The sequence below is a fragment of the Cavia porcellus genome, unplaced genomic scaffold, assembly GCF_034190915.1.
Source record: "Cavia porcellus strain 051 isolate PalLab524CR breed Dunkin Hartley unplaced genomic scaffold, mCavPor4.1 scaffold_1, whole genome shotgun sequence".
NCBI classification, from domain to species: Eukaryota; Metazoa; Chordata; class Mammalia; order Rodentia; family Caviidae; genus Cavia; species Cavia porcellus.
In genome coordinates this window covers 190,818,227-190,962,405 of record NW_026947484.1, presented here as the reverse complement: position 1 = coordinate 190,962,405, position 144,179 = coordinate 190,818,227, and the positions used below count along the sequence as shown (strand labels likewise).

The 144,179-nt window shown below is 42.1% G+C and overlaps 3 protein-coding genes across 10 annotated transcripts; 2 read left to right on the top strand and 1 right to left on the bottom strand.

Annotated features, from left to right (window-relative positions):
• The first annotated feature begins 38,794 nt into the window (after nt 1-38,794).
• On the top strand, nt 38,795-47,682 carry Grhpr (glyoxylate and hydroxypyruvate reductase). 2 transcript variants are annotated; one of them, XM_005004105.4, is made up of 9 exons: nt 38,796-38,987; nt 39,995-40,125; nt 41,010-41,082; nt 41,854-41,970; nt 43,024-43,112; nt 43,945-44,049; nt 44,349-44,484; nt 45,677-45,807; nt 47,365-47,682. In XM_005004105.4, exons 1-9 carry the CDS (start codon nt 38,905-38,907, stop codon nt 47,484-47,486), a joined length of 987 nt encoding a protein of 328 aa, XP_005004162.2. In that variant the 5' UTR covers nt 38,796-38,904; the 3' UTR covers nt 47,487-47,682. The 2 variants fall into 2 exon arrangements, with proteins under 2 accessions (XP_003470926.3, XP_005004162.2); XM_003470878.5 differs by lacking the exon at nt 45,677-45,807 and having other exon boundaries at nt 38,795-38,987.
• Nucleotides 47,683-48,576: 894 nt separating this feature from the next.
• Nucleotides 48,577-96,171, bottom strand: Zbtb5 (zinc finger and BTB domain containing 5). Of its 6 annotated transcripts, none has more exons than XM_063225274.1 (2): nt 95,987-96,171; nt 48,577-52,990 (listed from the first exon to the last, which is right to left on the bottom strand). In XM_063225274.1, exon 2 carries the CDS (start codon nt 52,984-52,986, stop codon nt 50,956-50,958), a length of 2,031 nt encoding a protein of 676 aa, XP_063081344.1. In that variant the 5' UTR covers nt 52,987-52,990; nt 95,987-96,171; the 3' UTR covers nt 48,577-50,955. The 6 variants fall into 6 exon arrangements, with proteins under 6 accessions (XP_063081344.1, XP_063081360.1, XP_005008718.2 ...); XM_063225290.1 differs by lacking the exon at nt 95,987-96,171 and adding an exon at nt 95,673-95,802; XM_005008661.4 differs by lacking the exon at nt 95,987-96,171 and adding an exon at nt 94,716-95,758.
• A 51-nt stretch (nt 96,172-96,222) lies between these two features.
• On the top strand, nt 96,223-125,084 carry Polr1e (RNA polymerase I subunit E). Of its 2 annotated transcripts, XM_063225319.1 has the most exons (13): nt 96,223-97,277; nt 107,224-107,313; nt 107,544-107,647; nt 109,066-109,142; nt 109,870-109,955; nt 112,062-112,120; nt 112,911-113,055; nt 115,203-115,310; nt 115,858-115,954; nt 116,695-116,828; nt 117,741-117,822; nt 118,573-118,704; nt 119,898-125,084. In XM_063225319.1, exons 2-13 carry the CDS (start codon nt 107,238-107,240, stop codon nt 120,052-120,054), a joined length of 1,257 nt encoding a protein of 418 aa, XP_063081389.1. In that variant the 5' UTR covers nt 96,223-97,277; nt 107,224-107,237; the 3' UTR covers nt 120,055-125,084. The 2 variants fall into 2 exon arrangements, with proteins under 2 accessions (XP_063081389.1, XP_003470927.2); XM_003470879.5 differs by lacking the exon at nt 96,223-97,277 and having other exon boundaries at nt 107,141-107,313.
• Nucleotides 125,085-144,179: the final 19,095 nt, after the last annotated feature.

Below are 144,179 nucleotides of genomic sequence, written 5' to 3'. Positions count from 1 at the left end.
GCTACAGAGGCTCCCTGAGATAATCAACTTAGATTCCAAAATAATACAGCATGGGGAGTCCTGAACAGAGGGAGATGAATATTCTTGATCCAGAAAACACTAAGATGAGAGGAACCAATCAAACATACAGTCCGGTGCTACTATTAGGAACAGCTAAAGCCTCATTGCCCCCGCTGCAGCACCCATACTCGCAAGGCTGTGACCTACAGAGCTGACTGAAATCCTGCTGCTTTGGCATACTGGGAATGCAGTCACACTGAGGTTGGGAGTCAGCAAGCCAAACAAAGAGCTGAGCTGGTGGGGAGCCTGCATTGACCTGCAGTGAGTGCTGGGAATAATACCAATCCACAGAAAAAGGGGCTCCAACAGATGACATTCTGGAACCAGGCAGGACTGGCAAGACCAAGGAGCAGCAGTGACTTTGGTCAGTTGCTCCCTTCCCAAATGGGATTGGTGGGGTGTGCTTGGCCTGTTAGCCCAAACCAATTCCTTATGCCCAGCAGTGCACACTAATACAGTGAAGGCCTCAGCAGGTTGACTGACCTGGAGGGGAGGGGCCAGTATTTGCACCTCAGTAGCACCCTGCAGTGGGCAGGAGCACCTAGTCAGAGCACTTCAGAAGAATTACAACTAACAAAGAAAGAAACTGGGGCCTTTTATGTACACTTGTATGGAAGAAACAAAAAATATGAGAAGAGGAAGAACAAGAAAAAGTCCCCAGCCCCCACCCTGAGAACATTGATCCAGCAAAGGTGAATACAAAGGATATTGAAGACAGCAAACATACAATATCAGGCACGCCACTAGTGGACATAAAGAGATATCTTCAGGACCTCATAGATGAGTTCAAAAGTTAAATTTGTCCAGCAAGATATGAATAGATTAATAAAAGAAATGCTAAGCACCTCTCAAGAAGACACAGATAGAAGAATGGAGAAACACTAAAAAAGGGGAGAAACATTCGATGAAGAATATAAAGAAAACAGAATACATGAAGCAGGTTCAAAGAGATTACCAAGAAATTAAAAACTCCATTGAAAGCTGGCAAAGCTACTTGAAAGAAACTAAGGAGGACAGGTTTGCAAACTGGAGGACAGGTTTGCAATGTGGGATCATGAAAGGAAAAGTTTCTTAAAAATAACAAGGAAACAAGCAGTAACAATACAAAGGCTAGAAGACAACAAGAGGATCTATAACTTAAGAATAAAGAATGTGAATGAAGAAGCAGGGGTACAAACAAAGGAACGACAAGGAAAACTTCCCAAACATAGGAAAAGGAAATGATATTCTGATGTATGAGGTATACAGAACTCCAGCCACCTACAACCAAAACAGAGCTATACCCAGGCATATAATAATCAAGATCCCATAAATTCAATATAAGAACAGAATATTAAAAGCTGTTAGAGACAAGAAACAGATAACCTATAAAGGAAGGCCCATCAGAATTATGGCAGACTTCTCAACACAAACCATCAAGTCAAGAAGAGCCTGGAGCAAAATATTCCAAGCCCTGAAAGAAAATAACCTCCAGCCCAGATTGATGTACCTGTAAAACTATCTCTAGAAATTAATGGAGAAACTAGATGCTTCCAAAACAAAGAGGAACTCGGGAAATTTGCGACCACCAATCCAACTCTATGAAGAATACTGCACGACATTCTAGAAGAAAAGTACCAAGATGCCAGGAACAGTGACAGAGAGGCCTCAATGAATGGAGCAGAAAGTGAAATGAAGACAAACAGACAACTAATGACAGAAAAAAGACCACAACAGAAATGAGGCAGAGAAGGTTGTCTATAATCTCTAATATAGATGGTTTTGATACACTAAATTTAAAAAAAAGAGAGAATCACAGGCAGCATAGATCAGGAGGTAGGGTCCACCAAGATGCTTTTTATAGGAAATATAATTAACCTGAAAAAAGCTATATGGACCGAAAATCAAATATGAGAAAACAGTGCTCTATGTGACAGGGAACCTGAGAATAAATAATAGGGGCAACTAGACCAGTATTTGAGGATAGGTGGGAAAGACAGGCTTGCTTTTTTTTTTTAATTTTATTTAAGTAGAAAAAAGAAAGAAAACAGAAAAAGGGTACAAGTTATACGGACTTTCAGTAGGAAATCACTAGTTAATTACATATTGTCATCTTAGAAATAGTTGTTGAAGTTACAAAATTAAAGCATATAGAGGGGACTTTCAAACTGAGACTACAAACAGTTTTGTTCAATGATCCAACAAAACTCAGTAATATGGTTATCTATCTTATACACTTAAATATATATGCAGTTATATCTTTTAGAGAACTTTCTTTTCCTTTCTTTAGTACAATGACACTTACACATTTTGGGTTTTATTACTCCCACAATTCTTATTACTTTTTTTTTTTTGAAGAAAGTAAAACCAAATGTGACATACCAGGACAGAGTCAGTCAAATCAAAAGGATGGACATAATACATAATGTAAAAACAAAATACAAGGTGATCAACAATGGTTACCATACTGCCTCTTGCTATCTTAAGAAGAATTGCCTATATCATCAGTTATAATAAAATTGAACAAAACAGTAAAGAATAAGACCAATAAACCAAAACATTGGAGACATTAGAGGACTTCAAAAGAAGATAATAGTCAACCAGAATGGGCATCACAATGAATCTTATTGTCTTCATAGTTGTTGCCTATATTTTCAAACTTGGTATTACCAAGCATAACAGAATAGAGGAAAATCAGTCAAAACAAGATGGTGAGAGCAATACAGAGTTTCAAATCAAGTTAATGGAAATCAAAGTGGGTTACTAAAATATATCCTGCTATTTTTTATTTATTTTTCCCTTAATTAAAAGGATAAAAATGAAAAAGTAGATAATAAAAAATTGAGATAAAAAAGAGAGCATAACAACAAAACAGCGCAGGTCAAAACATAGCCATTTATGCAAAATAGTGTTTCATCACAAGATAATCTCAACATAATAGTAGTTACCATAGTGTCTCTTCCCTTAAAATCTTTGGGTATAACTTCATATACTGTAGCATCAAACATATCAAGACAATGTAAAACCATTCAAGAGAATGACAGTATTACAGGGTATTTAGAATCAACTAACAGAAAATGAACAATGGTTTCTGTATAATCTCCTTGTCTATAAAAGTTTTTATTATCACAGTTTATAAAAGTTAATATTATCACATATAATAAAATCCAATAAGATACAACACGTTAAAACCAATGAAGACAGAAGAACAAAAACTTGATGGAACTTCAAAACAAGAGAATATTAAATCAACACTATCTATTATGATGTCTTGTTTTCTCCAAAATGGCTGTTCCTACCATCCAACCTTCTCTGCCTCATTTCTGTTGAGCTCTTTTTGTGTCTTTAGTTGTCAGTTTTTCCTCTTCATTTTGCTTTTTGCTCCATTCATTGTGGCCGCTCTGCCACTGTTTCTGGAATCTTAGTATTTTTCATTTTTAGAATATGCTGCAGTAATCTCTGTAGAGTTGAATTGGTGGTTGCAAATTCCCCTAGTTCCTCTTTATCCTGGAAGCACCTTGTTTTTTCATCAATTTCTAGGGACAGTTGTTCAGTATATATCAATCTTGGCTGGAGGTTATCATCTTTCAAAGCTTGAATTATTTCCCCCCACACTCTTTGTGATTTGATGGTTTGTGCCAAGAAGTCTGTGGTAATTCTGATGGATGTTCCCTTGTAAGTGATCTGTTTCTTGTCTTTGATGGCTTTTAATATTCTGTTCTTATATTGGATTTCTGGAATTTTGATTATTATATGCCTGGGTGTAGCTCTGTTTGGGTTGTAGGTGGCTGGGGTCCTGTATGCCTCATACATCTGAGTATCTTTACATTTTGATAAATTAGGGAAATTCTCCTGGATTATTTCTGTGAATAGCTTTTGTAGTTCATTTGTTTGAGTTCTTAATTCTTAAGTTATAGATCCTCTTATCATCTTCTAGTCTTTGTATTATTGCTGTTTGTTTCCTTGTTATTTTTAAGAAGTTTTTCATTTCATGCTCCCACCTTACAAATCTGTCCTCCAGTTCTGATAATCTATCGTTAGTTTCTTTCAAGCTGTTATGCCAGCTTTCAATAGAGTTTTTAGTTTCCTGATAATCTCTTTGAACCTGCTTCACGTATTCTATGTTTTCTCTATTTTCTCCATCAAACAATTCTCCCCTTTTTTTCTGTTCTTCCATTCCACCATCTGTTTTTTCTTGGGCAGTGCTTAGCATTTCTCTATCTATTCTACTTATTTCTTTCTTTATTTCATTAAATACTTCATTTTTGAACTCATCTATGAGGCTCCGGAGATACCGCTTTATGTCTATAGGTGCCATGTTTGATACTGCATGTTTTCTGTCTTCATTCTCTTTTGCATTTACCTTTCCTGCATCAGTGTTCTCAGGATTGGGGCCTGAGGACCCTTTCTTGTTGCTCCCTTTTCCCATACTTTTTGTTCCTTCCATACAAGCATATGTAGGAGGCCATTTTTTTTTCTCTTTTTGTCTGTTACAGTTTGTTTGAATCTGCCGGCTAGGTGTTCCCACCCACTGCAGTGTTTTAGGGAGACACAGACCTGGGCAGCCTCTGCTGGGCCTGCCCCTCCAGGTCAACCTACTGAATGTTTCACAGCTAGGGTGCACTGCCAGGCACAGGGACCTGATTTGGGCTAGCCTACTGGATCTTAGTCCACGGCATCACCAGGCCAAGCACTCCCCACCACTCCCTCTTGAGAGGGGAATATGTGACTAAAGTCACTGCAGGGCCCTGTTCTGGCTAGTCTGCTCATTCCTAGAATGTCCTCTGTTGGAGCCTCCTAGTCTATGAAAGGGTCCCCATTTCTCTCACTCACCGCAGGTTGATGCAGGGCTCCCTGCTAGTCCCGCTCTCTACCCTGTTTGGTTTGCCGATTCCAGCTCTCAGAGCTTTCGCGCATCTCTCTCCCTGCCGTGTATCCACACGCAGGGACGCAGTATCGGTTGCAGGAAATTCAAATTGTGGCTTCCATTGGTGCCTGGATCCAGCTTCCACACTGAAATTTTATCTGTTCCTGTTATAGCATGAAGATTGCATTTCCAGTTGGTTTCTCTCAGCTTAGTTCGTTCCTGGGTCGGCAGGGTACATCTCCCCTCATGTAGGACTCCTCACACGGCACTGCTCCTGGATTCTAAACTGGTAATCTCAGAGAGCCTCCGTGGCTGCTGTTATTTGTCTGCCATGTTCTCCCGAAAGACAGGCTTTAATAGATAAAGGAATACAATTAGAAATCAAATCCAAGAGGGAGAAGGTTTAGAATCACTTAGGTAAATAGCAGGTTGTCCTCCAATTTAAAACTGAGGGTGTGGGTGAGACCCAAAAATGCATAGTGTACCCTGGGGAATGAAAGAGGAGGAATAGTCTTAAAAATGACAGCAGAAGATATTGTTAATAGTGTATCAGGAATTAAAACCCATATTACTCACATCACGCTGCTTAGATAGAACTTATTCTGTCCTAATTTGTCTACAAGCACTAGATTTGAGGGCACAGACAGTTATCCCAAAAACATCAGGATATATAGCACAGTAAACATCTTTAATTTCCTATTAACATAATCTGAAGCCTGTATAACTTATATTGTTTTATCATGACTGATTTTAGTTAAATCTGATTTGTTTGATTGCTGTTTGTTATCAACAGATTTTATTGAAAACTGTTATAATTGATAGTATCAAGTCTGAGAGTATAGACAACTATACTGAAAATGACAAGATTCACTACGATACCCATTCTGGTTTGATTACTACCTGTTTTTGTAGTTTTATACTATCTACAAAGTTCTGTTTCTAACAATACTGTTATGTACTGATATATTCAATTATACTATATTTGATGATATAGCCAATTCTATTGAAGATAACAAGAGACAACACAGTAACCATGGTAGAACTCCTTGTACAGTGGTTTTATATGCCTTTTTCATTTTATGTATATTCTATAGGAATATGTTTTGTTCTGTCCTACTTTGTTTTGTTTCCCCCTCTAATATACAAAGGATAGAACACATGTTAAGACTCATGCATGCGTAGAACCTATAAACAGTTTACGAGAACTGATCTTATGACATATGATGAAATGAACAAATACTTTGAAGGATAAAAGACACTACAGTACCCAGTGCTCTGGAGTGTCATGATGTGAAATCCAGCAATACTATTATTCTTTGTCCAGAGTGATTTTAATCTGCTTTGTTTAATCTCAACATAAATGAAGATATGGATAACTGCATGTATGTTTAAGTGTATAGGATTGATAACCATATTACTAAGTTTTTGTTGGATAGTTGAACAGAACTATTTGCAACCTCGCTTTGGAATTCCCACTTATGTGTTCCCCTTTTGTATCTTGAACAATTATTTGTAAGAGGACAATATGTAAACATCAACTAGTGATTTATTACTGTTTATTTTTTCTTTGAAAGCATGTATTATATCTACCCATTTACTGTTTTGTTTAGTCTTTCTTTAAATAAAAAATAAACATTAAAATAGAAACACTTTTATTTGCTGGAAGATAAAGTAGGTTAAACTCTTGAAGATGTAAGTATAGACAAGGACTTTCTGAACAGAACTTCAATTGCATACAAAAAACCATCAAGAATCAACAGATGGGATTATGTTAAATTAAAAACGCATCTGCACAGCAAAGGAAACAACCTACAGTTCAAGAGACAACCTCAAGAATAGTAAAGAATTTTTGCCAGCAACTCCTTGGACACAGAACTAATATCTAGATAATATTACACACTCAGAAAAATCAGAGCTCCCCCCAAATAAAAGACCCAAACAAAACACAGGCAATAAAATGAATAGATACTTCTCAGATGAGCTACCAATGTCCAATAAATACATGAAAAAAATGTTCAACATCACAGGTGTTGCAGAAATCCAAGTCAAAACAACGCTGAGATTCTATCCTACTCCAGGAAGAATGGCTATCATCAAGAATTCAAATAGTAACAAATGTTTGCAAGCCTTCAGGTGAAAAGACACACTTCTACATTGTTGGTGAGAATGTAAACTAATACAACCATTACAGAAATCAGTATGAAAACTAACAAAAGAAATTCCATTTGACCCACTTATTCCCTTTCTAGGTATCTTCCCAAAAGAGTTAAAGATCTCATATTACAGTGACACATGTGCACCCATATTTATAGCAGCATAACTCACAATAGCCGAATCTTGGAAATGATGGAAGACTATATGTCCATCAGCAGATACATGGATAAAGTACATATGGTATTTATACACAATGGAATACCATTCTGCAATAAAGGATACATAGTTATTTGTAGAAAAATAGATGCAAACTATAGACCACAATGTTAAGTCAAATAAATCAGAAAAGGAAGCTTAAACATCAAATGGTTTTTTCTTACATGAGAAATCCAAAGTATAAAATAAAGAGCAAAATAAAAGACAGGTAACAGGAAATAGGGTGCTACATCTTTTGCAAATGGGAAGAGGACCAAGAGACGTAGGGAGGAGGGAGAGGAGGGAAAGAGGATGTAAAAGAGTTAAAATGTGTTATGTACCTATACTAATGCCCCATATGAATATAATCATTATGTACTACAAACAGGTGCTAATAAAAGTATAAAGTTTTTAAAGGCCACGGGGAGGTCATTAGGAAACAGACTTTAGCTTTAACTAGCTGCCTGGTAAAAAGGACTCTTGCCAGGCCTGGAGCTGGTGCCTGTAACCCAGCCCTGGGAGGCGGATCTCTGAGTTTCAGAGGCTACAGAGTGAGTACAAGGCCCGTATGAAATACACGGCAAGGAACTTCTGGGAAAACGGCAGAGAGGTGAGCAGAGAAAGAACCTCTCCCAGTTGTAGTGTGTAGACCCTGGAATACAGCGACGTGAGGAACAGCAGGCGGAGAGAAGTGGGTCCCATGGACACAGGAAGGATCTGAGCTGAGACTTGAAGCCCTGGAGAGAGATAAATCGGGAATTCAGCAAAACTAAAAACGCCAGGGGCAGCGGAACTGCAGTCCAGAGAGAACTGGTAAGGAAGCAGTGCTGCCCCACCCCACCGCGCACTGGCAGCCGGGAGCAGCGGTGAGGAAGCCATGCGGCCTCCCTGTGTGCGGGTGTGGGCCCTGCTGGCTGGGGGGAGCAGCGAGGAGGCCAGACAGCCTCCCTGCATCCTGGGAAAAGTCCTGGACACCGGGGAGAAACAGCAAGAAAGCTGCCTCCGCCTCCTGCCCCGCTCCCCCAAAGCAACTGGACGTGACACAGGCTAAAATGGTAATAACTGAAGTAGAGAATAACCTGACATTTATGTTGTTTGATTGACTTTGCAGGCCTGGGTAACTATTTAGAGTATAACAATATGTAATACAGTAATGATTGTGGATTTACCACTGTCCTGTTATTATTTTGTTTTGTTTCATTTTACTGTTCTGTTTTACTCCCTTTAAAAATTTAAAAAAAAAAAAACTTTAAAAAAAAAGTGCATAGTGAGATGCTGTGTCAAAGAAGCAAAAAAAAAAAAAAAAAAGGAAAAGAAAGAAAGAAAGACAAAAGAAAAGAAAAAAGGAACTCTTGAACTCAGCAAAGATATATAAAACTTAAAGCCTCCCCGCTTTTGTTCCAGTACCAGGGATAAAATTCAAGGCCTTCACATTGAGTTACATCCCCAGTCTTTTTGTTTGTCTGTTTGATTTTTAAGTTTTAAGTTTTGAGACAAAGTCTTGCTAAGTTGTCCATTATGGAATCAAACTTTTGATCCTCCTGCCTCAGCCTCCCAGGGTGCTGAGACTACATGTAGGCATGCGCTTAGCTAACAGCTTCTTGAATGTTTCAACTCCAGCTGCTACCCAAAGGTAGCCTAACGACCCATCACATGCAGCCTACTTAGGATCATTTCCCTGCACCTAGCACCCTCCTTTCTTGTGATGTGTGGAATTTCCTTGGTCCTCAGCTGCTTCTTCCTCTCAAATCCCTGAATTGAGAGATTCTTTGGGAGGCTCATTCAGAGCTGTCTGAATTGATATTTTCTGAACTACAGTTCCTATTTCCCAAATAAAGTTCTTTTGCTTTTATAGTTCCTAAGTTTGACATTGATCAACACTGCAAATGTCTTGTGAAATGACTATACGGGATATTATCATTTTTCTTCTCTGCATAACATTTTCTTTTCCTTGGACTTACTGAGTCGTTTTTAGTTTAGTTTCATGATTTTTATCACTAGTTCAACAACAACCTTTTTCTTTATAGAGTCTTAAACATTTTATCCCACTATCCTGACATCTACTCACTGGCACTGTTAAAAAAAACCCAGTGCCATAATCCCTTGTATGAAATCTATTCTCCGCAAACTTGTAGGGGCTTTTCTTCACCCCCAGGTTGGGAAATCTCGTGATGATGTATATTTGTGTGAGCCTGTTTACAGTCTTTGTGCTGGGTGCCCTTGTTCTTCAGTTCAAGGAACTGTGAAAAAAACGACTTTCTTCCATTTTTTTTATTTCTCTGGAATCCCTGTTACTCAGAATTCAGAACTCCTGGGCTGGTCCACTGATCTTACGTTTTGTTTCCTCTTTTTTGTTTGATTGCTGTATCTTTTCTGTTGTTGCTCTGTGCCCTGAGTATCCTCCTCCCTCTTCGAGCCCATGGGTAAGCGTACTTCTTAGGCAGGTCACATTCTCCTTAGTCCTCCAGGAAATCTCTTGCCTGGTAGAAGTTTCCAGGAGCAGTGGGCGGAAGGAGAGGGCTTGCATCTTTGTCACATTCAGTACACACGTGGCCACATGGTGCCGTCTCTCTCCTCCTGTCCTCAGCCTGGTTCTCACCTCTGCCTGCATCCTCCAGATTTCACCAGAGATCCAGGAGGTGCAAGGAATCCACAGTTCTGATTTCCTCCCAAATGACTTCAGTCTGGTCCTTTTCATTTCCTCTACATGCCACCCACCCCGATGAACTCCAGTTTCCAGTTTTGATGCTTGGCCCGCTTGGTTTCTAGGCCTCTTTCTCACTCTGCAGTATCAATCAGGCTGTTTTCCAACTCTGGGACTTAGCTCTCTTCGGACTGCTAATCCGTCTCTCTAACTTCCAAAATGCTGTTGCTGTTTACTCCTCTATTAATCTCCTCCTCCTTAGAGGTCTTTTTCTTTAAAATCCATGTGCTAAAGTTTGGAGAGACAGAAAATTTGCTCCCAGATTAGACCTTTGTGGTCTCAACTTCGCGTGGAGGGTCTCCAACAGGGTTCCCCACCACTGTGGGTCCTGGGCCTCCACGTCCTTTCTCCTCAGCCCATTCTTCACCCAAAACACAGCTACACTGTGCTCAGCTTAATACAAAGACAGTTCAAGGGAAATGAACTACTGAAGTTGTAAGGAGTTAACATGATAGACCCCAAAATCAACGTAAGGGGAGAAGAAAATCAGTGAAGAGCAACCAAACCAAGGCTTGACTCTGAAAATACAGAAAAAACAAACCTCTGGGGAATTGATTAGGCGGGAAGGAAGGTGATGAACAAAGGGGGAATGTTTACAACAGGTTTAAAAGTCAGTGAGGTAGAGTAGGCCAAATAGCTGGAGGTTTCATCTTTTTCATGTGGTTATATTTGTAAATAAAGCATTAGTTATTTAATGACAGTAAGAGAAAGCTATCAAAGCTTTATACCAAAACATCTGAAGATTTAGTAGAAATAGATGGATTTAGTAGAAATAGATTTAGTAGAAATAGATGCCAAACTGAAAAAAAAAAAAAAAAAAAAAAGGAAATTCTTAATGGCCCTAAAACTATTAAAGAAATTGAAGCAATCGTTGACAATCTTTCCATAGAGAAGACTCAAAGCCCACATGGTTTTACAGGTGAATTCCACCAACGTTCTAGGAGTAAGTTCATCCTAATCTTACATGTATTCTTCCAGAGAAGACAAAAATAGAAAGCTAGAATTCATTCTTTTAAGCCTGTGTAGTCATAATGCCAAAATTAAGTGAGTCTGAGTAAGAAAGACTACATGTCTGTTTGTTTTGTTTTGTTTTGAGACAGTATCTTGCTATTAAGGCCAGGTTGACTTTGAACTCACTTTGTAGCCCAGACTGGCCTCAAACTCACAATTCCCATGCCTCAGCCTCCCAAGTGCTGCAATTACAGATATGCACCACTACACATGGCTACAGGTCCATTTTATACAGGACTATAAATGTAATAATCCTAAATAATATATTATTAATCTAATTCATATAAAAGATATATATAAAAAAGATAATGAATCATAATCAAACCAAGTGTGTTCCCAGAATATAAAGATGGTTTACTGTTAGAAAATCTATAAAGACAATTCACCAAAATAGTTAAAAAGAGAAAAATGTATGATTGCTTCATTAGATACAAGAAAGGTAATTGGTAAAAGCATAAACCTCAAGCATAGTAGCAGTGAATTTCCTTAACCTGGATATTTATTCAAAGCTTTAAAGAAAACATTATTTCATATGTAACATTATGAATATTTCCTTTGTAATCAGAAAATGATAAAGACACCCACTATTACCCAATACTGTAATTTTGAATTTAGTTTTCTTTATTTTATTTTAAAAAGAAAAAACAGAAAAATCAAGAAGCAAGCAAACAATCAAAAAACAACAACAGGGCTGGAGATTTAGCTCAGCCACATAAGTACTTGCCTGGCAAATGCTACGTTGTGAGTTTGATCCCCAGTACCAAAAAAAAAAACCCAAAATAACAACAAAAAAAACATTAGCGACATAGGATTTCAAAACAGGTTGATGGGAATTTAACAATGGTTTTTATATTGCATATTGTTATCTTCAAAATAGTTGCTCAGGGGATTTAGCTCAGCGGCATAAGTACCTGCCTTGCAAGCAGGTGGTCGTGAGTTCGATCCCTGGTACCGATAAAAAAACAAACAAAATAGTTGCTCAGGCTACCAGATACATGCACGCAAGACTGATCAAACAATAGAATTCCTCTTTGAGCAATTTCTTCCCTTTTACTATATCTGTTGTGTATTTTGGATCTTATTTACTCTTTCAGTTTCTTACACTAGCAAGGCAATATGGTATTTGTACATGCAAGTCTGATTTATATCACTTTTGAGTATATTTCTAGTTGCATCCATTTACCTATAAAAGTCTTGAATTTATTGTTCTTTATGGCTGAGTAGTATCCCATTGTATAAAAATAGCACATCTTTTTTTATTTATTCATCAGTTGATGGGTGTTTGGGTTGTTTCCAAAATCTAACTATTACAAATTATGCAGCTGTAAATATGGATACATGTATATCACCATCGTATGATGTTTTCAATTCTTCTGGGAAAATACCCAGAAGGGGAATAGCTGGGTAGAATGGAAACTCTAATCCTAGTCTTCTGAGGAGTCTCCATGCTGATTTCCACAGTGGTTGTACCAGTCTATATGCCCACCAACAATGGAGAAGTGTTTGTTTTTCTCTGCCAGCGTTTGTTATTGGTTAATATCTTGAGGCTAGCCATTATTTTTGGAGTGAGATGGAATCTCACTGTTGTTTTAATTTGTATTTCTCCAATGAACAATGATATTGAATATTTTTCATATATTTATTTGTCATTTGTATTTCTTCATCTGAGAATTGTATATTCATCTCAAATGCTCATTTTAGAATTGGGTCTTTAAATTTGGAGGGCCTGATTTTTTTCAATCTTTATACGATCTAGATAAAAATCCTATGTCTGAAGGACAGTTAGCAAAAAACCTTTTCCCACTTTGTGGGTTTTCTTTTCAATCTGTTGCTGATGATTTCTTTCAAAATGCAAAAAAAAAATTTTTTTTTTTATGGGTACCGGGGATCAAACTCACAACCGCGCGCTTGCAAGGCAGGTGCTTATGCTGCTGTGCTAAATCCCCAGCCCCGAATGCAAAAACTTTTTAATAAGTTTACTGATTCTTTGAAGTACTTTCAGTGCAGTTTGGTTTTTATGAACTCTTTGCCTATCTCTATGTCTTCAGGATTTCTACCTACTTTGTCTTGCAGTAGGTTTAGTATTTCTGCAGTAGGTTTAATATTTAGATCTTTGGTCCATTTTAGTGCATGGTGACAGGCATGGGTCTAGTTTAAGTCTCTGGCATGTAGAAAGCCAGTTTCTTCAACACCGCTTATTTAACAGGCTGTCTTCCTTCCAGTGAACATGTTTGGCCCTTTGTCAAAGATTAGGTGGCTGAGTGTGTTTGTAGTTGTGCCTGTGTCTTCTGTTCTGTTTCACTGATCCTCAGGTTTGCTTTTTTGCCAGTACCATGGTGATTTTATCATAGGAGCTTTGTAGAATAATTTCAAGTTAGGGATTATGGTGCCTTTTGATTTGTCTTGGTTGCTAGAATTGCCTTTGCTATTCTGGGTCTCTTATGATTCCAAATGAATTTTAGGAATGTTTTCTCTAGATCTGTGAGGTATGTTAATGGTATTTTCATTGGGATTGCATTAAATCTATATAACAATTTTGAGAATATGGCCATTTTCACAATGTTAGTTTTTCATATTCATGAGATATCTGTTTTCTGAATTTCTCTTCAATTTCTTTTGTCAAAGTACTATAATTTTCACTGAATAAATCTTTTATTCCTTTGTTAGACTGATCCCTAAGTATTTCAGTTTTTAATGTTATTATGAAGGTTGTGGGTTTCCTAATTTCTCTCTCAATTTGTTGTTTTTGTTCAGGAAAGCTACTGATTTTTGAGTATTGACTTTGTACCCAGCTATGCCACTGAATTTGCTTATTAGGTCTAGAAGTTGGTGGAGTTTCTGGAGTCTTCCATCTAGAGTATCACGTTATCTGTGAATAATGATAATTTAACTTCTTCCCTTCCTATGTTTATTCCTTTCATTTCTTTCTCTTGTCTGATTGCTCTGGCTAATGTTTCCAGAACTATATAGAATAAGAGTGGTGATAGTGGACAACCTTGTCTTGTTCCTGACTGTAGAGTGAAAGTTTTCAGTTTTTGATCATTTAGTATGATGTTGGGTTTTGGGTTGTCATAGATGGCTATGACAGATTGAGATAAAGATTATTCCAATTTTCTGTAGGGTTAAATGGAAAAATTTCAATTCTGTAGGTTTTTTTTTATCATGAATGGACTTTGTCAAAAGCTTTTTCTGCATCTATTGAGATGATCAAATGATTTTTATCCTTGGCTCTGTTAATATGGTGTATCACTGAATTCCTAGGATGAATCTCACTTAGTCATGGTGTATAATCTTCTTGATGATTTGCTGCATTCTGTTTGCTAGTATTTTACTGAGGATTTTTGAATTTATGTTCATTTGAAAGATTGGCCTGCAGTTCTCTTTTTTGTTTGGGTCTTTCTTTAGTTGTGGTATCAGGGTGATATTTGCCTCCCAGAATAAATTAGGGAAAATTGCTTCCCTTTCAATTTCATTAAAGAGTTGGGTATTAAATTTATCTCTGAATTTATTGTAGAATTCAGCTGTGAATCCTTCAGGACCTGGGCTTTTTTTGGGGTGGGGGTGGATTGGTATGTTTTTAATTTCATTAACTGATATTGGGCTACTCAGTACTCCCACAAGACCTATACTGATTTTACCCTTTTCATTCTTTATTGTATGAATTTGAGCTTCTTAATGCAGCTTTGGTAATTCATATGTTTCTAAGACTCTGTCCATTTTTTCTGTGTCTTTCATCCTATGAAAGTAAAGGTTTCCAGAGTAGGTATTGATGATTGTTGTAGTAGGGGTTGCAAGGAGAACAATTACACATAGGACACATAATTTATAGTTATTATTTATAATGGTCACCCAAGGAGTCAAATACAGAGAAAGTGCAGGAAATCTGTCCACACACTGAAGACCTAGAGAATCCACCAACGGCCTGGATCCCATAATAATCTTCATGAGTTCAGATGAAAACCAAAGCCCATAACAATGACTCATGCAAATCTGTTTCACGATCTGTGCTTGGGAAGGCCCACAGGTCAGCAGTGAAAGCTAGAAAGTCTGTGCCAATAGGATGAAGGATCTGTGCCAGCAGGCTGAGGGTTCTATACTGGAGCCAAGAAGCAACACTCAAAATAAGGATGAGGGATCCCCCTCAAAATACCACAGCCATCCTCAGCGACAATGAAGTCCCAAGCTCTTCCAACAATAACAGCTGAGTGCATATCAGTATGCCAGCTTCTCCTGGAAAGTAAACAGCATGCATCTTCCCCTCCAGAGCCAGGAAGCGGTGCTCAAAGTAAGGACCAAAGCTCCCCCACAGTGAACCACAGCCATTCTCAGCAGCAAGGTCCTGAGCTCCTCCAATGATAATAACTGAGTTGATATCAGGGAGGCCAGCAGGACAAGCTCCTCCAGGAGAACCAATGGCTCCAAACAACAACATTTGGGAAAACCTACAATTCTACTCTTTCTCTCTAGGTCTCCTTTTTCTGCTGGCAACAGTCCTCAGGTCAGCCATTCGTGCTCAGCCCCACGCTGACTCAGTTCACTGAGTGTTTAAGTTGACCACCAGTCACCGACCCACTAACATGATCTTCTGTATTCCCACAGGATCTATGCTGATTTCACCCTTTTCATTCCTTATTGCATGAATTTGAGCCTTTACTTTCCTATATTGATAAGGTTGGCCAGAGTTTTATCAATCTTATTTATTCTTCCAAAGAACCAACTTTTTGATTTATTAACTCTTTGTATTATTTTCTTAGTCTCGATTGCATTAATTCCTGCCATGATCTTTGTAATTTCTTCTTTCCTTGGGCTTTGGGCTTGACTTGCTCTTTTTCTACAAATTTGAGGTGCAGTGTTAGGTTATTTATTTATGAGAATTCACCACTGTAAATTTTCCTCTCAGTACTGCTTTTGTTGCCTCTCATAGGAGGCAACAAGTTGTATTTGCGTTTTTATTTGATTGTATACATTGTTTAATTTCTTCTTTATCTGTGACCCATTGGTTGTTCAGTATGATGCTATTTAATTTCCATGTGTTTATGGAGATTTTGCAGTTTCTTTGTCATTAATTTCCAATTTCATTGCACTCTGGTCAGATATACATGGGATAATTTCAATTCCTTTGCATTTACTTAAGCATGTTCTGCGGGCTACTATACATGTTCTATGGGTTTATTTTAGCCCACATACAGCTGAGAAGAAAGTGTATTCTGATGTTGCTGGGTGGAACACTCTGTACACTTCTACTAAGTCCATTTGTTCACAAGTTTGATTCAGTTTTGTTCTTTTTCTTTGCTGATTTTTTTTGCTTATTTTATTTTTCTTGTCTGTTAATATCTGTCTTACATAGTTGGGTGCTCCCATACTTGGTGCATATATATTTATGATTGTAATCTCTTTCTTTTGAAGTTTTCCCCTAACAAGTATAGTGACCTTCTTTATCTCTTTTGATCATTTTTGGTTTGAATTTCTCATTGTCTACAAGCAGAATAGCTACCCCTGTTTTTTGTTTGTTTTTTTTTTCTGGTTTCCTGTCACATGGAGTATTATTTTCTATCCTTTGACTTTCAGTTTATAAATTTTCTTTAGAGTTAAATATGTTTCTTGTATATAGCATATTGTTGGACTTGTTTCTTGATCCACTATACCAGTCTGTCTCTTTTGATTGGTGAATTGAGGCCATTTACATTAACGATTATAACTGATAAGTATTGGCTTATCTTTGTCATGTTATTTTCCTGCTGTCGGTTCCCTACTTCCTTGTTGATTTCTTTCTGTTGTTCTTGGAATTGTGGTTATTTTTATCTCTTTCTAGAACACCTTTCAGTACTCTTTGTAGAATAGGTTTGGTGATCATGTTCTTCAGTTGTTCTTTGTCATGGAAGTGTCTTATTTTTCCACTGATTTTGAAAGATGCAGGGTACATTAATGTGGGTTAGAAGCTTTTTTTTCAGTACTAAAGATACTTCACTCTGTGCTCTTCTTGACTTGATGGTTTGTGTTGAGAAGTCTGCTGTGGTTCTGACAGGCTTTCTTTTATAGGTAATCTGTTTCTTTTCTCTAGTGGCTTTTAATATTCTCTTCTTATGCTGAATTTCTGGGATCTTATTATACTGCAAGATGTAGATTTATTTTGGTTATGGCTAATTGGAATCCTACATACCTCACTTATCTGTATGTCAGGTTCTTTTTCCATGTTTGTGAAATTTCCTGCTATGACTTCTGCAAATGGTCTTTTTATGTCATTTGTGTTGTCTCCTTTTTCATTGACACCTAACAATCTTATATTGTTTCTCTTTGCAACATCTTACAGCTGCTGAATTGTTATTTCCTAATTCCTTGTTATTTTTAACATTTGGCATTTCCCTGTGTTCCCTCAAATCTATTGATATCAAGTCCTAGTTGCTTCCTGCACTGGCAGTCTGTCCAGCAGTGGACCCCACTGAGTGTTGCTGATGGCTGTGAGTCTTTGGCTGCAGACTCCTTGTCTCTGTGGGCCTCAGAGATGGTTCCTGGGTATGGGTGGTTACTGGGAGTGGACTCCTAGTCCCTCCAGGCCTCAGTGAGCCTTCTCAGATGACTGCAGGTTGCTGGATAAAGCTTCCAAGTCTCCGCAGTCTTCACTGGGAGTTCACAGATCAAATTAATTTTTCATAAATAGGTTAGTAACTCTAGTGGCAAGCTTTTAAAATAAATTAATACATTTGGAAAAAGTGTTATTATTTGCAGTTGACATTATTGTACATTTAGAAAATTCAAAGAAATCTACAGACCAATTATTAGTTTAAGAGATTACTGGATATAGGATCAATAAGCACAATTTAATGAAAGTCCTAAATGATACAGAAAAACACCAGTGGTAAATAAACTTATGAAAATGTGCTTGACCTCTGTATTTTCCTGGAAAGTTCAGATCTAAATGCAGATATAACATTTTATGGCTATCTAACTAGAAAATTTTTAAAAATTCAACACCACCATGTTTTGGAGACAAGATAGAGTAACCAAAAGCCTCAGACACTGCTGATGGGGTGTCCCTGTCACAATTCCTTTCTAGAGAGCCTTCCTGTTTTTACATTTCTTATTTAATTTTTTTAAAAAGTACTTCATGAGGATAAATTCCAGAGAAAAGAACTGGTCAGAATATAGAAATGGTTTCTATATAACTCTTGACTCAAGTTGCTGTTTCTTAAAGAGTTAGTGCTGGGATCTATAATTATAAAAAACCTTATCGTCTTATGTAAGAGAGCTCACTTGCTAAGTGCAAGACTAATCCTGCCAAAAGATAGGAGACATTAATATTTATTCACCGGTTTTTTAAAAAGTGCTTTTCTTGGTAATGTTATAAATCTAGTCTCAGCTCACCTGACAGAACATCTTTGAAATTTTTTATTTTTGGACATACATTTTAAAAGTTGGGAGAAGTGAACAAAATGCAACTTTCTTCATATTAACATTAGATAAAATATTTACCTTAACTATTTAAAGTGGTCTCAATACACTACCACTCTGCGCTACTGCCCCATCATCTCCACCATTGGGGCATGATTATTTTATTTTTTGGAAACAAATAAGTTAGTTTCATCTAACTACCAAGTTGTAAATCCTGGCCTTAACAGGGCAGGGAAGATGGAGGGATTGTAACTTATATGCCTCCCTTGGAAACAGCTAACAAGCATATACTCCTAAGGATTTGTGTTCTAATCCAGAATGTGGTGGTGCACATCTATCCTTGAACTCTGAGAACCTGAGGCAAGAGGATCCCAAATTTGAGCTCTGGGACAACCTGGCAAGTTAGTGAACTCCTATCTCAAAAATAGCTGGCTATAGATATAGCTCACAGAAAGTCCCTGGGCAACAGCAGCAACAGAATCTGCTTTCTGCCAGGAACGATGCCAAGCACTTTTCTTGTGTTATTTCATCTAATCTTTGGCCCTTTCAGAGAGGTATAGTTACCCCACATTACAGACAGGGAACTGAAGCGTAAGTCCTAGGGAAAGAGCCACTAAGGCAGGGAAGATCAAGAAGACAAAGATGAGACTGAGTGTCAGGAAGCAGGAGTGGGACTGGCTCTGTCCTCAGCTTCCAGCTCGGAGCTCACCCTGTCTGCAGTGTTTGCCAGCAGAAGAGGCTGAGGAGCCGGCAATGAGCACGGCCAGGAGCAGGAAGGCCTGGGCCTCACTGTCCAGCAGGGGAAGGGAGAGGTCACCACCTTCGCCCACTCTGCACAGCGCACGGTGGGTGAGGGCTGCAAAGCTGTACCTGCTGTGGTCATATTGCGTGCTCGCTTGGGACCTGAGAGCTCAGGCCTGGCCTTTCACTCATCCCTGAGCACGGAATGTGAAAGTGGCAGCTGCAGGTGGCTGGCTTGGGGCTGAGGAGCTGGGCTCCGCTCCTCTCACGATGCCAACTGTGCAGATTGTCCATGCTTTGCAGCTCTGACCGCAGTTTCCTCATCTGTGAAATGGGGGCAGCCATGACTACCTCAGAGGGCTGTGGGAAGCTTAGCAAAAAAAGTGTGATTGAGGCTGGTCCCAGCGGCCCTGTAAAGCACATGCTGCCTGGGGCCCCAGGTATTCTCTGAGTTTGACTCATGAGCTGCTAACGCTGGCCGCTGGCCAGATGCTCACGAGTGCAGAGAAAAGTTCTCAGGATAGCAGAGACAGAGGCACTTTCATGGGGCCTGGAAGAGCTTTGCAAGGGATCCAAAGAGGAGGTGGTGTTTATGTTGAATGAAAATCAGTCCTGTCCTGTGATCCACTGCTCCTGGTAGCCGAAACTTCCATTTAAAATCTGCACAGAAGACTTCCTGAAGGACACAACCTCAGGTGACTCAGAGCTCCCAGGGGGAAGTCCATTGAGCATCTTGGGGAGCCTTGCCCACCCCCTTGGTCAAACAACAGACACCAGACATTCTCTGTTCTTCTGATAAAGATTTGTTTTTCTTTATTAGCACATGCTCTTAGTACATCCTGTGTTCATTGTGGGGACTTGGTGCATCTTAATCCTTTTTACTTCCCCTCCCCCCCCCTCCATCCAAGAGCCCCTTACCTTCTCCAAAAGGTCTGCCACATTTACCGACCTCTTGCGGTGAGGTGCCAGGGATGGAGCTCGGTAGGTTCTGGAGATGTGGTAGAAAACAAAGTGAAGTCCTCACCCTCTGAGCCTACATTCTGGTGGGAAGCAGAGGGAACCAGACAACAGATAGAGAAACAGCACACTCAGGTTGGGGGTACTGGGAGGGGAGACTGCATGGGGGAGGGGGAGGGCAATAAGAGAAGTGTGCCAAGGGCCAACTTTCCAGAAAGAGCTGCAGGATGCGAGGGTACGACCTTGTCGGCATATTGGTGGGTGCTCCGGACAGGTGCAGGAGATCTGAGATCTGGGTACCGTGAGCAGCAGGGAAGCTGGACAAGAGAGAAGGAATTTTTAGGAGACTGACTGAGTCCCTGTCCTTGCCCTGAAGGAGCCAGGAACCCTTGGGTGCTTCCTCAGAGGAGCAGAGACGGGGCACTGGCTGTGGTGAGGGAGACCGGAGTGGAGCTATGGCACAAACAGGCAGCACAGGTGATGGTGGCTTGGACAGGTGCAGGCAGTGGAGCCAGAGCTGAGCTGGGCTTCCGGTGACTTCAAGGCAGAGTCAAGAGATTTTATTTGATGAGCAGGAACCTTCCCCGCTCCATGCCCCCCTCAGAGAACAGGACTGCAAGGGTGTCTATGATCTCCCCAAGTACTACCTGGGAGCTCCTTGTTCCAGAGTGACTGTGGAAACAGGACCTTACATGTTTCATCTTGGGTTTTTTGTCCTTAGACATAAAGCCAAAGGTAATCACTATAAGAAAAGTTCTAGGTCCTGGGCACTGCTCCCTCCAGTGGAGGCAGGGATTAGATAGGATTTGCAGGGTTGTGCTGACTCCCAATTTATATGCTTTCCATAAATTAATTACAGAGACACTGCGGAAGACAGAAAGCTCAAAGGAAGGTCCCAGGGCAGCCGGAAGGCCTGGAGGACAGACAGCAGGGCTCCTGGTATCTGCCTGGAGTGTGCTGTCCTCAGTGCCTGGGGCTTAAGCCTCTCTGTCATCAGGAGAAGCCTTGGAAGTAGGGTGGGGCTCTGCTCTTTGTCCCTTGAAAAATCAGAAGAACCCTCAGACAGGTGAGAGGGCCAGATCTGCTTTCTAGAGGAGGTGCTTTGACAACCCCAGCATGGACCCAACGAGGTGAGATGGGAGGCCAGGAGGTGTGCAGTAGTGCTAAGGGAGGAGAGGAAAGGGCAGAGAGTGGCCATTATTACAGACCACCACGTTGGGCAGTGCAGCTCTGCCCTTAGAGGCTCCTTTGGGCTCTGGCTCCTGTTGAGCCCCTTCCTGGGGCCCCTGCCAGGCCAGGGGCTCATTTTTGTTCTGGCAGAGTGAAACGGCCGACTTTTCACCCTAACTTTTTAGGAAGCTTCCTGAGGCTGCGCTGCGGTTTGAGGTGGCCTCAGTTGCCTCTGCCACAGTATTAGGAGCTGAGGTCTTTAAGCGGCACTTTGGCCTTGAGGGCAGAGCCCTGGGATGAGTTAACACCGTTGTTATGGAGTCAGTAGCTGGGTTCCAGCAAAAGGTCCAAGCTGGCCTCATGTCCTCTTTGTGTTGCACACGTGCCTTTCCACCAAGGTTAGGATGCAGCATGAGACATCCAGAACCCCGCTTTGGACTCCACAGTCCCCCGGAACCATGAGCCAGCCCAGCGTCTCCAGTCTGTAACTCACCTGGCTGCAGGGCCCTGCTGCAGCAGTGGAACGCTGACTGGCAGAGGTGGCTGAGGAGGATTTTTGCCAAACCCTGAGCGAACTTCACCTGAGGTCTGCAAGGCGTACCTCATCCCTGCGTGCCTTCTCGGGAAGGAGCTTCTGTCCCTACCCAGGCAGGAAATGGCAACCCCGTCCTCCCGTCTTCAGGGCCAAGCCTTGTTCCTCAGAAGAATCCGCACGTGCTGCTCTGTCAAGACTCTCTCCAGAAGCTGAATTCTGCCCGCAGCTCCTGGTGCAGTGCCCACTTGGGGTGCTCACCTGGGCTCATGACCCTGAGATATAACTTCACTCCAGAGCATGGGAGCAGGTGACGCCACCACAAATGGGCTCTTTTTCTTCTCCCCCCCCCCCTGCTTCCACTCCTTTCCTGATTCATCCCAGGAGCACCCTGAAAATAAATCCCTTGCTCCCGAGTCCTCCCCCAAGAGCCGTCTCTGGAGAGCCCACCCCAAGACACAGCTTCCGCTTTTCTCAGGCTTCTGTGCTTTGAGCAGCCTCCTCCATGTGCCCTGTCTATCAAGGGGCCTCCTGCAGGACCCTCACGTGGGCAAGCTCTGCCCTGCAGTCCCAGGATGGCTGATGGTGCCCAGCCTGGCTCTGGGGGGCAGCCTTTCCCCTTGGACTTGCCCCCTCCCTTGGCCTTCGCCCCTCTGGCTCCTCACTTTGCTCTTACTCCATGGCCACTCTGGGCTCCATGGCTGTCCTCCTGGCGGGGATGCTGGGTCCTGACCCCGTGTGGGCAATGGAGCTTCTGTGCTTCTGATCCCAACTCCCACCCCAACCCTGAGATGGGCGAGCTGGGTCATGGAGAACAGAGGAGCCTACCTTGTTTCAAAATGCACAATTGGGCCTCAGCTCAAAGAAACAAATATTCTGGCTGGTACAGCTCATTACTAAATCCCAGGGTACTCTGAGAAGGATTAAGAAAGCTACTGGGGTAACCACCCCCAGCAGAGGCAATGCGCTCACCCCCGGAAGCCCTAGGAATCTTCTGGCCATAATCTCCTGTTAGCGTTCTCCCGAAAGCACATTCCAGGTGTCTGCACACCAGCAGGGCTGGCCAGGCAGCTGGGCACTCAGCCTCTGCCTGTTAGGAGCAGGGCCCAAAGTGCCAGCTGCCTGTTTTAGGAGTAGGACTGTGGACAGCTGTGGGAGGAGCTGGTGGGGTGGCCTGGCCCCACAGTGGGAAGCTGAGGTTGGATGGCAAAAGCCTGGACTGGTCAGTACTTTGCCTGGAAACTGCTGGGGACTCAGCAGATCACTGAGTCCTACTGACCCTCAGATTTCCCTTTATGAAACTCACTCCTGCAAGATTCACTCACTCACGGGGAACCTGCTTTGTAGCGTCCACACTGTGGGCACTGGGGCCCTAGGAAGTGTGCAGCCCCACTGTGTCATGCCCTGTGTGGTTCCCAGGCTCAGTCATTAATGAGTGAAGAGAGCAGTGGCCCTCAGGAGCAGGTGTACATGGTGCAGACAGAAATGGCTTGAGGAACAACTGGCAGCTTGGGACAGGTGATCCTAGGGTTGTGATCAAATGCCCTGAGACTCCTTGACCAGATTTAAGGTCTAGTTCAAACTCAGGGACCTTGGGCAAGTCCTTCAGGCACAGGACCTGAGACTTTCAATTTCCCGCCTCAAAAGTGGGAATTCTAGCAAGGCCAACTCACAGCCTTGCTGTGTGGTAAATGTCACGTTGTCTGGAACCCAGCACTGTCTGAGACAAGGCAGCTGCCACATCTCTCTGACTCCTCTGGCTGGGGCCTTTGCTCCCTGGAAGAGCAGACTGAGATATCAAGAAAGGGCAGGTGGCTTCTGCGTGGGCTACAACAGGTCTGGAAGTCTGGGGGCTACCTAGCCTCCTCCTGTCCTGGTGAGGGTAGCCTTGCATGGCCAAGGACAGGTCCTGCTGCCCTCCCTTCCTTCCTTTGGGAGTCTCCTCACCCCACAGCTTGCACACGCATGTCCCCGACCCCAGAAATAAGCTTCACTAGGAACTGGAATCCAAGCAGGGTTTACAGGGGCCTGGGCGGCCCAAGGGCTCCAACTTGGCTCTCCGCTACCCTCTGTGGCCAGGACACAGCCCTTCTGCATGGGAAGCATTCGCTTCAGAGGCCGGGCTGGAAGCCACTGTTGGTCTTGCTTGACGCAAGACCTGGTGCCTCACCAGGGACATTCTCCCCACCCCTGGTTTCAGTGTCTGTATCTGTACCATGGGCTTCCCACATGAGCTCTGTCCCTGCCAACAGGGCCCTGGTTCCAGGCACAAACCCTGCATCAGAGCAGACAATCTAGATTCAAAGCCAGTTCCACCTCTACCCAGCTGTGTGACCTTGGGCAAGACGTGTCATCACTCATCTTTGCTTTGGTTTCCTGGTCCATAAAATACGGGTCCTGTGGTCTCCTTCACTGGCCTTTGCGGAGTTATATGAGTCTGGCATGAGCTACTCAGTAGGCAAAAGTTTCCTTTCCTGAGGGCCTCTTGTCCTCGTCCTCCTTGCTGAGCCTCACCCCACACCCTACCTCAGCAGCCTCCACTCCTCTTCCCTTTCAGCACCTGCCCGGGCTTTCTGCCCTCCGAGCCTTCGTGTATGTTGTTCATCCTAGCAGAAATGTCTTCTCTCTCTCATCCCCGCCACCCTAACTCTTAGTACCGTCATTGCTCAGCTCGAACACCACCTCCTCTAGAAAGGCTCTCCTCCAAGGAGCATCGCGGCAGCAAACAAAATCACAGACGGGCAGGGCACCGGCAGGGACAGCTCTACCCACAACAGCTGCCTCCACCTGTGCCGGCCCCCACCCTGCAGTACATAAAAATCCCCACTAGGTGGTGATAGAATGACAAAGTCTCCACTGGGGAGGCGCAGTCCTGGAGGCCACCCAGACACCACCTGCATCTTTTATTTGTTTAGTCAACGAATATTTGCTGAGCAACTGCATGGTGGAAGACTATAGGACAACAGCAGTGCACAAAGCAACGAGGTTCCTCCTCTCCAAGAGCTTGTGCTCTGATTGACGGAGGCTACCTGGGGTAGATACAAAAATAAGAAAATAAAACCAGAAAATGAAAAGGAGGTGAAGACCACACAGAAAAAAATGTGGAGGCGCGAGTGTGTCCAGGCTCCTGAATGAACATTTTGTGAGTGCAGAACAAAACCAGTCACCAAAGCAGCGCGTTGACTGTAGAGACCGACTGAGCTGGGTGATTATCTGGCCTCTTGTTACTCAAGGTGTGGTCCGTGCACCATCAGCAACAGCAGCGGCCCTGGGAGCTTACAGGGAACTCAGACTGCAAAACACTCTCAGATCTACATTTTAGCAAGATTCCCAGGAATTTATGGGCACATCGAAGAGGAAAGTTCCACTTGAATCCAAAGGTCTAAGGACAAATGGCACCTATGGAACAAATCTGGACCATGTATGTTTATATGATTCCCATGTTACTAATGGATTATGCTTAGGGAAAAAAATCTAAAGAATAATATATTGTAGTGTGGTGGGTGTCTGTAATCCCAACTGTTTGAGAAGCTGAGGCAGGAAGATCACAAGTTTCCAGCCTGACAACTTGGTGATTTACTGAGACTGTGTCTCAAATGAAAATAAAAATAAAGCTGGGCATGGTGGCACACGCCTGTAATCCCAGCACTTGGGAGGCTGAGGCAGGAGGATTGTTGCAAGTTTGAGACCAACACAAATGTGATCTTAAGACCAGTCTAAACTGCACAGGCAGTCTGCACAGGCACACCCTGTCTCAAAGGACAAAAATAAATACATACATAAATAAATAAAGGAATGGGGAGTAACTCAGTGTGAAAACCCTGGGTTCAATTTCCAGTACCACAAAAAGAATATTTTATGATGAATATATGAAATTCAAATTTCAACAGCTAGAGATAAAAGTATATTGGGGCATGACCACACTCATGTTGGTGTTTTGTCTTATGTTGCTTTTGTGCTACACAATAGCAGCCTTGAAGAGTAGCAGGAGAGACTGAGTGACCTAAAAAATCACAGACATTCCCTGTCGGGGTCTTGAAGCAAAGGTTTGCTGCTCTCTGCCTCGAATCCCGGGTGGTGCCTGGACAGAGGCCTGACCGGAACCCCTGTTCCTAGACAGTACTGGGGGTCCTGTTTCCAAAGCCTCTGTTTGGGTCGCTCACTTGCCCTCACTTTTTCTGTATTTGGAGTGATGTCCCTGTTGAAAAAGCTTCCTATCTTTAAGACCTGAAGTGTGATCAAAGCTGTAAGTCTTGGGGCTGGGGATTTAGCTCAGTGGCATAAGTGCCCGCCTTGCAAGCAGGCAGTCGTGAGTTCGATCCCTGGTACCGATAAAAACAAAAAGACAAAAAAAAAAAAAAAAAAAAAAGCTGTAAGTCTCATTTCAGATGCAGCACTTTGGAAGCTATAATGACATGCAGGCACCTGGGAAAACTGGGTTCTTTTTACTATCATGTGTATGACTGCTAGGAGGCTTTTTCCTGAGAGCAGAGGGACCCTGAGCTCCTGAAGGGAGGAGTCACAGAGGCATCCTTGCGGGGAGTGAGGAGCAGCCTTTCCTGTCCTGCCTCCCCACAGGCTCTTAGGCAGCAAGCCTCCTCTGAGGTGCTCTGAGGCTGGGACTTGGCAGGCAGTGGACAGTCTCAAGTGACCCAGTATTGCCTTCTGTGTCTCCATCACGAGCTGGAAGCTCTTGGTGCTGACAGAGATGCAAGCAGAAGAGAGGACTGTGTGGAAAATGGTGGCCAAGGCCTGCAACGGGCCTGGGAGGCAGCTCAGGAGTGCTCCCCCATCTTGGCCCATTTGTGGCTCCACTGTCCTCACACTGACAGAAACTCCTCAGCCTGCCTCGGAGCGGCACTGACCTCCCACCCCAGCCCCGCACCCAGCGTGCCCACTCCTGGGCCCAACGGTACCTGCGCTTAGGCTTCTCACCTCGGGGCTGTTGCTGCTGCCACTGCCTCTGCTTGCAGGGTCCTCCCTCTGCCTCCTGATTCCCTCTCAGAGTTCTCGCTGGGTAGCCAGGCATGGTGTGCACACCTATAATTCCCGAACTCTGGCAGGCTGAGGCAGGGGAATGGCAAGTTTGAGCCCAGCCTGGGGAATTTAGAAGCATAGTGATACCGTCTCAAAAAACAAAAATCTGCATGCTTCAGGTCTGCTCCTACTCGAAACATCTCTGGGCTCTCCCAGATTGTTGCTCTGCCTCTTCCCACAGCCTCACTTTTCTCAAAGTCACGAACACTATGTCTTTGCTTTGTCTCCCACTAGGGCGGGAACAGAGAAGCTAAAAGACACAGTGCTTAGTTGTTCGTAGTTGAATTTAAGTATTAGCTTGGCCACTTACATGCTGTGTGCAGAGGGCTGCTGAGAAGACCCATGTAAAGGGCATCTCGGGCACCTGGTCAGCAGTGCAAAGGGTGCATTGGGATACCCGCATGTTGAATCAAGAGCTGGGCAGCACAGAGTTCTGATCGAAGATGCAACCGACACTTATAGGAACCTGTATGTGCCTTGGTCTGGCGGACGCTCTTCCATGCATTGCTTTCTGAAGGAACTCACCTGATCAGGGAGGCGGCCTGTACTCCTCCTGGCTCCCCTACATCTGCCACCCAGCAGCTGGATCTTCTGGGGTGGCTGGGCCACAGGCCCAAGATGAGGTGCTCCATGCCTGAATGGGGGCTGTGACAGCCCAGGGCTGGATTCTTGCCAGAGCTGAAGGGGAGCAGTGGGAAGACAGGGAAACAGGAGCTCAGGACAGCTGGTCAGCGCCACAGGGCCACCAGACTGGTGGAAGTCCCTGAAGATCAGTGTTCAGGTCAGGAGTGAGGGTTGGATCAAGTCTCAGGAGCCTGGCAGCAGCTGGATGACCAAAAGCTGAGCCGTCCTGCCAGCTAGGCTGATCAGATCAAAGTCCCAGAGCACTCAGCACTCCCATCCAGGACAGAAGGGGTCCAGGGCCTGCAGCAGAGAAGGGGCTGCAGAGGCAGGAGACACAGCTGTGGGCAGCAAAGCCAGGGGAGAGAGGTGGGCAGTGCCCATTGTGTGCGCTGTGGGCCTGTGTCCTCCCTGGCCTGAGAGGTGGGGTGAAAGGCAGTTCCAGTTCATCACTGTTTCCTGAGCACCCTGAGAACTGGCCCAGGCCCCAGTACCCACCAACCACCATGAGAGCGGAGTGACCATCTGCATTCTGTGGCGCGGACACCAAAGATCAGAAGGGTTTTGCCTGATGCCACCGGGCAATTGTTTGGGACAGGGCCTCTGAATAGTCTTGTCCTTCCCAAGCCTCAGAAGCCACAGGAGCATCGCAGGAGTCATGTGACGCTTCTAAAGGGGACAGCACCTACTTTAGCAAAGCGTTGCTGCGTAACAGGTGACCACGATTTTAGTGGCTTCCAGCAAGCCCGCTACTGCCTCCCAGCTCTGGTCAGAAGCCTGGGGCCTGCTCAGGCGCTCACTGCTGAGCCCAGGTTCTGGCCAGGCTCCATTCTCTAGGGCCTCGGAGTCCCCTTCAGGCTCACTGGTGGGCACAATTCATTTCTGTGGTTGAAAGACTGAGGCTTTTGGCTCTTAGAGCGCGCCCAGCATCCCCTGCCCTGGGCCCTCTCTACAGCAGAGTTTGTCCAAAAGGGAGCTTCTTTCTGATGCTGCATCCTTTAAAGGTTCAAGAGACAAGGTCAGGGTCACCCAAATAACCTCCCTTCACACGATGCAGGTCAGCTGACTGGTCACCTGATCACCAGTGTGACATCCCACTTTAGACACCAGGGAGAGGGTTAGGCAGGGGACTCTACCTGGGGACAGGAGGAAATTTTAGAATTCCACTCCCCAGCCCTGTCAGTTTAACTCACGGCCATTCTTGAAAGGACCACAAAACGGCCCTTGAGCTGGACCCTGCCTCAAGCTTCTGTCGCCGGTCCATTCCAAGTGCTGTGTGGATCCTCCTACAGTCACAGGAAGCCTGCCTCCCCTGTGTACAGCTAAGAGATGCCTCCTGGCTGCCTCGGGATAAAGTGAACCCCCAAAGGAGCCACGCCTAGCCCTGGGAGTCTGTTCAAAATTTCTGCTTTGGCTGCTTCTCGTGCCTGCCACTCCCACTCTGCTGCCCCAGCCCCGATGCTGGCCAGTGCGTGGACGCTCCAAGTCTCCGAGCATTGCCCTTTCAGCACCTGTCCTTTATCTTTGGGGGACAAAGTCTTGCTGCAGAGCCTAGGCTGGCTTCAACTCGTAGGCTCAAGTGATTCATCTGCCTCCCAAGTAGCTGGAGCCTTGACACCTACGCCTTCATCTTTGTTTCTTGGACAAACACTCACGGGATCCTCACTATAAGCCTGGTACCGTGTTGCATGCTGGGGTTGACAAAGCCACGATCTCTGCCTTCAGGAACTAACGTCTCTGGTAGGAGACGGCGCATGCAAGGCACAAACCCCAAGCTCCCAGAGATTGGCGAGCCCAGAGCAGGAGTACTTAATCCACCAGGGGCAGGTATGTCAGGGAAGCCTGGAAGGCCGAGATAGGGCTGTATCCTGATGGCAGATGGTTTGCTGGGGAGGAGAGTGAGAAGGTATTCACATCTCTCAATGCTTTCCCTTAGGGAATTGTTCTACTTTATACTGAAATGTATTTTAGGCTACAATAATTTAGAATTGTATTACTGGCAATGTAAGGAGCAGGCAGACTAATAGTTAAGTCCAGAGACAAAAGCAGACACAGGAATTTAGTATATGATAAGGTTGACCATAGGGGAGGAATAGATCACCTGATAAATAATTTTGAAGATAAATATAATAGAAAGGCATAATTGAGCCAGCCTGGTATTAACACATGATAGCTAGCTAGCTTAACACAGCAGAATGTAAAATTTAGAAATAGATCCTAATAGACCCAAATTTAGCATATTGTAGTGGTACAATTTCAGGTGGTGGAGGATGGGTTATTTTATAAAAGGGTGTCACACAAATTACTAGCTACCTAAAAAAAAAGAGAACACAGCTTCAAAATTAAACCATAAAAATACCCAGGTTGAGGAAACATGAAATATGTTTTTTCTTAAAACTAAATTTAATGAGAAAAAGACCTTTTATGTATGGTAATTTTCTGTTTAAAAATATAAGCCCAATACTCTTCCTATCAAGAAATGGAGTCTCGGCCTGGACTATGGCTCAGTGGTAGGAAAGGAAAGGAAAGGAGAAGAGGAAATGAGGGAGGGGAAGGGAAGGAAGGGAAAGGCAGGACGGGGAAATGCCAGAAATGGTGTCATTTAGTCTCCCAAGCTCAGGCCTTAGGGGACTCACAGTTCCACGCCCCCTGCCTTGAGATGGTCCAAACTTGGAACTCAGGCTCCAGGCTTTGAGGGTGTCCACACACCCAGAGAGGTCACCTTTAGATGTTTAGGCCATTAGTACAACCAAGGCCACTGCTGCTTGTCAGAATCAATGATGAGACTTAAAAAGCGAAGAAACTTCCGGTGATTCAGGACCAGCTGCCACCCAAGTGCTGCTGCACGGCAGGCCCAGAGGAAGAACCACTGACTGAGCCAACGAGAACCAGAGGAGATAATGGCAAAATGACTGCTCTTGCTGAAGGCACGGCGATTGGGATAATTCATTATGCAGCAACAGGCAACTAATAGACACTGTGTGACAAAACCTAGAAGTGGTGTGGAGTTAAACATTTTAGCATTAAAAAATTAATAACTCAGGTATGAGGGAACATGTCTGCAATCCCAGCAGGAGGCTGAGGCAGGAGAACTGCAAGTGGGAGCCCAGCCTGAGCAACTTGGCAATTTAGCAAGACTTTGTCTCAAAATAAAAATTCAGAGAAGGGTTAGGGAGGCAAGGAAACTTGGTTCAATACTCCCTTCTTCAGTACTACAAAAAGAAGAAAGAAAAAATTAACAAAACAATACAACAACAAGCTGGGGAAAAATCATATATTTGCAACTCCTGTTATAAATAAATTGTGAATTTCCTTTCTGTACTAATATTTCTTAGGACATATATGCTCAGCTCATATAAATAAGCAAAAGATATCAAAGAGTAGTTTATAGAAAAGGAAATGGCACTTAAATGCATGAAAATTGCTTATCTTGGCTCAAAAGAACTGCAAATTAAGATTAAAATAAAATATTTTTAAAAACAATTACACTGGGAAAATAGCTGCTTTTATACATTGCCGGTGAGAGTATAAACTGAACAAGTTCTATGAAAAACCTTTTGACAGCATCTATCAAAGTTTATAGCACATACATTTTTTGAGCCCGCAATTCTAGGAATTTATCTTATAGATGCATCTGTACAGGTTCAAAATGCCATGTGCCAAAGGCTCTTTATTGTTGCATTGTGGAAATAGTAAACTATGGGGAGGGTAAGTGTCCACTCACAGGGGATTGCTGCTTATCTATGGACCATTCCCACACTGAAGGACTCTGCCTGAATTAGAAAAAAAATAAGGCTGTTCCAGGTATGCTGACAAGGGATAACCTCCAGGTCTTCTGTTCAGTGAGAAAACAGCGAGATGCACAGGTGGGGTGCTACCACTTCTGAACATAAGTATATGCAAACTTAACATCTCTTAAAAGATGTGCATGAAACTGGGGATGATGCCTCTAGGGGAGAGTACACTGTGGGAAGGACAGAATGGAGAGACAGTTTTCACCACTGGGAACACGTGTCTTGTACATTTATTATATGTTTCTACAATAAAGAAAGCATTCATATAAACACAGTATTTGAATAACTGGTTAACCATTTAAAAAAACATAAAAAGCCCCACCCAGCTCTAGCTGGCTGCATTGTACACTCCATAATAATCCCAGCTACTCGGAGGCGGGAGGATCACAGCCTTGGAGCCAGCCTGAGCTAATAAGTTTAAAACCCTGTCTCAAAACCGAGATAAGAAGGGCTGGGGATGTAGCTCAATGGTAGAGCACCCCTAGGTTCACTCCAAATATGAGGAGCATCTCAAATCATGTATATATGCAAACTGCTCCCAGTGGAGAGACAGGCTGTAGCTTGGTAGGAGAGCCTGTGGCTAGCATGTGTGCCGACTTGGGTTCCATTCCCAGGACTGACACCCAAAAAGAGTTCCTACTAGAGCCAAGATTTAATCACATACCCTTTATTTTTTACCACCATTTCAAATGTTTGCATACTAAACTTCAGTCCCCTGTTGTAGTGGCTCAGGCGTCAACCAGGACCGTTTACTCTGCCTTCTTAACTCCTGAATGAGCATTTCCAACCCCCACAAACCCGCCCCTACCAGCCACCACTGAGCCTTCCCCAGGCATCTGGCACACACCCACCTTCTCCCCTGCACCTCCTCCCGGATATCCGTCATAATTACAGCTCCTCCAAGCATCCCCCAGGCATCCTAGAAATTGCTCCTCACTCACCTCCTGCATCCTTCCCACCTCCACCCAGCCTTGATAGCAAAGAGCTGGGGTCTGAAGAATTCCACAGGATAAGGGCTTAGATCCAGTCTCCGCCTCTAAGTGACTGTTCAACTTTAAGCAAATAATTTCACTGATGTGGCCCTGAATTGCTTGTTTGAAGACTGGGGAGAGTGATCATGTGCACCTTATAGGTGTGGAAAGGTGTACATTAGGGTATTATCACAGAAAGGGCTTGGGAATTTAAAAGAAGTGGTCAAGATACATGGTGAACGTTTAAATTTTTAAAAATTTATGATAGTAAAAGACACACCACTGTTAATTTCCCTCAGAACACACCCCCCTCACTTTGAACACACTTGTCATTATTACCACTTTGTGAAACAGTTCTAAAAGGTTTCCTTCCTATCTTTGTGAGGTGTCATAAAAACTATGGTGAATATTGTTGTGCCATGCCATTCAACATAAAGGCAAGTTTGTGAAAACATTATGATGTTCAAGCCCTAAAACAAAACAAATTCCAGCCTAGATTGATGTATCCCACAAAATTATCTTTCAAAATTGATGGAGAAATAAGATGTTTTTATGATAAAGAACACCTCTTTGGAAGAACATTCTAGAAAAAGACAGTAAAGATGACAATTCCAAGACTCCCAGTACAATGAACCCAGGGGGAAGGCAAGCAATTAAATAGAAAGGGAATCAACAAGAAAATAATATGTTGACAAGAACAAGTCAATGCCTATTAGTTATAACCATCAATGTGAATGGTCTCAGTTGACCAATCAAAAATACAGATTGACAGAATGGATCAAGAAACAAGATCTACAGGCTAGGAAGATGGTGGATTGATAAGTAGCAAGGTAGAGAGCCTCTCTGGGAGAAACAGCTCAGATGCTAGAATTTAATACCATGGAGAAGACCAGATGAAAGGAGAGGGAGTCTCATGATCCAGAAAGAAACTGAGGAAAAAGAAAAAGCAAAAAAAGAAAAGAAAAATGTGTATGGAAGGCTGGAGACATACACACTCTCACTGGAGCTGGAGTCGGACACTTACAGTCATGCTGAAGTTGGGGGGTGGTGAATCTGAGGTCCTTGGTGGAAGGATGCATCACAATGGAGAACAGAGCCAGCCTGGAGATCTGCACTGGCCCGTGGTGAGTGCTCAGAATGTGGTCCTCTTGCAGGAGGGGTGACTGGCTGTGTGACATATTGGAATCAGGCAGCACAGGCCTGAACCCAGAACCATAGTGGTTTCAGTTAGCCACTTCTGGTGTAGAGCAGATTGGTGGGAACTGCCTGGACTGGGTCATGCCCCTGGGCAGGACCCAATAGCCAGGGACAAAGTTGCCCCTGAAACTGTCCCAAACCAGTTCCATTCACGCAGTACACACTAATGTGGTGAAGACCCCAGTGGTTGATTGGCTTGGTGGGGGGGGCAGCTTCTATCACCCGTGCTTATATCTCAGTGATCAGCAGCAAGCTGGAGAGGGCAGCAATCCCTAGTCAGCACATTTCAGAGTAATTGTAACCAATACACAAAGGGCCTGGGACCTCCACTGTACACTTGTCTGGAAGAAACCAGAAACATGACAAGAGAAAGAAACAAGTCTCCAGCCGCCAACTCAAACAATATGGGTCCAGGAGAGGTAAACACAGAAGGGATCAAGGGCAGCAAACATGCAATATCGGAAACAGCATCAGCTGACATAAAGAAATATCTTCGTAACATTATAGAAGAACTCAAAACAGAGAGACTAATACAAGTAAAGCAAGATATAAGAAGAATAACAAAATAAATGCTAAGCATCTCTTAAGAAGACACAGATGGAAGAATGGAGGAACCCCAAAAAGGAGGGAAACTTTTGATGAAGAATATAAAAAAAGTCTAGAATACATGAAACAAATTCAAAGAGATTACCAGGAAATTAAAAACTCCATTGAAAGCTGTGAAAGAAACTAAAGACAGATTTATCAAAACTTGAAGACAGATTTACAATATATGATCATGAAAAGAAAGATCTCTTAAAAATAACAAGGAACCAGGAAGTAATAATACAAAGGCTAGAAGATAACAAGAAGAACTATAACTTAAGAATAAAAAATGTGAGTGAAGAAGCAGGGGTAAACAAAAATGAAATGCAAAGGCTATTCACAGAAATAATTAAGGAAAACTTCCCAAGCACAGGAAAAGGAAATGATATCCAGATAAATGAGGCATACAGAACTCCAGCCAGTTATAACCAAAACAGATCTATACCCAGATATATAATAATCAAGATCTCAGAAATTCAACACAAGAACAGAATATTAAAAGCTGTCAGAGCAAAGAAACAGATCCCTTACAAAGGAAAATCCATCAGAATTGTGACAGACTTCTCAACACAAGCCATCAAATCAAAAAGCTTGGAGCAAAGTAGTCCAAACCCTGAAAGAAAATAACCTCCAACCCAGGTTGATATATCCTGAAAACCTGTCTCTCAAAATTAATGGAGAAACAAGATGCTTCCATGACAAAGAGGAATGGGGGAGTTCGTGACCACCAATCCAATCCTACAAGAAATACTGAAGGACATTCTAGAGAGAGAGAGAAAAAAATGCCAGGGTTTCAGGAACAGTGGCAGAGAGGCCTCAATGAATGGGGCAGACAGTGGAATAAAGGGGAAAAATAGACAATCAACAGCAGCAAAACAACATAGCAGAGATGAGGCACACAAGGTTGGCTATAATCGCTAACATAGCCTTGATACACTAACAAAAAGAAACACAGGCAGAGTAGATCAGGAGTTACAGTCCATAGAGATGCTCTGTATAGGAAATATAATTAACCTAAAAGAGAGTTAATGGACTGAAAATCAAAGATGAGAAAATAATGCTCTATGTGACAGGGAGCCAGAGAGAAATGAGGACAGCTCGTCCAGCAGCTGCAAGTAGATTGAAAAGAAGTGACACCTTTGTGCATTGGAGAACTACTCAGCTAGAAGGAAGGAAAACCTGGAGGATTTAGTAGGTAAAGGAATATAGCTTAAGATCAAGCTCAGGGGTAAAAAGGTTCAGAATCACTTAGGTAAACAGTGGGTTGCCCCCCTAACCTAAAAACTAAAGGTGTTAGTGGGACCCAAAGTGTACAATGCACCCTATAAAAGTGAAAGGGGAGGAATTGTCTAAAACAGGCAGGCAGAGGACATTGTTAATAGTGTATCAGGATTTAAAATCCACATTATTCTCACCGCTCTTTTTAGTTTGATTATATTCTATTCTAGTCTGTCTACTTGTACTACATTTGAGGGCACAGACAGCTTTTTCAAAAATGGCAGGATACACTACGGTAACTATCCTTAATTTTCTATTAACTTAATCTGAAGCCCTGTATTACTTACACTGTCTTATTATGACTGATCTTATTTGAATCTGGTCTGTTAGATCACTATTTTCTCTTGACTGATTTTATTTGAATCTGTTATGTTTGATAGTATCAAGTCTGAGAGTATAAGCAACTACTCTGAAGATGACAAGATTCACCAGGATACCCATTCTGGTTTGATTATTACCTGCTTTTGAAGTCCTATAATGTCTCCAATGTTTTGCTTTTATTGATATTGTTATGTACTGCTATGTTCAATTTTACTATGCCTGATGATATAGACAGTTCTATTAAAGATAACAAGAGACATCATAGTAACCATTGTAGATCACCTTGTATTGTATCAACACTCAAAAACTTAACAGCATTCCTGTACGTGAATAACAAACTCATTGAGAAAGAAATGTGAAGAATAATATCTTTCATGATAGTGTCAAGTAAAATAAAATAGTTAGGAATCAATCTAATGAAGGAAGTGAAAGTCTATACTACTCTGAAAAAGGAGATTGAAGAGGATATCAGAAAATGGAAAGATACACCCTGTTCTTGGGTAGGCAGAACCAATATAGTCAAAATGGCCATAACTTCCAAAACTGATATGCAGATTTAATGCAATCTCAATCAAAATACCAACAGTATACTCATGGAACTGGAGAAAACACTTCTAAAATTCATATGGAACTAGAAGCGACCTAGAATAGCAAAAACAATTCCGAGCAACACGGACAAAGCAGGGAGCATTACAATCCCCAATTTGAAGTTATATTACAAAACTACCCTTATAAAAACAGTACAGTGCTGGCAAAACAATAAAAGAAACAAAAGCAAAAACCAACAGAGACCTGAAGATCAATGGAATAGACGATACAGAAACAACTCTAGCGCATTCCACTACCTAATTTGACAAAGGGGCCAAACACCTTCACTGAAAGAAAGACAGCCTTTTTAATAAATGGTGCTGTGGAAACCACTTTCCATAAGGTGAAGACTGAACCTAAACCTGTATTTCTCACCATGCAGCACTTAACAAAAATCAAAATGAGTCAAATATTTAAGTATAAAAATAGAAATAATCTGCTCAAAGACAAAATAGGTAAAACTCTTGAAGACATTAGGTGTAGGCAAAACTTTATGACCAAAACTCTGATAGCACAGGGAATAATACAAAGATTCAACAACTGGAAGCACATAAAATTAAAAAACTTTTACACCATAAAAGAAATCATTAGAGAGAAGAGACAATCTAACAGTGGGAAATTTTTTAGCCAATTGTTCCTCAAAGGACTAATGTATAGAATATATAACAAAGTTGAAAAAATCAGATCCCTCAAATTTAAAGGTCCAGGCCAAAAATGGGTATCTCTGAGGATGGGCATAGTGGTATATACCTGTAATCCCAGCACTCAAGAGGCGGAGGCAGGAGGATCTCCACAAGTCGGAGGCCAGTCTGGGCTACATAGTGAGTTCAAGCCCAGTTGGAAGTACATAGTGAGACTTTGTCTCCAAAAAAACAAAACACATACTAGTTAAAAAAAAAAATTACGGTGTATCCTCTTCCTTTTTCACTGGATCTGCCACTACAACTTCTGTTTCTTCCTCAAAGTCAAAATGACCATGAAAGTAAATATTTTCAATCATCTCGGAACATCAAGACAGCCACAACCACCCAGCTAAAGACACAAAATAAGACCTCCAGGACTGCTTGAGAAGGAGGCAAGAATGATGGAATCAGCCCTCAGCTGGGTCCACATCTGGCCACATGGCTGTCCCTGAGCAGGCTTACTGAGCATCAGCTGTGTGCTTTGTCTTGTGGGAAGAGACCCATTAACTGTTGTGCTCCCTCCTACCCTTAGTGAACAGGCCTGTCCAGTGCCCAGTGCCCTTGGCTGTCCTTAATAAAGTGAGGAAGGAGCTGAGCTCCAGAGGTTAGCAGAGTAGAGCTACAGGTCATGCTGTTCCCCAGAGGGCCTGGCCTGGGAACAGAAAAACACTTTTTTGTGTCAATGTTTGATATATTTCAAAAATTTCTCCCTCAGAGGCCTAGCAACACAGATAAAGATTAGTGGGTAAGATATTTATTCAAGTGTTACCTGAGACAGGGAGGAGACAGACAGAAGCTCTGGCAGGGATGCAGAAGGCCCAGGGACTTGCTGCGGGATCCTCACCTGGTAAGGTCACTTTCCTGTGCATCTTTCAATTCTCTCATCGGGAGTCTCATGGGGCACTGTGGATTCTTATAAAATCGAAGGAGACCATTCTGCTGCCCACTGTATGTGTTGTGCTGTAAGAAACACTGATTATAGTTCGTCTCTCCACCAGCCTGGAGGCTTGTTGCAATGGTTTCACTGTCATCCTACAGATAAAGAAGCTGATGTGCGTAATACAGTAATTTTTCATTGGTCACAGCGCTGTGATTTCGATATAGGCAGCCAGGCTCCAAATCCTGAGCTCCTCACCCCTCTTTCACAGTCTCAGTGCTTAAGCAGCACCTGCCACTGCCTGAAGCCCATGCAAACGCTGTCTGCTTTAACACCAACCCTCAATTGTGTTCTCTCCATTTTGTGACTGAAGAACTAAGGGCTAGGGAGATGAAGGCCTCCCCAAGGTCAAACAGCTTAGAAAACAGAGCCGGCTTTAGACCGCAGCCCACCCCACTGCGAGCCCGGGCCTGCCCACCACCACCCCACATGCATGGCCCTGGTGCTATGCGTGAACTGCCTCCAGCAGGTGTAGTGGTCCTCCAGCGAGCTGGGTGACCTGGCCAGTTAGACTCCCCTTCACAGCTGTCGGTTTTATATAGGGAAGTGTCCCAAATATTAAAGGGTCATTGCTGGATGCCGACTCCTCTGCAGTCTCCCCTGAGGGAGGGCTGTGTCTACATCCCGAGGGGCTCAGAACTCAGTATGAATGACCAGGATGGACCCCACCTTAGCGTCGGGGGGGGCATCTTCACTCCCCCTCGCGTTCTGACAGACTTCACAGGGACAAGGACAACCATAGACACACAGGTCGCCTGTCTGGGTGCTTCCCACCACTTCAAACCTAAGACAGCCTGTAGCCTTGGAACCTCGGGACAGCAGGTGTCCACATGCAGCCCTGTCCCTCCCTAATCAGTCTGTGCTATTAGGGCCGCAAGGCACGCACAGATGCATAATGAGCCTCACACTCACATCCAGCGAAAACACACAGCCACCCTAACTCGCGGGACACAGACCGCCCGCCCACAGCCTAGGGGTAGGGACCACGCCCCGCGCAGAGCCCGCCCCGCGCAGCCCCGCCCCATCACGCGCACGCCTTCGCCCCGCCCCTCGCACGCCCCGCCTCCGAGGCCTGGCAGATTCCTGCTTTGCCCTTCTGGCCGGCTCGGTCAGACTCCAGAGGCTGCAGGTTGATGAGACTAGCTCGACTCATGAAGGTGTTCGTCACCGGCAGGATCCCCCCCGAAGGCAGGGCCGAGCTCGCCCAGGCTGCAGAGTAAGAGCCGCGCGCCGCCGCCACTCCGCGCACCGAGTCCCAGCCCACTCCGCGACGGGCACACATGGTGTCTCTGAGCCGGCGCGGAGCCCTCAGCACCCTTCCCCGGGCCACCCTGACGGGTGCCCGCCACAAAACCTCACTTTGCGCAGGGTGACTCAGCGATCTCCAGGCGGGCTTTGGGGGCGTCCGGAGCTGCGCGGCGGGTGGGGGTTACCAGAGGTCAGAGAGACAGCCTGGAACTAGGGCAGCTGTGTCCAGTGGCATCTGGCTTGGAGTCTGAGGAGGCATGAACAAAGTAGTGTAGGATCCAGGTCCCATCAGGCTCCTGGCCATAACTCCAGGTCCTGGCCCTCGGCCTGTAGGAGGGAACCTGGTTGTTGCCACTGCCTTCAGAGAGGAGAGATTAACCATGAAGCAAAGTCCAGGCTGTTATTCTTTACCTTGGATGTTGGCTGACAGGGCAGATGAGGTCAGTGTCTACATGTCACTAGCCTGGTCCCCTCAGTGGTTGGCCAGGGCCTCTGATGACTCACAAAGTGGAAGCCTTTTGCACCAACCTTGTCAGGTACATCACATGCATAAACTTAATCCTTGCAGCCCTGGGAAGTCAGTGTTATAATTCTCTTTTCACTGACCCAAATCAGGCTGGAGGGAATAAGTATCTCCTCCACCCAGTGTTGCACAACTCCAGGTGGCAGAGCTGAGGTTTGCTGCTCAGCAGGTACTAGTTGCAGTGGGAACAATGCATTTTATCAGGTTTGCTCATCTGGCATGGAGAAGGTGGGATCCAGCCTCAGCAGCCAGTCCCAACAAAGTGGGATTTGATAGGCCATCATACCCCTCCCTGCCCCTCTCTCTGAACCCTACTGAGGCCACCCATGTCAGATGCTGACTGGCCCCAGTCAGCTGCAGGCCAGGGAGTAAAAGTAGTGCTTGCCAGCTCTCAGAGGACTCAGGCATCCGTAGGGCTCCCCTTCATTTCCTCGGTGACCTTCGTTTTTCAGCTGTGAAGTGGAGCTGTGGGATTCCGATGAGCCCATCTCCAGAAAGGAGCTGGAGCACCGTGTGGCAGGAGCCCATGGTCTGCTCTGCTTCCTCTCTGACCGTGTGGATAAGAAGGTCCTGGATGCTGCAGGTGTGTGTGTGGTGGGTCAGCCTGGGGAAGAATCTCAGGGTCTCAGCCTTGAGCACATCAGCCTGTGACAGCTGCCCCATAGTCAGGGTGCAGTCCTTTCTCTGCGTTCTGAGGGTGTCTCCTGCAGGGGTGGGAGGTTGCCTGCATCTTTATGTGGCTTGTAGGTTGCCCTCCACCTCTTTCCACTGAGTTCCTGAGAGAAGCCTCAGGAGGGCAAAGACCCTGTGTGGACTCAGTGGAAAGGGTGTAGGGGAGGGCAGCCAAGACCCTGGAGCCACAATTTTGCTTTGTGACCTAGATCAAAACTTGTCTTTTCTGGGCCCCTGCGTAGCAGGAGGGAGGCCTCAACTCAGTGCCCCGTACCAGCTGGCACCAAGTATAGCCCAAGCCCAGGCTCTCAGCCTGGCACAGGGCAAACATCACCCCATGATGTTGTAACCTGATGGTTTGGAGTAAAGGTTTAGATTCAGGGGCTGCTGATTGTGGAGAGAAGCCTTGAGTCAGAGTTAAGGCACCCCTGGATCTTTCTAGTGAAGGAGAGGGTATGAGAGGGTCATGCCCTGCCACCATCTCAGTCTCAGTGCTCTCTGAGGCGTCCACGGGAGACCTCAGGTGTGGCTGAAGGAGACCCAGGCCTCACCAGTGAGCAGGCCAGTGCCTAAGTCCAGTGCCAAACAAGGGGACCTGACTGTGCTTTGGACTGTGCCAGGACACCTAATATTGCTGAGACGCTGTCTGTGGATGGCAAAAGAGGGTTGTCTGGAGTTTTACCTGCAGAAGGGAAATTCTAAGAAAATAATAACAGGCGGGTTAGGATAGTCCCCAGTGTCGTGGGTTTGAATTACAAGAGAAGAGACACAAACAATGTGTTTTCTGTACCACAGGACCTAATCTCAGAGTTATCAGCACGATGTCCGTGGGAGTTGACCACTTAGCTTTGGATGAAATCAAGAAGCGGTAAATGGAACTGAGCTCTGGGCTGGCCTAGCGTGAGGGGCAGTGCCCAGATGGCGCAGAGGAGAGCTGCTTGTTTTCACTCTGTCTCCCTCAGTAAGGATGTGAAGTGGCTGATGGAAGTCCATCCACATGTACACAAAGCAGCTCAAACAAACCTGGGCTGGATGTGGTGCATGCCTGAGGTACAATCCCAGCCATTCAGGAGGCTGAGGCAGGGAGATTGAAGGTTAAGGTTAGTCTGGGCAACTGACCTGTCTCAGAATAAAAATTAGAAGGGTATGGGTCCACATGCCTGTAATCCCAGCGCACTGGGAAGCCACACAGGAAAACTGCAACTTTAGGCCCATTACATATATAATAATAATAATATTTAATATCATATATTACATGGTATCACCACAAACCTACAAAGCTGGAAACTGTAACCTCTTATCTAGTATCATCCTTTCACATTCATTATCTTTTTTGATCCCTAAAATAACTTTGGAAAAAGATACACGTATTGTTTCCTTTTCTGATGAGAAAATTCAGAGTGATTTAAATAGTACTTGCCCCAGACCTTGAACTCTAATCTTGAATTCCATAGCCTTCCCAGAGTGAGACATAATCAAAATGTGAACAAGGACTAAGCACTCCTCAGTACTCCTTTAAAGCTTTGAGCTTCCTGGCAGGCAAAGAAACTAAGGAGCAAAGTCACATCATGGAACAGACACCTGTAAACACTGGTGAAGGTGCATGAGGCCACGTTACCACCAGCTGTTTGATTTCTAGTGGGATCCGTGTGGGCTACACCCCAGATGTCCTGACAGATGCCACCGCGGAGCTGGCTGTCTCCTTGCTTCTTACCACCTGCCGCAGGTTGCCAGAGGCCATAGAGGAAGTGAAGAAGTGAGTGTTCCCTGGTGGGACCTGAGCAGAGGGGTCAGCCTGACCCAGCTAAAATAATTAAAGCCCTGCGCTGAACTTCAGCAAACAGAACGGGATGGGAAGTCATGAGAGATAATTATAAGAATGGAACAAATAAAGTCTACTAACTGGGGTGGGGGGAGGAAGGCAGATTGGGGACTGCTTCTTGGAAGGAGGAAGGACATCCCCTTGGGTACTGAGGACGATTCTGAGACCAGTGGTGCCAAAATCGGAAATCACTGAGGGCTGGCCGTCATTTCCTAGTCCTTTTGAGAGCTAAGTCTCTAGGTGCCAACCTCAGTAAGGCCATCATGGCTCCTCAGTGGCAGGAGCAGGGTGCCACCCAGACAGTACCAGGGTGCTGCCTTCCTCAGGACCAGAGCCGAGCAGCCTGGCCTGAGGGCTCTAGCGCTGGGTTTCAGGGTGCATATGTAGTTGGCAGGCCATGTGGGAGCAGGGAGCAGGGACAGTGACATTTTCGGGGTGAGCAGAGGCGGCCTCAGAAAGCAGGCCGGGAGTCTGGCTGGGTGTGGGGCCCAGTGCTGGTGCTCTGCTCATGGTCCTGTCTGCGACCTCTACACCTTCACTGCTAGTGGCTCAGGATCGGCTCCATCCCTTGACCACTGAAAGCAGTGAGGTTTACTTTTGTTGCTGCTGAGGAGTTCTGAGAACGTTTTCTAGAATCCCAGGCCCTGAGTTTGCAACCTGCTGCCCTGAACACCGTGGCCGGGTCATCTCGGGCAGGTTACTCTTTGTGGTCTCAGTTGCTTCATCTCCAGAAGGAACGCGAGCCTCTGAGGCCTCTTGCAGCCCTTGCTTTCTTTGTCCCAAGTGGATTTAAAGCAGTGGCCATCCTTGCTGCGTACTTGGAAAGTGCTGGCTGGCTGTGGTGTTGCTCACTCCGCTTTCAGCTCCATGACCTGGAAGCTGGGTTAGACCTTGGACCACGGGCAGGAGGGCAAGTGTGGCGGTCACCCGTGGGCCTTGTCTTCGTCGGAGGCCAGGTGCTGACCGCCTCCCTCCTCCTCTCCACAGTGGTGGCTGGACCTCCTGGAAGCCCTTGTGGATGTGTGGCTATGGACTCACGCAGAGCACTGTTGGCATTGTGGGGCTGGGGCGCATAGGTAAGGCCCCCCCATGCCCTGACCCCATCCTCTCCTACTGTCTTGGCCTCCAGGCTTGGGTTGAGACCCTGGTGCCATGTACCCCAATGCTGGACATCCTGCTTTGGAAGGGTTGCTTCTGTCTTATGCCAGCAGGGCACTGCCCGCAGAGATATTTCTAATGAGACGAGACAGCTTTGTAAACCACAGGCTGTGAAACACAGGCAAAGGGATAAATAAAACCAGGAGTGCCTTTGGGACTCTGAGGAACAGTTGCTAGGAGCCAGAGTTCCTTAGGATTTCAGCTCCATGAAGAGCAGTGAAGGCTGCAGATGCGGGGCGGGGCCTGCGGGTGGTTACCCCGGGGCACTCTTTACTCCCCACTGGCTTGTGTCTCTAGCCTCTTTTGCTTCTAGTGGCTGGTCATTGGAGAAGTGTGACAGAAAGGCTCAGGCTCAGCCGGACAGCTGCCAGGGGCGAGGCTAAGGTGGCAAGTGTGGATAACCTGCCTGGCCAGCCAGCAGTCCTGCTTCTCTCATGGGATTTACTGGGACGAGCCCAGCAATTCTGGGTCATGTTCTGAGCCTGAAGATCCAACCGCCCATTCCTATCTTAGTATCTTAAATGAAAATGTCTTGTAGGTCTGGGGCAGGTTGGCAGTTGACCGATGCCATCACAAATCTGGGTCTGGGTCCACAGAAGGAGGGAGGGGGGTTCTGCAGTAAGACTGAACCAGTTAACATAGGGCGATACTAACAAAGAATCTACCTGAGGCCCCCCTGTCCTTGGAGTTGCTGTCACCCCATCTTCTACAGGGTGGGAACAAACCAAGGACTCTGATTCTTACCTCTAGGCCAGGCCATTGCTCGGCGTCTGAAACCATTTGGTGTCCAGAGGTTTCTGTATGCAGGGCGTCAGCCCAAGCCTCAGGAAGCAGCAGAATTCCAGGCAGAGTTTGGTGAGTAAAACCTTGATTTCCAGAGGAGCCCTGCCTGTGCTCACCTGGGGGATTCTCAGGTGATGGCGTTCACAGGCAGAGTGTAGGGGCTTGGGCTGGTCTGGGCTGGTGGAGGATGTGATACACCAAGACCCCGTGAGTGGCCGCTGACTTCATACCCTTACCAGAGCTGTTGAGGTAGAGACCAGACCTTCAGAAAGGGTCTTGGGAGTTTTTCTTGGGGTAGGGGAAGAAGTATCTAGTTTCTACCCTCTTGCTGTCCCTAACCTCTGATGAAGACCCTCTCCCTGTACCCACAGTGTCTGCCCTCCAGCTGGCCGCAGAGTCTGACTTCATTGTGGTGGCCTGCTCCCTAACGCCTGAAACCAAGGGACTCTGCAATGGGGACTTCTTCCGGAAGATGAAGAAAACAGCTGTGTTTGTCAATATCAGCAGGTAGCGAGGGGCCACCCAATATCCTGGGGTTACCCAGCAAGCCTAGAGAAAGGCTGTCCCCACTGTCACAGGATTCACGGTGGAATATTGAGGAGACCCTAGACGGAGCCTGCTAGGCTCCGCAGATAACTGATTGACCAACAACTCACCAGTATAGCAGAGGTGAGGCAAGAGCTGGGTTAGGAAGAAGAGCAGTCGGATCAGAGGAGAGCCTGGGCTCTCTGGCACCCACAGCAGGCCCAGCTTCAGTGGAGGCCTGGCACGCTGTGGTGTGGCTTGGGGAAGGGCCTGATGGGCAGGGAGTCACAAGGGAGCCTCATTTTTCTCTCCAGAAAAAGAGCTGGACTTTCTGACCTAGGTGTCCCTGTAGAGACCAACCTTCCATCCTGTGAGCCTGGTTTGAGTTCAGTGATGGTTTGAACCTTTGTACTCCTGGGCAGACAGACCTAAAGCTCAGGTTTTCCTAGTTCCCCAAAATGTGTGTTCAGGAGTGTGTGCAGGCCATTGAGCCGTAGGGTCAGATGTCTCTTCTGTGCCATTGTAACTCCTTCCTAGCCATCCTAGTGATAGCCACTGAACCTTTAAATCATTTGGAAGAAGGCCTTGGGTGAGGTCAGCCTGAGGGTGCGCATACCTAAAGGGACCTGAAATTACCAGTGTTCAACCGTGCAGGAGTGACCTGGGGGTGGCTGAGTAAGCAGTGCAGGAACACAGGGCTCCGCAAATGCCTGATGGTAGGTCCGGTTTCTGTTTGCTGACTACCTGCGAGTGCCTGCATGGTAGCAGTCCTTGTTACATGAGTGTCTTATGATGTTCAGTATGAAGTCTAGAAAATCAGCTCTTCAGTGGCTGCTCATTTTATTGGATGCAGTAAGGCTTCTTTTTGCTTAGTGGCGTGCTGTGATCTAGGGGTACAGCAGGCCAGAGATACCTGCCTGGAGCCCAAGACAAGTGCGGCTTCTGGGCCCTGTTCATGCCCTAGTGCGTGTCGGGGAGCTTTACTCCTCCCAACATTCCTGGGAGTTAGGTTGTATTTGCCCTCTCTACCGAGCGAGAGCCTGAGGCCCAGAGAAGTTGAGACACATGGCAGGGTCAAGTGCTCACTCAGTGAAAAAATTTATTCTGTGGGTTGTTCCGACCTGAGAGTGGCCTGTGGGGGAACAGGGGGCACCCATACCATCGCTGTTTCCAGGGGAGATGTTGTAAACCAGGATGACCTGTATCAGGCGTTGGCCAGCGGTCAGATTGCAGCAGCTGGGCTGGATGTGACGACCCCAGAACCGCTGCCTACAGATCACCCCCTGCTGACCCTGAAGAACTGTGGTAAGAGCTGCCTTTACAGTGCGCTCCTCACTGCGCTGCAGCCTGGTGCTGTGTGTGCTGGGAGTGGGCAGGAAGCTCCATGAGCAGTGCTGTGCCCAGACGGTCACACCCAGTCTGTTAGTGACCCTGGTACTTAAGGACGGGAAGGATCCTTCTGGGCATGTCCCAAAGGAACAGAATGAAGGGTGGCTGGAATTGTTAAGAGGGGGACCTGGCCTCCATCTTACACCAGATGTAAGGTGTGCCAGTCACGGCTGAAATCTGTTGCTCTTTTCAGTGTGTAAAAAGAAGTCTTGGCGATACCAGTATTTGTCACTTCTGCCAGTCACTAAGCTACTCTCTTGACACAACAAATGCCTTTCCTTGGATCCCACCAGCAGATGCTTCACTGGTTCCTACGCTTCTCTTTGCCTGGGCACTTGGAGGGACTGAGCCACATGGTTGCGGGCCCCATGGAGGGCTTCTGCCGTGGCTGCAGGTCGTCAGCAGTCACGTGCATCTCACAGGGGATCACTCGGGAACCTCAGCCTCTACCAGTGTAACAGCTTTCCACCCTTGTTACTTACATCAGGTTCTGTCCAGGTGTGAGTGGGATTTCTAGTGCGAGCAGTCAGAACTGGGGCTGCCCATTCACACTCCAGAATGGAAACCCAGACAGGCCCTTGGCTGCCCGCCCAGCAAATGCTCTCCGATTGCAGCCCTTAGCAACCATGCCAGCCTACAAGGAACACTGACTGGGGAAAACTGGCACCCCATGCCGAGTCAGCTAGTGCCCTGGATAATGCTTCCAAAGATGGCTCTGTAGGGATGGGTGCCCTCCCTGCTTCCTTCCTGCAGTGGGGCACAGTGTGGGGGAGCTTGTTGTCAACACTTTATCTTGAAATTCTTTTGTTCTTAGAGCACTGGGGTTTGATCCCAGGAACTGTGCACTGAACTACATCCCACCCTATCCCATCCATCCCCCCTTTTGAGACAGGGTCTCAGGCTGTCATTACGTTGCAGGGGCCTGTGTTTCTCCTGTCTCAGTCTCCCAGAGTGCTGGAATTAACAGATGTGTGCCGTCACATCTCACCTGAAGCCATTCTGGAGTATCTGGAGTACAGGCTGTGGGTGGTTAGAACCAAGTTCCTAAGCTAAGGTGGCACCTGGTTTCACCATCGAGACCCCCGTAGCCCTGTCATCCTTGTGCGGAGGTACAAACCTTTCATACCCTCTAGTGTCGAAGGCTCAGGAGCTGGGGGTCCCTCTGCTGTTCTCTGAAGCCCCAGCCCTGGGGGAATGGGATGCTAACAGTAACCAAGCAGGGAAGGCAAATGTAGGCACCCTGAGGCAGGATCCCTGCTCTTACTTAGCAAAGCCAGGCCATGTAAGAAGGGCCCAGTTGATGGGCCTTCTCACTGAGTCACATCTCAGCCCTTTTTATTTTTTATTTTGAGACAGTCTTGCTAAGTCACTTAAGTTGCCCAGACTGGACCCAAACTTCTGGATTGTATCAGCTAACAGGTTTAAGGTCTTGAACCAATCGTCTTAGCTGTGTCTCTTCCCTTTCCTTTGCAGTGATTCTGCCCCACATTGGCAGTGCCACTTACAAGACGCGCAACGCTATGTCCTTGTTGGCAAGTAACAACTTGCTGGCTGGCCTGCGAGGACAGCCGATGCCCAGTGAACTCAAGCTGTAGCCAGCCCACCCCACAGGCCAGAGCCAGGGCCCTGGTCTCCTGCTGACACGCCAGAGGTAGGAGCCGAGGGAAAGCCTGATCTGCCCTGATGGTGCAAGTGAAGACGGGTACTGGTCGATGTGCTTTGCAGCACCTGTGGCTGGACACATCTGAGCCAAAAGCCTGTAATTCTGCATTAAATAATTTTCTAAGACTGCCTCAGCCTGTAACTGGAGGAAGTTAACAAAAAGAGCATCTGTTTTGAACTTGGGACGTTCTGTGATCCGCCTGACTCTGCTTCCCATCTGGTCCTCACGCTGAGCTCTTGTAGCAACTTGCCCAGTTCCTTCCCATGTCCGTCACCAAGGGCAGAACAAGGGGAGCCTTGTTCATTAGGGCGCTTCAACCCCCTACCTAGACCATCAGGAAAATGAAGAGCACGGAGCATTAACTAGAAGAAAAGAGGAGGTTGGGTCAACACTTGGGGTTGAGAATAGCCAGAGGCATGTAGTTTTGACTTGAGAGTTAATTTTTACCTACACTTTTTCTTTCTTGAGATAGGATTTTGCTCTGTAATTCCCTTGGCTCTTGTGACTCTGCGTGTAGCCCAGGCTGACCTGTCACTTGTAAGCCTTCTGTCTCAGCCTCCCAAGTACTGGGGTTACAGGTGTGGGCCACCACATCAGAGCTTTCGAATCATCATCTTTCTCTTCCCTAAGGCCAGGCCACCGGCGGGGCCACTGCCAAAGTCCTGCTCTGTGCTAAAGCAGTCAGCTTCCCCACAGTGGGCCAGACTGGCAGAGGAGGCTGCCAACAGCGGTGTCACATAGGGTCAAGCAGCTCCCAAGATAACTGGGTGACTGAGAACACAACCTCACCCACATCCACAGCCCGAAGGCAGGACAAGATGGGGAAAGCTAGAGGAATAAATAACTGGAGGGGAACAAGAAACCATTGTTATTTGCTGACTGCATCTTTGTCTCAGAAGCTTGGTTTCAAAAAGTACTAGAAGCAGAGGCTTTATCTTCTGTTACAGGATTGTATCAGCTAACAGAGGATACAATAGTACTTTCCTGTTTTGTTTCAACCTGAGAAAAGAAAAGAACATGTATTTAGAGACATGGATATGACAAACGGTTTATTTCAAAATCTCATTTAAACCAGCATAGCACCACTGACACAGGTACCCTGACAGAACTTTTTGCTGTTACTACCCAAAAAGATTATGATTATGCCAGGCTATCATTAAGGCTAACCAATTAATATTTTAGGTCCTCAATACCAGTTGGAATCCAGGTAGAAACTAGATCACAGGACCCCTGGTTTTCCAGGAAACCTTGGAATTTTTAAGTGCTACAGGATGATCCAGGACATTGGCCCACAAGTTGCTTCTCACACATAGAAACTGACTAAGAGGTAGATGAGATTCCAGCTTCCACCTAGCAGGGGAGAGGCAGGACTCTGGTCTGTGTTAGACACAGGCCCCAAAGACAAGTTCACGTCTGCCTAGGCGGGGGTCAGAAAGAGGCTCCCGGTTCCACCTCTGAAAGATGGGAGGGAAGGAGCGCTGCCGTGCCTGTGTCACTGGCTCCTCGCCTTAGGCCCAGATGGCACTCTCATTCCCCAGGCTGACCCACCGGACTCCCAGTGTCAGTCTCCTCCCAGGACACCAGTCCCTAACCAGGTGAGGGTGGATGGATCAGGACAGGACAGGGCAGCTGACAGTGAGCCACAAGGAAATGAATTTCACAAGTGACCATGTGTCCTCCAATGTCCCCCACATCTGTCCAGAGCAGCAGCTGCAGTCTCCTTGTTGAGCTCTCCTCCTGGGATCGGCTCCTCGGAGAGGCCCAGGCTTCTATGAACGTTAGATTTATCCACACATGTACTGTGCATACTAGATTAAGAGAAGTCACACACTTTTGTTTCAAACTACACATACTTAAAGTTTCCTAAACATAAGAACTGAATAAATTCTCTGAATTATGCACAGTGGTTATTTCTGAGAAAGCTGTATAAAAAGCAAAATGAATCCATGTTTGTGCATAACCTAAACTGAACTCTACAGAGATACAGGAACCTGGGCTGTTCCTCTGTACACATGAGCCAGGGGGATGGCCAAAAGGGGTGCCACCAACAGCCCTGACAGCACAGGACAGCAAGATAGGGTGAGGGAAGTGAGGCAGGAGGCCCTGGCCAGTGCCTCGGATGCCTCCTGCAGTCTCAGATGCTACTGGGCGACTTCTGTGCTGCGGGCTGCTGCATCCCTTACAAAGGCTGGAAGAGACTGATCCATGAACGCTACTATGTTTGGATTTTAAACAATTTTCAGTCCTCAGTATTGAGTTGGAGAAGCAATAATAAAAGTTACTTTTAAAGAATAGTATATACATTTAAAGAATAGTACTTTTATCAGCATAGCACTTTAAAGACTAGTATGTACTGGTAATAAAAGCCCATGGCAGGTGACATTATTTTGGTAAGTTTGTAACTGAAAACAGTAATTAGGGAGAAAGGCCATACAAGGGGGGCGTGGAGAAATGGTGGGAACCAGGCTTGTCCTTGGGTGGAAGGTGTCAGACTGAACTGGTCTTCAGTGTCTGATGGAGCAAAGGGCAGTGGATCATGAAGGCGCCACAGAACGACTCCACATCATCAGAACAAAGACAAACAACTAGCTCTTTTCTGACTTCCAAACATGGAACCGTAACATTGGTAACACAAGTCGGTTAAAATTCTGCTAAAACAGCACATACAGAAACAATATCTTACTTGTCACCTTCTACAAGTACATACTCCATTTATGACTTTAGTCTTTAAAACCAGAAGGGAAAAAAAGGTTAGAACATCTACTCAACAGACTCAAAAGTATATACACCTATTTAGTCCAAGAGAATGCTCGCCTGGACCCAGTGTCAGCACCATCAGAGCACAGTGTCTGTGACTGCAACTCGGATGAAAATAAAAAATACAGTACTTTCTGAGGCCTAGGCCTATCTAGCTCAGAATTTAAAGCATTGGTGGCAGACAGGCATGTCCTCAAGGGTCTTCCTCTCAGACAGGCACCAAGTCACCACTGGTTACACTTAAGTGCATTTTGCATCACTGTACACATATATAACATTCCCACTGGGGGTATAGGAAATTTAATTAAATGCTTCACAGAGCTTTATAAAAATTGCTAAAAAATTGTTTTGCACTTCCATTTTTCAAGTGTGCCACTTTTAACAAGATTAGTTACAAACTATAACTGCATTCCTCAGCCCTGTGGAAGAACTTAGTTCCAGGGATATCCTGCATCTCATTCCCAAGGCGTGTGCCTCACTCAGAGCCACGCGCTGCCTGGTGACGGTTTGCACTTAGTAACTGTTGAAATCTGCAAGAGCCACCAGACAGCTGAAGCCTCAAACCTAAAGGCGTGAACAGCCCACCAAAAGTTGGTTTTAGTCTCAGTCCCATGACTGGCCCTAGCTCCGTCTCACGAGGACAGTCAGAGCAAGGTGCTGGGCAGATTGCTGCTCTGCCACCGCAGGCAGGTGGTTTTCGAGTGTTTATACAGGTGGCTGGACTGACTGAATCTCTTGCCGCACTTCAGGCAGGCATAGGGCTTCTCACCCGTGTGGACACGGATGTGCTTCTTGCAGTCTGTCAAAGTCAGGAAAGTTTTGCAGCAGATTTTGCAGGCATACTTGCGAGCTCCCTCTACAACCAAAACATTGTGCTCTGATAAGGCCTTCTTGCACTTTGACAGGACATCAGCAGATGCCCTGGTCAACTGCGGAGGGCCAGGCTGGGAGGGATGGCTGTTCTCAAATGACGATGTGGCCCCATTCATCATTAGCTGGGAACTGGCAGAGTTTTCTGGCATCTGTGAACTCCTGACGGAAGTTACCACTGGCATTTTGGGAGCTATGCGTCGGTAGTATGGAAAGTTACTGGCTCCTCCTCTTGGGGAGCCCATCATTACTCTGGAAAAGGAGGAGTGGAGTCCCAAACCAGCCCTGGAGAAGTCCATCCCAAACTGCTCGCCCTGGTAACCTGATGCCTGCACACAGGGCAGGCCCATCACCTCTTGCACAGGCCTGACGAAGTGCGAGTCGGCTGGCTCACTGAAAGGGTTCTCCACATGGGAGCCAGGGGCAGAGGAAGAGCTGCGGGCAGGCCCCGCCTCTGGACTAAGCAGGTACGGGGCCTCGCCCTCCAGCCGGCAGTCGCTAGTGGTGTTCGGGATGTTATCATCATTGTTCTGATTTGCACTAAAGTTGCTTCCTCTGCTCTTGTTAAGAAAATTTGAAATGCTAAATGTGGACTTATGTTCTAGGTTATTTGTGACTTCCAGAATGTGGATGTCACCTACCCTATCTGTGCTGGACTGGGGATCTGAAAAACTCCGATCACTGCTCTCCGGGCTAAGGTCGATCTTCTCGGCGCTGACCACAACTCCTTCCACTTCCACAGACTCGCTGCCTTCGGCCTGGGAGGTCACATCGCTCACTTCATCCTGAGGCTCAGGCGAGCTCAGGGGCTCAGATTTCACCACCACTCTCATGTGCTCCTTCTCGCCAAGGCCAACTTCAGCATTTTCGCACTGGAAACCACTTTTCTCAGCTGCAGCTTCCTGCTCAAAACCACTCTCAACCTGCGTTGCGCGAGAGGCCATTGACAATTGTGCCATGTTGCTGGCGGTGTTATCAGACTGACTGGGCACCTGGGCATCTTCTTGGGCACCAAAAGACTGGTCAAACATCATAGCACTGTCTTCTTGGTTGTCGGCCATGCCATCAGGTTTAGGATTGTCTACCATTTTCAGAGAGTCTGGTGAAAAGAACTCCTCCCGGGAGTGAACCCCCGGAGGCCCGCTCTCTGGCGTGACATCTGGAATGGCAGACTCATCCACGGAGGGCCGCAGGCGCTGCCTGGCCCGCTCCTCCGCAGACTGCTTGCGCTTGTGAAGGCGTCTCATGGGGAAGGGTGTCCGCTGGTCCATGGTACTGCGCAGGGATGAGCTCATGGGGGCCGGCTGGTCCTCGCCACTCTGGCCGGAATTGAGGGCTGAGCTCACGATGCTCAACCCCAGCTGCTGCAGCATAAAGGAGCGCTGCATGCGGGCACTCTGCTCCTGTATGCGCTCGCTCGGGGGAGACATGGGCAGTGTCCGTGTGGTAAGGTAATGCTTGCACGCCTTAACAACAGAGTTCAAGTGCAGGTGAGAGGCTGCCAGTAGGACGTCCATAACGTTGCTCTCTCCCAGCATGAGGGTGGAGGTATACATCATGTCAATCAGTGCGGCAAAGGCCTCTGCAGTCACCACTTCGCTGTCGAGCTGGATCATGTTCATGCTCTGATCGCCTTCTGCCACCGAGAACAGGGCTCGGAAATGCGTGCTGCACGCGGCCAGCACGGAGCGGTGGGCTTTGAAATGCCTATTCCCCACTACAATGACACAATCGCAGAGCTGACCGTGAAGTCTCTGGTAGTTCAGCTGTTGAAAAATCTGCTCAAAATGACCAGGAAAATCCATGATCCTACGAGAAAGAAAAAAAAAAAAAAAAGTGTGAAGGCTTAGAAAAGTTTAAGTCAAAGTCAAAACGTAAAAGGAATGATGGGAAAAAATCTGAACGGCCAAGCCTAGTCCTGTTCAAGCTTGTGATTGTGGATGAGGAGCACACACACGAACTTGCGAGCAAAAGGAAGATTTAGCTTTCACCCCTAAGAGCGTGCAACACACACATCGCTTCTTTACAGCCTCCCTTCAAAGTCCTGTGAGCTCTTTACAATGAGGGTTGGTGTCAAAAAAGCCTGATGGGAGGCTGGGATTTAGCTCAGCGGCATAAGCGCCTGCCTTGCAAGCAGGCACTTGTGAGTTCAATCCCCGGTACGGATAAAAAGAAAAAGACCAAAAAAAAAAAAAAAAAAAAAAGCTTGATGTGCGGTGAAGCCAGATCTCTGCCACGGAAGTCTGTTGGCATTCTGCAATCCCTGAGGACAGGGAATTACTGTCTATAGACATTCCAGTCTTAGAAACCTTGATTAGTTAAAAGGGAATTTTCTAGTCACTGATATTGTAGTTACATGTGTACATTAGTACCTAGTCATTCTTGTAAACCGATTAAAAATACACTTTTCTTTTTGTCTTAAAGGAATAAATTGTCAAAAACTCTTAAAGGTATAAGCCCCCCAAAAAAACAGAATGTGAAAGAAGACATCAAAGCATTTTTGGAAGCTGGGGAGTAGGTAAATGAATGCAAAGTTAGCAGACCAAAATGCCAACTCCTCGTGAGTAAGACAACACGGACAAAGGGACCCTTTCCCCAAAGTTTCATGAGCTGGTAGCTTAACTGAAAGTAAGTCTAAGGACAGCTGGCTGAGAGTCTGTTCAGTACAGTGAATATATTAGGCACTCAGGAAAGGTAACCTGCAGAGCCAAAGAAAGATTTCCACTTACATGCGGCTGAATGAGCGTATTAACGCTTCCCAGGAATGAACATAAATGTAGAATGATTTTGGAAGTGTGATGGAAATAATCTAAAGTCTGACTGTGGTCACAGGAGTACAACTCACAAATTCACTAAAAATATATGAATATACACCTAAATTTTATAGCAAGTACATTACATCTCAAGCAACTCCAATAAGCTATACTTCAATTTTTAAAATAATAGAAAAGGAAAACAAGAGATGAAGGAGCTTGTTCAAAGCCATTTTCTTTCATAGTCCAGTTTTGAACTGTGGGGATTCTACAAGGCCATCTAACCTGACCACTCAGAATATCATCTATATCTTTGAGGATACTAAGGAATTGTTCATTTTTTCCCCCTTAGGTGTATATATGGTGGTTTTTTTAAAGAGTATTTTTTAAAGAGATGTCATTTACAGATGAAATTGTGATTTTACGATTTGCTTCACAAATTATATATTTAAAATTTTTTCATAACAAGTCATTTTTAAAAAGGAAAGATTCTACATGGCTCTCTAGTGCTGAGTTTGAAGCCAATAAATGCAGATACATTTATACTTTCTGGACTCACTAGAAATAAAAAGTTGGTTATTTTCTGATCCAAGAAAAGGCTACATTATCTAGGATAGTTGTGTGGATAACTGATCCAAAGTGCTTACCCTTGACTAGCACTGGGGACAGCCCCTTGTCATACATGGTTACAAAAGAGAGTCACTTTTTGGGGCCTCTGTTCACAGGCTGTGTAGCTGAGCACAACACAGAGCTCAAATGTACCTCACTCCCTTTGTAAAGAAGGAAACTGGTTTCTGGGATAGTTAGGCTGAATCTAATAGCTTACTGCCACAGTGCAAACAGACTGAACATCCAGTGTGCACAGGCACTTGGGACAGAATGACCAACATGATAGATTAAAGCCAGACCTGCTAGCACAGGCCTGTAATCCCAGCACTCTGGGTGGCGGAGGCAGGAGGATCCTTGTGAGTTTGAGACCAGCCTGGGCGACAAAGTGAGCTCAAGGCCAGCCTGAACTACATAGTGAACCTTGTCTCAAAAAAAAAAAAAAAAAAAAAAAGTGGATTGGGCCAGCCATAGTAACACATGCCAATACTGTTCCAAGTTTGAGGCCAACCTGGACTATACAGCCAGTTCAAGGCTAGCCCAAACTTCAAAGCAAAACGCTGTCTCAAAAACAAAACAAAAAGGGTTGGGGATGTGGCTTAAGAGCAAAACTTCTGGGGGTTCAACTCCCAGTACCATAAAATAACAACAACAAAAACCAAAGACATCCAATCCCTCAGAGGATACAATAAATTAACAAAATGTTATAAATGCTATGTATGATAGGAAAAGAACAAGGTGCACAGGGAGATAAGGGGGGCTCCTCCTTTTTAAAGTAGTGCAGGTCGGGAGTGTAAAAAGTCGGGGCTGGGGCTGAACCAGAGACTCCCTATTCAGGGCAGCAGGGAGGGGCTGGGTCTGGCCACCACACAGAAAGCTAAAGCTGAAAGCCTGCAGGTACAGACGAACCACCGCTCACTCCTTCCACCACTCAACTCCAGAGCAGCCGCGGGGCTCCTACCTCCCAAGAAGGTGGCCGAGATTCCCTCTGGGGGACTGTTCGTGGGGAATCTTCCAAGAATACCTGGGTCCCATCCAATGCCTATACAGTGAACCCCACTGGCCCTCCAAAACCACCCATCACTCCGCCTCCCATCAGTCACTGCTCTGCCTTCAAATACGAACATTAAAGAGCAACAACAAAGTAGAGGGAAAAAACCCCTAACCCAAGACAAAATACTGAAGGGGTCGCGTTTGGAAGGAACAAACAAGGCAGGAGAAGAAAGAAGAAAAAAGAAAACTAAGTGGGAAATCTATTACTACATCCTCATTATTATTACAAGCAATGAAACAATACAGTTTTTAAAGAGAAATATTTGGGGAATAAGTTAATTATTAGTAGAAAAGTTAATAGAACAGTTGGAAGAGGATGGTTGAGGAAATCACACAGACAAGACAAAGGAGAGATAAAGTGACTGAATAAAAAAGGAGACTAATGAGGCCAAGGACAAAAGGACAAAAGACAGAAAACAAAAGGGAGAAATAATTAGTAAGATCCACCACACCAACAGGGGTAGCGCATCACAGTGACATTTTAGATCGCTGGGATTAAGGCTTCTGGAGACTGAGGAAGGAGGGGGCAGGAATAAAACTTACATCAGGTTTCTCCAAAGCAATAATGAAAGCCAGGAGATGAAAATGCCTTCAAAATTCTCCAAGAAACTTAACTCCAGCTTAGAATTCCACAGCTAGCCAACCTTGTGAGGGTAAATGAAAGCATTTTCTAGCAGGAACCCAAATGTTTACCTCTCATATCTTAGGAAGTTACTAAGAGACATGCTTAAGCAAGCTGAAAATAAACCAACGAAAGGAAATAGTGTAGGAAAGGGGGACCCACCATGAAGATGGAGAAAGAGAATCTACACGTAATAATAAAGCCCAAGATTAAAACCTAGGCTGTGGGTCCAGCTTTGAAGCAAGAAGACAAAGACGGAATCTCCAAGGGGGTGTGGCTGGGTGGATAAATCACCTGATCCGTACAGTCCAGAGTGCTGAGTTTTTATCAATTCCATCAGTGAGAATATATGTCACTTAAAAAAAAAAAAAGAAAAATTTCAAATGAGCCAATGATTAGTTCCAGGAGAAATAAGAAGTGGCTTAGTTATTCCATACCATGTGGTTCATTTGTGGACAACAGTCACAATAATATGAACACAGAGCCAAATCTGCACTATTTGGAGAGCAATAGGAGGATCATTTGTATGAGAGGGAGGGCAGAGCAGAGGTGGTGCAATAAAGTTCATCCTCAGCTGTCCGGTTAGTAACGAAATATGGTCAGACACAGGTCATCTGAAAAATGGTTAAGTATGTATTATTTAGAAATACAGAAGTCACTGATGGAAGAAGCATCTGAACAACTAAATGTAGTTGCTTCTGAGGAGTGAGAGTCTGGAGGAAAAAGGACAGCACAGGGGACTGCTGTGTGTATAATAAGCCTGATGGAGCTTTGTAGTTTTGAACATATAAATACATACATATAAAATTCAAAATTCAATTTTTATCAGGATTTATGGCACATGCTTGTAATCCCAGCATCCTTGAGGCTGGGGTAGAAGGATTCCAAATATGTGAGCCCAGATTGGGCAACTTAGCAAGACCTCGTCTCTCACATACACACATACGACAAGGAGATAGCTCGATACAAAAGCCTTAGGTTCAGCCAGGAGTGATGTGTAGGAAGCCAAGCGACAGCCCCATTGCTGCCTCCCTGCCTCTCTCCCCCCTATGGGCACTGTGTCTGCCTACATTAACCATAATCCTTTCCTGCTTACGTCACATACCTGGACGTGACGGTGACCCTGTTGTATTCATCCCCATAGCCTCTTCCTGTTCCACCTCCTGCCCTTGGCCTATAAAAGATGTAATCACTTCCGGAATAAACTGGGGGCTTGATTGGATTCTCTTGACTTGCTTCCATCTCTCTTTGTCTCCCCTATGTCTTTATTTAATCCCCGTTCCACCTCCAGGTACACCCCACAGATTGATCTGCAGGCCGGATCAGTGATGGCGCATGGCTATAATCCCAGGACTCAGGAGGCTGAGGCAGGAGGATTGGATTGTTGCAAATTCTAGACCAGCTTGGGCTACAAAGTGAGCCCAAGGCCAGCCTGAACTGCAAAGCAAGACCCTATCTCAAGAAGACCAAAAGACCAAACAAACAAACAATAACAAAAAAAAAAAAAAACAAACAAACAAACTAAAAAAGCCCTAGGTTTGATCCCCAGTGCTGGGAGAAAAAATTACATTGTAAGGAATATAATAGATCCTTGACATTCTAAAGATTTTTGCAAATCTTCAAATTCACAAATATTATGGAATTTCACAAAAATTGCTGCAACCTGAAAGCAACATAGATAGATCTATCTCAAGATAGAGATGGAATAAGCAGGCCTATATACCTTCCTGAGGAATAAGCAACATATTGATGATTTTGCTCTATAAACTTCCTCTGAAAAGTGGAGTCCATGAAAACCCATTTTGGGATCCCTTCCTGTCTCTCAGGAGCTCTTTCTCTCAAAAATTTTTCTACTCTTAACTTCTGTTGCTCCTTAGAATATATTCTTTGATTTTAGTGAACATGAACTGTGCATTTTCTGACATCTAGCAGGTTAGGAGTTACATTTTCCCTGTATCAGTATTATTTAATTCTAATCTTCAAAACACCACTTCTAGGCAGGAATAAACACAATTTTAAATCAGTATTTTAATAAAGGGATAGTAACATTCTGTTTAATGCTTTTCTTTTTCAAGAGGCAGATGACCAAAAAAAGCTTACTTTTTAAAATGTCAGAAACCTTCTTCCACACACACAAAAAAGCCACTCAGTTAATGTCAAACTCTTTAATATTCTCTGCTTTCTATAGAAAAAGCATAAATAACCGGGCACAGTGATATATATCTGGAATTCTAGCTACTCAAGGGCAGGCCTAGCAACACAATGAAAGCCTGTTCCAAAATAAATAGAAAGGACCAGAGATCAAATTCGGCATTCTGGGTTCAATTCCCAGTACTGGGGAAAAAATATCAACAAAGACATTGTGGTCTCTGAAGCACACATTTTATTTAAGGGAAGCCACATTTTATTTATTTATTTCCAAATCCATTTTATTTCAAGGAAAAAAATTACAACAAAATTTCAAAACAACAGAACCATTTTAGAGAAGACATTTCTGCCACTGTCAGTTCTACTTCCCCTCCAGCTGTGATGAAATCTGCTCTAGCTTAGTTCTACTCAGAAGAGTGGGTGCCACATTGCCTAACAGAACTTCCAATGATGGAAACGTTCTGTTGCTTTGGTGCCATAAGGGGCTACAGAGCTCTTGAACATGGCTAGTGTCTCAGCAGCTGATACTTTTTTCTCTTGACAGCAGTGCTGGGGATTGATCCCAGGGCTTCACTCTACCACTGAATTAGAGCCACATCCTAAAAATTTTTTCATTTAACTAATTTAAATGTCTATGGCTGGGCCATGGATATAGCTCAGTGGCACAGCACCTGCCTGGCAAGCATGAGGTTATGAGTTCAAATCCTGGTATTGAATAAATAAATAAATGTATGTCTAGGTTTTGAATATAGTAGTTATAAATGCTTACAGTCTACATGGTTCAAAACTGTGTAAAACTACTCAAGTACACACAACCAAAGGAAACTATTCCTTATATCTGCAGTGTAGTAGCTATGATTGTATTCTGGGAAAGAGAAACTCAAAATCTACAGGGTGTTCAAATGAAAAGGGAGAAGTGCTCAAAAGCTGTTGGGCAGTGCAAATGTCTACTACAAAAGCCCTCTGAAAACTACAGCTCTTCTACTTATGTAATGTGAAGGTGACTTCATTTAACTGGGTAAGAACTGGTCATTCTGGAGCTGAAGAACTGTATCAGGATGACAGAAGAGCACGTGTTACTCTGGACAGGTGCACAGGTAGTGCAGACATCCTCCAGCAGTATGTGACTGAATCCTGGACATCCTGCCACGGTTTGTGTGAAGGGATAGAGTGAAGTTAAAAGAGTAACAAAAATAATGACACTCTAAGGAAATAAGAACATTTTGAAGTGTTTGCTTATTTTAAAATAATGAATTACAAATTAACATTTTGATGACAAATAACTATATTTTCAAAAACAATGTTTTATATTTTATACTAACAAAAGACACTTGAATTTTCATGTATGTTTCTACATCCAAGTTTTTGCAACATCACACATCACATGATCTGTGGAAAACTCTTATGAAAGAATAAGTTTTTAAAAACAATGTTCATATTATTATGAAAGGTTTTGACCTCACAGACTCCCTGAAAATCTGGAAGTTATGGATTCCCAACTATACTTTGAGAACTGTTGAGAAACTGAGGCCCTGTCTTTCCTATCAAAGGGTATAAACAAGAGTGCCTCCATCTTAGTCTTTAGGCCACTGTAGACAGCCCTTCCCCAAACATACAAGAAATACAAGCTCAGTTTAAATTCTGTGAACATAGCTGCAGCCCCAATGTGGCTTATCAAGGACACCCTCTCCCCTCCTGCTCTTCCTTCCCTTCAGCAATCCTTTATATCCTTCCCTTACCCTGCTTAAACTAACCAACCTTGACAGACTTGTAAGCCTTTGAATTCAGCCAATGAATTCAGAGAATAGCTGCTTCCCATACATTAGGGCTCAAAATGCTGCTTCTCTGCCACTAGGCATGCCTGCTGCCTTGTGTCTGAGAGCACTTGTGACCTTCTGCAGAAGTCAACTTTAAACTTTGCCTTGTAGAGTCCTCTTTCTTGCTGTGTGGGTGCATTCCTTCTGGCACTGACAATTTGAGTCTGGGGGCTTATTTCCAATAAGCTGGTGCCCAACATGGGGCCCCTGCCCATTAGCACTGAAAGACTCCCACTGAGAAGAAATACATCTCACAGCCTAGTTGTGGTAGCCTCCAAGACAGAACCTGTATCTATAGACTGAGGACCACACAAAAAGAGCCCAAACGGAGGCAAAGATAACTGAAGGCAGCTTCATGCACAAATTAATATAAGAAAAGTTGGGGGGCAATTAAGTATTGCTTTGGTAGCTGGTCATTCTGTCCCTGTCCCAGAAGTAGCTCAGGTAAAGACAGAACAATCTTGGGTGAGATCAAGATGGTCTCAAATAAGACCAATCATTTTGGGTGAAGTCATGAAATAAGTGAACGGCAAGACATCTCAGCACATGCTGGAGATTGAGCCTCAGGCCTGGGATAAACAACAGGAAATAAATGTGCCTCCCAGTTAGGGCAGGTTAGGGAATCAAGGGCTCAGGGAACAAAATACCCTGACAGTTCCCTCGAAGTGATGTCAAGGACTGGGCGACAACCCATGGATAAACACAAAAAAGCTCAGGGGATAAACATTGCTGCTTCATTTGGTCACAGTTCAGATCAGACAAGAACTGAGGATAGCAATTCTTTGAATTTGTTAATAATAAAGAACAAAGTCTCAGGAGGACATTGATTATGTTCTGCGCTGCTGGCAAGGACCAACTGTTCTTCCTTTAAAAACTTGGAGACTGAGGAGATTCACCTCCAGTTCTCTCTCCATGTGAGACCCTCTAGAATTCCCACCCTCCGCATATACTCCCAACACCCTGGAAGAATGGCTCTTCCTCAACTGGAGCTGGCGTCAGCCAAGCAGGGATCAGCTCCTGGGGTGGCGGCCACAGCCACACAGGGAAAGAAAGACAGCCTTACCCTTGCCTCAGGAAAAGAAAAATTTAAAGACATCACTCTTGGCACCCCAATAAAAACAGGGAGTCCATCACAATGTGTTCATTTTATGGTATGTGAGCCAACCCAGAGTCACAGTAAGAGTCCACTGTTACACATCTTAGCAAACTTGCAAATTTATTTTGGCTTCTAATTTAAGTTGGTATTCTTATGTAATTAATATGCTAACATATTTCTTGTGTGTTATAAATTCTTAAATTACAATTAAGTTCTTTACTTTCTGCAGGTGTTAAGAAAAAGAATACTGATTTAAGGTTACTTAAAAGTCTGTTGGCAGCCAGGCAAATTTAAAAATGAAACAATCTGAGACCAAAGGAGAAAGAACAAAAAAAAGCGAGGACACTTTAAAACCTAACCAGTCCTAGCCTAAAAACCAGGCACCTGAAATAAGGCAATGTGAGTAGCAGATTCTACCTAACAAGAAGCTGCCTGGTGAACACCGTCTTACCATGTGTCACTGCCATTCCTCTCAGCGAGTGATGGGGTCTAGAGACTTGCTGAAGCCAGGCAGGTCTGCAACCATGGCAAAAAGTACACGATGTGACCCGTGAGCCATTCCGTGAAAAGGGATCCAGCTTTTGCCTTGTCTTTTTTGATTACTCTTGGAGCCCAGATACCATGCTGTGAAGAAGCCTGGCTGAAGTCCAGCTGTCCACTCCCTCTAGACATGTACCTTCAGCCCCAGCCAGGGTCTTAGCTGTAAACCCATAACAGACTCCAAAAGAGGAATTTTCTGAATGTACTCAACTCTCACAACTGTTATGATAATAATTTTGTTGTTTTTAAACCATGAAATGTTAAGGAGAGTTGTTACATAGCAATTTAATAACAGGAACAATGGAGAACTTATTAACATTTCCCTATATATTAACATTCAGATACTGTCTCCAATGGACATTAGAGATGAGGGTGATTTCTGTCAAACGTCTTTGGAGGAAATTGCCTCCTATCCAATTCATGGTCTATGCAGTAAGAATCCTGAGCCTCTGAGTTTAGGAGTGTACAGTACAGTATTTGTCATTCTTAATAATCTTGACTAAATTAATATTCATACCACTGTTCATTAAATTAACACAAATAATCAAAACTTAACTATTTTCTCCTTAGATTTATTTTATAGTAATGGTTTACTTAGCCCAATAAAAAAGTGTATTTGTATACCAAGAGAACAATCTTCAAACCACACATCTGAAAGCTGGCTGTGATGGCACATGCCTGTAATCCCAGTGCTCCGGGGATTGAGGCAGAGGATCACTGCAAGTTTGAGACCAGCCTGGGCTACAAAGTGAGCTCAAGGCCAGCCTGAACTTCAAAAATACAAAAAATAAAATTAAAAAACAATAAAAATAACACACTTGATTTATATATGGACATACATGCTTTTCAATAATATAGCATACCCATATTCAAATATCATTTCCAACCATTATCAAGTGGTTTCCTGCTTGTCTGCCAGGCAGGACTGGCTTAGTCACAGAAAGTACCTTAACATTGTAAAGAATTTATTATATAATATATCATAACGTTTGCAATACATGATGAATACACTAACCATGGAGAATCTTAATCCCTTTACTTTTTCTTACCCTTTCTTTCCTCCAGTCTACCCCCACTCCATCTCAGATCCCTTTCCCATCTCCACAAAGTCTACCTGCTTCTTTTCCATCATCTAACTTTTATTTTGCTCTTTAAATTATTTATACTTTAAGTTTCCCATATAAGAGAAAACATGCAATATTTAACCATTTATGTCTGATTTGTTTCACTTAGCATTATGGCCTCAAGGTACTCATTTTTTCACTAGGACTCAAAATTATATTTATTTTTATTTTAAAATACTTTATATGGTAAAAATACAGCAAAAATAGTTTTTGTTCAAAGACAAAAATATATACTGCTATGATCATGGTTCTAAGGGTGGTTTAAGCAGTCTCTGGCTCCAACACTGCACTGTAAGGAAGGCTGACTTCAATCATAGCTTCTCCTCTTTATCAAGGCTAAAATTGTACTAGATCATGGCTTCTCTCATGGCTTCTTCTCTGCCCTTGATTGTGTGTTTCTGTTGGGTCGAACACTCCCATGTTGCCACTTGGCACCGTAATGAACCTATATATATTCCACGTGGCAACAGGTCAGTTGAGAAGGCAGCTGCCACTGCAGTAAGCAAGCATCCATATGCTGACAATCCAATGGCCGATCATTTCTGGAATTACCTGCTTGTTTAATTTTGAGCAACATGATTTAGCATTAATATAATCACATCTAAATCAGACAATGTAATGATGAAGTACATGGAGAGGAAGATTAACTCACAGCAGTCCAGTAGAGAAAAGACTGTGACACCACCACCTCTATCCTCTGCCACCAAGGAAGCTCCCTGGGCTAAACACACCGGGCCTCCCACCTTGCAAGCCCGTCTTGCACACAGTGTGCACCCAGCTCCAATTCGTATTTCTTCATAGCAAAGTACTACTCCATGATGTGTGTGTGTGTGTGTGTGTGTGTGTGTATCATTTTCCCTAACATTCAGCATCAGCCATCTATATAAAAACTTAGCAGGTAAATAACTAAAGAAAACATTACATTCCTTTGATAGAGAAGATGTAGGTAAAAGTAAATGTCAGAGCAAAACCAGGCAATTTAGATATTCAGCAAGGCCCAGTGAGTCCTGGAACATCCATTCATTGCTTGATTTACCCAATAACGTACAGGTAGAAACAGGCTGGAACTAGGAGGCAAACAGCGCTAATCCTAACACCAAATTAGCTAGCATAACCAGTATCATCTCTGGGGATCTGCTTTCAAGACAGCTCAGAAATGAACCTATTAGGATCCTGAACGGAAGATGACAGTTTGCTACATCGCTGGGTGGGGAGCCTCTCTGGGAAAAACAGCTCAGATGCTGGAATTTGACAACATGGAGAGGGCCAGAGGATGGGAGAGGGATTCTAGAGATCCAGGAGGAAACTGAAGGAAAAAGAAAAATAGGAAGAGGAAGGAAAAACGTGGGTGAAGGGTTGGAGCCAGACACGCTAATTGAGACCGTCCGCAATGTGCTGGGCACATTGTGGAATCCCGGAGGATTACAGGTTGCCCTGAAGCAGTGGCCACCAATAATGGGAGTCGGTGAGTCCGGGGCCCTTGGCGGGAGGACCCAGCACAGTGTGGAGTGGAGCCAAAGTGGAGAGCTGCATTAATTCTCGGTGAGTGCTGGAAATTGGGTCCTGTGGCAGCAGTAGCTGGCAGGAAGACATATTGGAGTTGGGCAGAACAAGGACTGAGCCTGGAGCCGGTGGTGTCAGTCAGCCGCCCCTGGCCCAGAGAGGACTGGTAGGATCTGCTTGGGCTGAGGCATGCCCTGGTCAGGACTCAATAGCCAAAACTGTCCTGATCCTGTGACATCCGCAAAACATAGGCTAAACTACTGAAGGCACTTGCCAGTTGACTGGCTCAGAGGAAAGGGGCCAGCCTACAGTCCCTGCATGCACCTCGGATAACAGCAAACTGGAGAGGGCAGCAAGCCCCCAGCCAGCATGCTTCAGTAAAACCCTAAATAATACAGAGAGGGCCTGAGACCTCCACCACACACCTGTCTGAAAGAAACCAGAAACATGACAAGAGAGAGAAACAAGAAAAAAACCTCCAGCTTCTGATCCTGAAAAAATAAGCCCAGGAGAGGCAAACACAGAAGAGAACCAGTACAGCAATCATGCAATATCGGCCACAGCATCAGTGGACATAAATACCTTCGTAACCGCGTAAGATGAACTTAAAACTAAAATTCTAACCCAAGTGAGGCAAGATATAAAAGAAATGCTAAGCCCCTCTCAAGAAAACACAGAGGGAAGAATGCAGAAACCCAGAAAAGGAAGAGAAACCTTTGGTGAAGAATATAAACAAAATCTAGAATACATGAAACAGATCCAAAGAGATTACCAGGAAACTAAAAACTCCACTGAAAGCTGGCAAAATGCCTTGACAGAAACTAAAGTTAGCCTTTCAAAACTTGAAGATAGATTTGTGATGTGTGATCGTGAAAGAAAAGACCTCTTAAAAATAACAAGGAACCAGGAAAAAAACAATTCAAAGGCTAGAAGACAACAAGAGGATCTATAATTTAAGAATAAAAAACATGAGCAAAGAAGCAGGGGTAACCACAAATGAATTACAAAGGCTATTCACAGAAATAATTAAGGAAAACTTCCCAAGCACAGAAAAAAGAAATGATATCCAGATAAATGAGGCATACAGAACTCCAAACAACTACAACCAAAACAGATCTACACCCAAACATATGATAATCAAGATCCCAGAAATTCACCACAAGAATAGATTAAAAGCAGTCAGAGAAAAGAAGCAGTCACCTATAAAGGAAAATTCATCAAAACAACGATAGACTTCTCAACACAAACTATTAAATCAAGAGCCTGTGGGAAGTACTCTAAGCCCTAAAAGAAAATAACCTCCAAACCAGATTGATGTACCCTGAAAAACTCTCTCTCAAAGTTAATAGAGAAACACAATGTTTCCAAGACAAGGAGGAACTGTAGGAGTTCATGACCACAAATCCAACCCTACAAAAAATACTGAAGGGCATTCTAGAGAGAGAGAAAAAAAAAATACCAGGATTCCAGCAACAGTGGAGAGAGGCCTCAATGAATGGGGAAGACAGTGGAATGAAGGAGAAAAATGGACAAATAATAGCAGAAAAATAGAATAGCAGAGATGAGGCAGAGAAGGTGGGCTATAATCTCTAATATAGATAGCCTTGATACACTAACAAAAAGAAACACAGGCAGAGTAGATCAGGAGACAGAATACATCGAGATGCTCTGAATAGGAAATATACTCAACCTGAAAGAGGGTTAATAAACTGAAAATCAAAGATGAGCAAACGATACTCTATGTGACAGGGAATCAGAGAGAAATAGGGACCAGCAGCTGCAGAAAGGTTGGAAAGTCACTTTTGTGCAGTGGAAAACTACTCAGCTAGAAGGAAGGAAAACTTTGTGGTTTTAGTAGGTAAACGAATACAGCTCAAGATCAAGCTCAGGGTAAAAAGGTTCAGTACCACTCAGATAGATAACAAGTTTCTCCCCAATCTAAAAACTAAAGAAGTTAGTGGGACCCAAAATATACAAAGCACCTTGAGAAAGGGAAGGGGAGGAGTTGCCTAAAAATGGAAGGCAGAGGACATTGGTTTTATATGTCTTTTTCATTTCATGTTTTTCTAGGAATTTGTTTTGTTGTCTTGTTTTGATCTGTTTTTCCCTGTAATACAGAAAAGATAGATACACATGTAGAGATTCACACATGTGGAGAATTTCTAAACAGTTTACGTGAACAAATTATATCATGATGTAATGAACAGATACTCTGAAGAACACTACAATACCCAGTGCTAATTCTGTAGCACTATGATATAAAATCTAGCAATACTGTTATTCATTGTTCAGAGTGCTATAAGTCTAGACTCTCAAGTTTAATTTCAGCATACGTAGAGATATGGACAGCTACTTTGAAGAGAATGAGAGACATTATGGCAGCCATTGTTGACCTCCCCAATGTCAGGTCTTGAAGACCTAAAAAGCCTTCAGCATTCTGTTCTGATTAGCTTAGTTCTATAATGTTCAATATGTATTCACTGTGTGTGAAGATGGGGACAACTATTTGGGAGAAAACTAGGCAATATGATAGTGAGGATCTCCAGTGGACTTGCTTTGAAATCCGTGTTTCTTAAAATTGTTTATGATCTGTTTTGTTCTGTTTTGTTATGCTTAACTCTTACTCTCTTTAAAATAAAAAAAACAATTAAAAAACAAACAAATAAAAAATGAACCTGTTAGGTTTCTAAAACCAAAATCCATTGGTGACTAAAGGTGATTATGACTAAGAAAGTCAGGCTATACCAGAAGCCCTACACCACCACTTTGCAACCGTGCTTTGCACTTTAAAATCCTTAGGGATGAGCTAACCAAGAGCTTCATGGCTGAGTTTAACTGAGAAAAGCCAACACTACCCTGCATACATTCCTCCTCACAGAAACACAAGTTCAAAGTGTTTATTCTACTAAAATATCTCGTTGAGGTCAGGGGCTGTATTTTCTCTCTTTCCTCCATAAAGCCTGATACAGAGTTCAGTAAATTACTTGCTAAATGAAATTTACCTTGTATATGAGACAAAATACAGCATCATATTACCCAACAACCGCTTTTATGAAAAATCTTACCTAACTCTAAAATAATTAAAAACCACAAAGAAAGTCTCAGAATGTAGAAAGTAAAGATCAAAGCCCCTGCATGAAAGATTTCTCTCAGGAAAGTCCCTCCAGCCCTTGCATGTCCTTTTGTTTTAAATTTAAAAACCCACATTTTTGTAGAACCTTAGCTGATTAAAGATGAACAACAGCAACTCTGGAATGAAGGCAAGAAGTTATTGCTTAAGTAAGGGACAAATAGTTCCCATCAAGGGAGAAAGCAGTTAGGAGCTTGGGGGCCAGCTAGAAGTCCAGCAATCTCAGCAGCCCAGTAAGGTACTTAAGTTCATCCATCTGTTTCCTCCCAACTTTTTAAGACAGGGTCCCCCCATGTTCAGGCTGGCCTTGAACTCACAGTCCTGCAAGAGCTGGGACTTCAGCATAGACAACCACATCCAGTCATGTGATGCTTTGTAAACGCTCTTTTTGTTCAAGGTTAAGTGCTAAGAAGTGTACATTTGTGTAGCACCTTACTAAGAGCCACAGGTGATTACCAGAAACGACATATATATTACAACACAGAAAGCACTGAGTGTCATCAGGTAAAATGTAATCCATCGGTGGTTCAGAGAAGGCAAAGATCATCTCCAGTTTCATGGGGGCATTAACTCACTTGGACAAGAACCAGGGGTACAGCACCTGCCCAGCAAGCACAAGGTCCCAAGTTTGATTTCTGGTTAAAAAAAATACACACACTTGGACAAACTGAGATACCTTCTAGACAGAAGTAAAGACCTGGTGTGTTTAAAGTGAGAAAAACAATGTATCCATTTAGCCTGGCAAATAGGAAGGCTAGAAAGACAGATACTACACAGTGAAAGCTCATTATTGATTATCAGGAGTCATTAGAAAGGTTAACTAACCATCAGCCACATGTTATTTAAATACAAAGTCTAGGCAGTAGGAATGCTCAGACTGCCACTGCTTTACATTTTTTTAAACTTGCTTTACTATTTAGTTTGGTACAGGACACCCAGGTTCTTATGACCGTTCCTGCATTTGTTATGATATAATATTTTCATTTCATACAAAGATAAATCAATTCTTTTTTAAAAACTTAATAAGCACAATATCTGCCAGAGTACTTGGTTGATACAGGAACTGATCCTGGATCAATGTAAGTCATTTAAAGCAAGGCTATTGATCTGATCATAGAATTGATGGGATGGCTAGGCACATGAGTTTGAGTTGGGCAGAAACTAAGACAGTAGGAACACTCTGGCCAGGAGGCTGTCTCTGACACCTGTGCTGGACACAGCCACTACTGTAAGAATGTCGGCTCCATCAGTGACCTAGTCTCCCCTTCTCTTCATTGCTGTTATTCTTAACTGTTGATTACATGTCTCTTTCACTAATATGCAATGTGATGCAATGAAATGGAAAGAGTAGCCAAAATAACAGTGCTCATACTGAAATACCACGTTGCCTCAAGGCAAAGGCACCTGTACAGGTTTTAAGTTGAGAGCTGAATTAATTGCCGAACACCATTTTGACATGGAAAAATAAAGGGTGTTGTAATTCCAGCACTCGGGAGCCTGAGATAGAAGAATCGTTGCGAGTTCAAGACCAGCCTGGGCTACAAAGTGAACTCAAGGCCAGCCTGAACTGCATGGCGAGACCCCGTCTCAAAAAAGACAAAAAAAACAAAAAACAAAAACAAAAACAGGTGTACTATGAAGTGACTGTTCATTCATTCCTTCTTGGTGGTATTGGTAATTGATCCCAGGGCCTTCCGACTGAGTTATATCCTTAACCCTTTTTCATTTTGAGACTCATTAAATTGCTAAATTGTTCAGGCTCGGCTCAAATTTGAGATTCTTCTGAAACAGCTTGCTGACTGCTGGGATTACAGGTTTGCACCACCATGCCTGGCTGACACTGTTACTGTACTTTACGAAAAAGAACTTATTTTTGTTGCCAATGATAAAATTTGAGCTTTCAATTAAAAATCAGAATTTTAGAAAATTTATAACTGCTGCACTGAGTTTCTCAATGCTCAAACACTTCTGATGAGGTCACGGATACCAATGAAATGTGATTTTTAAAATACTTTATAAAAAAAAATCAAAGTCAGTGTTTTCCAATAGCTGTGTAACATGTAACAGAGCCGTGAAATGTTACAAAAATAATTCATGGAGTAAAGAAACAAACTGCAAATCACAAACTAACATGATTTGATTTAACAGAACAGGAACAGTTCATCAATATAATTTCAGAGTTAAGTATAACTAAGCATTTAAGAAAATACCACTTACAGAGTTTCAATGTATCAGAGAATATACAAAAATATCTGAAAAAGCTATATTAAAATTCTCCTTCCTTTTCCAAGTTTATATCTTTGTGATAGTGGATTTTCTTGGTATACTTTAATCAAAATCATACAATCAAAAAAATCAGGAGGACGAGGTATGAGAACCCAAAAGTCTTCTGGTAAGATAATCACTCAAGGTTTGTAACAAATCTAATAAAACAAGACCACCCTGAGCATTTTTGGTGCTTAAATCTTGGTTTCAAATAATATTATCCTCTAAAAAGGCCCAGGCTTCTTGGAGAAATAACTGATTATAGAATGGGGACAGGAAATACACAAGAGAGCCTAGAGCATCTTATAGTGACAGAAAATAAGTGCTAAAAAATATGAAAAGGGGAGTATGTGAAAGGCACAGAGGAGCCAAGAGGAGAAAAACCTCTCAGCCAAGGCTGGAACAATTTCAGTCAAAATAAATCTCTATCACATTATAATCCAAATAATAAAATATGTAGCCATGGGTCCATACTGACATAAATATTGACTAAATAAATAAATAAGTGGAGAAACAAATCTTCCATGCAGAATTCAAAATAATTTATACACATTCTCTGCTTCTGAGGTGTGGAACATAATTTTCCACTACTTTTTTTTTTGGTCTTTTTTGTTTTTATCAGTACCAGGGATTGAACTCACGACTGCCTGCTTGCAAGGCAGGCGTTTATGCCGCTGAGCTAAATCCCCAGCCCCAATTTTCCACTTCTTAAGGGGTGGCTGAACAACGTGACTTGTTTTCAGAGTACAGTACAAAAAGGGAAGGAAAAAGAGAAATTTTAAAGAGGAGAAATATGATAAACATCATCTCAGCCTGCTGGGCATGGTGGCACATACCTGGAATCCCGGCATTAGGGAGGCTGAGGCAGGTGGCTCATTTCAAGTTCAAGGCAAGCCTGGACTACATAGTTAGTTCAAGGCCAGCCTAAACTACATAGCAAGACTCTGTCTCAGAAAATAAAAGTCATTATAGAGCCAGGGATATAGCTTAGCAGCACAGTGGCTGCCTGGCAAGTGCAAAATCAATTTCTGGCACACAAAAAAGTCATCATCTCAGTCAGGAGACCATGGTCATTATCAAGGTCAACAATAAGTTATGTTGACTTCAGGGAGAACATGGCAGACAAATAACAGCAGCCACAGAGGCTCTCTGAGATTACCAGCTTAGAATCCAGGAGCCGTGCCATGTGAGGAGTCCTAAGCGAGGGGAGATGTACCCTGCCGACCCAGGAACGAACTAAGCTGAGAGAAACCAACTGGAAATGCAATCCTGATGCTATAACAGGAACAGATAAAATCTCAGCTCGGAAGCTGGAGCCTGCACCACTGGAAGCCGCGATTTGAATTTCCTGCTGCCGCTACCGTGTTCCAATCGGAACGCGCAAAAGCTCTGAGAGTGGGAATCGGTGAACCAAACGGCGTTGAGAGCAGGACTGGCAGGGAGCCCTGCATCGACCTGCAGTGAGTGAGAGAAATGGGGACCCTTTCATAGACTGGGAGGCTGCAACAGGGGACATTCTGGGAACGAGCAGACTAGCCAGAACAGGGCCCTGCAGTGACTTTAGTGGCATATTCCCCTCTCAAGAGGGAGTGGTGGGGAGTGCTTGGCCTGGTGACGCCGTGGACTAAGATCCAGTAGGCTAGCCCAAATCAGGTCCCTGTGCCTGGCAGTGCACCCTAGCTGTGAAACATTCAGTAGGTTGACCTGGAGGGGTGGGCCCAGCAGAGGCTGCCCAAGTCTGTGTCTCCCTAGTACACTGCAGTGGGTGGGAACACCTAGCCGGCAGATTCAAACAAACTGTAACAGACAAAAAGAGAAAAAAAAATGGCCTCCTACATACGCTTGTATGGAAGGAACAAAAAGTATGGGAAAAGGGAGCAACAAGAAAGGGTCCTCAGTCCCCAATCCTGAGAACACTGATGCAGGAAAGGTAAATGCAAAAGAGAATGAAGACAGAAAACATGCAGTATCAAACACGGCACCTATAGACATAAAGCGGTATCTCCGGAGCCTCATAGACGAGTTCAAAAATGAAGTATTTAATGAAATAAAGAAAGAAATAAGTAGAATAGATAGAGAAATGCTAAGCACTGCCCCAGAAAAAACAGATGGTGGATGGAAGAACAGAAAAAAAGGGGAGAATTGTTTGATGGAGAAAATAGAGAAAACATAGAATACGTGAAGCAGGTTCAAAGAGATTACCAGGAAACTAAAAACTCTATTGAAAGCTGGCATAACAGCTTGAAAGAAACTAAGGATAGATTATCAGAACTGGAGGACAGATTTGTAAGGTGGGAGCATGAAATGAAAAACTTCTTAAAAATAACAAGAAAACAAACAGCAATAATACAAAGGCTAGAAGATGATAAGAGGATCTATAACTTAAGAATTAAGAACATAAAAGAAGAAGTAGGGACACAAACAAATGAACTACAAAAGCTATTCACAGAAATAATCCAGGAGAATTTTCCTAATTTAGCAAAATGTAAAGATACTCAGATGTATGAGGCACACAGGACCCCAGCCACCTCATCCCAAACAGAGCTACACCCAGGCATATAATAATCAAAATTCCAGAAATCCAATGTAAGAACAGAATATTAAAAGCCGTCAGAGACAAGAAACAGATCACTTACAAGGGAACACCCATCAAAATTACAGCAGACTTCTTGGCATAAACCATCAAATCACAAAGAGCATGGGGGGAAATAATTCAAGCTTTGAAAGATGATAACCTCCAGCCAAGATTGATATATACTGAACAACTGTCCCTAGAAATTGATGAAAAAACAAGGTGCTTCCAGGATAAAGAGGAACTAGGGGAATTTGCAACCACCAATTCAACTCTACAGAGATTACTGCAGGATATTCTAAAAATGAAAAATACCAAGATTCGAGAAACAGTGGCAGAGAGGCCACAATGAATGGAGCAGAAAGCGAAATGAAGAAGACAAACTGACAACTAATGGCAGAAAAAGAGCTCAACAGAAATGAGGCAGAGAAGGTTGGATGGTAGAAACCATTTTGGAGAAACCAAGACATCATAATAGGTAGTGCTGATTTAACATGCTCTTGTTTTGAAGTCCCATCAAGCTTTTGTTCTTCTGTGTCCATCGGTTTTAACCTGTTGTATCTTAATGGATTTTATTATATGTGATAATATAAACAAAAACTTTTATAGACAAGGAGATTATACAGAAACCATTGTTCATTTTCTGTTAGTTGATTCTAAATACCCTGTAATACTGTCATTCTCTTGAATGGTTTTACATTGTCTTGATATGTTTGATGCTACAGTTTACGAAGTTATACCCAAAGATTTTAAAGGAAGAGACACTATGGTAACCACTTTTATGTCGAAATTATCTTGTGGTGAAACACTATTTTGCTTAAATGGCTATGTTTTGACCTGCGCTGTTTTGTTGTTATGCCCTCTTTTTTTTATATCAATCTCCTTTTTATTATCTACTTTTTCATTTTTATCCTTTTAATTAAGGGGAAAATAAATAAAAAATAGCAGGATATATTATAGTAACCCACTTTGATTTCCTATTAACTTGATTTGAAACTCTGTATTGCTCTCACCATCTTGTTTTGACTGATTTTCCTCTATTCTGTTATGCTTGATAGTACCAAGTTCGAAAGTATAGGCAACAACTATGAAGACAATAAGATTCATTATGACGTCCATTCTGGTTGACTATTATCTTGAAGTCCTCTAATGTCTCCAATGTTTTGGTTTTATTGGTCTTATTCTTTACTGTTTTGTGCAATTTTATTATAACTGATGATATAGGCAATTCTTTTTAAGATAACAAGAGACATTATGGTAACCATTGTTGATCATCTTGTATTTTGTTTTTATATTATGTATTATGTCCATCCTTTTGATTTGAGTGACTCTGTCCTGGTATGTCACATTTGGTTTTACTTTCTTCAAAAAAAAAAAAAAGTAATAAGAACTGTGGGAGTAATAAAACCCAAAATGTGTAATTGTCATTGTACAAAAGAAAGGAAAAGAAAGTGCTCTAAAGGATATAACTGCATATATATTTAAGTGTATAAGATAGATAACAATATTGCTGAGTTTTGTTGGATCATTGAACAAAACTGTTTGCAGTCTGTTTGAAAGTCCCCTATATGCTTTAATTTTGTAACTTGAACAACTGTTTCTAATATGACATTATGTAATTAACAAGTGATTTCCTACTGTTTTTTTCTGAAATTGTGTATAACTTGTACCCTTTTTGTTTTTTTCTCCTTAAATAAAATTAAAAAAAAAAACAAGTTATGTTGATAATATGTACATGAGTATACATTACATGTTGATAATCTCTTTACCTCTGTGTTCTTCCCCCACCCCACACCCAAAAACTGTAATTCCAATCTAATCAAAAGAAAAACACACAAACAATTGAGCTATGTCTACAATATACTTTACCAATACTAAATCAAGTCATCAGAAACAAGGAAAGTATGAAAATCTGTCACAGCCATGAACTTAAAGATCTATGATGACCACATAACATACTATTTGAAACAGGCTCTTGGAACAGAAAAAAAAAATCAGGTAAAAACTAAGAAAATTTGAACAAAGAATGGACTTTACTGAACAGTAATGTAGCACTATTAGTTATTACACAGAACAAACGTATCATAGTAATGACATTAAAAATAAGGAAACTGGGAATTAATGTTTGGAACTCTCCATATTATCATCATAATTTTTCTATAAAACTAACACTGTTCTAAAAGTTGATCTTCTAAAAATCCCATTCTCAGATCAAGAAACAATATCCAACAATATGCTGTACACAAGAAACACATTTAACCCAAAAAGAAATTAATAGACTAAAAGTCAAAGGATAGAAAACAATACTCTATGCAACAGGAGCCCAGAAAAAGCAGGGGTAGCTATTTTGTGCGCAGACAATGTGAACTTCAAACCAAGAATGATCAAAAGAGATAAAGAAGGTCACTACATACTTGTTAGGCCAGCCTAAACTACATAGCAATAGAAAGAAATAATCATAAATATATATGCACCAAACAGAGGAGCACCTAACTATATAAGACAAATATTAACACATATGAAAAAATCAAATAAGCAGTAACACAATTATAATGGGGGACCTCAACTAGACAAAAAATCAGCCAAGAAATAACAGAATTGAACAAACCTGTGACCAAATGCACTTAGTAGACGTTTACAGAGTGTTCCATCCAACAACTTCAGAATACATATTCCTCTCAGCTGCACATGGGACAGTCTCTAAAATAGACCATATACTGCCCCATAAAACATGCTTAAGTAAATGCAAAAGAACTGAAATTATTCTGTGCATATTATCTGACCACAGTGCAATAAATTTGGAAATTAATGACAAAAGAAACTGCAAAAACGACATAAACACAAAGAAATTAAGTAACACATTTCTAAACAACCAATGGTCACAGATGAAATTAAAGAAAATAAAATATTTGATTGCAGAATCAAATGAAAATGCAAATACAACTTACCAGAACCTGTGGGATGCAATGAAAGCAGTCCTGATAGGGAACTTTATAGTGGTGTGCTTTTTTTTGGTATTGAGGATCAAACTCACAACCTCACACTTAGCAGGCAGGTGCTACGCCACTGAGCTACCTCCCTGGCCCCTATAGCAGTGAATTCTTACATCAGGAAAACAAGAAGAGCACAAATGAACAACCTAATGTTTCACCTCAAGCTTCTAGAAAAAGATGAGCTAGTCAAGCCCAACGCCCAAGCAAGGGATGAAATTATAAATATCAGAGCAGAAATGAATGCAATTGAAACTAAGAAAACAATACAAAGAATTAATGAATCAAAGAGTTGGTTCTTTGAAAGAATAAATAGGATAAATAAAATTGATAAACACTTAGCCAACTTTATCCAAAAAAGGAAAGAAAAAACTCAAATTCATGCAGCAAGGAATGAAAAGGGTAAAATCACAATGGATCCTGTAGAAATTCAGAGAATCATCAATACCTATTTCAAAAATCTGCCTGGCAAGCATGAGGTCATGAGTTTGATCCCCCGTACCAAAAAATAAACAAAAATCTTTACTTGCATAAAATAGAAAACATAGAATGAATAGATTCCTAGAAACATATGAATTACCAAAGCTGAATCAAGAAGATACAAAAATTCTGAATAATTCATTATCAGTTAATGAAGTTGAAACATTATTAAAAACTTACCAACAACAACAACAAAAAAAGCCCAGGTCCTAATGGATTCTACAAGAAATTTTGGGAAGATTTAACATCAATACTTCTCAAAGTCTTTAATGAAAATGAAAGAGGAACAATACTCCCGAACTCATTCCTGCAGGCAATATATTACGCTGATATAAAACCAGAGAAAGACCCAACCAAAAAGAGAACTGCAGGTCAGTCTCTCCAATGAACATAGATGCAAAAATCCTCAGTAAAATACTAGCAAACAGAATGCAGCAAACTATCAAGATTATACACCACGACCAAGTGGGATCCATCCCAGAAATGCAGGGATGGTTCAACATACACAAATCAAATCACATTTCAACAGAACAAAAGACAAAGATCACTTTGTCATTTCAATAGATGCAGAAAAAGTTTTCGATGAAGTCCAACACTCTTTCATGATAAAAAAAACCTACAGAAAATCAGACTAGATGGTTTTTTCCCTCAATCTGATAAAAACCACTATGACAAACCAACAGCAAACATCATACTAATCGGACAAAAATTGAAAATTTTCCCTCTAAAGTCAGCAACAAGACAAAGATGTCCACTATTACCACTCCCATTTAATACAGTTCTGGAAACATTAGCAAGAGCAATTAGACAAGAGAAAGAAATAAAAGAAGGATAGGAAAGGAAAGTTAAATTATCGTTATTCACAGATGACATGACACTCTACACGGAAGATCCCAAAAACTCCACCAAAAAACTTCTATAGTTACTAATCAAATTTAGTAGGCATACAAAGTCAACACTCAAAAATCAATACCATTCCTATACACAAACAACAAACTCACTGAGAACTAGGGATACAATACCCTCTACAAAAGCATCCAAAAGGAAAAGAAAAACTTAGGAATCTATCTAACCAAGGAAGTAAAAGATCTATACACTGAAAATTATAGTACTCTGAAAAAGGAGATTGAAGAGGATACCAGAAAATGGAAAGATACTCCTTGCTCATGGGAAGGAAGAATCAAATATGAATATGTTCATACTCTCAAATTTTCCTACAGATTTAATGCAGTACTGATCAAAATACCACTAGCATACCACACAAATGTATACAGAAAATATCCCTAAAATTCATTTGGAAACAGAAGAGATCTAGAACAGCAAAGGCAATCCTGGGCAACAAAGGGAAGGCAGGAGGCATCACAATCCTTGACCTGAAATTACACTATAAACCTACTATGATAAAATCAGCATGGTACTAGCAAAAAGGATCAATGGAACAGAATATAAGATGTACATACAACTACAAACACACTCAGCCACCATATCTTTCACAAAAGGGGCAAACACACTCATTGGAAGAAAGCCTCTTTTTTTTTTTTCAGTTAGTCAAGGAAAGAAAGCCTCTTTAATAAATGGTGCTAGAAAAACTGGCTTTCCATACACCAAAGACTAAAACCAGATCCATGTCTATTTCCACATCCTAACTAAAGTCAAAATGGATCAAAGAGCTAAATATTAAAACAAACACAATCTACTGGAAGAAAAAGTAGGCAGAAATTTTGAAGACATATGTGTATATAAACAAAAATTTATAAACAAACTACATGAGAAGTACTTCAAAGAATCAACCACTGGGATCTCATCCTATTAAAAAGTTTTTGCATATCAAAAGAAATCACCAACAGAGTGAAAAGACAACCCTCAGAGTAGGATAAAATTTTAGCCACCTGTCCCCCGCTAAAGGACTTTTATCTAGAATGTGTAAGGAATCAGGCTCCTCAAATTCAAAGACCCAATAAAAAAATAGGCATCTTCAGACGAATATAAATGACAAATAAATATATGAAAAAAATGTTCAACATCATTGGTCATTGGAGAAACGCAACTTAAAACAACACTGAGATTTCCTCTCACCCCAGAAAGAATTGCCATCATCAAGAAATCAACCAATAACAAATGCTGTTGGGGCTGTGGGGAAAAAGGAACCCTTCTCCACTGCTGATGGGAGTGTAGACTGGTGCAACCACTGTGGAAATTAGTGTGGAGATTCCTCAAAAAACTAGGATTGGAAGTCCCATTCAATCCAGCTATTCCCTTTCTGTATATTTTCCCAGAAGAAATAAAAATATATTACCACAGTGATATATATGCACCTATGTTTATAGTACCACAATTTGCAATCGCTAAATCTTGGAAACAAACAACCAAAATGCCCATCAACTGAGAAACACTTTTTTTAAAATGTGATATTTTTATATAATGGGACATTACTTAGCTATAAAAAAGGATAGACCTGAGATTTTTATAGGTAAATGAATGCAACTAGAGACCATACTCATAAGTGAAATAAATCAGACTAGCATGCATGAACATTGTTTTTCCCTAGCATAAGAAACTCAAAGAGGTAATATCCAAAATGTACAATACATAGTTTGAAAGGAGGAGACACTGCTCAAAAGGAAAGAACAATTGGAATGTGTGTGAGGAAGGAAAAAAGAAAGAAAAAATAAATGTATATATCTCTTCTTCGCCTGGGGGCCAGGCTCCGGCTCCCCGTTGGTCCAGTAAGACCAGCGGAGGCAGGGAACCCCACCCTAGGTCAGCGAACTGTTTTCTTTGCCTGGGGCCTAGGATCCAGCTTCCTGTAGGTCAAGTAAGTCCAGCGGAGGCGTGGAACTCTTCTTCACCTGGGGGCCAGACTTTGGGTTCCTGTCAGGGGAGTAAGTCCAGCAGAGGCAGGGAACCCCGCCAGAGCTGGGTGAACTGTTTTCTTCGCCTGGGCCCCAGGATCTGGCTTCCTGTCGAAATCATTAAGGAGGGGGCAGGGAATTCTGTCCCAGCCTGGCTGACCTCTCTACCTCACTTGGAACAAAACTTAAAGCTCAAAAATACAGGAAAATGACAAAACGAAAGAACAAAATGCAGTCTCAAACATCCAGCCCATCCCAAAAAAGACCAGGAGCCATGTGCATAGAAGAAAATATATGCCACATACCTGAAATACCTGAAATAATAGTAATTGAAACAAAGAAGCAACTCTAGGAACACTTACAGGAAATCAAACTAGAAATAATATCTCAGGTAAAAGAAGAAATGATAAAAGAAATGAAGGAGATGCTGAACATATCTTAAGAAGACACAGTTAAAAAATTTGAGGAGATAAACAAAAAGATAGAATCCCTGGATGAACAATATAAGAAACAAATAGAATATATAAAGCAGATGCAAAGAGATATACAGGAAATCAAAAACTCCATCAAAAGTTGTAAAAACCTCCTCAATGAATGTAAAGATAGAATTTCAGACCTCGAAGACAAGATTGCAGCCAGTGAACAGGAAAGGAAAGATCTTTTAAAAATAACAAGAAATCAGGAAATAACAATTCAACACCTGCAAGATGACGCAAAGAGAACAATATAAGGTTAATAGGGATAAATGAAAAAGAAAGGAACAACATAAAGGGTGTCAAGAGGATATTTAGAGAAGTAATAGCTGAAAATTTCCCAAACATGATATTGGAAACCGAGATCAAGATCAGTGAAGCATATAGAACTCCAAATAGCCATAACCAAAATAAAACTACACCCAGACACATAGAAATGGCCATCCCAGAAATCTAACAAAAGAATAGAATATTAAAAGCTGTAAGAGACAAAAGACAGATCACCTATAAAGGAAAACCTATCAGAATCACAGCAGACTTCTCAGCACAAACAATAAAGTCAAGAAGAGCATGGAGCGAAGTATTTCAGATCCTAAAGGAAAATGATTTCCAATCTAGGCTGATGTATCCTGCAAAACTGTCCTTAGAAATGGATAGAGAAGACACTTCCATGACAAAGAACAGCTGAAAAACTACATGATCACCAAGCCAACCCTGCAAAGAATACTGAAAGACAGCTTATATACATCTAGGAAAAAACCACTAAACAAAGCAGACAATTAAACAGAACCGAAAGACAAAGATGCAACAGCAGAAAGATAACATTTCAACAATAAACCAATATATAACAATTATAACCATTAATGTAAATGGTCTCAATGCACCAATTAAAAGAAACAGACTGGCAGAATGGATCAAGAAACAAAATCCAACCATATGTTGTCTACAAGAAACCCATCTAACCCAAAAGGATACCCACAGACTGAAAGTCAAAGGATGGAAAACAATACTTCATGCAACAGGAACCCCCCAAAAAAGTGGGGGTGGCATTTCTGTTTGCAGACAATGTGAACTTCAAGCCAATAATGATCAGAAGGGATAAAGAAGGTCACTAACATACTTTAGGGGAAAACTCCAAGAGGAAGAGATAACTACCTTAAATATATATGCACCAAATTCCAGAGCACCCAGTTATATAAAACAAGTACTAACAGAAATGAAAAACCAAGTTTACAGTGACACAATTCTAACAGGAGATCTTAACACACCATTGACACCAATGGACAGATCAACCAGACAGAAAATCAACAAAGAAATAAAAGAACTGAATCGTACCTGTGAACAAATGGACTTAATAGACATATACAGAGTATTCCACCCAACAACAACAGAATACATATTCTTTTCAGTGAACGGGTCATTTTCTAAAATAGAACATATATTGATTCACAAAACATATTTAAATAAATGCAAAAGAGTTGAAATCATCCCTTGCATTCTAGGACCATAGCACTATGAAATTAGAAATTAATGATAAAAGATACTACAAAATTCCCACAAACACATGAAAACTGAATAACACACTCTTGAGTAATTAGTGGGTCACAGAGGAAATCAAATGAGAAATTAAACACTACCTACAAGAAAATGAAAACACAAATACAACTTACCAGAATCTGTGGGATGCAATGAAAGCTGTCCTCAGAGGAAAATTTATTGCACTAAGTTCATACATCAGGAAAACACAACAAATACAAATAAATAACCTGAGTTACACCCCAAACATCTAGAAAAAGAAGAGCAAGTCAAGCCCAAAGCCAAAATAAGAGAAGAAATTATAAAAATCAGAGCAGAAATCAATGCAACAGAGAGTATAAAAACAATCCAAAAAAAATCAATGAATCAAAGAGTTGGTTCTCTGAAAGAATAAATAAAATTAATAAGCCCCTAGCCAACCTTATTTTAAAAAGGGGACGAAAAAGCTCAAATTCATGCAATAAGGAATGAAAGAGGAGAAATCACTACAGACACTATAGAAATACAGAAAATCATCAACACCTATTTCGAAAATGTCTACTCTCAAAGGTTTGATAACACAGAGGAAATGGACAGATTCCTAGAAGCATAAGAAGTACCAAAGCTAGGTCATAAAGATGTAAAAGTACTGAATAACCCAATTTCTATTAATGAAATCGAAAACATAATTAAATCCTTACCTACAAAGAAGAGCCCAGGCCCAGACGGATTCACTGCAGAATTCTACAAGAAATACAAAGAAGACCTAATGCCAACACTCCTCAAACTCTTCAATGAAATTGAAAGGGAAGCAATCCTTCCTAAGTCATTCCTGGAAGCAAATATTACTCTAGTACCAAAACCTGAGAAAGACCCAACTAAAAAAGAGAACTACAGCCCAATCTTCCTAATGAACACAGATGCAAAAATCCTCAATAAAATATTGACAAATAGGATGCAGCAAATCATCAAGAAGATCATGCACCATGACCAAGTGGGATTCATCCCAGGCATGCAGGAATGGTTCAATATATGTAAATCAATAAATGTAATACACCATATCAATACAGCCAAAAGTAAGAACCACATGATCATTTCTAAATGCAGAAAAAGCTTCTGATAAGGTCCAACATTCATTCATGATAAAAACCCTGCAGAAAATTGGAATAGATGGTCTTTACCTCAATATAATAAAGGCCATCTATGACAAACCAACAGCCAATATCATACTAAATGGGCAAAAATTGAAGGCCTTTACTTTAAAAATCAGGCACAAGACAAGGATGTTCCTTATCACCGCTCCTATTTGATATAGTACTGGAAATACTAGCCAGAGCAATTAGACGAGAGAGAGAATTAAAAGGCGTAAAGATGGGAAAAGAAGAAGTTAAGCTATCATTATTTGCAGATGACATGATACTCTATATAGAAGATCCCCAAAACTCCATTGAAAGACTCCTAGATATAATAAAGAAATTCAGTAATGTAGCTGGATATAAAATCAATACTCAAAAATCAATAGCATTCCTATACACTAACAACAAAGTCACAGAGAAATAAGAGAAGCCACACTTTTCACACTGGCAACCAAAAAAATGAAATATCTAGGAATTACTCTCACGAAAGAAGTAAAATACCTCTACAGGGAAGATTATAATACACTGAAAAATGAAATTGAAGATGATCTCAGAAAATGGAAAAACATTCCTTGCTCATGGATAGGAAGAATAAATATTGTGAAAATGGCCATTCTCCCAAAACTTTTATACAGATTCAATGCAATCCCAATAAAAATACCATCAACATACCTCATAGAACTCGAGAAATCACTCCTAAAATTCATCTGGAGTGAGAAGAGACCTAGAATAGCAAGGATAGGTCTAAGCAGCAAAAGCAAGGCAGGAGGTATCACAATCCCTGACTTGAAATTATACTACAAAGCAACCATAGTAAAATCAACATGGTACTGGAACCAAAACAGAGCTGAAGATCAGTGGAATCGATTAGAAGATACAACCACAACTACAAACACACTCAACCACCTTATCTTCGATAAAGTGGCCAAACATGTTTACTGGGAGAACGACAGTCTCTTTAATAAATGGTGCTGGAAAAACTGGCTCTCCATATGTCGAAAACTAAAACTAGATCCATTCCTATCACCATGTACTAAAATAAAATCTAAATGGATCAAAGATCTAAACATTAAAACAGTAACACTAAATCTATTGGAAGACAAATTGGGTAAAAATCTTGAAGATATAGGAATAGGTAGAGAATTCATGAACACGACTCAAACCGCATGGGAAATACTTCCCAGAATCAATAACTGGGATCACCTCTTACGAAAAAGTTTCTGCACGTCAAAAGAAGTCTCCAGCGTGGTGAAAAGAAAACCCACAAACTGGGAAAAAATCTTAGTGAATTGCCCCTCAGACAAAGGACTTCTGTCTAAATATATAAAGAATTAAAAAAAAGGGGCTGGGGATTTAGCTCAGCGGCATAAGCATCTGCCTTGCATGCAGGCAGTCATGAGTTTGATCCCTGGTACCGATAAAAATGAAAAAGACAAAAAAAAAAAAAAGAATTCAAAAAAATGAGACCCCCAAAATTCAAAGACCCAATCCAAAAATGGGCATCTGAGATGAATAAACAATTGTCAGATGAAGAAATACAAATGGCAAATAAATATATGAAAAAATGTTCATCACCATTGGTCATTAGAGAAATGCAAATCAAAAGTACACTGAGATTTCATCTCACTCCTGGAAGAATGGCCAAGATCAAGAAAACCAACAACAACAAATGCTGGAGATGCTGTGGAAAAAATGGAACTCTCCTGCACTGTTGGTGGGAGTGTAGACTAGTGCAACCATTGTGGAGCTCAGTCTGGAGATTTCTCAGAAAACTAGGACTGGAAGCCCCATATGACCTAGCTATCCCACTTTTAGGCATATTCCCAGACGAACTGAAAGCATCATACCACAGTAATACATGTGCACCCATGTTTATAGCAGCACAATTTATAATAGCCAGATCTTGGAAACAACCTAAGTGTCCATCTACTGAAGAATGGATAAAAAAGTTGTGGTATTTCTATACAGTGGAATACATTATAGCTATTCAGCTATAAAGAATGACCGCATTGAGACATTTATAAATAAATGGATGCAGCTTGAGACCATACTCATAAGTGAAATAAATCAAACTCACATGTATAAATACCGAATAGTTTCCCTAGTGTAAGAAATGATAAGAATACATAGAAGTATGTGGTAATTATGATTTTCAATCATATTTGTTTGAAGCCATATAATGTTTTCACTCATTAACTGCGATGGTTTTCACCTGGGTTGTTGGATTTTAGTATCTATGATAGCACGAATAGCTATTTTGAAGAAAGCAACACAACATAAAAGCTAGTGCTGATTTAATATCATCTTATTTTGCAGTCCCATCAAGCTGTAGTACATCTGTTTCCACTGGTTTTAACATGTGGTATCTTACTATATTTCACTATATGCTAGAGTATAAACAAAATTCTTTATAGGCAAAGAGATAATATAGAAACCATTGTTCATTTTCTATTAACATGTTCTAAATACCCTGTAATTCTTGCATTCTCTTGAAAGGCTTCACACTGTCTAGATATGCTTGATATTATAGTATGCGAAGTTACACTCAAATAATTTAAGGAAAGAGGCACTATGGTGACTACTATTAAGTTACATTATCTGGTGGTGAAATACAATGATGCTTGAATTGCTCGGTTCTGCCCTGCGTTGTTTTACTACAGTTTTCTCTCTTTTCTCAATCTCTCCCCCTTTTTTAAATTAATCTATTTTCTCTCATTTTTTTAATTAAGGGAAAACTAAATTAAAAATAACAGGACATATTATAGTAACTTTTTTGTTACCCTATTAACCTGACTTGAACACCAGTATTGCTCTCCCCATCTTGTTCTGTCTATTATATATTCTATTTTCTTTGATAGTATCAAGTTTGAGGGTATAGGCAATCACTTTGAAGGCAATAAGATATACTATGATGCCCAATATTGATTAAGACTATTCTCCTTTTTTTGAAGTTCTGTAAGGGCCTCAGTGTAAGTTTTATTGGTTTTGTTCTGTACTATTTTGATCAATTCTATTATACCTGATGATATAGACAACTCAATTTAAAAATAGCAAGAGGCACAATGGTAACCACTTTTGATTACCTGGTATTCTATTTTTGCATCATGTGCTATGCCCACCCTTCTGTTCTGACTCTGTTTTGCTTAGTCACATTTGGTTTTATTCTCTTCAAAAAAGTAGTAAGAACCTTGAGAGTAATAAAACCCTAAAAGTCTAATTGTTACTGTAAAAAAGAGAGGAAAGTAAGGGGGACTAAGGGTTATAACCGCAGGTATGTTCGAGTGTGTAGGATGGAAAACCATATAACTGAGCTTTTGTTGGAGCATTGAACGGAACTGCCTCTAATTTCACTGTATGAATGTCCACTTTATATGCTTTAATTTAGTGATATGGAAAACTGTTTCTGGGAAGATAATATGTAACCTATTAACTGGTGATTTCGTACTGTATATATTTTTTTCTTGAAATACTGTATTATTTGTACCCTTTTACTACATTGTTTTTTTATGTCCTTTCTTTTTCTTCTCTCTTTAAATTAAGAAAATAAATAAATAAATGTATATGCATACACAAGGTAGCTAAGATAATTATACTACTACTTTTAGTTCATTGAAAAGAATGGCTTGTGTTTATAATGTTTGATCAATTTTGCAGGTCTATGTCTCATCTGAGCAACTACTCTGAAGATAACATTACACATGTATTAACCTTTGGTAATTTCCTATTATCTTGTTTTGAAATTCTGTATTATTGTTGTTTTCTAAAATTTAAAAAAAAATTTTAAAATGCCATTATCATCAGTTTTTGTTTTAAAGTTTTTCATTAAAATATTATTTCACATATAACAGGTTTATTATTTTAATGAATTTCTCAATTTTAATTTGTAATATGTTAATCCTGATATCAATAACACAATGTTTTGTTTTGTTTTTGGTGTTGAGGCAGGGTCTCATTCTGTAATTTAGACTGGACTTGAATTCATGATTTAGCCTAGGGAGGCCTCGAATTCACAGTCCTCCGGCTTCAGCCTCCCAATTGCTGGGGTTTTAAGTGTGGCCACCGTGCCCAGCACATCATTAATAATTTTAAAATGTATAAAGGCATACTAAAGCCAAAAAGCTTGAAAAACTACTGATGTAGGTAAGTTCACACATAGGCATTAACTCATACATATGGTACCTCATTCCTCAAAAATATAGATGTATTTTAAGTGTGAGGCATATATATGCTATATTACTCATGTTTATGAAATAAATTGCCTTGTATTTTCCTATTATATTACCTTCTGGATCATTCACAAAGTCTCCCCTTAACTTGTTCCTAGAGTAATAAACTGTCAAAGCTGCTGTGTAGTACTAGTAGCAATGCACAGGCCCTTATCATATACTATGGTTCCATTACCTGGGTGAAGAAGGGAGAGGATGAGTGGGCCGAATACCTACTAAGAGCCAGGTTCTGCAGGTATTTCATATATACATTATCTCTTAGGGACAACTGTCAAGGAGTGAATGCTTATCCAGGTCTGGGGCATCATTATCCACTAGAATAAGTGAAGAAAGAGAGATACGAACCCATGTCCAGCTACACAACCCCAACATGATATGGGCTCACTGGAGAGACAGTATGTAATCACGAGAGCTAAGGACTGGATGGCACAAAAAAGCAGAATGAGTGTTTATGATTGGATATAAGAGTAAAAAGACAAGGATGTAAATGACAGCAAAGAATCATAATCCTTCTCTTGTTTACCCAAACCCTCCCTGCCTGCTGATGCTACAGGATACTGCCACAATGCTAAGTCATCATTGCAAACAGACCTCAGATCATGTAGGATAAGCTTTGTCTTTTCCCACTGCCCCTTGTCACCAGCTCCTCTCCATCAGTCTGGGGCCAACAAAAATCAAACATAAGAGCTTTGGGAAGGACAGGGTGACAGATCCCTTTCTGACAGCATGATCTTCTATTAACAAGAGGAAAATCAATATCTGCCCAATCCTGACTGGGTTAGTCCACCCATAGGGTGCTATCAAAAAACCCAATATGCCAAGTCTCTTACCTGCCAGAGTTTGAAAATACTACCTTTAAACCTCAAAATAATTTAAGGCAAGTTTTATTATCTTATTCTATTAGAAATTTTATATTGTAACCTGATATGCTTATATTTAGATTAGAAATGCAAACTTTTCAGACTGAGTGCCCAAACTGCAGCCCAAAGCCCCTTATTTATCACAAATGCCAACACTGCGATTAAGCTTGGACACTGAAGTTTTAGTTCAGAAAAAACTCATCATTAACATCTTTTGTCTTAAAAGAAAAACAACATGTGTGCCACAGGTTCACCCCTACTCAAAGCCTCACGTACTCACAGGTGAGGTTTTTGGGAGGTGACTAGATCATGGGAGTGTGTTGCTGCATTAGTCCACTGACAGGTTCAAGGCTGGGTGTGATGCTGAGAAGTGACGCCTTGTGGGAAGAGGTGAGTCACTGTGGGTGAGGCCAGGAAAGTATATCCCTCATGCCGTGATCCCCTTGCTGCTTCCTGCCACCATGCCATGAGCAAGCCTCTGCTGCATGACCCTCTGCCTTGGAGCAAGCCTAACTACATGGACTGAAACTGTTGCAGAAAGCTGAGGTAGATAGAAATATTACAGGCATGCAAATAGGGTTATAGAGCCAGTGCTGGAGACTGTATACCTTGCAACTATGAAGAAAAACAAACACCTCCTGCTGTAAGCCAGATCTCAAGGCAAAAGACAAAACAAATGCACCCATAAAGTATAAACATCAGGGTTTAACATTCTAAATAGCTATCAGTCACCTTGAGGAAGCCAGAAACAGCCATTAACCCAATCTCTGCAGGCAAAGGCACTGTTCCCACCTGCTACATGGCTCACTTCCCCATTTGATCCCAATTTAATCAATTTTACCTGAGCAATTACACTTGTAATCTTATTGGTTAACCATAGTTCTGTCCCACCTTATGCCCATCTTGTGATTTCCTTTCTTCCCCACCTTGGACCTGCCTTTTGGTTTTGCTCTATAAAAATTTCTAGAAAAGGCAGGGTCCTTGGCAACCCGCTCAGGACCCCTTCTGTCTGTCTGTCAGTCTCTGACAGAAGCTTTCTTTCTCTCAATAAATTCATTCTAAATTCTAGCAGTAGGAAGGCTGAGACACAAGTATCTCCAATGAGAAGCCAGCCTAGGCCTTACAGGAAATTCAGGGTCAACCTGGACTACATAGCTAGACTTTGTGTCAAAAAACAACAAAAATCCACAAATGATGGAGGCCAAGATGGCATAGGAGTAAGCAGCAGAGAAAACAGCCTCTCAGAGGGTCGCCATCCAGATATTGGAATATAGTATTGTGAGGAAGACAGAAGGAAGTGAGTCCACTGGACTCATGGAGAATCTGAAGTGTGAATTGAAGTCCACAGAGAAAAACTTCAACAAAGAAGATGGCAGTAGCTGGCAGTACCTTCTCCTGAGATGGGACTCACTGCACGAAACAAGCTGTTAGAACCTGCAGACACACGATGATGGTGAAGGCTGGCTACCTCAGAGGCTCTGCAGAGAGACGTGGCAGTGGAGGGGGGCAGCAGACGTGGAGGACTGCACTGACTGGCAGGGACTGCAGAGGACTGGGTCCTCCTGTGAGAGAGAGTGATTGGCCAGGAGCCATCTTGGAGATGATCAGCTGAGCTCAGAACCCAGAACTGCTGTCGGCTCCATCTGGCAGCTCCCAGCTGGGCTTGGACTTGCGGAAATTGCTTAGGTGGGGGTAAGTCCAAAGAGTCTGGTTTTGGGGCAGGCCTCTGAGATTATCCACGACTCCAACAAAAAGTTCCTGCTGGCTTGCTGGGATAGATGAACACGATTTGGGACTCTGTCTCCACAGGCTGTCTACTAGTGAAACCAAGGGAAACCTGCAAGTGAACTGGTTTTTTTTTTCCCTCTTTCTCCTTCATTGTTTTTATGAGTATGAATGTGGTTCCTGGCCTCTTTGTGGGTGTGGTTCTGTTGTGTTCTTCCTTTTATCTCTTCTATCTCTTTTCCTTCAGTCTTCTGCACCAGTTTCCCAAAGTTGACACGATCCTCCTTTGTCCCCCAACCTTACTTCTAATCTGTTCCTCCTCTTCCAGTTCTCTATTTTCTCCTTAATCCATTTTAGATTTTAACTCCTGAGGGCAAAACTGACACATTAAAGACTTTTATACTGCATATAATTTTCTGATTTGTTTTACATTTTGTTATATAATCACAAGTCTAGTTCATAGAATTAAAAGTGCCAAATTAAAGATTAGCTTAGTTTGTCATTTTGTATGCTGTGTTTGATGCTACTGTGTCAAACAGTACAGCCAAAATTGACATAAATTGTTCTAAACAGGTGTTGGTCTTGGTATTCCATTACTGAAATTGACTAAGGGTCACAGAAAATACTGTGGCATAGTTTCAAAGAACCAGGCACTGGGCCAAACAAGCCACAACTTCTCATCTCCAACAAACTGAAGAAGTCGGATCTTCCAACAGACTCAAAACCAGAAAACCAGCTACACCTGGGAGAAACCTCAGAGAAGTAGTCATCACCTAAGGGCCCTAAATACTACTAATAAATCAACCTACCATGGGCAACTTAAAAGCACCACCACAGGGATTAAACTAAAAAAGGAGAGGAAAAAAATGAAAAAACACTTAAGCAAAATGCAACCCCAGACATACAGTTCACCAAATGCAAATTTAAGAAGCAATTGAAAGGGTTTTGGCCCAGACAAGACACTGTAGCCAGGAAAGCCTCAACCGGAACCAGGAAGCCCCTATCTCCCCCACCCCTAGGATTTTACCTGTGACGCCATCTTCCCACCCCTGGGAATTTACCTATGGCGCCAAACCTAGGACCAATGGGCTACCTGTGCATCCCTAATGCCTCCTTAGGTTCCACCCCAAATCGAGGCTACTTACATACCCCCACGCCACGTGTCCGCCGGAGAGATCGCTGGACTCCAGCGGTGGGGGGGTGCCGGTGATCTCTCTCCGTGTTCTCAGAATAAAGGCCGCTTTTTATTTTATACTTCTCATCTTTTGGAAATACTTTTTATCTTTTGGAAATAATCCTATCAGCAATAAGGTGGGACAATCTGAAAGTCGCTCACCAGGCATCTCTGAAGTGGTAAAACAAAGCAACTGAATGAGGCTACAAAAAAATGAAATCAGAAATAATCTGAAAGGTTTTTGCCCTGGTATAAATTACTGTACAATTATGGCAGTATGATGGAAGCCCAAAGCGGGCATGCTTACCACTTCTTGCTTCTTCTTCAGCCCTAAATGCAACTCCCCTTCCTTTTTGCAAACACAGAGAATTCCAATCGGTTCCTCACAAGCCATCAATATCCGCCCCATGCACCACTTCTGATCAGAGTTTGTATCACCCTCTGCCTCTGTGTCTGCCCAGCCACCATGGATTGTGTGCTCCTCAGCTCAATAAACCTGTTCGTTTTGTAGTTTTTATTCCTCTATTGCACCAGAATAGCCTAACATAATCTCTCAGAGATAACTACCAATTACCAAAATACATACCAAGCTTAGAGCACATACAGACAAAAAAAGGTCAAACTTAAGAAAATTATGGAAGCTTAGCATAAGAAAGAAATGGAATCCATTAAGCAGATTCAAGCAGTTATCTAGGAGAATAAAAACTCAATTAAAAGTATTTGAAGCAGATCTGCTAATATGAGGACAGGATCTCATATTCAAGACAGGCTTACAGTTAGTGACCAAGAAAAGAAACATTTCTCAAAAGTAGTAGGGAACCATGAGAAATCAATCCAGCAGCTGCTAGATGACACAAATAATATTTATTTAGGACTGACTGACTGGAGTCAATGAAAAAGCAGGAGGCATCACAAAGGACATTTAAAAAAAAAAAGTATTCACAGACATAATGGCAGAAAACTTTCCTGGTAGAGAAAAGAATCTGACATACACATAAACAAGGATAAATATATTCTGCTTTTAACCTCCACCGTTCCTAAAATTCATCAATTTTAGAGAACGCAAAGTCATACCAAAAATCTTGTAGATTGGGAATTTCTTTCCCCTATATCAAAACCACTACAAACTAGCCAGAATAAATTTTTCCTCCTCCTTTAACATGGAGATATCAGGTATTTTGTGCCAGCCACAAGAGTATAAAAGTCACTACTCAGAAATTCCCTTTCTCAGGTATTCTATTTTCCAGAAATTTAAATAAATGAATAGCTAGCTAGTTGATTATTTACTTTGAACATTTTGAACCAGTGAAGATTCTGAGGATCATACAACTTTCACAAATGTATCTGAGTCTGTAATAGGGCTAAGAGGATAGCTAAGTGGGAGAGCACTGGGGACCACGAATTCACATGAGCTAGTTTTGCATACTTCCCTAAGGGATAAAATGGAGGTTTGGGGTTACTGGTACTACCTACTTGAGATTCCCATTCACTCGTTAGGGATGAGTCATCCTCTCCCACCCACTAAGACTAAAACCACTAGGGCAAGATCCCTCTTAGCATAAGATCATCTATGCCTTCTTGAGTCATCCTAGCATTATGTTCCAGGGCAAGATACTTCTTAGTATAAGATCATCTACACCTTCTTGAGACATCGCAGGATTATATTTGACCTCTGAGTCTTCCACTAAATTCAAATCTTTTGCAACTCCACTTATCACTGTATACACCCAATGAATGGTGGTGGCTGTCTTGGAGTGTTGCTCTCTTGGCCCATCTGGAGACACAGACTTCCCAGTCACTCATCTTGTATTACTAAATTTCTCTCTTTCTTATCATCTTGCCAGACAATGGGGCTCATGGCCCAATCCCCAATAGTAGAGCACTTGCCTAACATGTATATGGCCCTGGGTAAGATTCCCTACCATGGAAAGAAGTGAAAGGGAGGGAAAATAGCTCACAAAAGTCTATATAAATTTACCATTAATGGCTTTTAGCTGTTTCTATTTTAATATCTGTTTAAGATGTCTAAATATATTTTCATTCTTGGCAAACGTGAGGTCGTAGTTCAATCCCCAGTGTGTATATATATATAGTGTGTGTGTATATATATATATATATATATATATATTGTATATATATATATATAGCTGTATATGTATATATAGTTGTATATGTATCACTGTTCTATATATATTGTATATATACAGTTGTATATGTAGTGAATATATATATATAACTATATATATAGTGTATATATATTCATATATATATATTTTTTTTCACTGTTACTTAGAAAACACTGCCCTGCCATGCATCCCACTACATTTCCTAAAATCTTTTTTAGAAACTTTAAAAAATATTTTTCACTGCCTTTTACCCCTCAGAAATCAAAAAAAGCCCATTTCTTAAAGAAAAAAACTAAACCTATTTAAAGAAACCCATGTCATAGCACTGGAGACACTGTCACTGATTACCAGTAGAGAAGATGAATGGATTTAATCTATTTCTTATACCATTTGCTCTCAAAACAAGTAAGTTTATTTCCCCTTCATTTCTGAATCATTTATCAAATCAGTACTGATACTTGGCTGCTACTTGACTTGCCCAGTTGTTTTTGATCATCTATTCAAAATGAAATACAATGTATGTCACAGATATGTTCACATGTATATATATATATATGTATATATATGAACATATATACACATATATATATGAACATATATATACATATATATATGAACATATATATACATATATATATGAACATATATATACATATATATGAATATATATATATATATATATATGAACATATATATATTTGTTTGTTTGAGACAGTCTCACTATCAGTTCAGGCTGGCCTGGGCTGGTCTTGAATTTACAAAGATCCTCCTGCCTCAGCCTCCTGAGTGCTAGGATTACAGGAGTGAACCACCATGCCTGGTAGTTATATTTTTTTGTAGTATTTTGGGGGTCCTGTCTCAAATAGTGAGTTCTCTTTTCCCTATCTTCCTTCCTCAAATGCTCTTTGTAGTAGAGTTAAAATAGAAAGACTATAAAGGTGAAACCCTTGTGTTTTTAGAGGAAGAAGACTCAGTGAATTTTAAATTATAACTAATTAAGATGTACTGAATAATCAGTGATACCATGTTAACAATATCATGTACAGGAAAAAAAGGGCAAACAGGTCACCCCAATCATTTTCAGTTTAAGAAGTAAAGCATTTGTTAACTTGTTATCAAGTACACAAAGTAACAGCCTACCAAGTATAATTTCCAAAAATCAGACCTACCACTTAATTATTCTTTAAATAAACCAAGTATTTTCTTAATTTTAATGAATTTATTTACTGTTTGTTTTGGTTTTTTGAGACACTCTCACTATGTAGTTCAGGCTGGCCTTAAGCTCACTGCATAGCCCAGGTTGCCTTAACCTCCCAAGTGCTTCTTTTACTCCTAATCAGCTCCTTTCACTACCAAATTTTCTCAAGAACACAAAAGCAGGGCCAGGAATATAGTTCAGCGGCACAGCACCTGCCTGGCAAGCGTGAGGTCCTGAGTTGATTCCCAGTATCCAAAACAAACAAACAACAAAAAAGGAAATTTGGAAAATTCATTGATTACAATTACATTGAATTAACTGGGTACAAAAGTCTTTTAATTGTACCATATTTCATAAAATCTAACTTGCCTGTAATTACAAACTCCATTATTTCATATGACAACATTCAAGAAAAAAAAAGCTGCCAATTAAAACTATAACATGTTTGTTTATACCTTCGTGTCTTCAAGGAAAGTAAATTGTGAACAAAATCTGTTTTGGAATCAAAAAAATACTGGGAAAAAAAGAAAATATTGAAGCATTAAACATAATTCAAATAGAAGACAAAAGAAAAATTATCTACAGAGAAAATCTTGGATATTAAGAATCTTTGATATGTACTGTATTATGATAATATTCCACCACAATTTTTAATGTTTGAGCTAAAAAAAAAGTATTTTTAGCAAATATATGTAAATTAAATGAAAGGCATCAGCAAAAAGTAAATCTTAAGATTAACCCACTATTCAGTAATGAAAACAACTGAAGACCACTCAGAAACAGCTGGTCTTTAGCATGAGAAAATCTCCCTCAAAATACTTCGCCTTACTTCCGTGCACTAATAGACAAAAGGTACGTGTAGGGTTACATTCCATCCCACCTGCTACACTAAGGCAAACTGGCTCTACCAGACAGTATCTATAATTGAGAAATGCTGAGTATAGGAAAAGAAAAACAATATGCTCAAAACTGACAGATGGGAATAGTATTTAGAATTAACTTACACTTGAAAAATAAAAGTTAAAAGCTAACATGGAATCAATACTTGGCACAGTCCTTTTTTCCCTTCCAGGGAGAATCTGAGGCAGATTCCAGATTTTGTGCCAGCAAGAGTGTTTTGTCACTCTCATTGTACACAAGATATTTTAAAGTCTCCACTACAATACAAACAATGCTAAGAACTTTAACTATTAAAACATTTGTAGGCATGTTGCTATCCAAATGATTTTTGAAAATCTTTCCACTTCTCATGACAGTCCTGTGACAGTCTCTTGATAGTACTGACCTTAAATTTAAGTAAACACCCCACTGTAAAATGCTTTTCCTCCAAATCTCATCACTTGCAGAATTTTCCAAGACGCATCAATTAACCAGAATCCAGCTAACCAGCATCCCCAGTTAACTAAAAGTTATGTTTTGACACAACTTTTAGGACAAAAAAGGCAAATCTCCAGCAAAAAATTTCACTTCAAGCCTCTTGAAAAAGTCCTGCTCCATTTATTCAGTAAAATGCAAGGGCCCAGAAAAGGTCCTCAGTCAATTAATCTTACCTGGCAGGGCTCCAAGCTGGCTGTGGCGGCCAGGTCAGTCTTGCCAAGTTTACTGAGATTTCCAGAAAGGTTTAGAAAAACAAAACAAAACAACAGTGGGAGAAAAAAATAGCTCCTTTGGTTTAGGAGCTTTTCTCTAAAATTCTCTCTCCTCTGGCGATCTGATCTCTTCCCTCTACTAGCCTACTGCCAACCGCTTTTACCACGGAAATCGCAGGCAAATTTTTCATAAAAACAATCAGATGTCCACCCCACCTTTTAAAATTATCTAAGGCACAAAATCCCATACAAGGACAACAAATCGGTTGTTAAGGCACAGCATTGTCTTCACCCTCTAAATATTCAAATGTATGTAAAATCTTTCACTTACTGTAACTCAAAAACATATGGACATATATTTGAAATATTTTTGTTTAAATTCTTGAAGGTGAAGAGCTTATTTTACTAATTCAAATCTAAACTAGAGCTACTACTTAGTAATTAAGACTTTACTGTGCATTTACCCATTTTCTTCCAAATATTTAAAATTTGCCTTCTGCTACAATAATAAATGACTATTTTAGAGGTGGGGGGAACCTGCGATCATCCTTAATTCACTGCCTTGTGTACTGATGCACAAATCTGTCCTCCACACAGATAGAGCATGGGATGGCGGTTTCTTAGCACTGCATCTCCTGCAGCTCCTCGCGCGAAGCCTGAAGTAGTTGGCATTTAATAAATGCCCATTAAACACTTTCTTCCTCTCGTAACACGTTCAGGCATTCCGAAACACTCCACCCCTCCAGAGTCTGCTGCCAACTCCCGAATCCAGATCGCCTGTGGCCTTCCACTGATGAAACGAAACCTCGTCGTTCAAGAAGACCCAAGACGAGAGCAAGAAGCCACCCGATTCCATCCTGGAGGGCAGCAGATCCTCCATTCATCCCGCCAGCGTATACATCCGGAGGCCTTTCCTACCCATGTCTGGGAAGCTACGTCTCCCGCCAGGATCTGCAGACAGGGGCACGAGCCTCCGCCCCACCCCGCAGACAGCCAGGCGTCGGGACACTGGGCACGCCTGCGCAGAAGAACCTGCCTTCCACCCGCTCGGTCGCTCTCATCAGAAGGGTAACAATACCCCCTCAGAAAGACAGGCAGGGGAGGCGGGGTGGGGGGTGGGGCACTATGCGTCTGCGCGCTCCCTGACGCCTTGGCGCGGCCCTGGCGCTCTAGTCTCCACGTGAGCGCGCCCGCGCGCGCCATCACCGCTCTGGTTGACAGGGTCGTCTCACCTGAGCCGAGCTCCGCCCCCCTTCTCGCTAGAGGAGGCGGTGACCCTTCTCGGATCAGACCTGACTGTGTCGGAGGAGGCGGGAACGTCCAAACTGGCGTCTTCGTGATGGGACTTCCTCTTCTTTCTGCCCGCCCCCGGCACACCCCTCCAGTCCCCCAGCTCCTTTGGCCGGTTCGCCACCTCTCTAAAACAGCGGCGGCTGCCGCCGACAGTAAACGGAAGTGACGCAACGCAAAATCACCTAGCCACCCGCTTCATTCCCCCGCCTCCTTTATGAGCTAAAACCAATCAGCAGCTGGAGGGCGGGGCCTGGACGACTGCCTCCTGTGGGCACTGTACTATAGGAATTTACTCGGCCCCTTGAAAAACTGACCAATCCACCGTCCCAGGAGTCTGGCTGTGTTTACTACCGACTGAATCCGTGAACGCTCTGACCAATCATCATTTACCTTACAATACATGAAACTGTTATCAAACGCCTCTTAAGGCGGGACTTATCACTAAATGACTCTATGTTTGGACCATAGAAAAGTGACTGTGAGCAGCAGCTAATCAAAGCCTGTACGAGGCAAATAGATTTTTCCGCCTAGTTTCTCCAATCGCAATCACGACTGCCCGGGAGGCAGGCTCAAAGGGTAATAAAGCCTAGCCATTGGCTGGTCCTGAAAGATTTCCCTACCCTCTTAGTGCAGGTCGCTGCATAATCTGGGACTGAAGCTCAGAACTGAGTTCCGTTGCTCGAAGCCAACACTGCAGTACGATAGAAGTTGTTCTCAACTGTTACCGTTAGAAAAGGTAAAGTTAAAAGAAAAAAAGCCGTACAAAAGAAGCTACAGGAGCTGTTTTAGATTGAATTAAACCAAAATCCACGGTTGAAACAATGAATTTAAAATATCCGTCTCACGGTAGTTAAGTGGGCCGCGTGCTGCGTCCAGTCTAGAGTGGCGACCTGCCTGGGAACGCTGGCGCCTGAGGACCGGGCAGGCGGGTCCCGGACTCGGGGTTTTGTGTTTGTCTCGACATACCGTGCCACAGGTCATGCAAGCCGGCAGTCTCCAAAACCAACTTTATAATTACCTATAACTCCCTCAAAATACAATTTATTGATTTGTATCAATCTATATAGAAGTACTAAGTTCCGCCGAGATCTCGAACGTTGAAGGGTCGCGGACTTAAAGGGAAGAAGTCCGAAAAGCGCGAGCTGCGGAGCGGCCCGGACTCCCAGGCGCACGTGCGGTGGAGACTGGCGACCCCGATTCCCGACGGAGGCCGGCAGCTCGACGCCCAGGGTATGGGGCACTGAGGCGGGTGGAAACCCTTCCTCCCCAGGGGAAGAGCAGACACTATACGCGGGGCCTTTATCTTGCGGAAACCGTCCAGACACAAAGGCAGACTGTCGGACGCGACCAGATTCCGTCTGGTCTGGGTGATGCAGGGTGGGGGAAAAAAGTCTTTAAAAACGGACCTCCCTGCTTCCTCAAAACGTGACACCCAACTGCAGGCAGCTGGAGCGGTTCCTCCAGACGATGGTGTGCAGTGGGAAGCATTGCCCTTCGGGTTTATCTCTTTAAGGCCTCTGTGAAATCTCGTCAGTTTTATTCATTAAGAGTCCCTGACACTTTATAGCTTTTACACATGTATTTTGCACCAGATCGCAGAGTAAAATAGAGCTAATATTGAATACTGACACTAAGCCAGTTGGTCTTTAGGATAATTCCTAGATAACTTAGACATTATCAAATTTGTAGACTAGCAAAAATGATTTGTAAATGGGCACCCTCACATACTGTTGACAGGGTAATCACTGATACTGTCTTTGAAAATAAGCTGGTCGTGTCTAACTAAATTTAAAATAAGCATTTATTCCCTTCCAACTGGCATTTTCATTCCAGGAATGTATGCTGTGGAAATACACAAAGGTGGAAAAATACGTGAGGTTGTTTAATGACAGCTTTGTTGGGGGAACATAACCTCGAGTTATATCTGCAGAAGAGTACCATATATAGTGATACATACACATATATGTGTTTATACCATTAATGGATACATCTACACAAAATAAGAACCAATAGGCTGATTGGTGTAGATCAGTGTATTAAGGCTTTTTTGGCATGCACAAGGCCCTGGGTTCAATCCCCAGCACCCTCCACTCTCAAGAAACAACCACCACCAGCATGTGGAGGTATACATAAAAGCTTGTAAATACATGGCAGTGTATGAAAAGATACTATCAAACTGTTCACCATGGTTACCTTGTCACTAGACAGGGTCTGAGAAGTGTCTCAAAGCAGGAGAGGAAGATTTCAGTTTGTCCCTACATTTAGAGTAGGTTCACCATCTTTCATCACAGAAATGCATTTCAGGATTTGTCAATGAAAGGGATAGACAGATTGATTAGAGTTAAAGAAGTACAGTCTCGGAAAAAAAAGTAAATTCTCTGGGAAAGTAGAGTGTGAGCATTCAGAAAGAGACTTACGGTCTGAGGTGGGGATATTTGTGTTCTTCGGGGATATTTGTGTTCAACACATGATCTAGGATAAGTAATTTTTAGTGTCTGCAGGTGGGCTAGTCTGTAGGAGGAAGAGCACAGACAAATTTACAGGTAAAAGTGATAAGCCCAATTTATAGACTTATTGTATGTTTTAAAACTCAGGATTTTGAGGGAGTTGCCTGGAATGGAAAAAAAACAAAAGTATTGTAAACTAAGGTAACTTTGTGTCCTGAACCTGCAGTTTTCTTAAAAGTACAATTTTAAAAGTATGATTCTCTCTCTGTGTGTGTTCTCTCTCATCTGTGTTTCCCCCTTCAAAACAAGTTTTCTCTCATTGCTGGGACAAAATACATACGTGATAGCCAAAATGAAGGAAACAAAGGTTTATTTAGCTTACAGTTTTTGGAGGCTTCAGACCATACTTAGCTGGTTCCAAGGCAGGGTGGTGTGGCTAAGGGGTAACCCTTTATGGTGCCACAAGCAAGAAAAAGGGCAAAAGGGAAAAGCACACCTCCCTTATATTGTATGCTCGTTACCCACCTTTGGATTGGGGTAGGTCTCATCCAGCCAATTCCAGCACTAGACAATGAACCAATCAAACACTAGATACAGCTGCCACCATGACTGCATGAGGCTTTAAAGGGCAATCCAAACACAAACCATAACAAGGTCTTGTTGAGTCACTAAGTTTCCAGGCTGGGCTTCAACTTATAAACTTCCTGTCTCAATCTCCAAGAGTGCCTTATCTCTTTTTTACCTATCTATTTCTCCTGTCATATCTGAACCTCAGTGAAAGATTGGGAGTTTTCAGGAAATAATTTAAAAAGACCTTCTTAATTTTTAGGTTTATAAGATTACTATATTAATTCTTACAGCAGGTATTATTACTTTAGTAGTATTTATGAAGACCAGAATTATAGGTGGTTTGGGCAAAATTCTTTCAAAAGCAATCAAAATTTTTCAATGAAAGTATCAATAAGAAAAAAGTATTGATAAGATACTTTTTTCCCCTGCCATACTGGGCATTGAACTCAGGATCTTCACAGTGAGCCTAGGCATTCACCACTACTCCCAGCTCCTAGTTTAAAACAATGGAGTACTAGTATATGAAAAGACAGACAAGTCAGTGAATCGAAACAGTAGGCCCAGAAGTAAAATTAAATATTGGAGAATTTGGCATTGTTTGATTAAAGTAGTCACTCTCACTCATTGCTTGTTAAGTGTAGACATAGGTAGCGTTACCAGGTGTGGTGGTGTAGGCCTATAATCCCAACATTCCAGAGGCTCAGGCAGGAGACTGCTCAGTTTAAAAGCCAGTTTGGGCTACAAAGTGAGTTCAAAGCCATCCCCAACTGTATCCTGTCTCAGAAAAAAAGATTTTGCAGAGTGTAGAGATGACAATTTGGCAATATCTATTGCTAGAATCAACTTGGCCCCACTCGTGATATGAAAATTATTTTAAGTTTACAATATTTGAATGAACAACAACCACAGGGGTAAAAATATGAAAACTTCTTTTGTTGGCTTAAGCAAAGCCTTTAGAAGATACAGCTACCATAAATTGCCTCTCTTGAAGGTTAATAAACAGAAAGAATATAGACCACTCACACTTGTATGAGAAATTACATTTTTAAGACCTTTATCAAAATTTTAGGTACCTTCTGCCTGGGCCCAATAGCACGTGCCTACAGTCCTGGCCACTTGAGATACTTAAATGGAAGGTCACTTGTGGTAGGAGTTTGACACCAATCTAGGTAAGACAGCATGAACCTATTTCAAAAAATTTTTTTCTTGTATCTTCCATTTTTTAAAATTAGTTTCCTTTAATGCTCCCGGAAGTCCCAAACCCCTTTCATATTAAGATGGTGTGTAAACACTCAACTCTAGGGGTTTGGAGAGCCTCTTCATTGTGTGCTCCCTGGCAAATGAATACTATTTTCCCTGTTACTTTCTATTGTTTGTTAATTAGTACATCTCAGGGTCTCAATCTGAAGTGGTGGAGAGAAGTTGTTCCCCCCTCCCCAACACTAATACAATTCAAAATACAAACTCCTTTATTCTCAGTGACTACACTTTTAGGATTACATCATACACATATAAACCATATAAAATCACATATGTACAAAGTTATTTATGGTAGCAATAGTTGCATTAGTAAACAACCCATAACAGGCTAAATATTCATTGTGAGGGCTCTCATGAGCTCATCTAGATTGAATTACCTCCCAAAGGCATCAGTTCCTAATAATACTGCCATCTTAGAGTCTAGGACTTCAACATATGAATTTTGAATGGAACTGTTATAAAATCCGTGCCTTTATAAGAACTCTGTCTCTGCTATGTGAGGCTAGAGTGAAAAAACAGTTACTATTCAGGAAAGAGGCAATCTCACCCTGACTCAAAACAGCCTTGACTTTAGACTTCCAAACCTCCACAACTGCAAGAAATAAATGTTTAAGCCAACCACTTTGTGCTGTTTTGTTATAATAGCCCCAGAAAACTAAAATAGTCAAATTTGCCATCCTCTGCCCTGGGACAACTGTTGAAAACACTATAGACAAGGAGGTACATTAAATAAAGCAATTGTGGAAATAAAATGAAAAGCTAAAAAAATTTCAATTCAAAAACAATGAAGAAAAAAAGAAACAAAAAGGAGATGTAACAAATGCAAAATAGTAATTGTATTTACTAGAATGTGGGGCACTCTATTCCATAGTGACAAAAATGAAATTGTAGATGGATAAGGTGGGGTACAAGCAAATTTACTTAAAAGATACAAAGGCAAGAAAGTAAAAGAAGAAGCCAATCTTTGCCCTCCTATGAGCCAGGGGCAGCCATGCAGGCTGGGAGGAGAACCAAGAAGCCAACCCATGCCTTCCATGAGCCAGCCGTGTAGGCTAAGAGACAAGGAGACACCCCCTTTATCACACTTGAAAGCATCTGGCTGATGTGGAGGGACACAGGCTGAGATGATACAGCTGAAGTGAAAAAATAACTTAATGCTTTTATTGTTTGATTGACTTTGCAGGCCTAAACCAGTAGTCTGAGCATCTATTCAGAGCATAGTGACATGTAATATAGCAACTGTGGAGGATTTCCTTATATCTTGGTTTTGAAATCCAATATTGTTCTCACTGTTCTGTTTCATTTTTTTACATTGTATTTTTTTTATTCTCTTTAAAATTAAAAAAAGAAAGTAAAAGATATAAAGACAAGGAAGTGAAGCTCCCACCAGCCAAGAAGTGGTTCTGATGAGAATACCCAAGAAAGCTGTTTGTACAGGGGTTTTAAGGAGCTTTAGGAGGCGCTCAGGGCACTGTGCAAACAATATAATCTCTCCCTACAGGAGACTAAATATTTTTAGGGTCCAGCCTGTGCAGTGTTCATGCAGTGTCTATGCAGTGCTCATGCAGTGCTCAGTGTCTACGCAGTGCTCATGCAGTGATCATGCAGTGTCTATGCAGTGCTCACGTGCCTTTAAACGACGGTTTCCATGAGCTGTCTGGGACCTATGCAGAGCATGACTGGGCAATTAAACTGATACAGCTAAAAAGTTCTTACAACTTGGCATTATCTACCCTAGAGTCTGCTATTTCTCATTTTTTAAAGTTTCTTTTAGGGGGGCTGGGGATTTAGCTCAGCAGCATAAGCGCCTTCCTTGCAAGTGTGCGGTAGTGAGTTTGATCGCTGGTACTGATAAAGAAGACAAAAAAAAAGTTTCTTTTAGGAAATTAGTTTCTGAGAGCAAGAGTCATATGTGGAGACTGAACCCAGGGCTTCATGCATGTTAGGCAAGTGTTGTACCTCTGCCACTTTGAGATTGTGTATTTCCATTTTTCACCTTCTAAAGTGCCTTGCACAATATCAGAAGGCCAAAGATTTTAAAATATCTAAACTTTTTTCGAAGATAAATTTAATTGACTATTAGGAATCTTTAAAACCCTAGGACATCATTCAAAGTAACTCATTTTACAAAGCAGACATGGGGGCTGGGGGTTTAGCTCAGTGGCTTAAGCACTTGCCTGGCAAGCATGAGGTCACAAGTTCAATCCCTGGTACAAAAAAAAGAAAGCAGACATGGGTTGAGGCTACTGTTCGTGATAGAACACTTGCCTAGTACATAGAAAACCCAGGGTTTGATCCCACTACCCTCAAAAAAAGTACAAAAATGCTTGCTCAAAATGTTTGCAGAAATATACATAGTGGTAAAATAGAAATAGGTTAAATGGTCAGCTAAAGGACTGGGTCTCTAAGCACTGTGGTAACACTCAACAAAGTGTCATATGAGATTTGAGAGAATGCTTGCAGGATGATGCTAAGTTCTAGAAAGAGAAGCTATCACACTGAATATAATATATCAATTATAGCTGGGGATTTAGCTCAACAGTATAAGCACCTTCGTGGCAAGCGCAAGGTCGTGAGTTTGATCTGTGGTACCAAATATATATATATATATATCAATTATAATACATATAGATGGAGAGAAAACCAGATAGTTGATGGCTGCCTTTAGGTAGGGTAGGATCATGGATTACTATAATTCTTTATATTTTTCTGTATTTTCTCAATGTTCTACACCAAATCTGTATTGCTTTGATATTTTTAAAAAATCTAACATTTTGGGAGAAAATTGAAATATTTCATTGGACAAATCGAATATGCTTAAATTTGATACATGCTATAAAAATCTGAATCTTTTTTATAAAAAATTGAAGGAATGATGTAGTTTAACAGAAGCAAAGTCAGGAGTTTTTGCTTATGGTTAATCCCAACTAAATTGTCTATAAGAAGTATAGATGCTTAGGATAAGTGCACCTGATGGAGAAGCACTGAATATTCTGGAACAAGGGAGTTGACAGATTATCCCCGTTCTGTGCGACCAGGGCAGAGCTGCAGCAGTGACCCACACAGGGCCTCGCAGGGTAAGAAGGATCCAAATATGCCGGCATAGTCAGGAGGTGATCGAGATGAGGAAGCACCTACAAATTTTGGTGTGTGAGAAGCTGGGGAGGAATCACTGAAGTAAGAGACGAAGAGATAAATGCAAAGCAAATAAGGCAGCCAGGATGGAGTGTCACCTAGATCACCTGGCTCTGGGATCCCCTCGGGATACTCAGAGCACACTTTTGGTAGGTCTGGTGGGTCAGCGGGTCATGGAAATGTGGGGGTCTGTGTGTGACCCTTTGCCCCTTCTTCTCAGGCACTGTTGCCCTGTTCTGCTTCCCAGCCACAATGAGGTAAGCAGTTTTGTTTAACCGCAGCCCTTCCACCGTGGTGTTTCTACCTGAAATTAGCTGGGCATGGAATGAATCTCTTTAAAACATGAGCCAAATTAAACCTCTCTTTTAGGTCATTTGGTTAGGTATTGTGTCCAGCAACGAGAAACTACATACAAGAGTGTGTAGGTTTTTAAAGTGATCAGGTTTTTAAAGTACGTAGGACAGAGGCACTGGTTTTGTCCTATGTGGCTCTGGAAAGCAGGACTAGAACTGTAGGGGGAACTACAGCTGTAGATTCAGAAGGAGGCAGATTCAGTGAGGGGCTGGGGGTTATTCCAGGTGAAGTCTGCCTTATGAAGAGTTGCTCATGTTTACAGGTATGAGCATGTAGAATCTGCATGGGTGACATGAATGAAGAGAAAGGAATGACAGAGAACACAACAGAAAAGCAAGAAGAAACATGTAAACCTAGGAAATAAGGAAAAGGAGGGACAGAGGCACAAGAGAGGAAGAGACCAGGCTGAAGAAGCGATTTTCAGAGTACAGGCTGAATCACAACAAACCATCTGACTTGCCTTCAAGTTTTCACTAGCAATATCCTGAAACACCGGCAGATGGCGATATTACCCCAGGAAAAGAGGACTTTGTTTCTCTCCAAAAATCCTGTGTTCTCTGAAAAATGAAAGTGAATTCTGTAAGTCTTGGTTTCCAAACTAAATTGACAAACATTTTAATGCACAATTCTTCTTTTTAAAAATCTATTTTAGTTCAAAGAGAAGAAAACATTTCAAAATACGTGAAAATTTTTCTTGGTGATTCTAATTCTTCATGATTCTAATCTAGAAGAGAACGTTATAGATTTTTGTTTTTTGGTCTTTGCCTGAATACCATTCCATCCATCCTGCTCAACCTCAGTTATTTATGCATCTATATATATATACAAATACACTGTATGCGTGTTTTGAATCACTTTTTTTTCTTTTGAATCACTTCTAAATAATTCAACAACACAGGGGTATATTACAATCTGTTTTACAGCCTCTCCATCAATAACACTTCCTTCTCCAGATAGAACATCTTATAACTTTGAATTTTTGCCTGTGGTAATTCTGAGAGTGTTCATTCCTCTCAGGTGCATGCTGCTCTTCACTATTTTCCCCAGTAACAAAGCAGCCAATCCTGAAGACTTTCAGAGAATGTGTATGACTGCAAAGATTGCCTTAAGAAGGAATAAACCTGGTATAACAAGAGCTTCCCAAACTTCAGTTATACTCATATCATCTACTGATTCTGATTCAGAAGATTTGACAGGACTGGAGATACTAGCAATACCATTATCGCTGGCACCAAGGGCGAAACTCTTATCTTAGGATCTACATTTGGTCTCTTACAGCCACTACTGTTTTCTTTGTCACTTTTTAACTTTGACTTAGCTGTTCATTTCCATTCAACCAACACATATTTGCAGAGTATTATACGTAAACCCTATGTAGCTGATTTCAAATTCAATATATCAAATACTAAACATTTTTGAGTTCTAGTTTCTGTGCTAGGCTCCTAGGATTATTGATGATTCAGACCCATTTCTCATTCATTCCACATTTTCTGAAGGGGTACTCTGTGCAGCCACTGTTCCAGGAGTTGGAAACAGAACAGTGAAGAAAACTAAATCTCTGTTTATTATAAACTCAACTGTTTATGAATAAACACAAATAAGGTTAGAGACAAACATATAAATGGGGGCACAGACAAAAAATTAGACAAGACTCTTTTTCTTATTTTTCCCCTCCTGAACAATTCCATAGGGTCAACCAGAGAAAGAACTGACAGCTAAATACAACCTGTAATTTTTTGGAACCAGGGATCAAACTCATGACCTTGCGCTTGCCAGGCAGGTGCTTATGCCACTGAGCTAAACCCCCAGCAACACTTGATTCTTGACAAGTTCCTTTTGCTATAAAATTCTTGTTGGGACAATTGGTGAATATGAATGGAGTGTGAAAATTATATGGTAGTAATGTCAATGTTAATGCCTTGTGATGGCTGTAAGGTAGTTATTTAGGGAGAGTCTGTGTGAGTCAACTTTCTATTACTGTATCAAAATAGAATATCAGCTAATGAGAGGGAAGGTGTAATTTGGTTCATAGTTTTGGAGATTTCAGTATATGACTAACTGACCCCACTGGTTTGGTCATGTGGCCACACAGCACATCAAGGCATGTGCTAGAGCAAACCCACTTACCTCGGGGCCAAGAACTAAAAGTGAGAAAGGAAGGGCGCATCCCTTAGGGACCTGCGGATCTCTACTGGGCTCTTAAAGTTTCTACCACTTTCCTACAGCTTGAGGAACAAGCCTTTAATGCTTGGGGGTACATTTAAAACCTAAATGATAGCAGTCCTTGTCTATAAAAAGTACTATAGTCTTATGAGGTAAATGGGTATCCGGTTGACAGTTTAAATGGTTCAAGACAAATAAGTCTGAGAGTGGGTCATTAGAAACGTGTGACAAGTGCCAGGCAGTGGGGCATGAAAATGTTAGGGCTATCAGGAAGCTCCTGGGTATTTAGGGGCAGATTCTTAAAAGCTGGCAATTTGGAAAACAGAGATTAATCAGTCATGAGCAGTACAGCATTTGGGCAAGCGAGTCTTGGACCTGGGACTCTGCTTTTGGCCAGGTGTGATATCACATTCCTGCAAACACAGCATTTACGAGATTGAGGAAGGGTTGAATGACGCCAGCCTTCGGCTACACAGACTTTGTTTCAAAAACACAGACACAAAAGTCATGCTTTTGCCTTTTCCTACTCTGATGAGTTTCCAAGAGGAAAAAACGGCTGTTGAGTCAGTAGAAAAAAGAGGGTCAAAATCCTGTCTTCTAACCGCGACCCCGCCGCCCCTATACTTAGAAGTTGCTGAGCCTCTCACCACCTGGTCCATCCTCTTCGGGTTGCACAGGTGGGTGCACGCCTCAGTTGTTGGAGAGATCGTGGCGAGGAGCTGTGGTCAAATCTTGGATTAAAGGATTAAAGGATTGGGGGCTCACGTGTATGGATGGGAGACAGAGGCTCTGGTACCAGGTGTCACCTTCATTTACAGTTCCCGCCAGAGAACTTTAAATTTCAATGTGCCTTTGTCTTTCGAGGTCTTAGGGAGGTATCTTTGTCACGATACGAGAAAGACGAATCTCCACAGTGGCGAAAGCCTCACACGCCGCTCGGCTGAAGCAGCAGGACCTGTGCGTGGACTCCAGTCCTGATAAACCTGCAAGGCAAAGGCGCGGAGAGCGCTGGGCCAATCAGGAGCTGCGCCTCCCACGGGCGGGCCTAGAGCAGCGCGCGATTCCTTGCTCGAAATGGGTGGAACAGAAAATGGGAGGGACCTACGTGCCCCAGAGAGTAGGGGGCGGACCACGCCTACGCGCGATCTGGGCGGGTCCCGGAGAGGCCACGCCTCTTCCGGCTCGCGGTAGGTTGTGGGAACTCGCGTGCTAACCAGCTTGGTGATAGTTCCGCTCTTGTTCCTTAGGCTTCACTGCCGGGATGGCGGCAAAGGTGGTACGCAGCGCGAGGTGGCAGTACTGTGGGGAGCCGGATGAGAAGCAGAGAGCAGTACTGGGTAAAGACCGTAGTACTGGAGCACACTTCCGAACCCTCTCCCCTGCAGTCCTTCGGTCCCGCGTCAAGTGTCTACCTGGGCCGGGAGCCACTGGTCTCCATCACCTCCCTTCCAAACTTCACCCACACTTCGTTTTGCCCCGCTTTGAATTTCCATGTCTATCAGTAACACTCGCTTTCCTCCTCCCCTGTATCCTGCTGTCATCTGATTCTTGGGCTGCTCTCTTCCAGTTCAGTTCTCCAATGGGAAGCTGCAGAATCCAGGCAACCTGCGCTTCACTTTATACAACAGCACTGACTCCGCAAACCCTAGGAAGAGGAGTCAGCGGATCTTGGTAAGTGCTATAGTTCGTATGGATTCCGCTCTGCATAGTTCAGGAGGCCCCTTGGTGTGGACAAAAGGGGGGGCACAGGGGAGAAGGAGGATTGTAGCAAATGAATTTTGGAAGAACTCATGTGAGCTCTGACAGCTTGCGAATGAGGATAGGCTCCACAAGTATTGGATTTTTGATCAAATGCTTCTTTTCATACATTTTTTCAACATGCATTTATTGAACATCTATTGTATCCCAGTGCAGTAGGCTACTGGGGAAACAGCTATGTTACACTTGGCCCTACTCTGAGGGCCTTCCTGCTCCAGCGCGGGGTTTTGGACCTACTGATTTGGTACTGATAATCTGTTTTTGTGGGTGACAGGCTTATGCATCACAGGTGTAGAGTCTCAGGGCTCTATCTGCTAGAAACTAGTGGCAGTATACCACAACCCTTGTGGCTCGTGAGGTTCTTGGGACGAAGGACCATGAGAGGATGAGAAAATAAAGAGACAAAGCTGGGGTTAGGTGGAGCCCTTACTCTTGCAATGGGAGGACTGATACTGCTCAACCAAGGCAGCATGTTTATTTATATACTGGGAAGGATGATGTCAATTTCAGCTCCTCTGCCTAACAACCCATTGCTTGAATTGTCCGGGAGCTTGCTGTTTTTCTGGGCTCTAGCTTCTTCACATGGTTGACTGGGAGCTCTTTGTTTTTTGGTAGGGTCACCTATGGATCATGTCTTAGGTCAATTTCCAGCTTCAAGGGTTCCCAACAGCACCACATTGTTGAGAACCTCTGCTCTAAAGGAAGGACTACTATCTGTGAGCTTGTGCAGCAGACAAAGCTCAGTTGGAGGGAAGAATGTAAGACAGAGTGAGCTCAGTGGGAAGAGAGGTCTCTGTTTGCCAGAGTGCCTTTGTGGTGGAAGGTGCCAGAGCCTTGAGGCATGTGGGAGGTTTTGAGAGCCAGTGTCTTGGTGTTCCAAGAGGAGAGGATAGGAAGGACCAAGGCAGGGAAGAAGAAAAGTTCGGCTGTGACTAGGAAGTGAATCTGTCATTTCTAGGGCTCCCGAGGTTGTGAAGAGCAGTCATTGGAGAAGCAGGCAAAGATCAAAAATGTTGGATTTTGGGTAAAGAAGTTGCCTGCAGAATCACTTTGCATATCTGTTAGGGCTTCTGTGTTGGGTCCTGTGGCACAGCTCCCTCCAAAACTTTTTTTATCAGTTAGAAGCCAGCACTGTCTAGGCCTTCCTTCAAATGTCTTTTTGCCTTTCCCCCAGGGGTATGCCTGGTTCCTGTGCAGATGGTGGGATAGGATCATTTCCTAGAAGGTCTCTAGCAGTAATCCACTATGATCCAGGATTGTAAAGCTTCTTCAAATGCTTAATATCTTTCAGCATTGGTTGTTAATTGATTACCTTTTTCTCTGCATTGTAGGCAGCTGAAACTGACAGACTTTCCTATGTTGGAAACAATTTTGGGACTGGAGCCCTCAAATGTAACTCTCTATGCAGGTAATGATGAAGGACAGGGTAAGGGGGAAGGGTGATGGGGAGGTTTGGCTGAGACACTGACAGCCCGCAGTTTCTATCCAGTCTTGGCAATGACTGAGCAGCTCAGCCCTTTACTGACTCCTGTATAATGAGGACTGTCCTGAGCGGATGGTCTGTAGTTCTGAGGGAGGTTGTGAGGCACACAGGGTCTCTATGGTGATACCAGAGGGCCTTCTCAGAGCCATGCCCTGATAGAAGGCAGATTGATGTGTAAGTGCTTACAACTTAATACTGTATCATGTCCTTGTAAAGGTGCTCTATTTTGTATTGGTATTTTCTCATTATTTGCCTCCATAAAATTCAGTGCACATCTGGGCACAGGAGTGCATGCCTCTAATACCAGCGCTTGGGAGGCTGAGGCAGAAGGATTACCATAAGTTTGAGGCCATTCTGGGCTACCTAGTAAGACCCCGTTTCAAAAACCAAAAGCAAAAGAAAATTGGTGTAAAGCATAATTGTAGATTCTTATGCCTCAGAAGAGTACATCAGATGGTTGGCTACCAATGTTGCCAGGAAGCCTTTTATTCCACATATCCCTCACGTTTCCTTTCCCATCCCTTCCTTTTCCCTCTCCATGCATGCAGGTCAGTGCATTCCTTGGGTTGTTGGGACAGAAGGAAGGGTGAGGAAAAGGAAGTTGTATAAACAGTACCCTGAACAACTCCTGTGGTGTTTCTTCTTTATTCAGGCACTTTGTGGGGATTTTAAACAAGACCTCTGGCCAAATGGAAGTGTATGATGCTGAATTGTTCAACATGCAGCCACTCTTTGCAGGTAGGGCTCAGGGACTGTGCAGTAACACTGCATAGTGTGAGTTCATTTAAGTTTGTGGTGTGTAAAGCACTTTTTTTTTTTTTTTTTTGGTACCGGGATCAAACTCATGTCCTCATGCTTGCCAGGCAGGCGCTTATATTGCTGAGCTAAACCCTCAGTCCTGTAAAGCACATTTTGTAACTTTCTACAAGGCTGCGTTTCTGCTAGTTTTGTTTTATTTCCAATGCTGGGGATTGAACCCAGGGCCCTATGCATGTTAGGCAGTGCTCTACCATTGAAGTCCCTAGCCCTCGTTTTTATGTTATTGTCCTTTGAGACATTGTCTCACTGAGTGGCTTAGGCTGTCCTGAACTTGCAGTCCTCCTACTTCACACTTGGCTGGCCCAGTTTTTTGTTTTTGAAGTTTTCAAACGTGTAAATTTTGCAAGCTTTTTTATGACCTACTATGCCCCAGGCACCAAGCTAGGGGCTGTGGATGACACCAACCCTGTCTCCACAGTGTTACAGGTAGAATCAGAAACCAACCATTAAAGCGGGTTGAACAGTGATCAGTGTAGAATGTTGGAGGACCTGTCTCAAAGAAAATTCTTTTCTAAGACTTTTCTTAATTCTTAACTGCTTTGCAAGTGGAGGTTTTAGAATCTTTGGTAGGTGAAAGAAACTCCTTAAAGGTAAGAGAATAATTTCCATGTGGATGGAAAGTCACTATAGTAATTTTTTTTAATCTAATGAAGTTACTTGCTTCTCTTCAACATCTTACAGTGCACAGAGCTAGAGTGAGATCTTCTGAAATCTTAAATACCGTCAGACTGCAGGCCCCTGGCTCTCTAAATCTCAAAGCCTGAATCTTTAGTGATGTCTTAGGTAGTAGGAGATGGTCATAGAGAATTGTCATGAGGATTGCTATGAGTCTGTATTAGTATTAGTTTTGACTTTATTCTCTTTAATCTGTGGTTCCATTCTTTTGAGAATCTGCTAGACCTAGATTGACTTTTCAAAAACATATGATGTACAAAATACAAAAATATATATGAGGTTCTACATATTCAAGGATTGATATATGTAAAATTTATAAATAGTGGTTTATGTGAATTAGCACGCATGCATGCCTACACACACACATTAATCTTGGGTCTTTACTGTGTGCTTGTCAGTGTTCTAAACACTCCATTGGTTATTTCATACATCTTTTTTTTTTTTTTTTTACTTCATACATCCTGATACTCAGTTTTTATTGATGGTAAAACTGGCACAGATGTTAGATGCTTTTTTTTGTCTTTTTGAGACAGGGTCTTGCTGTGCAGTTCAGCCTGGCCTTGAGCTCACTGTGTAGCCCAGGCTGGTCTCGAACTCGAAAGGATCCGAGTGCTGGGATTACAGGCGTGAGCCACCACGCCCAGCTCCAGATGTTAGATGCTTTGGGAGTGCACTGCTGTTTCATACCTTCTAATATAAGGCCACTCCAAAGCTGTACTCTTGTCCACTAGATTGTTGAGTACTTAGTGGAAAGTTGGAGAGTACCATGTAAGAAATACACATTTCATATTAATGCCTGTTTTTAAGTTTGTTACCAGAAGAACAACACTATTTATGGAAAGAGTTGAAGGCTTGCTCTCTAACCCTGTCATTGCCTCTGCCTGGTGAATACACCTAAGGCAAGTCCTTTCCTCTAGAGGCCTCAGTTTTTCTTTTTCATACAATGAGGAGTTGGAACAGATGACTCCTTCATTTGACTCCTTATCTGTTCTGTTGTTCTGTTGTGTGCTACAGCTACATATTAAATGTTGACAGTATACATTCATGTTAGGCTCATGGAAGTTCTGTAAATTGGTTTTCTTAGATTACTTGCAAAAAAATAATTTTAAACACTATTAGTATTTGTAGACCTTACAGAGCCAATCATGGTGGCACATTCTTATAATTCTGGCTTCTCAGAGGCAGGAGGCTGAGGCAGGAAGAATGAAGTGAGCCCGTGAGTTTCAGCCTAGCCTAGCCTAGCCTAGCCTGGGGACATTGAGAACATGTCTTAAAAAATGAAACAAAAACTATGTATATCTGTGTATCTTACAGTTTGCTTCCCCCCGCTCTGTTTTTGTATTTTGATAGATGAATCAATTGAGAGTGAACCCATCTTGGAGAATCAGACCAAAACTTTCAGAGAAAAGGTGAGGAGGACAGAGTCACAGTGAGGGAGCTAAGGCGGTTCCTGCTGGCCTCACCTTGCTCCGTTAGTATAGAGGGCTGTTGACCTCCAGTCTCCTGGTGTGCCAGCTCCTTCACTCTTGAGCCTTTGGACAGTTGCCTTCTGCAGAGGCCTCCTGGTCTCACAAAACAGACTTGCTTCTGCCTTGGGCAACTGAATGTGGCTCTGTGCCAGAGTTTGGGACTTGCTCTCTGGGCTGATGAGATGTAGCCTAACACTTGCTTGCAGAATTTGGTCCAAGATTCAGAAAGTTTTGGTTGTGCCTGGAAACTTTTACATTAAAACACATTAAGCTTTGGGATTTTCAGTGTAGTAAGTTCCTACAAAGATCATTTCCAGGACGGCACATTGATCGACTCTTCAGTGCTGCCTGGAGCACTGCCTTGAGAAGAGCATGGGACTGCTCGGTTAGCAGTGTCTATTAGGGTGTGAGACGGGAGAGCGGTGAGCTGCGTGCCACAAATTTACCGATTGTAATTCTATAAGCATTTTCATTCTGCTGATGGAAAAGCTATTGATTTGTAAATGGCCCTATGTAAGTTTATAAAGTAAGTATGTCAAATTATTAATATCCTCTGATATGTGCAGCAGTCCTATGAAGTACAGTGTAGAGGTACAACAGGAATGACTCAACTTGCCTTAGAAGTGAGGTGACGATGGCCTGGGGAGCTAGAGTTTCCTTGTAGTTATATAGCTGGTGATAGCAGTGCTTGCCCAGACTGCCCCCACTCACAGATTTGCCTCTTGCACAGATGGATTCCTGCATTGAAGCCTTTGGTACCACCAAACAGAAACGCGCTCTGAACTCCAGGAGAATGAACAAAGTTGGCAGTGAATCTTTGAATCTCGCAGTAGCTAAAGCTGCAGATGAGATCATCCATGCAAAGGGTGTGGAAGGTAAGCAGCTGGGATTTGGCTAAGAATTGCCCTCAAAGAAAGCTTTTTCTTCCTTTGAGATCTTCGGCAGCATTGAGACTGAGGTGATGGAGTTAAGGCTGGATTCCTTCCTGTTTGCCGGGGGCCTTCTCAGGGAGTGTCAGGAAGCACTAAAGGGCACGCATGTGATGCTGCTCTCTGTGACTTAGAGTCAAGGGGAAAGAGACAGGCGTGGGAGCTGTTAGGCATCTGCCCTGTTCCTGATGACAAGGTTACCGGCTGCAGGGCACAGATCAAGGTGGAAGTCTCATGTCTTCTGTGAGTCCCAGAACCGTGAGTCAAAAAGGCTGATGCGATAGTGGCATTGAGCCTCCAGAGGCACTTTTTACTTTGGGGGTCAGTGAGTCTTTCTTTGGTCCTTGACAGTTTGCATATTTAATCATATTATTTTAAAATTGTTGTTCAAATACATTGAAAGAACATTTGCGAAAGTTTATTAAGAATGGAATTCTACACATTTAAAGGAAATCTTTCCATACTCGATAATTACTGTATATAAATGTTTTCTTTTAATACAATTACAATTTTATTTTTTAGGTCTGGGGATTTAGCTCAGCAGCATAAGCACCTGCCTTGCAAACAGGTGATTGTAAGTTCGATCCCCGGTACCAAAAAAAAGTAAAAACAAAACAAAACAAAAAAATTTTTATTTTTTGTCTTCTAGTACAGATCTACTGCTATATTTTTGTATTTTCCAAGTGATTAGCCAGTCATTCCCCAACTCCATCCTCAGGAGATTTAAAGTCATCTTCAGCATTTTACCACATTCTAAATGTTACTTGTGTTCTCTTTCTTGTTCTGACTGCCTAGTGCTGGACCAACACCTGGTGCTTGCCAGGCAGGTACTATGCCGTGTTAACTGGTTTCTTACCTCATAGGGCAGAGTGCCCCTCCATTTTCATTTTTTCAAAATGTACTGGTTGTTAAAGTATGCTTTTCGTTCCAGGTGATAGTAAGAATTATTTTGTCAAGTTCCTTTAAAAATCCAATTGGAAATAGCTGGGTATGGTTGTGTACATCTATAATCCCAGCACTTGGGAGACTGAGGCAGGAGGGTTGTTGTGAGTTCAAGGCCAGCCTGAATTTTGGGACCAGACCTTGTCTCAAAACAAAACAAAAATCCAATTAGGATTAATGTGGGAGGAGAATTAACATTTTTACAATATTGTGTTTTCCTACCTGGAAACATAGAAATAGGTCTCTCTATTTATTCAGATGTACTTTGTTTGTTTTTATTTTTGTAACTGAGGCTACAAAATTCAGTGATCCTGCTGCCTCAGCCTCCCCAGTGCTGGGATTACAAGCAAACTTCTGGCTTTTTTTTTTTTTTTTTTAAACAGAAGCTATGTAATTCAGGCTGGCCTTGATTCCACTATGTATCCCAGGCTGGCCTCAAGCTCATGATGATCCTCCTGTCTCAGCCTCCCAAGTGCTGAGACTGCAGGCATGTGGCGCCATGCCCAGCTAGATAGACATACTTTGAATGTCTAAGTAAAGTTTTTAAAATTTCGTTAAGTTTACTTTGAAGTATTAAAAGACATTAAATAGGAAAATAATTAAGCTACATTCCCAGTATTGGTCTATCAGGCCACTACTAGAACTTCTCTGTTTTCTTCTCCATTATCTTTATGTCTATTTAGTTCTTACATTGTTATTCTCATGGGTTGATTACAGTTTTTATATTCTGATTTTCTTCCGCTCATATGGGTGGTGAAATTTTTTGCCACTTAAGCCTTAAAGGCTGTTTTGAGTATCTTTCATTTCCTTTCATTTCTTGTTGTGTTGGGGACTGAACCAGGACCTCACACACGCTATCCAAGCGCTCTCCCACTGACGTACATTCCCAGCCCTCTCCCTTATACCTTCTTTCATATTGTACTGTAAATGTTTCTCAGCATGTCTGTCTCTCCCAGCTCCACTGTGAGGTACTTGCCTGTGCCGTATCTACTTCCTGTAGGTAGCAGTCCTCGAGGGTCAGCCCGGAGAGCAGTTTCGGGTACCGTGGCAAAGGCACTCAGATTCAGTGTTTCTAGGCCAATTGTGATCTTAACTGGGGAACCCGAAAGCACACAAGGTGATACTAACACTCCCTTCCTCTCTACTGAAAGCACTGGTCAGTGATGCCACCCAGGACGACATGCAGGATGACTCCCTCTACCTTCCTCCCTGCTACGCTGATGCAACCAAGCCTGAAGATGTGTATAAATTTGAAGACAGTATCCTTTTTGTGACAGAAAAGATGCCTTATTTCATGTTGTGATGTTTATGCAGCCAGACTTCCTAAAGGTGTCCTTCACCTTGTGACGGTCATAAAAACATCTAAACCTTTGCACTTGTCACTAGCTGACACCAGTCACCCCTGGGGTTCAGACCATCCCTTAGCAAAGCGCCTGGTGCCCACAGCTCAGCTCTGTGTGAGGCACTCTCCGCAAACAGTCACAATAAAATTTTTTTGAACTGGCTAAAGACCAGAGTCGAAGACAGATTGATTTTGTGAAAGGAAGAGCCGGAGCATAGAATTTTGATTCTCGATGGGCCTGGTTAGGTGAAAAGTGCCTCAGTAGCTTTCAGTATAAAGAGAAGGAATCAAGCCCTGGGCTAGAGTCTGAGATGCTGGTCCCTGCACTCTGCCCCGGTAGATTGTGTGAGCCCCTTCCCCTCTGTCAGCCGCATCTTCCCCATCTGAAATGAGGTCACTGTGAGATGAGCTAGCTTGTTGGATGTTTCCAATTTGGGGAGATGTTTTTCTTCACCTGAAACTAGTTCTGTCCCCTGCGGAATATGATGCTCTTAAGGCTCCATCTGAAGCTTTCAGGAAGGTCACATCAGAAGAGATACTGAAGATGATTGAAGAGAACAGGTACTCCTCTTTGGGCAGATGGGGAGTCCAGGGAGTGACATTGGGAAACAACAGGAATCAGACGTGAAGTGTGGGCCCTTAGGGTGTCAGTGAAGAAGTATCTGTAATGAGCCAGTGTTTTCTTGACCCTCGGTTCCCAAGAACTCGGGCAGGTTCAAGGGAGGGAGTTGACATCTGACTGTGTGGAACCTGCAGCTGCATCATTATTTTTTTGTTTTTTTTTTTATCAGTACCAGGGTTTGAACTCGTGACTGTGTGCTTGCAGGGCAGGCGCTTATGCCACTGAGCTAAATCCCCAGCCCCCCAATCATTGGTTTTTATAAATGAAGAAGCCAGGGCATAGAGACATAAAGAAACTTGGTCAAGCCACTAGCAGAGAGGGGACACAAACCCAGTCAGTTTGTCTCTGGAGCTTAGGCTTCTGACCATTAATGCAGCAGTGTATAAAGTCTGGCCTGCTGCCTATAAATAAAAGGCACAAAAGTAAAGTTTTACTGAAACACAGGACCATTTACTAACGTCAGTGGTGTCTCTGGCTGCTTTTGTACTACAGTACAGAGACAAGAGGGTCCAAGAGTTTGTATGTGCACAGAACCTAGCGCATGCTGTCTGGCTCTTCCTAGCCCCTGCCCTTCCGTGAGTGTGGCGGAAAGGAGGGGTCTCAGTGCTCACTGTGAGAGGGCGCGTCCTGACAGGACCTGTCTTAACCCTGGCGTATTCTTTTCTTTGTGTTGTTTCAGCCACTGCTGCTTTGTCATAGAAGCGTTGAAGTCCTTACCATCAAATGAGGAGAGCAGAGATCACCAGGCCCGGTGTATATGGTTTCTAGATACTCTCATCAGATTTCGAGCTCAGAAAGTGATAAAGCGGAAAAGTAAGCCCATAATAACATTTTATTGTAGTTGTTTCCAGTCTGTTGACAGTAATTTTAGATCAGTTCTAACAAGAGCAGAAAACAGATGTGTCTGCTTAATGTTAAACTCTGTTGCAGTGCGATCCTCACGGCACTGCTGATGGCTGGAGGACTCACCAGCTTCCGCTCTCCTTCTGCCTGCATCTCTGTTTCCTCTTCTGGAAACGCAGACAGGTTGGGTTGTGTGATTGCTCAGGAGTTTCCAGAGCTAAGTCACATTCACTACTTCTGTCTTAGGCAAAGTATAGTATCCAGGTCTAATAAAATGCAAATGCTAAGTGATTTAGAATAAACATCACTTATGCAGGAAGAAAAAAACTGGCTTTGTGGCAGGTTTGTGTTATGTGAGTTTTAGAAGACCGAGTCCATTTCTCATGGTAATCCCAAGGCCACTCTATGTGGTAGCAATAATCTACCAAGCATTACAAACCCAACAAGAGATGTGACTTTCGTCGCAGCTGTATTCAGTCATTGTTACCAAGACTGAGTGCCCAAGGGCCGGTATATGCTTGCAGTGTACTTTTATTTTCACATTCCAGTCGTCTTCCTCCTCTTCCTCTGCTTTCCTTTGCAGCCTAGGTTTTGTTCCTAGTGTCGCATGAATTCTCCGTCCTTACGTCTCACTGGAGTCTGTTCTTTCTGTCTTCATGGCCCCATCACAAACATTTCTTGTGCGTGTTTGAGCTGCATGCAGAAGCACAGCTGAGTATATTTTCTCTCTGCAGTGGCTGTTCTGGGTCTTGGGAATCTGCTTCTCTTGCTGTGTGGCTCTGCTCATTGTAGTGACCCATCTGTCAGCCTCTTCCAGCTCATGGGTAAGGCATGGCTCGAGGGTTTTTCAAGAAAATGATCAAACATGGCTTTGTGTTGCAGGTGCCCTGGGACCTGGAATCCCCCACATCATCAACACCAAACTGCTGAAGCACTTTACCTGCTTGACTTACAACAATGGCAGGTCAGGAGGGTAGATTTTGGGGGGTTTTGCCTGTGAAAAAGAAAGGTGTGGGGTGGAGATGAACAGCAGGGGACTGGTTTCAATTCCATCACCAGGGGTACACAGTGCTGAAGAAATTGCTGCCATTTGGCGGGTCCTGAGTCAGATGAACTGGAGACATGCTATGAATTAACATACTGTAACCTTGGGAAAGTTAATGTTATCTGTTAGGAATGTTAAAGGCTGTGAGAAGCCCTGAAATAAAGACTTATTTTACTTTATACACCTATTTTGAGGAGCTGCTCCTAATGTCCTGCAGAACTGGTGTCCTAGGGAAGGACAGTATCACAGAAAAGGGCAGTGCTGTGTGGTGACTTTGGGGACAGAACCCCACACGGCACCCGGGCTTCTTTCTGTCTCTTTGCTTATATGTGTTACTTGCTCCAGAATATACTTGGGAGAAGTAGTAGCAACTGAGTTTGGGGTGACTTCCTGACTACCCCGCTGAGAGGGCAGGGACAGACCAGGAGGGCCTTCACAGGGAAGGGTTCCAGCACTGCGGGGCATAGTATGTTGTCCACTTAGAGGAAATGCTGGGCTTAGCTCCCTGCTCACTCTGTACGAGTTGGGCACTTTGGAAGGAATAAATGATGTTGCTCAAATTCCTTTCCCTTTCCCCAAGTCAGGAAAACATTGAAGGCAGGAACAATAGATTTGGATGTTTTTGTTGTGTTCTTAGAATTTATTTTTTTATTGTTGCTGATTTTACAGTTTACGGAACTTAATTTCGAATTCTATGAAAGCAAAGATCACCGCATATGTGATCATACTTGCCTTGCACATAAGTGACTTCCAGATTGATCTGACAGTGTTACAGCGAGACTTGAAACTCAGTGAGAAAAGGTGAGTACACAGAACCACAAACTTCATGCAGGGTGCCTGATGTATTTCCTCTAGTACCACTAGGAAGCACAAGGTACCGCTGCAAGGCATGGGAATGTTTCACACGGGAAAATCATGGGGCCAGAGGACAGATTTTAGTGAGTGAATGTGTAGCTAGACCTTGAGGGTCTCTTTGTTTGCACCATACTAAATTTTTCCACGTTACCTCATTAATTTCTCTAAAAGACAATGGAATAATGTGAAGTCCAGAAAAATAGTGATTTCTCCTACTAAGAGGGAGTTGCTGGGCTTCAGAGCCTGAGCCTTTCCATAGCATTCTGGTAACAGCAGCCTCTGTTCTCTGAATTGCTGCCTCTACAGAGAGGAGTTCTGTGTGGTTCCAAGGGGTGAACTCTGGGCTGGGAGTACAGAACCCAGCTTCAGCTTAGCAGGCAGAGCCTTAAGAGTTGATAGAAGGGGCCCTTCAAGGCAAGGCAGAGCCACTGTTTACCAGGGATGCTGCATCTGCATTTGTCTGGCTGAATGGGAATAGCTGGTAGACAGCCTTTCCGGGGCCTTCCAGCCTTGCTAGCAGAGATTTGTGCAGGGTACAGCAGAGCCCCTCGGGATCCTTGCTTGGTGGATGGAAGGCATCTAGGGCCCCAGACTGTGCTCTTCAGGAGCCTCTACTTTACAGCAGTCACTGAAGGTGCTTCCGAGGGTTGTCTATAAACTTGCTGCCACACGCAGTGCACTTGAAAAACAAGTGGTCAGGAGTTAGGCCCTTTCAGATTTTACGGCAAGTGCTTAATCCTGGCTGTTTTATAGATTAATACAGGTAGTAAAGATAATTATTAACAAGATCTAGAGAACCTGGTTTTCCATCATCTGTATGGATGTTTTTTGGTGGTCTCTCAATATGTGTTTTTATTGTTCACGTGAATGCCTCCTCCCCAACCCCATATTGCAGATGGAATCCAGGGCCTTTACACTGAGCTACAGTGTGTGGGTATTTTCTGACAACAACACTTTAAGCTCTCTGTTAGCTTGGAGAGAGGAGAGGGTGGAAGCATCCTGCCTGCCCCTCTGCTGGGGGCTTGCTGCTGTTGGCCAGTTTTGGGATTCTGTCTTTACCTGCAGCATGAATATGCTGTTCCCTCTTGCAAACCTCCCTAAATGTACCTGTCCATCTGTCCTGCTTGTTTTTTTCCTAGAATGACTGAGATAGCGAAAGCCATGAGGTTGAAGATCTCTAAAAGAAAGGTATCACTGGCACCCGGCAGGGAAGAGGACCACAAGCTGGGTACTCTCTCCATCCCACTACCTCCAGCTCACAACTCAAACCAGCAGTCAAAGCGGAAGAAGATGTAACCCGATGTACGCTTTCCTAGCAGGCATTCTGGCCCTCATAGCTACTGCTTCAAAAGAAAACAAAAAGAGCTTTGCCTTAGGACATAAAGCCAGAAGCCGGCATTCCAATCATGCCTACTGTATGCTGAAGTGTAAGGTGCCAGCCAGACTGGACCTCACCTCCCTGTGGTGGGACTGTGATTGTGAGAAGTGGCAGATGGTTCTCATGTTCATGTGTGCGGGGATTGGGGACAGCAAGGTCTCGAAAGTCAGAGCCAAAAGATTTCACTAGGTGAACCCTGAGCCACATCTACTCAATGGTTTGTAAGAGTCTGGAGGGCCAGTCGGGGAGGTGTGAGGCGGCCCTGGCATGGCACGGTCTCCATTAAGACAATCCAGTTATCAACTGGGCATAACAAAACAAGAAGTGGAGGGAGTGAATTCAAACAACCTTCTTCCTGGCATGATGGGCCTTACTCCAGTTGGATTTTTTTGCTTCCACGAAACCAAACTGCAGCAGCCAGGAGGACTGCACTAAGAAATGTAGGGCACTGGCTGCGGCTGCTGCTTCCCAGTCCTCGAGGACCATGTGAATCGGAGTAAGACAACAAAGGGGATTTTAACAGACATGAGGTATAAGAATTAGCAGCAGCAGATATGGGACTTTTTTGTTTTCTGGTGTGTTTTTTTTTTTGTTTTGTTTTTATTGGTACCAAGGATCGAACTTACAACTGCCTGCTTGCAAGGCAGGCGCTTATGCTGCTGAGCTAAATCCCCAGCCCCTGGTGTTTTGTTTTTTAATAAAAGGATATCCTCAGTTTTTCTCACGAGAGACTAAGATAGAATACCTAAGCAAAGGAAAAAAACTACCCATTACTGCAAATGCATTCAGGGCCATTTTGGACACTGCAGTGATGCAAAAAGATTGCTTTAAAGCTTCAGTTTGACAAAATAGATACCGTTTATTTACTTTTGTTGACACTGTCACTGTGCTTTTACTTGACCTTTTATAAAAGTAACAAATGAATCCTAAGGCTTACTAAGACGGGTTAAGAGGGGCTGGGGATTTAGCTCAGTGGCATAAGCGCCTGCCTCAAAAGCAGGCAGTCGTGAGTTTGATCCCTGGTACCGGTAAAAACAAAAAAGCCAAAAAAAAAAAAAAAAAAAAAGACAGGTTGAGAACTAGTACATTTTGAATATGTAGCCTCATTTAAAACTTTGAGGAGAATTTCCATTTATAGACAACAATTATAATAACATAGAAAATATTGTAGACGAAGTGGAAGTGGCAATTTGACAGTAGATAAATAAAGTAATAAAACACATTTTATCTTAGTTACTATGTCTCTGTACTCAGTAGCTCAGATACAATATGGCTGAAATTTGAAAATACTAATTTGGAAACCAGTATTTGAAATGTTATACAATTGCTTATAAAAGCAGGGAATCTAATCTTCAACTGCAATGTCTGGTCCATAACAGGAGGAAAGTACAAGGAATCAAAAAGGTATTAAACACACAGGCAAAATAATATTTAAAATTTATTAGTTCATAAAAAGCAAAGGTTGTGCTTGAGGAACAGGCATTTCCAGGGACAGGAAGTCACATCAGGGGCTCTGAGCTATGGAGTCAGCTGGGAACCACCAGAAACTCTCGGGGAGAAGCAGTATCTATATGATATCAGCCAGGCCTTGAAGCCTACCTACTTCTCTGACCTCCCAGTGTTCTCTTCCTTCCACAGAGAAGGGAGTGAGCTGCTAAAAGAAACATAGACAGGTCTGGGTAATGCAGGCTGTCATCCCACATTCTGGGAGACTGGGCAACTAAGGTGAGCACCCACCCACCTGACAGGCACCACCAATGAGTGAGTAGCAAGCATGGAAAGAGATCTGGGCTCAGGAGGAGCACTGCCTAGACAACACCATGACCTGGTCACCTGGGAGTACCAGTGCTTCCAAGGGGCTGCCTCTAGGGAGGCACCAGGGGAGAAGGAACTGGGCAAGAGATCATTACTTCCATAAGCCTTCCAAAGCACATCTTTTTCCAAAAGATGTCCTGTGATACAAATTACAGACCATGAACTTTTGAAACTGCATGACTTACTAGCACCAAGAGGATGACTTTCTGATAATGATTCCCTGGCACCAGTCATCAATGTTTAAAATATCACTACCAACCAAGTATTTTATACTAATAACTGCAGCTACGTTTAAGATCATGGTACTCTTAATTTACTCCAGCCCTAAAGTAGGTAGCAGTACTGACGTAAAGCACTTTAGTGGCAAAAATATGCACGGTTATATCTGAAAGTTCTGACCACCATTTAGTACAAAGGGTGACAACTGACCTCCGAAATGCAACTCAGAGCCAGGTATGGTGGAGGAGGCCTGTGATCGCAGCATTCTGGATGCTGAGGAAGGAGAATCTCTACGAGTTTCAACATAGCCTGGACTACAAAATGATTTCAAAGCCAGCCCGACTTGTGCAAGGGTAACCTATCTCAAACCAAGCAAAACAAAACACCTAAATAAAATAAAAGAGATAATTCTATATATCAGTTGTTTCAGCTAGGCGAGGATACAATCTAATTCTCAAAAATCCAATTTTAGCTCAATCTGCCTCAAAATCTGAAGGTTACTTTCAGTGAGTGATGTTTGGCTCTAGGAGAGACTTGACAAAGGCTACAGAGTTGGTGACTAAGATACCAGGAATCCTTTGCCCTGTCACAGCTTCCTATAATGACAATGATGCCACTGCTTCCACTGGATTCTTGCAAAAACAGTCACAGAACAGGTGAAGGATTGTGATGTCTCCTGTCTTTGTTTTGTTGCCCAGAATTGCCTTGGGTATTCTAGCTCTCTTCTGGTTCCAGGGGAATTTTAGGAGTGATTTCTCTCAATATAGGATGTATGCTAAACGTAATTTGATTGGAATTTCATGAAATATAACAACTTTGGGAGAATAGACAGATTCATACTGTTTCTTCTTTTCCATGAGGAAGAAATGTCTTTCCATTTTCTGAAATCCTCTTTATTTTTTTAAGAGTACTGTACTTTCAAGGTATAGATTTTTTTTACTTCCTTTCTTAGACTGATTACTAAGTGTTTCATTTATGTGGATGTTATTGTGAGGGGTGTTGTTTCCCTTATTTCTCACTCAGTGAATTTGCTGTTTGTGTATAAGAATGCTATTGTTTTTAGGTGTTGATTCTGTATACAGCTATATAACTGATTTTGGATGTTACTTCTAGAAGTCTTTCAATGGAAATTTGGGGGTCTTCTAGGTAGAACATCATGTCATCTGCAAATAATGATAATTGACTTCTTCCTTTCCCACACTTTTTCATTTCTCTCTCTCCTTTAATTTCTCTAGCTAATATTTCCAGAACTGTATTTAACAGAATTGTTGATAGTGGAATCCTTGTCTTTTTCCTGATTTTAAGTCAAAGGTTTTCTTCTTTGGTCTCTGAGTAAGATGTTGACAATTGGTTTATCATTTATGGCTTTTATCAGATTGGGAATACACCATCTATGTGAATTTTCCAAGGGGATTTTACCATGAATTAATACTGGATTTTGTCAAAAGATTTTTCTGCATGTATTGAGATGACTATGTGATTCTTCAGCTTTGTTGATTTTGCATATTACATTTACTGATTTGTGGATGTTGAACCACCCTTTCATTCCTGGGATGAATTCCACTTGATTTTACTGTACAAACTTTTTGATAATTTGTTGCCTTATGTGTGCCAGTTTTGTACTGAGGATTTTTCCATCTATATTTATCAGAGAGATTGGCTTGTAATTCTCTTTTTTGGTTGTCATTCTCTGATGGTGGTATTAGGGTAAGCACAAGAACATGTGGCATGTGGACAATCAAGATGTGTAGATATCAAGGTGTGTAGATAAATTTGGGACTAAAATATCTATTGATGGAAGAAGAAACCATCCTGGTGAACAAAGGACTTTTCTTCCTTGTCAAGATAATTTCAATGACTTATGAGTATGTGCTCTGGCAGTGTTTTAGGCTGTGTCTTTCAAAAATGCACTTCTTAGACATTGGGAGACACAGCATACCATTATCTCAACATTGATTTTCCTTCCCCACCTACATAACACCATCAACCCAGAGGTAACCAGTGTGAATGGGTGGGGTTGTAAGGATGGGCACATGGCAGGCTTATGGGGATATGTGGCACTGGGTTGTTCCAAGACAGAGAGCAAAATAAGAGCCCCTGAAGATCTCTCAGCAGAGGAAAACTGAGCCCATGATGCCTGACAGATCAACTTTTCCCAAGTTCCCATCAATTCACCTCCTAACCAGCTCAGCCATGGGCCACTCCTGTTGCTAGGTTCTGGATCAAACACTGAACATTCCAGGCCAGCACTGTGCTCAGCCAACTAGTCATGCAGCCTTTTGTGATGGAGTGGGCTCATGCTGTGGGTCTTTTGATCCTCCTCTTGATTTCATGGAGAACTTTTCGTCCTCTTAGAAATTGGTTGGCAGTGCGCAGAGAAACACAGCTCATTGTCCAGCTTGCAGGACTCATTATTGAAAAGTGCCAACTGTTGGACAAACTTAGCCAGCTTCAGAAGGAACATGAAGCCTAAGAGACAACTCTCAAGGAGGTCTGCCTAGAAGAGGAGGCCAGGGCAGCCCAGCGTCGGAAGGCAGCCAACAAGAAGGTGTTGTTGTTGAAGAAGAGAGCCAAGATTCAAGGGCAGATATACCGCCTCCTCAAAGAATGAAAAGAAGACCAATCAGGATGTTTGAATAACAGCAATCAGAGACTAATGTCCCTGTAATTTGCAGTCCAAGGGCTATGAATTCCTGTGAGGAAAATAAGGGCTAAACACCAACTGCAAAATGTCTGACCTCAAGCAAAGGGAAACATAGGCTTTCCCCATTGCTTCTCTCATCATTTCACTCTTTACTTTTCCATTTAATTGGTATAAAAGTATGTCAAAATTCTAACCCAGTTGCATAGCTTTGCAAACTCCATCTGCACTGTTCCACTGGTGCCAGCTTAAATAAAGCACTCTTTTCAAAGATGTCTTGCCCTGTTTTTTGTTTTGTTTTGTTTTTAACATCTTGGGGCCTTGTTTTTGGGGTACAGAATGTTACTATAACTATTGTATAATTTAATATGTCTGCTCTCTGTTTGCAACAGACATACTAAATGTATCTGTCTGTCTGGCAGTCTTAATTAACTAGAGCTCATTTAAGGGGTACCACTTATATTACAAGATCCTTAAAAATGAGCATACAGCTTGTTTCTTAGTTAGATCTTACTTTCTTGGAATTATAGTATGTAAATTTCCTACAAACCTAAATTCAGAGACCAAAGTAATTCAAGATCTCGGCTACTCTACTCAATGTATCTGATGTTTATGGTATGAAGGAAAACAGAACCAGTAATTTATTTCACTCTCTCACATCCAGATTTCTCAACCTAGTTTCCTCTTGAGCTACTAACTTTGACCTACTGAGAAAACTAAACTTCCAGGCCCAAAGAAAAGGAAAAAAGCATGAAGAGAAAGACCAGCAGCAATGTATTATTTCATTAGTAGTATTATCACTGGCAATACTAGAGGGCAGTGTGAGGCAACACTGAAAGGCCAAAGTGCAAGTAAAAAATGAAATACCTTGCAGACACTGGGTGCCATTATGCATATACACGCCTGGTTAACTCAGTGGGTGTGACCTGACCTAGCTGCTAAACTCCTTGGCAGGGCAAATTGATTTGTATGAGAACCCTGCCCCAGTGTTTAAGAGTTATAATGAGAGTTGAAGGCTGCTTGTGTGCTAAGCAGTCTTGAAAGGCACAGTCCTGGCTGTCTGCACCATGGCCTGGGCTCCTCTCCTGCTCATACTTCTGGCTCACATCACAGGTCAGCAAGGATTTTCTGGCTGAGGCTGTGGAAGGCAGCATGGCTGCCTCTGTCTCCTGACCATCAGGTTCCTCATTTATTTTCAGGGGCCGAATCCCAGACTGTGGTGACTCAGGAATCTTCACTGTAAATCTCTCCTGGAGGGAGTCACTCTTACCTGTGCCTCCAGTACTGGGGCTGTCACAACGAGTCACCATGCTAGTTTGGTCCAACAAAAGCAAAACCAAACATCACAGTGGCTAATATATGGTACTAGCAACTGGATTTCTGGTGTCCCTGACAAGTTCTCAGGCTCCTTGCTTGAAGCCAAGGCTGCCCTCCCCAACACAGGAGCCCAGGCTGAACATGAGACCACCTATTACTGTACCTCAGTGATACACACCTATGGGGAAGTGAGACATAAACATCATTGTTCAGCTACAACTTGTGACTCTCATCACATCCTTACATCCAAATACAAAGACTAGAGTAGGAATCATTTCTGATGGCTGAGAGAGATACGAATCTTTGGGGACTAGAGAGAGGGCCATGGTAGGCAACCACTGCAGAGACCCAGTGAACTTCATCTTCACTAATTTTCATCCTTCTCCCATGATTTTCTCTGAGCAGAGGCCTGTACTGAGCAACTGATACAGTGCTATTCAGAACCTAGAAACTAGTTAATGAAAGGACATGACTTAGGAGATGGTAATATCTCCACTGGGTCTTTCCTTGGACCAGCTAAGGAGAAGTCTCTTCCACCAAGAATCTTTTCACAATCAGTAGCACAGGCCGCCACCCCAAGGGGGAGGAGAGAACTCCAAGGGGAGAACTAGAGAAGGGCTTATGCTCCTGAGACATGTCACTCATGAATGCAGTCAGAAATCCTGCATCAGAGAACAAGGAAAGGCTATAGCAGTTTGTAGTTTTTCTTATCTACGACCAGCAAATGTTAAGTGTCTTCTCATGGTGTATGTGAACCAGGAAGGATCTAAATGTTTCAGTTTCAAGTAACTGTTGTATAAAAATTTGATTTTGGACTCCGGGAGAACATGGCGGACAGACAACAGCAACTACCGGAAGCTCTCTGAAAGGCTCGGCTCAGAGGCCAGGAATGATGCGGACTAAGGAGACACAAACCAGTAGAGATATGCTCTGCTGACTCAGGAACGAACTGGGCTGAGAGAAACCAACTTAGAATACAGTCCTGGCGCTAAAATAGGAACAGAAAAGACTCGGTGTAGAGGCTGGACCCCGCGCCATTGGAAACCACGATTTGGGTTTCCCGCCGCCCGGCGGCTGGCTGCCTCCACAGCAGCTCGGCAAGGAGAGACGCGCAGAGCTCTGGGAACGGGAGTCTGCGAACGGAGTCGAAAACAGGACGGACAAGGAGGCGTACACGAAAACTGACTGGTGGCGAGGTGAGTGAGAAACTGACCCCCTACCACAGTTTGACTCCAGCGGAGGACTTTCTGGGCTCAGGCAGTCCTGTAAGAGCAGGGCGCGGTGGCAACTCCAGCCACACATTCCCCTCTCGGATGGGATTGGTGAAAAGTGCCTGGCCTGAGTGACGCTGCTGGCGGACTGGGTAGGCTGGCCTAACCCAGATCCCAGAGCCTGACGGTGGCCCGGAGGAGCCACTGACTCCCGCGTAGGCTGCCTCCTCCGCAACTCCCTGGTGCACAGCGGTGGGCGGGAACAACTAGCCAGCGCAATTTGATCAGGCTGCGGCTGACAGGCAGGGAAGCCGGGCCTCCTATGTAAGCTTGCATTTTATAAGGAACAGAAAATATGGGGAAGGGAAGCAACAAAAAAGGCTCCTCGGCCCCCAATCCTGAGAAACAGGCAATAGTGGACACTGCACCAATATACATTAAGCGCCATATAGAGAGCCTCATAGACCAATTCAGGAATGAAGTTATCAATGACCTGAAGCTAGAAGTATGCAGAATAGTTAGAGAAATGCTAAGCACCACCCAGGAAAAAAACAGATGGTGGAATGGAAGAACAGAAAAAGAGGGGAGAATTGCTTGATGGAGAAAACAGAGAAAGCATTGAGTATGTGAAGCAGGTTCAAAGGGACTATCAAGAAATTAAGAAGTCTATCCAAGACTGGCATAACAGCTTGAAAGAAACTAAGGACAGACTATCTGAACTGGAGGGCAGACTTGAAATATGGGAGAATGAAATGAAAAACTTCTTAAAAATAACAAAGAAACAAACAGCAATAATACAAAGACAAGAAGATGATAAGAGGAGCCATAACTTAAGGATTAAGAACATAAAAGAAGAAGTAGGGACACAAACAAGTGAACTACAAAAGCTACTCACAGAAATAATCCAGGAGAATTTTCCTAATTTAGCAAAAGGTAAAGATACTCAGATGTATGAGGCATACAGGACCCCAGCTACCTACAACCCTAACAGAGAAACACCCAGGCATATAATAATAAAAATTCCAGAAATTCAATACAAGAACAGAATATTAAAAGCTGTAAGAGACAAGAAACAGATCACTTACAAGGGAACACCCATCAGAATTACAGCAGATTTCTCTTCACAAACCATCAAATCACGAAGAGCATGGGGGGAAATAATTCAAGCTTTGAAAGATAATAATCTCCAGCCAAGATTGAGATATCCTGCACAACTGTCCCTGGAAATTGATGGAAAAACGAGGTGCTTCCAGGATAAAGAGGAACTGGGGGAATTTGCAACCACCAATTCAACCCTACAGAAAGTATTGCAGGATATTCTAAAAAAAAGAAAAATACAAAGAACCCAGAAATAGTGGCGGGGAGGCCACAACGAATGGAGCAGAGAACAAAATGAAGAAGACAAACTGACAGCTACTGACAGAAAAAGAGCTCAACAGAAATGAGGCAGAGAAGATTGGATGATAGGAACAGCTATTTTGGAGAAAATGACATCTTAATAGGTAATGCTGATTTAGTACCATCTTGTTTTGAAGTCTCATCTAGCTTTTGTTCTTCTGTCTCCAATGGTCTAAACAGGTTGTATCTTATTGGATTTTGTTATGTACGATAGTATAAGCAAAAACCTTTTAAAGACAAGGAGATTATACAGAGACCATTGTTCATTTTCTGTTAGTCGATTCTAAATACTCTATAATGCTGTCATTCTCTTAAATGGTTTTACATTGTTTTGATATACTTAATGCTACAGTATATGAAGTTGTACTCAAGGACTTCAGGGAGGGAGTCAATATGGTAACTACTTTTTGGTCGGAAATATCTGGTGGTGAAACACTATTCTGCTTAAATGGTTATGTTTTGATCTGCCCTGTTTCGCTGTTATGCCCTCTTTTTTCTCAATCTCCACTCCATTATTTACTTTTTTATTTTTATCCATTTAATTAAAGGGAAAAATATAGCAGGATATAATATAGTAACCCACTTTGACTTTCTATTATCTCGATTTGAAGCCCTGTATTACTCTCACCATCTTGTTTTTGACTGAGGTTCCTCTATTCTGTTTTGCTGGATAGTATTAGGTTCGAAAGTTTAGGCATCAGCTGAGAAGATAATGAGATTCATTATAACGCCCATTCTCGTTGACTTTTATCTACTTTTGAAGACCTACAATGTCTCCAATGTTTTGGTTTTGTCGGTTTTATTCTTTACTGTTTTGTTCAATTGTATTACAACTAATGATATAGGCAATTCTATTAGAAATAGCGGGAGGCATTATGGTAACCATTGTTGATCATCTTGTATTATGTTTTTATATTATCTATTATATCCACCCTTTTGACTTGACCGATTCTGTTCTGTTATGTCACCTTTGGTTTTACTCTCTTCCAAAAAAGTAATAAGAACCGTGAGAGCAATGAAACCCAAAATGTGTAATAGTCACTGTACAAAAGAGAGGAAAAGAAAGTGCTCTAAACTATATAACTGCATGTATATTTAAATGTATAAGATAGAAAATGATATCACAGAGTTTTATTGGATCATTGAACAGAACTGTTTGCAGTATCATTGTTGGAATGTCCACTCTACAAGCTTTAATTTTGTGACTTGAACAATTATTTCTAAGATGGCAATATGTAATCCATTAACTAGTGATTTCCTACTGCGCAATTTTTTCTTCTGTAAATCTGTATAACTTGTACCCCTTCACTGTTTTTTTTCTTTCTTTTCTTTTCTCCTTAAATAAAAATTTTAAAAAAAATGATTTTGTCTCCTGCAGGTGTAAGATAAATTTGCAGCCTGCTGTGAAGAAATAAAGATAATGACCAATATACAGAAGTAATCTTTAATCCTTTTAGGGACTGGAGTCTAACAACAGTAAACTAAATTTGTGGGACAGCACTATGGTGTTTAGGTTATAAAAACGATGTCTTATGTTTATCTTTTTTTCTTTAAAATGAAAAAGACTTTGGCTTGTCTTAGTTGTTCTCTTTTGGATTGCATGCCACAGGGCAACTCTGTGGAAAAAGATATACAATGGGGGTGGATCTGGAGTGCCTGCAGAAGCCCCTTCCTTTGTCTGGAGGACTGAATATCTCTGCAAGCAGGGATGGATCGCAGGTTCCTCAGGCACCTCGGCCTGTGGTGAGTGCTCAGCACACTCTGCCCAAATCTCAAACTGTTCCGGACCCCCCAGGCTTCCGGGTGCAGTGAAGTGGAGCAGTGGGTTAGAGGTCACTACATCCGCCTCCCCATCCCGGCTACACTTGGAGGTCTGCTGAGCTCCCGACGGGTGGGCGTGCCTACACTATCCCCCGAGCCCAACGGCGCCTAGCCATCGGTGTGCAGAGGATGAGCTGGGCGGAAATGGAGTGCCTGCAGAAGCCCCTTCCTTTGTCTGGAGGACTGAATATCTCTGCAAGCAGGGAGGGATCGCAGGTTCCTGAGGCACCTTGGCCTGTGGTGAGTGCTCAGCACACTCTGCCCAAATCTCAGACTGTTCCGGACCCCCCAGGCTTCCGGGTGCAGTGAAGTGGAGCAGCAGGTTAGAGACCACTACATCCGCCTCCCCATCCTGGCTGCACTTGGAGGTCTGCTGAGCTTCCGACGGGTGGGCGGGCCCACACTATCCCCCGGGCCCAGCCTGTTTTGCTGCTGCGCCTTCCTTTTTCTGGAGGACTGTGGATATCTCTGCAAGCAGGGAGGGATCACAGGCTCCTGAGGCACCGCGGCCTGTGGTGAGTACCCTAACCCGGCTGCGATTGAAGAGCTTTGGAGCTTCCAAGGGGCAGGTGGGCGCACAGTGTCCCTGAGGCCCAGCTTGTCTGGAACTGTGGAGTTCTGAACAAGCAGAGGAGGGCCATTGGTTCTGCAGGCCCAATGGCTTGGGGTAGAGTAGTGCCAGAGTCTCAGTAGCTGCAAACATAGAAGGGGATTTTCAACAGATCCTGAGGAAGCTTTCAAATAACACTTGAAACACAGAAATATAGGAAAATGACAAAACGAAAGACCAAATTACAACCTCAAACCTCCAGCCCATCTCAGGAAACCCTAGGAGGAATGTATTTAGAATAAAATATATCCCATCCACCTCATATATCAGACACAATAGCTACTGAAATTGACAAGCAACTCCAGGAAGCTTTAAAGAAATTCAAACTCGAAATAATCTCCCAGATAAAAGAAGAAATGATAAAAGAAATGAAAGAGATTCTAAATATATCTAAAGAAAACACAGATAAAAAATTGGAGGAACTAAACAAAAAGATAGAATCCCTAGAGGAGCAATATAAGAAACAAACAGAATACATAATGCAGATGCACAGAGATATACAGGAAATAAAAAACTCCGCTGAAAGTTGTAAAAACCGCCTTAATGAAAGTGAAGATAGAATTTCAGACCTTGAAGACAGGATTGCAGCTAGTGAACAGGAAAGGAAAGATCTTTTAAAAATAACAAGGAATCAGGAAACAACAATTCAACAACTGCAAGACGATGCAAAGAAGAATAACATAAGAATGATAGGGATTAATGAAAAAGAAGGAGACAACATAAAGGATATCAAGAGGATATTTAGAGAAGTAATAGCTGAAAATTTCCCAAGCATGAGATCAGAAACTGACATCAGGATCAGTGAAGCATATAGAACTCCAAATAGTCATAACCAAAATAAAACTACACCCAGACATATAATAATCACCATCCCAGAAATCCAACACAAGAATAGTTTATTAAAAGCTGTCAGAGAGAAAAGACAAATCACTTATAAAGGAAAACCTATCAGAATCACAGCAGACTTCTCATCACAAACAATAAAGTCAAGAAGAGCATGGAGTGAAGTATTCCAGATCCTAAAGCAAAATGATTTCCAACCTAGAGTGATATATCCTGCAAAACTATCATTCAAAATAGATGGTGAAATACGATACTTCCATGACAAAGAACAGCTGAAGAACTTCATGAACACCAAACCAACCCTGCAAAAAATATTGAAAGACAGTTTAGATACACAAAGGAAAAAACCACTAAGCAAAGCAAATAATTAAACAGAACAGAAAGATAAAGATGCAACAGCAGAGAGATAACATTCCTACAATTAACCAGCATTTAACAGTAATAACCATTAATGTAAATGGTCTCAATGCACCAACCAAAAGAAACAGACTAGCAGAATGGATCAAGAAACAAAATCCAACCATATGCTGTTTACAGGAAACCCATCTAACCCAGAAGGATACTCACAGACTGAAAGTCAAAGGATGGAAAACAATTCTTCATGCAGCAGGAATCCAAAAAAAGGCAGGAGTAGCCATTCTGTTTGCAGACAACGTGAACTTTAAACCAACAATGACCATAAAGGATAAAGAAGGTCACTACATACTCGTAAGGGGAAAACTCCAAGAGGAAGAGATAACTATCTTAAATATATACGCACCAAACTCCAGAGCACCCAGTTATATAAAACAATTATTAACAGAAATGAAAACTCAAATTATCAGTAACACAATTGTAACAGGAGACCTTAATACGCCATTGACACCAAGGGACAGATCAACCAGACAGAAAATGAGCAAAGAAATAACAGAACTGAATCATACCTGTGAACAAATGGGTTTGATAGACATATACAGAATGTTCCACCCAACAACATCAGAATACACATTCTTCTCAGCAGTACATGGATCATTTTCTAAAATAGACCATATATTAGCTCACAGAACATATTTAAACAAGTGCAAAAGAGCTGAAATCATCCCTTGCATGTTATCAGATCATAGCGCTCTGAAATTAGAAATTAATGATAAAAGATACTGCAAAAATCCCACAAACACATGGAAACTGAATAACACACTCTTGAGTAATCAGTGGGTCACAGAAGAAATTAAAGAAGAAATTAAACAATACCTAAAAGAAAATGAAAATGCAGATACAACTTACTGGAATCTGTGGGATGCAATGAAAGCCGTCCTGAGAGGAAAATTTATTGCACTGAGTTCCCACATCAGGAAAACAGAACAAATACAAATAAATAACTTGATGCTACACCTCAAACAGCTAGAAAAAGAAGAGCAAGTCAAGCCCAAAGCCAAAAGAAGAGAGGAAATTATAAAAATCAGAGCAGAAATCAATGCAATAGAGACTAAGAAAACAACCCAAAGAATCAATGAATCAAAGAGTTGGTTCTTTGAAAGAATAAATAAAATCGATAAGCCCCTAGCCAACCTCATTAAAAAAAAGGGAAGAAAAAGCTCAAATTCATGCAATAAGAAATGAAAAAGGAGAAATCACTACAGACCCAATAGAAATACAGAAGATCATCAACACCTATTTCAAAAACCTCTACTCTCAAAAGTTTGATAACACAGAAGAAATAGACAGATTCTTAGAAGCATATGAAGTGCCAAAGCTAGATCAACAGGATGTAAAACTGTTGAATAACCCAATCTCTGTTACTGAAATTGAAAATGTAATTAAGTCCTTACCCACCAAGAAGAGCCCAGGCCCAGATGGATTCACTGCAGAATTCTACAAGAAATACAAAGAAGACCTAACGCCGACACTCCTCAAACTATTCAATGAAATTGAAAGGGAAGCAATCCTTCCTAAGTCATTCCTGGAAGCAAATATTACTCTAGTACCAAAACCTGAGAAAGACCCAACTAAAAAAGAAAACTATAGACCGATCTCCCTAATGAACACAGATGCAAAAATCCTCAATAAAATATTGGCAAATAGGATCCAGCAAATCATCAAGAAGATTATACACCATGACCAAGTGGGATTCATCCCAGGAATGCAAGGATGTTTCAACATACGCAAATCAATAAATGTAATCCACCATATCAATAAAGCCAAAAATAAGAATCACATGATCATTTCTATAGATACAGAAAAAGCTTTCGATAAGGTCCAACATTTATTCATGATAAAAACTTTACAGAAAATTGGAATAGATGGTCTCTACCTCAATATAATAAAGGCCATTTATGACAAACCAACAGCCAGCATCATACTAAATGGCCAAAAATTGAAAGCCTTTACTTTAAAATCAGGCACAAGACAAGGATGTCCTTTATCACCACTCCTATTTAATATAGTACTGGAAGTACTAGCCAGAGCAATTAGGCAAGAAAGAGAAATAAAAAGGGTAAAGATAGGAAAAGAAGAAGTTAAGTTATCATTGTTTGCAGATGACATGATACTCTACATAGAAGACCCCCTAAACTCCATGGAAAGACTCTTAGATACAATACATAAATTCAGTAATGTGGCTGGATACAAAATCAATTCTCAGAAATCAATAGCATTCCTATACACAAACAACAAAATCACAGAGAGGCAAATAAGAGAAACTGGACTATTCACATTAGCAAGCAAAAAAAATGAAATATTTAGGAATTACTCTTACGAAAGAAGTGAAAGACTTATACAGTGAAAACTATAATACACTGAAAAAGAAATTGAAGATGATCTCAGAAAATGGAAAGACATCCCTTGCTCATGGATAGGAAGAACAAACATTGTGAAGATGGCCATTCTCCCAAAACTGTTATACAGATTCAATGCAATCCCAATAGAAATACCATCAACATACCTTATAGATCTAGAGAAATCACTCCTAAATTTCATCTGGAACCAGAAGAGACCTAGAATCGCAAAGGCAATTCTAAGCAGCAAAGACAAAGCAGGAGGCATCACAATCCCTGACTTGAAGTTATACTACAAAGCAACAGTAGTAAAATCAACATGGTATTGGAATCAAAACAGAGCTGAAGATCAATGGAATAGATTAGAAGATACAACCACAACTACAAACACACTCAACCACCTTATCTTTGATAAAGGAGCCAAGCAGGTTCACTGGAAGAACGACAGTCTCTTTAATAAATGGTGCTGAGAAAACTGGCTCTCCATTTGCTGAAAACTAAAGCTAGACCCATGTCTATCACCATGTACTAAATTAAAATCTAAATGGGTCAAAGATCTGAATATTAAAACAGAAACACTATATCTATTGGAAGACAAATTGGTAGAAACCTTGGAGACATAGGAGTAGGTAGAGAATTCATGAACAGGACTCAAACCGCATGGAAATACTTCCCAGAATCAATAACTGGGACCACTTCTTATTAAAAAGTTTCTGCATGTCAAAAGAAGTCTCCAGCATAGTGAAAAGAAAACCCACAAACTGGGAAAAGATTTTAGTGAACTCTCTCTCAGACAAGGGACTCTTGTCTAAAACATATAAAGAATTAAAAAAACTCAGACCTCCAAAATTCAAAGATCCAATCCAAAAATGGGCATCTGAGATGAATATGCAATTCTCAGATGAAGAAATGCAAATGGCAAATAAATACATGAAAAAATGCTCATCATCATTGGTCATTAGAGAAATGCAAATTAAAACCACACTGAGATACCATCTCACTCCTGAAAGAATGGCCAGGATCAAGAAAACCAACAACAAATGCTGGAGAGGCTGTGGGGAAAAAGGAACTCTCCTGCACTGTTGGTGGGAGTGTAGACTGGTACAGCCTTTGTGGAGGTCTGTCTGGAGATTTCTTAAAAAGTTGGGATTGGAAGTCCCATTTATTCCAGCTATTCCACTTCTAGGCATATTCCCAGAAGAACTTAAAGCATCATACCACAGTGATATATGTGCACCTATGTTTATAGCAGCACAATTTGTAATTGCCAGATCTTGGAAACAACCCAAGTGTCCATCAACTGAGGAATGGATAAAAAAGTTGTGGTATTTCTATACAATGGAGTATTATTCAGCTATAAAGAAGGATCACATTGAGATATTTATCAATAAATGGGCGCAGCTTGAGACCATACTCATAAGTGAAATAAATCAATCTCGCATGTATGAATACCGAATAGTTTCCCTAATGTAAGTAATGATTCAAATATATAAAAATATGTGGTAATCATGATTCCCCATTATGTGGCCTTGAAGCCTTATAAAATTTTCACTTATTATTTAGAAAGGCTTTATTCTGGGCTTCTTGATATGGAAATATTTGAAGCTATAGTATATGAAGTTTTATCCAAATATTTCAAGGAAAAAGACAGACACTATGGTAACTACTATTAAATCGGGTTATTTGGTGATGAAGCACGAGGTTGCTGCAACAGTCATGCTTTGACCTCTATTGTTATATTGTTATGTCCTGTTTTAACTCAATCTCTCCCTTATTCTTTAAAAAAATTATTTAGTTATTTCTTATGTTTGTTTTAATTAAGGGGAAAAATTTAAAAAATTAGGATATATAATAGTAACTCTTTTTGATTTCCTATTAACTTGTTTTGAAGTCCTGTAATACTCCCACGATCTTGTTTTGACTGATTAGACTCTGTTCCATTCTGTGCGATAGTATCAAGTTTGAGGGTATAGGCAACTACTTTGAAGGCAATAAGATTGACTAAGATGCCCATTCTGGTTTGACTATTGTCTCCTTTTGAAGTCCTGTAATGTTTACAATGCCTCAGTTTTATTGGTCTTGTTCTCTACTGTTTTGTCCAACTTTATAATATCTAATGAGATAGACAATTGTTTTTAAGGAAACAAGAGACAACGTTGATAACCATTGTTGATAACCTTGTACTCTGTTCTACATCATGTGCTATGTCTATCCTTGGTTTTGACTGACAGCTTTGTTTTGCCATATTTGACTTTATTGTCTCCCCCCCCAAAAGTAATAAGAACTAAGGAGTAATAAAATCCAAAATGTGTAAATTTTGTTGTAAAAAAGAGAGGGAGGAAAAAAAAAAGAGCTCTAACGGATATAACAGCAAGTGTGTTTAGGGGTGTTAAATAGCTGACTATATTAATGTTTTTGGATCATTGAACACAGCTGTTTGCAGTCTCTCTGTTTGAATGTCCACTTTGTATCCTTTGATACTGTGATTTGAGCAACTATTTCCAAGATGATAATATGTAATCTATTAACAGGTGATTTCTTACTGTTATGTTTTTTTTTGTAGTTCTGTATTATGTATACCCTTACACTGCTTTGTTTTGTTTTGTGTTTTTCTCTTTTTCCTCTTAAATAAAAAAAAAAAAAGATATACAATGAGAACAGATACAAAAGCTTTCCACAAGTGTGAATGGAATGAGAAATTGATCCCATCACTCTACGCAAGCCTTCAGACACATGCAGATCCACATTACTCTACCGAAGTCAGGTATCTTGAACCAGAGCCACAAAGCTCCATGCTATTCCTTAATTCCTAACTTGTGGAAATTGTGTTATAATAAGTTAGAACATTATAATGTTGTAAGTCACTGAATTTGGGATCATGTGTTCCAGAATAATAGACTAGAAATTAAGAGCTACAAAGTCAGCGTAATCTTGGACTGGGAGATTGTGGAGCACCTCTGCAGTGATGCCAGCACCTTGCACCGGTGTGGTTGAAATTTTCCTGGTTTTGTCAGCTTCAGAGAATGTAAGGCATTCATATTTTTTTACCCAGTGCGATGATTTTGAATAACAGCTCATCCAATAGACTGTGTGGCTTGCAAGTGTTACAAAGGCAGGAATAAACAATGGGGCTGTAAGTGAATGCTTCTGAGCTCCTTGGTCCCTTATAAGAGAAGAACCCAAAAGCCCTGGATGGGGATATAGAATATTAAGTAAAACCAGATAAAAACATGAGCCCAAAATAAATATCGCCTAAAAAAAAAATAAGATATATGGTCAGTGTTCCACATCCACAAGTTCTACACATACAGATTCAACCACTGTGTTTAAAGATATTTTTAAACATTTTTTCATTGTATTTTGTATTAAATTATGCTATATTATATTTATGACTTTAGTATGCAGTTCCTTAAAATATGACATCTATATAACAAGTTTGGCATGTTGGGAGCCTGCCGTATTACCCATGAGAATATAGCCACAGGATGGCGTCCGCCTACCGCCTCACTGCTCCCCCGCCCATCGTGTGCCCAAGATGGCACACACATCCTGCTTCCTGGTTCTTGCTCGGCTTACTGTCCCCGCCATATATGGTAATGATTGATTGCTTCCTTGTTGCCGCCCAATCGCCTGTCCCCACGTGTAATCCCATGATTGGATAACATTAGCTATATAAGCCCAAGTATAGGAAGTGCCCGACGCACAACACGGAAGAAGCCGTCGAGGACGGACATGTATTGAGGTTGCTGCCCAGTCAATAAAGGTGCTTGCAGAGGCTGAGTGTTCGTGTGCTCCATTCCGCGGGACGGAAGCGGCTCCGGACATTGGCATATAAAACTGTATAATATTGTAAATGTATCTTTTGGGAATTTCTTTTCAATTATAAAATGCTAAATGTAGAGAGGTGAGCTTGTTAGGGTCATTTATGCAGAGGGTCACATGATGGCTGAGCCTGGAATATGGTGGCTTCGGGAGAGAGTGGGGCTTGGGGCATTGGAAGCAGCACCAAGGAAGCTCTTATGACTTCTACCATGAGACAAAATAAATAGAGAAAAGAGATTCAACTTAGTATCCAAGTATAAGATTGAAAGATTAACCAATTTTGGTTCCTCTTCAATTTGAATCCATCTTAAGTTTCTTCAGATAGATCCTGAAGTGACAAATAATGAAATAAAAAAGTGATTTCATCAGTTGTCCATATTGGTTCATCATAACAAAAACCAAAATGATGCTGACAGAAAGCAAAACAATTTTGAAAGGCTGGGTGCACTGGCTCATGCCTGTACTCCCAGTACTGGGGAAACCTAGACAGGAGGATCACTTCGAGTTTGAGGCCAGCCTGGACTGCATGGTGAAACTCTGTCTCAAAAAGTAAAAAAATAGTAATTTAAAAAAAAATTGAAGCTATGGGCAAAGATTACAAGTTACGACTGCATCAGCGAAAAAGGAAGAAGCCTCTGGAGGTGATTCACACAAAAGATAATTTTAAAAATATAGAATACACAGTGAATGAATGAAATAAAAGAGTTAAGGAAAGGAGAAAAACCTACAAATACAGGATAGGATGATCCCGAGTCATTCAAATCAGTGCAATAAAGCAGATTATTGAAATGCTTTGCTGAGTTGGAAATTGAAAGAGCGAAGCCAAAGACATGCATGGAAGGAGATGAAACAGAGAGAAGAGATTAAGGCTGAAGAAAAAGCCAAACAGGAAAGAGAGCAGCAGGAAAACTTGGAGAAAGGTAGAAATGATTGGCTGGACAGCTGAAAAACCTTTCTAAGAACACAAAAATTGAAATGCAGTGGTATGAGATCACTTAGGTGATATCACTGAACCTTCCCACCATGGTCTCTTTCTTGCTTAGAAGGACTCATTTCTTACCCCACATCCCCACCCAAACACGGAAGTATCTTTCCACAGCCCTTAACTTGATGTTTTGTACTTCACTGAATTGTGATGTTTAGAAACTTCATGTATGGCTTGTGAAAATAATTCAGTTAAACGCATTGCTTACAAAGGTGAAACAAAATGCTAAATGTAGCACCTTAGTTAAATTTCTTTAGCTTTTTAAATGGTGTTGTCGGGCGCAGGCGCTCAACACACCCCGCCCAGGACGATAAGACCACGTCAGCTTCCACAATGCGCTACCGCAATGCGCTACGTCCCTCTCCAAACTAGCCACCCCGTGCGCACCTCGTGCTCACTCCGTATTCGCCCCGTGCTGACTCTGTGGCAACCCCTGATTGGCCACAGCTGGGTATAGTAGCCAGAGCCTGAGTCCCATTCCAGCCCTGCTTCCTTGTGGCAGCCTGTGTTTGGTCACGGCCGAATATATAAACCAGAGCCCGCGTAAATAAAGCGGCAGTTCCTGTTACCACCTGAAGCGTCTCCTGTTTCATTGGGGCTGCGCCGGTCAGGTGTGATATTATTTACATAGCAAAAATAATTTTACTGCCTTACTTAGATTCCAGTAAGTACTGTTCAGTATAAATGTTGATCCGTCAGATTCATTCTAAACTGACAGATTAAGTCTTAGACAGTACTTCATGAGAAATTTGCAAATCAAATGTCCTAAGTCAGGACATACTGAATATGCTTCGTGTAAATTTGAAAAAATAATTTTCCTCACTTACAAGAGGAGTGGTGTGACCTAGAGTTTGACTATATCCTTCTTGTTTGTTTTATTCAGTAACAATCTGTCTCCTCTGGTAATTCTGATACTCTGACCAATCTGACCTGATAACATACAATCACTTCTGCCAAAGTCAACAGGGTCTACCGAGATGTGCAGCTGTTTTCTCTGTCAAGTTAGAGCTCATTTTATAGACTTGGACCTCCAGGATCAGTGCTCAGTTTGACCATGGAAAAATGTATATGAGTCCTGAAATTCAGGAACAGCAGTGAATTAGCTGAAAGGATCAGGGCCATGTTGAGCCTGGGAATAAGCCTATGGAAGAGTCTTTACTTCCCTAACACAAACACAGACACTGAAAGAACCTTAAGGATGTAGAAGGCTGAAACCCAAACCTGGTGGCTTTTCCCATTTCATGGGACTGAACCCATCTACCTGTTTGGCGCAAACCCTCCTTTTAGAGGAGAGGATGAAACATGCTGGACTTCACCAAGAGCTATCACTTCCTAATACCATTCTTTCCTAAATTCTTCCCATACCTAACCTCTCCTTGCACTCAGGGAAAACAGCCTTGTACAGTTTTTCCTTTTAGACTTTTATAGGTAAATGTATGCAACTAGAGACCATAATCAGAAGTGAAATAAATCAGATTCACATGCGTAAACATTGTATTGTTTCCTTCACATGAGAAACTGAAAGAGGAAATAAGGTCCAACATTTAAAATAGATATGGTGAAATGGGAAGAAATTGTCCCAAAAGAAAGAACAACTGATATGGGGAAAGGAGAAAAGAAGAAATAGAAAAAGAAAAAATATACATATACATACAAGATAGTCAAGAAAGTTACTCTACTAATTTCTCTTAATTCATTGAGAAAAAGTTTTGTGCTAATATTGTTTGGCCAATTAAATGCATGTATCTTGTACTTTGAGTAATTTAAAGATAACAATAACACTCCACCACAGTTTGACTCCAGCGGACTTTCTGGGCCTGAACAGTCCTGCGGGAGCAGGGCGCGGTGGCTACTCCAGCCACACATTCCCCTCTCGGGCGGGATTGGTGAAAAGTGCCTGGCCTGCGTGACGTTGCCGGCAGACCCCGTAGGCTGGCCCAACCCAGATCCCAGAGCCTGACGGAGGCCGGGAGGGGTGGGCCCCCGCATAGGCTGCCTGGTGCGCAGCAGTGAGTGGGAACACCTAACCGGCGCAATTCGATCAGGCTGTGGCTGACAGGGAGAGAAGCTGGGCCTCTCATATAAGCTTGCATATATAAGGAACAGAGAATATGGGAAGAGGCAGCAACAAGAAAGGCTCCTCGGCCCCCAATTCTGAGAAACAGGCAATAGCGGACACCGCACCAATACACATAAAGCACCATATAGAGAGCCTCATAGACCAATTCAGGAATGAAGTTATCAATGACCTGAAGCTAGAAGTATGCAAAATAGTTAGAGAAATGCTAAGCCCCACCCAAGAAAAAACAGATGGTGGAATAGAAGAACAGAAAAAGAGGGGAGAATTGTTTGATGGAGAAAACAGGGAAAGCATAGAATACGTGAAGCAGGTTCAAAGGGACTACCAAGAAACTAAGAAGTCTATGGAAGACTGGCATAACAGCTTGAAAGAAACTAAGGACAGACTATCTGAACTGGAGGGCAGAATTGTAATATGGGAGAATGAAATGAAAAACTTCTTAAAAATAACAAAGAAACAAACAGCAATAATACAAAGACAAGAAGATGATAAGAGGATCCATAACTTAAGGATTAAGAACATAAAAGAAGAAGTAGGGACACAAACAAATGAACTACAAAAGCTACTCACAGAAATAATCCAGGAGAATTTTCCTAATTTAGCAAAAGGTAAAGATACTCAGATGTATGAGGCATACAGGACCCCAGCTACCTACAAACCAAACAGAGCAACACCCAGGCATATAATAATAAAAATTCCAGAAATTCAATACAAGAACAGAATATTAAAAGCTGTCAGAGACAAGAAACAGACCACTTACAAGGGAGCACCCATCAGAATTACAGCAGATTTCTCTTCACAAACCATCAAATCACGAAGAGCATGGGGGGAAATAATTCAAGCTTTGAAAGATAATAATCTCCAGCCAAGATTGAGATATCCTGCACAACTGTCCCTGGAAATTGATGGAAAAACAAGGTGCTTCCAGGATAAAGAGGAACTGGGGAAATTTGCAACCACCAATTCAACTCTACAGAGAGTATTGCAGGATATTCTAAAAAAAGAAAAATACAAAGAATCCAGAAATAGTGGAGGCCACAACTAATGGAGCAGAGAACAAAGTGAAGAAGACAAACTGACAGCTACTGACAGAAAAAGAGCTCAACAGAAATGAGGCAGAGAAGATTGGATGATAGGAACAGCTACTTTGGAGAAAATGACATCTTAATAGGTAATACTGATTTAGTATCATCTTGTTTTGAAGTCTCATCTAGCTTTTGTTCTTCTGTCTCCATCGGTTTTAACGTGTTGTATCTTAATTGGATTTTATTATATGTGATAATAGAAACAAAAACTTTTATAGACAAGGAGATTATACAGAAAGCATTGTTCATTTTCTGTTAGTCGATTCTAAATACTCTGTAATGCTGTCATTCTCTTAAATCGTTTTACATTGTTTTGATATACTTAATGCTACAGTATACGAAGTTGTACTCAAGGATTTCAAGGAAAGAGACAATATGGTAACTACTTTTAGGTCAGGATTATCTGGTGGTGAAACACTATTCTGCTTAAATGGTTATGTTTTGATCTGTGCTGTTTCGTTGTTATGCCCTCTTTTATCTCAATCTCCACTCCATTATTTACTTTTTTAATACTTTTTAAAAATTTTTATCCTTTTAATTAAAGGAAAAAAAATAGCAGGATATATTATAGTAACCCACTTTGACTTTCCATTACCTCGATTTAAAGCCCTGTATTACTCTCACCATCTGGTTTTTAACTGATGTTCCCCTATTCTGTTTTGCTGGATAGTATCAGGTTCGAAAATTTAGGCATCAGCTGTGAAGATAATGAGATTCATTATAACGCCCATTCTCATTGACTTTTATCTACTTTTGAAGACCTACAATGTCTCCAATGTTTTGGTTTTGTCGGTTTTATTCTTTACTGTTTTGTTCAATTGTATTATAACTAATGGTATAGGCAATTCTATTAGAGATAGCGGGAGGCATTATGGTAACCATTGTTGATCACCTTGTATTATGTTTTCACATTATCTATTATGTCCACCCTTTTGACTTGACCGATTCTGTTCTGTTATGTCACCTTTGGTTTTACTCTCTTCCAAAAAAGTAATAAGAACCGTGAGAGCAATGAAACCCAAAATGTGTAATAGTCATTGTACAAAAGAGAGGAAAAGAAAGTGCTCTAAACTATATAACTGCATATATATTTAAATGTATAAGATAGAATATGATATCACAGAGTTTTATTGGATCATTGAACAGAACTGTTTGCAGTATCATTGATGGAATGTCCACTTTACAAGCTTTAATTTTGTGACTTGAACAATTATTTCTAAGATGACAATATGTAATCCATTAACTAGTGATTTCCTACTGTTCATTTTTTTCTGCAAATCTGTATAACTTGTACCCTTTCTCTGCTTTTTTTTCTTTTCTCCTTAAATAAAATTTAAAAAAAAGATAACAATACACAATGCATTAATCATTGTTACTCTCCAGTTATCCTGTTTTAAAATTTTGTGTTTTTTTCTCTTTAAAATAAAAATTTAAAAAAAGATT

Excerpts from the sequence above, each read along its gene's own strand:
- Polr1e (XM_063225319.1), top strand. The coding sequence starts at position 107,238 with ATGGCGGCAAAGGTGGTACGCAGCGCGAGGTGGCAGTACTGTGGGGAG. Across the intron at positions 107,314-107,543 it reads GAAGCAGAGAGCAGTACTGG|TTCAGTTCTCCAATGGGAAG; the intron begins GTAAAGACCGTA and ends GCTCTCTTCCAG. Across the intron at positions 109,143-109,869 it reads AAATGTAACTCTCTATGCAG|GCACTTTGTGGGGATTTTAA; the intron begins GTAATGATGAAG and ends TTCTTTATTCAG.
- Zbtb5 (XM_063225274.1), bottom strand. The coding sequence starts at position 52,986 with ATGGATTTTCCTGGTCATTTTGAGCAGATTTTTCAACAGCTGAACTAC.
- Grhpr (XM_005004105.4), top strand. The coding sequence starts at position 38,905 with ATGAGACTAGCTCGACTCATGAAGGTGTTCGTCACCGGCAGGATCCCC. Across the intron at positions 44,485-45,676 it reads GTGTTTGTCAATATCAGCAG|GGGAGATGTTGTAAACCAGG; the intron begins GTAGCGAGGGGC and ends CGCTGTTTCCAG. Across the intron at positions 45,808-47,364 it reads GCTGACCCTGAAGAACTGTG|TGATTCTGCCCCACATTGGC; the intron begins GTAAGAGCTGCC and ends TTTCCTTTGCAG.